General features: G+C 37.3%; 6 protein-coding genes across 6 annotated transcripts; 4 read left to right on the forward strand and 2 right to left on the reverse strand.

Moving 5' to 3' along the window:
• Positions 1 to 20,678: 20,678 nt before the first annotated feature.
• LOC142636733 (cationic amino acid transporter 1-like) lies at positions 20,679 to 26,608 on the forward strand. Its single transcript, XM_075811020.1, has 2 exons — positions 20,679 to 21,308; positions 25,014 to 26,608. The coding sequence occupies exons 1-2, from the start codon at positions 20,900 to 20,902 to the stop codon at positions 26,360 to 26,362; spliced, it is 1,758 nt and encodes a 585-aa protein (XP_075667135.1). The 5' UTR covers positions 20,679 to 20,899; the 3' UTR covers positions 26,363 to 26,608.
• A 19,037-nt stretch (positions 26,609 to 45,645) lies between these two features.
• On the forward strand, positions 45,646 to 54,237 carry LOC142634132 (cationic amino acid transporter 1-like). Its single transcript, XM_075808410.1, has 2 exons — positions 45,646 to 46,129; positions 52,800 to 54,237. The coding sequence occupies exons 1-2, from the start codon at positions 45,724 to 45,726 to the stop codon at positions 54,146 to 54,148; spliced, it is 1,755 nt and encodes a 584-aa protein (XP_075664525.1). The 5' UTR covers positions 45,646 to 45,723; the 3' UTR covers positions 54,149 to 54,237.
• A 7,150-nt stretch (positions 54,238 to 61,387) lies between these two features.
• Positions 61,388 to 66,883, forward strand: LOC142633961 (cationic amino acid transporter 1-like). The gene is made up of 2 exons (XM_075808226.1): positions 61,388 to 61,859; positions 65,488 to 66,883. Exons 1-2 carry the CDS (start codon positions 61,451 to 61,453, stop codon positions 66,834 to 66,836), a joined length of 1,758 nt encoding a protein of 585 aa, XP_075664341.1. The 5' UTR covers positions 61,388 to 61,450; the 3' UTR covers positions 66,837 to 66,883.
• Positions 66,884 to 90,289: 23,406 nt separating this feature from the next.
• Positions 90,290 to 93,041, reverse strand: LOC142635467 (uncharacterized). Its single transcript, XM_075809615.1, has 6 exons — positions 92,711 to 93,041; positions 92,295 to 92,607; positions 91,798 to 92,140; positions 91,544 to 91,674; positions 90,692 to 90,851; positions 90,290 to 90,598 (listed from the first exon to the last, which is right to left on the reverse strand). Exons 1-6 carry the CDS (start codon positions 93,039 to 93,041, stop codon positions 90,290 to 90,292), a joined length of 1,587 nt encoding a protein of 528 aa, XP_075665730.1.
• A 27,651-nt stretch (positions 93,042 to 120,692) lies between these two features.
• On the forward strand, positions 120,693 to 126,414 carry LOC142637429 (cationic amino acid transporter 1-like). Its single transcript, XM_075811706.1, has 2 exons — positions 120,693 to 121,101; positions 124,999 to 126,414. The coding sequence occupies exons 1-2, from the start codon at positions 120,693 to 120,695 to the stop codon at positions 126,342 to 126,344; spliced, it is 1,755 nt and encodes a 584-aa protein (XP_075667821.1). The 3' UTR covers positions 126,345 to 126,414.
• A 967-nt stretch (positions 126,415 to 127,381) lies between these two features.
• On the reverse strand, positions 127,382 to 128,626 carry LOC142635468 (uncharacterized). The gene is made up of 2 exons (XM_075809616.1): positions 128,221 to 128,626; positions 127,382 to 128,040 (listed from the first exon to the last, which is right to left on the reverse strand). The coding sequence occupies exons 1-2, from the start codon at positions 128,624 to 128,626 to the stop codon at positions 127,382 to 127,384; spliced, it is 1,065 nt and encodes a 354-aa protein (XP_075665731.1).
• Positions 128,627 to 144,179: the final 15,553 nt, after the last annotated feature.

Below are 144,179 nucleotides of genomic sequence, written 5' to 3' on the forward strand. Positions count from 1 at the left end.
AGAATGGAAATTGGCAGCCATAGCAATGGAATTGGGATCAACAGTATTAGATCTTTTCTTAATAACTCTCTCTTCAGTATTAAGCAAAGCAAAGCAAAGCATTTAACTCTTCCATTGATAACACATCACTCCTAGTCCTTATATTAGAGCTAAAGGAGTCATACTCAGAAGGAAGACCAACAAGAACAATATGAAGAAGCTCTTCATCATCCATAAACACAGAACAACAGCTAATTTGTCACAAGCTAGCTTAATCTTCTGAAAATAACCATCAATAGAATCAACACCTTTCTTGATTGCATTCAATTCATTACGCAAACTCATAACATGAGACCTAGAAACTGATGCAAATCTCTTCTCTAACACTCTCCAAACTCCTCTAGCAAATTTTTGCCCAATTATAAGAGCAAGAATTGCAGGAGAGAGTGTTGAATTCAGAAAGGTAAACATAGCATGCTCACGATTCTTCCAAGATATGACTGCTGGATTGATCTCAGCAGTTAAATTGCCAGATGAGTCTTTCAGAAACTGATCTGGAGCCATGATTTAATCATCAAGAACATCAATCATTGAATAGGTATCAAGAATTACCTCAATTTGATGTTTCCAAACAATGTAATTCCCATAGTCAAGTTTCATAGTCATCATAGATGACATATTTGACAACAAGAGTAGCAAAGTATTCACTAGTAACCTAAAAGTAGCCATAGCAGGCAAAGCACTTGAAGTAGATGATGAGGAAGATGAACCAAAGTTCACAAAAGCCATTGATATGGATCAATGCTATGATACCATGTAAAAACACACACAATCTCACCAAGAAAGCAAGAAAACAGAGAGAAACAAAGTTGAACAAACTATGATATTATTGCCAAAAAGAATTCAATACAATCAATACAATAATCAATCTCTAATACACAATTTATAGGTAACAGTGAAGAGGAAGAGAGAGAGAGAGAGAAAGCAGGAAATACGGAGGCAGTTATAACTGCCATTGCATACACGTGTTATAACTGAAACACACTCGTGGGATAACTAATTATCACTAAACATATGATATAGAAATGACACCGTGTAGATTAATGAGAAATGACTGCGTTTGGCTTGAGATGTGTTTTATGTTTAACCATGCGTACTAACGACACCGTTTTAGGAGTGACCGTTGGAACAGTGCTCCCATCCTCTTCATTTGAATGTTCTGAGTTACTTAAGTTACTCCCATTGCTTTCATTATGGGCTTATATGTGAGGATAGAAAAAAAAAAAAGTAAAAATGCTTTGCTATTTAATTCGCTCTGTCCATATGGCAACTATTTTTAAAAACTTAATAAACTATTTTCTCAAGACCGCTCATTCCAAATATGAAAAATATTGCATTTTCTCTTCCCTCATAGCCAAAATATCCATCATTCTGAACATAGTCTTTGTAGTTGGTATATCAACCCTACTTGTGAATATCTATGTACTACTGAAAAATAATATGACAAGGTGGTGTGTTCTATCAACCAAACTATTTTTTCTTTCTTTAGACCGCTCATTCCAAACATGAAAAACACTGCATTTTCTCTTCCATCATAGCCAAAAAAAATCCATTGTTCTGGACATGATCTTCGTATGTGATATATCAACCATACTTGTGAATATGTTTTGTACTACTGAAAAATAACATGACTGGGTGGTGTGGCCTATCCTTGAGTAATCGCGGGTAGGGGTGTCCACACTATCCGGTGACCCGCTCAACCTGCTGGGCCTGCCTAAAACCGAACCGCCACCACCCAAACCGAACAATCCAATGGTCGGCGGTGGGTCGCCACCCATAGAACCCGATCCCTTTAGGTCGGTTGGCGGGTTTCCTCCCCAAAAACCCGAACCACCCGACCTGACCATAAAATCAACAAAATCCAGTGAGATCCAAAGGTTTTCCGACAAAGAGCTTCTTGAAATCCACTGCAATCCACTAGATCCGGCGATATTTTTGATTTTCTAATGAAGAGCTACCTGAAATCCACCAGATCCGGCGAGATCTCGTCGAGATCTAGTCCAGATTCGACGGATCCGGCTAAATATCGGCCAGATCTCGACTGATCCAGCCAAATATCGGCACCAGTGATGAAATATCAGCATCGGTGGAAAAACCCGAAACCAATCAACACAAACCCGAAACCCAACGGATCCAAACTGGATGATTTGACCATTAATACAGGTCGGTTTTGGTTTTGATTTTCACCCACCCAAAAAATTCAAGTCGGGTTCGGGTTGGGCACAAACTTGACCCGTGGACACCCCTAATCGTAGGTCCAAGTTGCTGAGTTACATTTAATATCAATCTTCGCAGCCTAGGAGAGGTGGTTGTAGATCTTGTCATTGCTAAAGTAAGGGATAGTGATAAAGGTAATGTGTGGCTATCATAAGGCAGGCAGGGTTGATCAAATGGCCCAGGTGAAGAATGATGTGACTATTCTATGCGATTGGTGAAGTTCAATCGCCAACTCTCCATTTCTCTCTTGCTTAAGTGGTTAGAGCGAAGAAAATGAGAAAGAGACGAAATGTTATTTACATGGAAGAAAAGAGATAATAAAGAAGTTGTTAGAACTTGCAATGTGTATTTGAGAAAATGATAAATTAAAAGAAAAAAAATCATGTTAGGGGCATGATATTTCTTCACAATTTATTGGTGTCAAGTTATAAGTGATGCAGCATTACTTTCATAAGATCCTATCACAACATACAATTTTTTTTATGCATCAATTACAATTTGTTACTTGAACTATTATGGAAAAAATTAGTGAAATTTTTTTCACTTGACTTAATTCACATCATTATTGTATTGATACGGCTCCCTTGAGTTTTATGTAAACTAGTCTCGAACTTGTGCGATGCGCAGGAATATATACTGTAGGGGCATTGGGCCCAGTAATTTACCAAGGATGGCCCAACGAAGTCTTTTGGGCTAGAAACCCAAATCCGAAGACATCAAATTGATCTTGGAGTATCTGAATGTATCTCATAAAGAAATGCCAAACAAAGAAATGATAAGCAAATGACCAATTACGTCCGAGGAGTAGATTTGTCCTCGGATTGTTAAGCCGAGGACATAGGAAGAGAAGTTTAGTGTCCCCGGGCTATATTATAAAGAATCCTACTACTACATGGATACACAGTACACGTGGAGGACAATAGAAAGAGCGGGGGAATATCTAAAGTAAAGCTGCTACCACCGCCCATACATTAAAAGCTCTGTAATTGATATACTGACTGCATAGATAGAAGGATGGGACCTGAGCATGAAGTTTGGAACTTGGTCCCTAACCCCAGCGGGCTTTAGGGAAGAATTGATGGGACAAGTATCCTAAACCTGCATTGCAACCATGAGGTGGAAGCTGGTGAAAGAGGAGAAAAAGAAGTATAAATAAATGGGAAGACCTACGAAGCAAAGGGAGGCTTTTTCAAGAAGAAAAAGGGCCAATAGTATATGATAAGCAATAATTGTATCCAACCGTGGGAAATACTAGTTTAAACTATCCTCGGATTGTGTCCGAGGTAGAACTTTCAGTCTTACTCTTACAAATAACTCTTTAGTTCGTGCCATTGGGCCAAAAGCCCGTTCTCTTCCTTGTTATCTAAACCATCCCTGAAATCTAGATTACAAACCCATCCTCTACAAATTTATTGTAAAAAAGGCTTTTTCAAGCCCATTAGATTGAGAATTTGAATTGTGTCCTTACATATACATTTTATAATGTGATAATATAAAATTTATTTTATGAAATATTCTCAAGATTATATATTTAAATTAGTCATTGTAACAAACTATTTTTTTCATAAAAATATTTCATTTAAATGTATTTACTTATTAATTTAAAATAACTCTTTTCTATCTTGCCCTCTACAAAACCAACCAAGGGCTAGGGCCAAGACTAGCCCTTTGGCAAGGCCACTTAGGCCATTGTCTAGGGCCCCTAATATAGAAAGGCCCCCAAAATATTGAGTTATTTTCTTGGAGGGGGGCATAGTTGAGCTTTTTCACTTCAAGAAGATCACCCAAAAATATATACAAATATATATATGGGACAATAGAAATCTAACACAGTTGAAATTATAAATTGTTTCAAAAAAAGTTATGTGGGTAGACCAAATTATCATTGATGATCAATTTTGAATAACAACTTGAGGTTTCAATTTTTGTAAGTTTCCCATGGGACCTACATAGTAGATTGTCTATATTAATTATCATCCAACATCTCACATGATCACACACCAAACAATCTCTGTCTCTCTCAACACTACGATCAAATTTAGAAATTAGAATGCAACTTTCATTTAATATGTATCACTTTACTCAAATTAAATTAAAACTTTTTTTATAAACAAAAAATTATCTCTTTCTTGAAAAATTGATACAAGAACCATATTATTCTCTATACAAAATTTACCTTGAATAAGTTAGTATTAACTCATCAAGTCATGTATTTAATTTGCTTTTGTTTTGACAGGTAGGAATTGTTAGGTGATCATATAATTAAGTGAAGCAGTAATAGTGTCTTTCATAAATTAGATTATACTAGCATGTATCCTATGTAAATGCATGGGTGCATTTAAAATTAAACAAAATTTTATTATAAGAATATAAACAATTATTCAAATTATTTTAAAAGAAAATAGCATATGTTTCTCAAAAAAAAAAAAAAATGCATATAACACACGCATAAGTATGGATGCATTTAAAAATAAACACAGTTTTTTTCATAAAAATATAAATAATTAGTCAATATTTTTTTAAAGTAAATGTAATTAGTCATATATTAAAATTCTTACCTAAACTTAACACTAATTATGATCTTTTTTTTTCTTCTAATTTTTAATAAAATAGAACGTGTGGTGATCTTTGTTGTGTGGTAATTTTTATTGAGCATAAGCGATTGGTTTTTATTTATTTATAAATTTTATAGTTCATTAATATTAGATTCTTAGTATTTTGCGTTGATTAACTCACTTGGTAGAAAAATTAAAAAACTTAAGTGGACACATGACACAAACTTAAGTGGAAAATTATGATGTGGTTCCCACATAAATTTATACACATGATGCAAAATTGGATTCCATAAAAATATAAATAATTAGTCAATTTTTTTTAAAGTAAACGTAATTAGTCACATATTAAACTTTTTACCTAAATTTAATACTACTTATGATCATTTTTTTTTCTAATTTTTAATAAGATAGAATGAGTGATGATCTTTGTTGAGTTGTGATTTTTATTGAGTATATGTGATTGATTTTTTATTTTATTTTATTTTATAGTTCATTAATATTAGATTCTTAGTATTTTGCACTCATTAACTCACTTGCCACAAAGATTAAAAAACTTAAATGGGCACATGGCACAAACTTAAGTGGATAATTATGATATGGTGCCCACATAAATTAAAACACATAACGCAAAATTAGATTCTAATTTCAAATTCTAATTGAACTTTTTCTGAACTTTACCTATTAATATATATAAATATATAGAGTGCTTTATGCTTTAAAATTTATCTTGAATTAAAAGATATAAATTAAAACACCAGAACAATAACAATATGACAATATTTATAATGATTAATGATGTTCAAACTTGTAATATAAAAAATCTTGACTATATAAAAATATTAATTTTTTTTTTCAAATGCATGTATCTCCTATAGAATGTTACTAACAACATACTTATTAATTATTACAGTTGTTTATGCCAAAAGAAGCTTTTCACAACTAAACTTTATAAAATCCTAATAAAAATTGATTATATCACAAGGTGATTAATTTGATTAGTAATATTATCAAACATAATGTAGATGTCCTAAGTATAAAAAGTGATTAATAATTTTGCATCTCAAAAACAAGAATAATGAATTTTTAAATAAAGATAGTAAAATATAGAAAATTAAAAAAAGAATGCTCCACCTAAAATTGTTTCCTAAATACTATGTTTGGTTTGAGGGGAAAGAAAAGGAAATGAAGAGAAATTAACTATTTTCCGTTGTTTGGGTGGCAGGAGTGAAAAAAAAAAAGAAAAAAAAAAGAAAAAAGAAAAAAAAAAGCTAAATGAGACGGAAAATCTATCACCAGAGGCAGAAACCTACATTTTGTTTCCACCCAATTTGGGCGGAAATGTAAAGAAATTTCCATGAAAAAATACATTGGCTGCAATATTGACTTTTAAGAACTCTTAAATTACTGTTCTACACATCAAATTTTGTTGCTTTCTTTACTTTGTCAAGACATAAAAATAAAACTAACGTATTTTCTTTTCTTTTCTATTTCTCTCCCTATTTCCAAACACAGGGAAGAAATACTTTCTTTCTCTCCCCTTATTCTCTTCTCTTCTCTTCTCGTTATTTCCTTTCTTTTAAACAAAACATAGTTTAAGGGTGTGTTTGTTTGGAGGTGAAATAGGGTAGATGGAAAACTTTGAAGAGAAAATAGGAAGTAAAACTTTTTTGAGTGTGTTTGGTTGGGTGGGAAGGAAGGAAAATAAATAGTGGAGTCCAGGTGTTTTCTCCATGAGCCTATCAAAAAGTTTTCTCCCTAAAATAGAAAGAAAACTGAAGAGAGAAAATATAGCTACTTAATGGACAAAAATGCCCATGTCCAATTCATTTTGTTCATTTTTTTTTTTTTGGTGCTAGGCACGTTGACTCTTTCCTTTCTTTTTTCTTTCTTGGACGTTGCTTTCTGTTGTTGTTGTTGTTGTTGTTTTTGTTTTTTTTTTTCTTGGGCAGTGGCACGTTGTTGTTGTTGTTTGTTTTTTCTTTTTCTTTTTCTTTTTCTTTCTATGCTGTGGATGTGATAGTTGTTTTGTTTTGTTTTTGTTTAAATAGACATGATTTTTTTTGAGACGTGATTTTTATTTTTTAATAAATTGGGTAATTTTTTTTGTCACTTTTTTGTATTAATTGGCTATCATTTTTTAACAAGGGTGTATAAGTAAATTTATACAAATTCACTTTTTCCATCCCTCTATTTTTTCCACTCCCAATCAAACAAAAATGAAAGAAATTAAAATTTTTTCTATCCTTCTACTTTTTCATCCTCCCACCATATTTTATCCTTCCACTTTTCCCCTCTTCCAACCAAACGGACCCTAAATCTAGAATCGTATTGGGCCACACATAAGGGCCATAAGATAGGGTCTTCAAGATGTGGCACAATTAACCAGATAAGAGCATCCACATCAATGGATGTAAAAGTTTCTAAAATAAACATAACTACCAATTTTACACATTTTGAGCAAAAAACCACTCACATCAGTGGGTTTAAAAATGTCTAAAATTTTGTAAATCCATCCCCAAACTACAGTAACCGTGTATATTAACACGGTTACTGTAGCTCGTTTATACCATTATTTTATCATTTCCGTTCGCTCCTTTTTTTCTCTCTCCTTTCCGTGCTCAACCAACCCAGCTAAAGCTCAACTCCTCATCCTCTTCTTTTTCCTTAGATGCACACAAACACACCCGCACACAAACACACCCCCACACAAACACATCCACACAGAAAATCAACACAGACACCCTTGCTCAAAAAAAAAAAAAAACATAGATACACAAACACAGATCGGCGCTTGATCGGTGCTTGACTGGATCGGAGCTCGGAGCTCGGAGCTCGTGGATCGAAGCTAGGGAGAGTAGATCGGAGCATGGATCGGAGCGGTCGGAGCTTGGATCGGAGCGGATCGGAGCTAGGGAGAGTAGATCGGAGCTCAGATTGGAGCTAGGGAGAGTGGATCGGAGCGTATCAGAGTGGATCGGAGCTCGGAGCGAGTGGATTGGAGCGTATCGAAGTGGATCGGAGCGTGTCGTAGTGGATCGGAGCTCGGAGCGAGTGGATCGGAGCGGATTGGGGCAGATCGGAGAGTTGATTAAGAGGGAGAGTGGAGCGTGTCGGAGTGGATCGGAGCTCGGAGCGAGTGGATCAGAGCGGATCGGGGCAGATCGGAGAGTTGATCGAGGGAGAGTTGATCTGGGTAGAGAGAGAGAGAGCGAAAGAGAAATGAAGAGAGAGAGAGAGAGAGAGAGAGAGAGAGAGAGAGAGAGAGAAATGAATTAGAGGCGCGCGTATATGTGTGGTAGTTGAGAGAAATAATAAAAAAGTGAGGAAATTGATTATTTAATTAATAGAGGTGATAGGATAGATGAATTGATGTGGGTGTTTTATAAAAGTGAATGTGTAAAATCTTAAAAGTAGGTTTTTTGTGTAAAATAGACGGAATATTTTAAATGAGCTGATGTGGTTGCTCTAAGAATAAAGAATTTGAGACATGCAGGCTGATACATGGATTTTTTACTGATAAAAAATTCCACCAAAGATGTGGCACAATTTATAAGTTTTTGACAATTTATAAGTATGGAACATATGCCTTAACGTATGCTTTTAGAGCATATATTCCTAAACCATTTTAAGAAGTTTTTTATAGAAAAATAAAAAGTAATTAACTTTTTTAACTTTTTCAAATTTTCAAAAAACTTTTTTTAAAATGGATGATTAAGGTATGCGGTATACATTAACTGGACCAATATATATATATATATATATATATATATATATATATATATATATATATATTAAAGAGCTCTCCAAATTCTCAACGTTGGTTTGCTCAAAAAAAAATCTCAAAGTTTCTTGGAAGTCTCTTGAGAGAAATAAAAAGTAAAAGTGCTCCATAATCCATTATTGAGTATGTGTTTGGGTATAGATTTTTTTCCACGCGTTTGCATTTTGTGTTTCCAAATGGTGGGACCCACGCTACAGTAGCAACACATTCAGTGGAATTGTAGCAACTTTTTCGTTAAACGCAACAACTTTTTCACTAGAATGACATTGTTCAGCGGGTCTCGTGCACTGTTCACGAGACCCACAAACCTCTTTTGACAACAACTTTTTCATTAAAAATGGATCTCACGACACTATTCACACATTTAAAAATAGAGTTGTAAACGAGCCAAGTTTTGTCGAGTAGTGCATGTTCAAGTTTGGCTCGTCAAGAAAAATCAAATGCTCAAGCTTGGCTTGAGCTTGTGACAAGCCTAAAAATAGTGTTTGAGCTTGAGCTCGAGAGAATGCCAAAAAGCTTGAACTTGACTTGGCTTGACTTGATTAATTAGTCAAGTAGCTCAAGCTTAATATGAAGCTCAAGCTTAATATAAAGCTCTAACTCGAACTTAGGTCAAATTTTTGAGCTTGAGATCTAAAAAAATCAAATTACTAAATGTTTAAATCTCTAAAGTTAAGAAAAAAGAAAAAGAAAAAGAAAATAGTATAGTCATTTTATCATGCATCTATTCTTACTTATGATTAGCTATTATTCAAATTAATAATTTACATGATTAAATTAATTAATTCATCATTCCTTGATCTACAACTTCAGCAATTGTTCAAAATACAATTTTTATATTCACGTTAGATAGTGAAGGACTAGAAAAATACCTATTTGTAACTATTATGAATGAGAAAACACTAACATATTTCATAACTTTACTTTAGATGATTAATAGGGAAGGATCATATGTGGCCTACTTAATTATTTATTTATTTTTAAATGTAACTATAGTCTAAAGTGGTTCTTGATCAATTTAAAGGGAATGAAAAAAAATTAAGGTAATACAGGTAGTGGTCTCATGTTGGCCATATTATTATTAAGATATGTGTAATGAGTATATTTAGCTAACACATATAAACTTATAACTAAGTCTATACTTGAATTGTTGTGTATCAAGCCTAATGACTCACAAGCTTGTTTGTGAACAATTTTTTTTTCTTGAGCTCGGCTTGTTTATTAAACGAGCCTAAAACTAAGGCTCAAGCTTAGCTTATTTATAAACAAACAAACATGAACAAGTTTTTTATCGAGCCGAGCCCGAGTTGTTCATGATCGGCTTAGTTCATTTACAGCCCTATTTAAAAATTATTTTGCTACAGTATTTTCAGTTTTTAATTTTCAATTTTCAGTAAAATAAGTTGTATCCAAACAGACCCGAGTAAAAAACCTTGGGAAGCATTGATAACGTTTATTACGGGTCTCACGAACTAATAGAAAAGTATCTTCAAAAAAAAAAAACTGATAGAAAAGTCAGAGGTCCCCAATAAAAAAGAAAAAAGATAAAAAGTAAGAGATCGAATGATTAATTCCACTTTGACCAATTGATACATGTGCGCCTTTTTGTATTTTTGGATCAACTTTATCTTCCAACTGTACCACCTTGTCGAGAAGTTTGAATGTTCAATTCATTGTGGGCCTTCATGATTTTATCTCTTGCATTATCTGCAGCATCTCAGTCTCAATTCTTTGTGTAATAATTCCAACATGTTTGTTACCAATGGAGATATTAACACTCATTAATAATTTAATATCCTTGTTGCAAGTATGAATGCAATTCCCATTTCCTTTTTGAGCCCTTTCAAGATAAGGCTTGCTTTCTATAATTCAAAGACTTCTTGGGTACTCTAAAAAAAAAAAAAAAAAAAAGTCTTCTTGAGTAACATCTCGTTAGAAAAAAAAAAAAAAACCAATAATATAGAGCCCATTTGGAGTAAAGAAGAGTAGAATAGAGTTGATTGACTCCCCTCTCAATTCAAACGGAACAAAATATCTAAGTATAACATTAGCATATCCCTATTTAATGCAGCCCAATCTGGTAACAAAAGTTCAAATAAATAATAATCAAGGACTCCATCTTATCCCAAAATCATTACTTATTTTGGATAAAGACAATTGGTTTTTCCAACTATATTGGCTATTGGGTTAGGGGGATTGAATTAAATTTGTAGCTGACCGCCGAAAGTGGATTGCATACGTACCTCAGCTAGTGGAATAGTTTGTAATGTCAAAAGCATGTGTGAGAATTTACACAAGGCATGAAATCAAGTGGCTACTAGGTTCAAACCAGCTAAGAATCAAACTGATCAGATTCTATCTTGTATTTATAAATTGGCTGCAATCAGTCCACACTGGTATAATTATTAATTATCAGCTGGATACTTAGAGTGGGACTCACTCAGCTCCTCTTCAATTTTGAATGGAATTAGCTATACCATATAACAAATGTCACAAAATACGAATTATAAATTAATTTGATAATGATAACCTACGAATTTAATTTAATACTAATTTAGTCAGGTTTTACATCCCCATGTCACACATAGAATCATGTAGTGCAGCACTCCTAAAATGTGACTTCTTTTTAGTTTTTTTGTCACAATAAAAAGAAATGCAAAAGTATGTTTTGGTGCTTCGGTTAAAGTGGAAGAAGAACTAACGGGCTAGTTTATTTTTACTGTCTTTAATAATATTTTTAGTTAATGTTTGTATTTTGTTAATTACGTTTTGTTGGATTAAAAGATCTCTAATCTCATAATTACAACCTAGCAGTTTTGGAAGCATGTATGTGCATTGTTGTTATGTTTTTCATTTGGAATGACATTATAGTTTATGAAATAAAACAAATAAATAAAAGTAAACTAATTTTCTTTTTTAGAATCATAAAAGTCAACTAATTAGATTGGCGATGTTGGAATATTTATTTTGAAAAAAAAAAAAAAAAAGGCATTCCAATCAGTGAACCTAAGGAGTCGCCGAAGTCTGCGCCAACAAGTCAGAGTCAGACGACGTACAGTTGTAGACTTGTAGTACTACGAGTCCTAATATGTTTGCCACCTGCCAACTAGTCTGAAATATCTTTTATAAACAAACAGCGTGCACGAAAGAAAAACAAATGTTTAATTTTCTGCCCCTATGTTAAGGTAGTAGTTTTTTTTTATGAAATTTTTTTTTTGAGAGGAAACTTGTATTTCATTAATAATAATGTTATTATCAAGTAGAATAAAACTTATGCACTTTTTTTCAAAGACAAACTTACTCTATTATTAACTTTGGAAAAAAAAAGTTTACCATTAAGACTACTTTTTATTGTATATGAATCAGATACAATAGCAACTTTAAGAATTTTTTCTAGGGTAGATATTGACAAAAACTAACATTGTTCAAAATTTAATAAAAAGAGAATTTGAATATATGAACATTAAAAAAAATGTAAATACATGAAATTTTATAATTTTTTGTTACTAACAAAATTAAAAAGCAAAAATGATTAACGAGAGATAAAGTGAGAATTGAAAATGTTGAGATGAGAGTAAAGTAAAAAAAAAAAAAAAGAGTAAAAAATGATGAGGGAGAGAGAGAGAGAGAGCAACAAATGAAACTTGCTATGACTGTGAGCTAGGTTGCCGAGGAGAGAAAAACTATTGTGAATGCAAAGTTGAAGAGAGCTAGCAGATTTATTGGTGACGTTGAAGAGAATTCACAGTCATAGTATCTCTCTAGATACCATTTTTAGAAAGAATTAAATTATAAATTATTTTTATGGAATAGGCTAAATGAGTTACAAATTATAATTATTAAGGGTGGTTTATTTATTTGGTTTTTGAACGGGTTTTTGTTGAATATTTTGTTCCTTTGTTCTTGTTCAACTTAATCTTGTTGTTTGAGATTTTATTTATTTATTATTTTAGAGGTTGAGGATTATGTTTGTGGGGGCTAGGATTATATTTTTGTGAGTATTACTAGAAACACAACAAAATTTCATAAGAATTTAACAATATTCCTAAATTAGCATACCAAAAATTTTGATTTAGATATTATGGTAGGCCCATGTGTGAGTAAAGTAAAAAAAAAAAAAAAGTAAAAAATGATGAGGGAGAGAGAGAGAGAGAGAGCAACAAATGAAACTTGCTATGACTATGAGCTAGGTTGCCGAGGAGAGAAAAACTATTGTGAATGCAAAGTTGAAGAGAGCTAGCAGATTTACTGGTGACGTTGAAAAGAATTCACAGTCATAGTATCTCTCTAGATACCATTTTTAGAAAGATAAATTATTTTTATGGAATAGGCTAAATGAGTTACAAATTATAATTATTATGGTAGGCCCATGTGTGAGTTAACATGTTAATTTAGGAAAATTGTGAAATTTTACTGTGTTTCTAGCATTACACTAATTTTTGTTGAAATAAATTCTTGAGATTGTCAAGTTTGGGGTGTTCAATATATTTTTACAGAAAATATATGTGTGCGTGCCAAAAATGGCTACAAGGGAAATGTATGGATTGACCGTCACAATTAATTTGATAAATATGGGTAAAGGGCTTTGGCAAGTAAAAGATCTAAAAAAGATAGAAACATTGGACCAAGTAAATAAAAGAACTGATCAAATAGACAAATACTCTACTATAATTTCGACCTTAGGAATGTCGAGGATGGGTTTGTTAAGTACAACTTTTCCTCTAAATTTTCGGATCCCATGCTCTGGGGGTAAGGTTCTTATTTATAGGGCTGGAGTTCCTTCCCTCACCATTCACATATACGGTGTAGGATTAGAGGGAGAAGATATTTGTTCCATCTCTTTTCTCCCCTTCTTTTGAGGTATGGATGATTGGAAAAACAGGTATAAAACATTGCTCTGACAGGTTATTTAATAATAAATACGGTTGAATTCAAAATAAGATATATATATATATATTTTTTTTTTGGGTAGAAACGGGAGGTCTTATTTACTTAAAACAAAAGTTTATACAACATCATTATCTGACCTTCGGGCACACAGTCTACTACTTCCGAGGCCGGCCAAATCCCTTACTAAACAGTGGTAAACAAAACTGGGACAGGTATTATAGACAATCAAAATATGTTGTTGGTGGGTTCTCCGTTTCGCTAGGGCATCCGCACATTTGTTTGCTTCACGATATATATGACACACTTGCACCTCCCATACTCGCCCCATGAGGCTCCTGCAATCACATATTAAAGACAACACATCAGGAGGGTAAATAGAATTTGTATCAATTAACCAGGATAAAACTGTTACAAAATCAATCTCAAGGTGGATAAATTTGAATCCCAATTCCCATGCTAACAGGAGACCCTGCCTGACTGCTTCCAACTCTGTCGTATTATTAGTTGCTATACCCATATTTAAAGAAAATCCTGATATCCAGAATCCTAAGCTATCATGCAGTAGTCCCCCTACGCAGACCATCCCTAGGTAACCTATGGAACTACCATCCGTATTTAGCTTTATATAGGGTTCATTTGGTGCAGCCCATCTAATAATTTGCGAGGTCCTAACTTGAACTGATCTATCAAAAGTGGCTCAGAAAAAATAATTTGTGGCTGCTTGCACTGTTGTGTAGACTAGGCTATGCTAGGATCGAGATTAGTTCTTAAAAATATGTTCATTTCTGGCTAACCATAAATTCCAACATAGGAAGGGAAAATATATTTTCCACGGGAGTTGCTGGTGCAAAATTACACTATTTGCAGTTGCATTGCTCTGTAGCCAAGCTTGTAAAGGCATGTGAAAAAAGGAAAATGTGGCAGGATCCCTGGGGATTGACTCCAAACCTCCTTAGCCCAGGGGCAATCATGTAAGATATGAATTGTTGTTTCTGGATTGTTGCATCTGGGGCATTGTTCATTAATATTTAGGCGAGAAAAGGCTCAATACTGCCTTGTGGGAACCTGATTGTGCATGACTTTCCAAAGGAAGAGTTGGATATTTTTGGGGCATTGTAATTTCCATATCCAGTTCTACAACTGTTTATCCAGAGGCACTCGTTTTTGTTGTATAAAAATTTTGATGCCGAACTAACTGAGCAAATATTATTATTATGGGGCCATATAAAGGAATCTGGGAGCCCAGTAATTCGTGCCACTGGAATACCTCTAATAAGTTGCTCAATTTGTGTTGGGAAAGGAACATGGAGAGAGTTGAAAGTCTAAGTATGATTATTTCGCAATGAGCTAACTTGACTGTGTTCTTCATTTTGAATTAGCGGTCCTGCAAGGCGACTCTGGAGGGTGCCCCTAAGGTTCCACTGGAATACCTCTAATAAGTTGCTCAAGCTTGTTGATAAGTATAGAATCAGAAATTTGAGGTTGAATCTAGTCTACATTTACCAATGTTAAAGACAACTAATATTTAAAACAAAATAATAAAGTGAAATTGATTCAGTTTTTATCTATTTTTGAGTTTGGTTTAGTATAGTTTTTATCATTTATTGAAGTTTGGTTTGGTATAGTTTTTTGTCCTTTATTGAGCCTAAACATTTAGTTTGGATGAGAAAGAAAAAAACTTTAATATTAAGAAATGTTATGTCTATAATATTTTCACAATAATTTTATAATAAAATCATAAGTGACAAATTATTACTGACTATTATTGGTGGGGGAAAAATAATTCAGTGGTAAGTTCAAATTAGAACTTATAACAAATTATCACATTAGATTTTGTTGTGTAAGCATTGTAGAAATATTGTAAATGAAGCACTTCTCATCTTAATATTATATTTCCTAAATAAAGAGAAATATAGGCTTTCAGTTAAACATGCAAAACATGTATGAAAAAGGCGAAAAGGTCCTTTTGGTTAGTCAATAGGTGAGCCAAAACTCAATGTTTTAGCTAACCTCTTTTTCCCTTTTTATTTTTTCATTTATATGTGTTGACATTGGTTTGATACTTTGAGATCGCCTAACTATATAAAAAGCGTGAATAATTTTTCTACCGTAAGTTTGGTTTAGTGTAGTTGTGGGGAGTAAAGGGACCTGAGTAAGTATTTGGGCCTTGGGCTTCATTGACGGGTTCCAGACCGTTTTTTACTAAAGGCCTTTAAGATTGTAAATCGGCCTATGGGGCGAAGGTCCGAGGATTTGTCCGAGGACTAATCTCCCATCGGAAAGATCTGCGATGACCTTGGGATTCGCCAAGAAGATTATAGGCAGTGTTTTGGACGGACTGTTGGTTAAGAGGGAGATCTAAATACCTTTTAGACGCAACGATGTGAGAGAAATATCTCAGAAAAAGGCTGCTATCTCCACATTAAAGACCCTGCACCTACCTCCCTGGCCGCATTAATGGGAAATGACCCCTGAATAGTAGAAGTCAGCCTTCTTACTATCATTTTTAAGACTTCCAGAGGGTGGTGGATGGGACAGGTGTCTATTAGGGTAATTTGCGCTATACGTGGATGAAGAGGGAAGAAGAAGAAGTATTTAAGGAGGGAAGAGAGTAAAGAAAGGGAGAGGTGATTAAAAAAAGACTAAGAACTGTAACCTTTGAAGAAAAAAAAAAAGAGAAATAATATAAATAAATCGCCCTCGGCTTACGTCCGAGGAGGTTCATTTGCCCTATTTATCCATTGTTTGCAAATACTGTAACATTCTAGCCTGTTCATCAAGCCTCGAACACCACTAAACTAGATTGCGAACCCACACTCTACAAATTTTATTATTTAAGGCTCATTGGGCCTGAGCCCACGTATGTTTTTGGGTCCAGGCGCAATTGTGCACTTACAGTAGTTTTTTTTTTTTCCCTTTTATTTAAATTTGTGTTAGGACATATGTGATTCATGTTAGGAACATATGTCATTTAGAATTGGTTAATCTTTTGACAAAACGTACTTTACTTGTAATTGGGTAGATCTAGGATGTATTTAATACTTCAAGAAACAAGAGTTCAAGTCCAAATATTGAAGCCAAGCAAATCTATCCTAGAAACAAGTGAAGAAGGGCTGTTCATTAAAGCTGGACAGATTCTCAACAGCTGCTTGACAGATACTATCTATCGAGAATTACAAAACCAGAATTTTCAGATCTGATTTTCAGCCTATACTGACATGTATGTGTAGGGTTTCTTTTCTCACAACCTTAGACATATATAAGGCTTATTTTAAAAGCCGTCACATATGAGAATACAAGGAGAATATATGCAAAAAGTGACCAAGTGCTTATTCTCTCTAAAAGAAGCTACTACGTTTTTGCGCCTTAGGGTTTTGTAACCAAGTGCTTCTTAATCTTCTTCATTGATGAAATGAAAAACTTTGCAGCCAACATCTTCTTCAAGTTGGTGAGTGAGTCACGTACTAGGATTCGTGCAAAGGAGTTAGTTACGTGCTGAGATCCGTGCATCAACAGGGTGGCGTTCATATATTGAAGAGTTCAGAGATTCTGAAACAGTAGAAGGTTTTTTATGTGAGTTCATCTACGAGGATTGTAGAGTATAGGGATAAAGGTTTGTAATAGATCTGAAATTTCTCTTTACTATAGTGAATTGTTTTCGGGAAGGTTTCCTCCCAAGTTTTTTACTGTGAAACTAGTTTGTTTCATTGGTTTTTCTGGGTCATCATATCTTGTCTTATTTAATTTTCTGTTGTGCATGATATTGATGTTAGTTTGTTTTCACAAGGTTTATTCATAATAAATCTAATTAAAAATTTGGGTTTAAACTTGTTAATTCTATCAACCGGGGTCTAAATTTCCCAACAATTTGGTTTCGTATAGCTTTTGTCATTTATTGAGCCTAAACAATTAGTTTGGATGAGAAAGAAAAAAAACTTTAATATTAAGAAATGTTATGCTTATAACATTTTCACAATACTTTTACAATAAAATTATAAGTGACAGATTATTACTAACTATTGTTGGTGGGAAAAAAATGGTAAGTTCAAATTAGAACCAATAACAAATCACCAGATTAAATTTTTTTTGTGTAAGCGTTGAAGAATGTCGTAGATGAAACACTTCTCATCTTAATATTATATTTCCTAAATAAGGAGAAATAGAGGCTTTTAGTTAAACACGCAAAATTTGTATGAAAAAGGGGAAGAGATCTTTTTGGTTAGTTAATTGGTGAGCCGAAACTCAACTTTCAGCTAGCCTCTTTTTCCCTTTTTATTCTTTCATTTATATGTATTGAAATTAGTTTGATATTTTGAGATCGCCTAACTATTTAAAAAGCGTGAATAGTTTTTCTACAGTAAGTTTGGTTTAGTGTTGTTTTGTCTTTTATTAAAGTTTGGTTTGGTATGGCTTTTGTCCTTTATTGAGCCTAAACAATTAGCTACTAATGAATAAACAAATGAAAACATTAAACATTTCTATCCTAACTGTTTTCATTTGATTATTCATTAGTAGCTTAGGATAAAAATTGTAAATTTAAATTTAGAAGTGTAAGTTTGATTGATAACTAAGGGTTCAATCATGTAACATTTCATGTACAAAAACTATATAAATGTGAATTCTTAGAGGGGTTTAGGGAACTGTAAAGGATTGCAATATATAACTGTGTAATTTGCATATATTTAGCGGTAAGTGATATTGGTAGATTGAAAGCCTCCAAAGTGATTTTAGCCTAATATTAATAATTATCATAGAACAAATCCTGAAAAAACTCCAAAATGAAAGGATTTGAATATTGTCTACATTCATCTAAACCAACAAGAAGGGATCTAGTATCTTAATATGATGATATTTGTCATTAATAATAATAGAATTGAGATAAAGTGTAATATCTTGCAATTTCGGGTGCAATAGTTATCAATGACGAAGATTGAGAATTCAAAAAATAATTTTCAATCTCAATTCTTGAAAAAAAATAATTAAGAAAGTAAAAAGTGAAGAAGTAAAAATTTGTTAAGAGAGAAATGTGAGAATTTGCAACTAATGCAAAATCTAAGATTTGCACGGATCCTAATCCATAATAATAAGTATGAATCCGACTATACGAGGTATACACTGAAATTCTTGCATACCATCATTGTGGACCTCTCAAACGTAGACTAGAAATTAAGTATGATCAATATAAACTTCAAAGGTTCAAAAAGAGCATGATTTAATTATTTGATTTTGAAATTTAAGTACCTAGAAGGATTGACAAGAGAGAATTAAATTGGATCACATCAATAAATTTATTTATTCTTAACCAAAATGAAATATGTACTATTGCATATAATTTCTTATTCTTAACTATATTAAAATATAAATTGGGTTAACGGGTACCACCATAAATGGTGCCAGTTAACAATAGTTTTTTACATTTTTTTTTCTTACTTTTTGCAACTTTCTGCTCTTTTTGATAATTTTTTAGCAATGTTTTTGACAATGTTTTTAATAATTTTTTTATCTTTTTTATTAACACAACCTATTAAAGAAAATTTTAACAAGCACCTTATTAACATTTTCCTAAAATATATACCATCTATCTTACATTTTTCGATGAACCTTAAACTTCCACGCCTCAAATTATCTTTTTTTTTTCTTTTTTCTTTTTTTTGAAAAGGCGCCTCAAATTATCTGTCATACATAATCCAAATGTGTAATGGACAGGAGGAAGCATTCAAACAAAAGTAAACAGCTTTTACGATTTTTCTATCTTTCACATGTGACAATTGTGAGTATGGGTCCCATTCCCTCATGCCGTAGGATGTTCTCAATTTCATTAACCCATTCCCAACTAGATCTATCCAACTAGATCCTTCAATTCAAAGATTCTATCAAAAGGGGTTGCCATTCCGAATACTAAAGTGGTTTTAAAGTTGGGACAATAAATTATTTCACAATTTTTTTTTAAACAATTTTGAGTCTTTGACATTAGACCTATCATTTTTATTTACAATGATGCTCTGTTTTGTTATAATTGTGGTAAAAAGTTGTGAAAATTTTTGTAGTTAAAAACTTTTTCTTATGAAAAAAACTGCTATATAATGATTATACTTTATTGTCTTTTTCTTTAATGTATAATTACTGTTATCTAGACCAAGTTAATTACTACAAATACCATACAATTAATAAAAATACTGTCTTCTCAAAAAAAAAAAAAAAAACTGCTATAGTTACTACCTAATTTACTTTATGTATAATTACGACCATCTAGACCAAGTTAATTACTACGCATACCATGCTAATTAATAAAAATAATGTTGTAAATTACTGGTCTTGAATGAGTTTCCTGTTTCAAATTTTTGACAACACAAACAAATAGCTCATGTCACAATCAATCAATCAATTAATCTCCACTTATCCACGGGTAATTAGAGAAACTCCCCATCTAACTTACTTTCTTTGACTTTTCAAATTTCATGTCCGGGTTCAAATTGGCTGTAATTATAGTTTAGGAAAAATTTAGGCATAGTAATTTAAGTAAAGTATATTAGATTTTTTAATTAAATACATTTTATTACATTGATCAATAAGGTAAACATAATGTTATCTTTTTAAAAAAAAAATTGAATATATGAATTTAATTGAAAAACTTAATGTATTGTATATTTTATTTTTAGATTTTTTAATAAATAGTTATTATCAGACCAAGACACTAGTCAATTTTTAGTTTAAGCAGAGATTGAATTTCAGGTCTCTTATTCAATTATCAGAGACTTTACAAGTTGAATTAACTGGAGTCTAGATGACACTACCTAATGAATTGAATCTAAAGATTGTATTAAATGTATATAAGTTTTACCCTTACCAAATTAAAAATAATAATAATAGTGGTAGATAATTATATTTAGGTTAATAAGCTATGTTAAGAAATTGTTTATGTAAAAATGAAAAAAAAAAAATTCTTTAACAACTTTTTTAATTTTATATAAAAATATTACTTAAAATTGAATGTCCTAGAATCGTGCTGTTTAGACAATAACATAAATAAACAATATTAGAGCATTGGCATTGAAAATGACATATGGCATAGTAGGAAAAATTTAGCATAAAAGTTCAAAACCTCCCACATATTCATTTACTTTATCAATTTCTCTTTTTCTCTCTCCAGGTTTTTGGGTTTTAAATTTTTATTTTTATTTAAGTTTTGAGATATATTATTTTACTATGTAAAAATATTATTTTCATATGTCCTACTGTAAAATAAAAGCGGAGATGTGAGGGTAGAATGGGATAAAATGTTGAGAAGTGAACGCTCTTATATTCCTTTAATATCTCTCTCTTGCTGTATCTATTCTATATTCTTGGGAAGCAAACAGAGAGCCAGAGCCAGAGCCAGAGCCAGAGACAGAGAGAGAGAATAAGAGAGTTGACTCAGATGGGTGAATACGGAGGAGACGAAGGTGTTCGGAGAAGAGGGTGCTCGTGCACAAAAGAAAACTTTCTCCCCGAGGAATCGTTTCGGAGCTGGGGAAACTATGCGAGGGCGTTGAAGGAAACACCGCGTAGGCTGAAGGACCGAGTTCTGACTCGGTCGTTGGATCTGACGGAGCTAGTGGATGTGAAGGCACAGAGCCAGCACGAGATGAAGAAGACGCTGAATTGGTGGGACCTCATGTGGTTCGGCATAGGAGCTGTGATTGGAGCTGGGATCTTCGTTCTCACTGGGCTTGAGGCTCAAAAACATGCGGGACCTGCGGTTGTGTTGTCCTACGTCGTTTCGGGCATCTCTGCTTTGCTCTCTGTCTTCTGTTACACCGAGTTCGCCGTTGAGATTCCAGTCGCAGGTATCAATACCATCCTTATAATCTTGCTTTTTTTTCTTATCCTTCTTGTTAATTCTTTAATAAAATTATTGTAGTAATATATTTATTTTTGAAAAGTGTTATGATCTACTATAGTTTTATAACAAATTATAGTGAGTGTGTTGTTATTTATTCTAATTTAAATTTATAACTTAAATTATTATTATTTTTTTTATCCATGTCCACTAATAAGTAATGTAGGATTTAAGATTTGTTGTTACATTTCTTTTTATTTGTATTGTTAGTATTATGATTATCTTTCAAGTTTTAATGGTAATTTGATTAGGCAGTTAACATAGGTGATTGCCTTTTAAATGTATATATAATTGACTAATACGTAGGAAATTAAAGATTTGGTCATAGGATTAGGATTTCGATTTTAAATTGTCTTTTAAGTCAAGGAGGGAGTATAAAGTATTTATTGTGATACGTTTAGGCTTTAGCTGTATCTATTGGAGGCAGTTCAATGCTCTGTGGATAGAGCTTTATTTATTTCTAATAATATTTGGAAATGCTTTTTTTATCAAATATTTTTTTTTAACTTAATTGGATTTGGAGGAATATTTTTTCACCCCACTATATAATAATTTATAAAATTATTTAGGTGATCTTTTTTATTTATTATTATTTAGGTGTATTTTAAGTTATATAAATTATTTAGGGTCTGTTTGACTTGTGAGTTTTAACACAATAACTCATATTTTAAACAATATTACACACTTTTTCATATACTTTTTCACCCACACATATATAAAAAACACCTAAGCAACATAACTTAAACTACTCAACCAAACACCCATTTAATAACTGGTGTGACTTGTTTAAACTCTAAATAAAATATAAGATAGGAGTCAAAAGACAAAACTGGCTCCACGCTCTTTCACTCATTAAATTAAAAGTTTTATGGCTAGATGCATAATTCCATTTGCATACAACAAACAAACCCATAACGAATCACCCTCTCAAGTTATTTTAATGTTATTAACATTTTTTTGTAAAAAAAAAAAAAATTTAGTTCTCCTTTTATATATATATATATATACACATATTGAAATGTACTGTAATAATCATTGAGGGTTTGTATGGTTTAGAGGAGTTTTGAGTGATATGATCTAAAACTCATAACTGAGTTATCAAAACACATGGGACCCACACCAATTTTTTTGTTTGGCTTTGTTTTCACCTTTTATTTCTATCACTCAATTCTCTGATTTTTGAGTGATGAGTTATGGAAACTGAAAACATATCAAATGTGTTTTCAGTTTTTAATGACATTTTTGTAATTAAACTCACAACTCTCTCACTGTTTAGCAGCCATGTTTGACTTTTGGTTTTTTTTTTTTTTTTTTGGAAACAAAAAGTAAGGGCAGAACTGAGTGATGAGTGGCAAACAGGAGTTTAGGAAATTGAGATATTTTAAATGATGAATTATGAGAATTGAGTGATGAAAATTAAGTGACGATAAATTTTAAATCAAACGGCCCTGAGTGTTCAAAGTTCAAACCAACTTTTTGAACTGAATTTTGGATATCATTGTTTTTCAGTTTTTCTGCCCGATGAAAGTAAACTTAACTTTTGAGTTTTCACAACTTTTGTTTTCCTCTTGATTTTGTCCTAATGGTTATTAAATTCAAGAGTGTGTTTTTTTGTGATTGATTAGTTAGAATTTTCTGTTGACTTTTTAATTAGGTTGATGTAATTTATGTAATTTATAAAATATTAGTTTTAAGTTGTTAAGTGAGAGCTAGCTCTATAATCTGGGGCTGTTTTTTATAATATAATATGGAGTTATGGGCCATATATTTTTGAATTTGGTCACCACTCAATATATTATATTTAATCGCGTATAATTTATGAATATGCTTTGGACAAAAGGTCCAAAAGCTGATTTGAAATCCCAGTTTGTCTTTATAAAAATGACGTAATTTGTAAAGGAAAGTCCACACTCCACACACAATTGGAGTTTTCTCTTGTAACCGGAAGAAATATCCATGCACATGCTCTTTACAACGGTGCCTTGTTATCATTATTTTTTAATCCTTGCTAGATTTTTGTTGCGGCTCATGTGAATAAGATCATTTTCTTAAGAGCATTAGGTTTTTTTTTTTTTAAAAATACTTTTTTGTAAAATAATTTGATAAAAAAGAAATAAATAAATAATTTTTTATCACTTTTTATTTTATTTTATATTTTTCTTGAAATTTGTGTTAAAACTTTCCTAAAATTTTTTATTATCTGCTCTAAAGATACTAGTTAACATAGCATTTTTATTAAATTTTGGAAAAAAATCTGACAGTAAGTTTGTTAATACGCCTTGATATGGGTTCTAGTTAACTTAATTAGTAAAATCTTTGATGGTTAAATAAGTGATTTGAAATTTAATTCTCACCTACACTAAAAATAGATTGATCTTTTTGCCTGATAGGATAATAAATAGCTATAATTCTCTTTAAAAAATAAATAAACCTTGATATTAATTTAATAATAATTTACACGAAATAAAGGATGTGTCTTGAAAATAAAGCTGGCTTTTTAGGTGGATAATTAATGTAAAGGGGGTTGTTGCGATGAATACGGATACGCTGCAATTTAGGTTTATTAATAGCCAAGCGGTGAAATGCTTGTGTCAGCAATTAGCCATGTACAACCAAAACAAAAGAAGTAAAGAAAGAAAAAGTTAGGGTCAGTGATAGAATTTAGGTTGTGAACATTACAGTGATTTTGCACCATTACAGTGATAGAATTTTTGGTGCAAAATCACTGCCGGCCATGGAATGTAATTTAGGTTTATTACAAGTTACAAGTTACAAGTTAATTACAAGTTACAAAATCTGATAATTTAGTTAGTAATTAGAACAAGAAAGTTCAGAGATACAACTTTTGTGTTACGCAAATTTTGATCAATTTTGTTTTTTTTCCCCACTTTGGCGAATTGGGTAAAAAATTATGACAATGCGTGTCATACTCTTATCCTGAGTAAAAAGTAAATTTTGGAAATGCAAATAATATCTGCATTGCTTCTGAATGGGGGAGTAAAATAAGGTTCAACAATGACAAGCTGGGTCATAGTAATTCCAGACTCGATTAGAGTCCAAAATTCCAGGCTGACCCATCTAATAATTATTTTTGGTTGCTTCTCCAATTAAGCCTTGACGAGAGGCTCTCCACTTGTTTCTTGGCCCATTAGAATTGATACCGAGGTCTTTGTCAGCTGCCTCTTCCAGTCCTAGCTAGCGTCTGTGACTATCATTATTCATTAACCTACAGCCTGTAGGCTACAGGGCAATCTCCAATGCGTTGAATTGGTTGTAACTTGTAATTAACTTGTACAACAATCTTACCCATTGGCTCAGAACCATTACTAGGATACAGCTCGTGTCATGTGCTTTTGTGGCATACTACATGTGATAGTGATACTAATGCATGTTCCAATTTAAGTTGTACACATTCGCCTATTCCGTATAGTTGAGCTTAACATGTCTTGTGTTACTTGAATGTGAAAATAAAAATACAAATAATTTTGATTTATTACTTTCGTGATCCTTGAGATATTTGTCTTTTTTCGGTTAATTGTTAGTTAATGGGAATTCATGACAGCATCCTTTGCCTTGATATGCACAGTTGAATAAAATTTATGTTACTTTAAACACTAAGGCTAATTAAGCTAACAAGATGTTTTCCTTTCAGGCGGATCATTTGCCTATTTGAGGGTAGAGCTGGGTGATTTCATGGCCTTCATTGCTGCCGGAAACATCCTACTTGAGTACGTGATTGGTGGAGCAGCCGTTGCCCGTTCTTGGACATCCTACTTTGCCACACTCTTGAACCACGACCCAAATGATTTCCGCATTGTAGCCCATAGTTTATCACCAGACTACAGATACCTCGACCCCATTGCCATTGTTGTCTTGGCTATCATTTGTGTTATGGCTGTTATGAGCACAAAGGGCTCCTCGAGATTCAATTACATTGCCTCCATCTTCCATGTTGCTGTCATTATCTTCATCATCATTGCAGGCCTTATAAAAGCAGACACCAAAAATTACAGCAATTTTGCACCGTTTGGCGTCCGTGGCATCTTTCAAGCATCAGCAGTGCTTTTCTTTGCCTACGTTGGATTTGATGCTGTCTCAACCATGGCTGAGGAAACAAAGAATCCCGGTCGGGACATTCCTATTGGTCTTGTTGGCTCAATGGTGATTACTACATTGGCATATTGTTTACTAGCCGTGACACTATGCCTAATGCAACCATACACAAATATTAATGAAGACGCACCATTTTCTGTGGCATTTGAAGCCGTAGGTATGGGATGGGCTAAATACATAGTTGCTGCTGGTGCATTGAAGGGCATGACAACAGTTTTGCTTGTCTCAGCAGTGGGTCAAGCTCGATATCTCACACATATTGCACGTACACACATGATGCCCCCATGGCTCGCCATTGTGAATGAGAAAACTGGGACTCCTGTCAATGCCACAGTGGTCATGCTTGCAGCCACTGCAGTAATTGCCTTCTTCACATCGCTTGGGATTCTCTCAAACTTGCTCTCAATCTCCACACTGTTTATCTTTATGCTTGTGGCCATTGGCCTTCTGGTGCGTCGATACTATGTTAGTGGGGTTACAACAACAGCAAACCGTATCAAATTCATTGTGTTTCTTGCCCTTATTCTTGGATCTTCAATTGCCACTGCTCTTTATTGGGCCATATCTACTGATGGTTGGATTGCGTACGCAATAACTGGACCAATTTGGCTCTTGTCAACTATTGGGCTTTGGTTTTTTGTTCCACAGGCTAGGGAACCAAAAGTTTGGGGTGTACCGTTGGTACCATGGCTGCCATCACTATCAATTGCCATCAACATATTCCTTCTTGGGTCTATAGATAGAGCATCGTTTGAAAGGTTCGGGTTATGGACTCTAATAATCTTGGTTTACTATTTCCTTTTTGGATTGCATGCGTCCTATGACACAGCCAAGGAAGCTAGCAGTGCCAAACAGATGAAAAATGTTGAAGAGGGGGCCGTGAACTAGAGAAGTTAATAAGAAATGTGTGATGCATATGTTTATGTAATTTCTGTTCATATTATGAAGGAAATGATGTATGTGTTCATGAAAGAAAACTGAAATTCTCTTTCTAGGCTTTTGTTACGTTTTTAATTTTCTACTGTTTGTTGCAATGTAAATCTTTTACAAGTACAAAAATGTCGTACTTTTTTTTTTTTTTTTGTGTGTAAATTACATTCACACATGAAAGTTACAGGAACAAATTAAATTTAATTTTGTCCTTTGTAGGGTAATTATATAAATGCGTACTTCCTCCTCTTACATAACTGTGAGTTCTATTAATTAAATTTATGATGAGACTCACAATTCATGTGAGAGGAGGGAGTATATATTTATGGTATTTCTGGAGTATTTAATAATTTTCCACTTAGTATATCTTGCTGATTAGTTGCCCCATAATTCTATACAATGGTTGCCTTCCATCTCCCTCTCATCAAAATTCCCAACAAAGATCGCTCGAAATCCACTCCTAATCACCAATCTCCACGGTTCAATTCCTTGTTTCAGTTTCATTTGGGCGTCTTTCTTAGGTAACTGCAATGTCTATAAGCCAATAACTAGAACTATGAGACGTGGGTTTTTGTTTTGAAGCTTTAGTTTGGTCATATAGATGTTTACTTTTAATGGGTATCTGATAATTATTGTTGGATCATTCTCATAGTCGTAGATTGTTGTGGTTATGTTATAAGGGTGTTATCTTATTTGCTTGTATGTGGAATATGTTTTTACTATGGTTTGTCCTACCATCCATTCACAATAATTATTCTGTCATTTGATAAAGACATTTGTTGGTTTTAAGTGTAAGTAGGGTTTCTATCTCATATTCCTTATTAGACCCAACAGATTTTTGGTATGTACAAAGTTCGAATTCAAATATTTTATTTGACAATAAGAGCTTTACTGGTTGAACCATAATTGGAACCACAAATATATTTGTCTTTTTTTATTATTATTATAAACAAATATATGGATATTACACATGACAGTGACAAATATCATCTTTCGATTTGTGGTTGGAGCCTAAGACTACAAACATGTTTGGAGAACATTTTCCCAAATATATTTGTCTTTTGATTAGCAAGAATCTTACCATAGTTTTGAAAGTCAGACCGGACCACTCAAATTAACCGATAAACAACTCAAGAGCCCGTTTTTAGTCACTAAAAACCATTTATTACAACTAAGTCCATGAATCATTCAAATTGTGGCTGAATCGACTGGTTCAAGAAATTGGTTGTGGCTTAAGTATGGTTCAAACAATGTTCATTCTTTGAAAAAATGAGTTAAACTTGACAAGAATAGAACCCGTGAACAAAAGATCACAAATTGCAAGATACACGTGATCACCAAGGCAACAAAGCGCTTATAAAAAAAAAAAAGGGGGGCTCCTATTATAAATTCTTCCGTTTCCTCCTATTTTAATATAGATAAAAGACATCTAGCAGACTAACAATCCAAAGGCAAAAAATAGCCACCTTGCTTCACGGGAGAAGAACACATCACCCAAATTGAAACAAAGTTTTTTGGAAAAATCCAAAAACCTAGAAGAGGTAAAACCGTAAAAGCTCTAGAGCAATAAGTCGTTCAAAATTTGTCCCTCTTCATCTCTCATAAAAAGAACCCAAAGAACAACCTAGAGAAACCCAAAATAGTAAAATCATATAAAGATTATATTTCCTCAAAAAAAAAAAAAAAATCAATGACCCCAAAATACACGTACATCCATCAAATATATGACAAAATAAAGTGTTAGAAACAAGAGGAGAGAAAACTAACCACGCAGTGGTGATGAAATCAATGGCAAGAAGGAGAGAGATAGGCGTTGGAAATTAGGAATAGAGAATCGAAGAAAACAATTGTTAAGCTTCTAGATATTTGTAGCAACGATTGTTATGGGATATGCATGACCTTCTAGATCTGGATTTGTCTGGGGAGTTGAGTCTATAACTTGACATTGGACAGCATAGTCCAATGGCTTCCAGTGTATTTTTAGGCCTACAAAATGAGTAAAACTCAAAGTCTAAGAATCATGATAAATGTTGAAATAAATAAATATGCATTTAGCGTAATAGCATTGTTCATGTTATGAATTAAAGTTCTTAATAATGTATATTGGATGATATGAAAACATAGTTACTTATCTTTGTATGATTTGTAGCTCCCTTGTATAGCATCAATGAGCTAATAATATTCTAGCGGTGGAGGGGCAGTATGTCTTGATAACTTCAAGATTGAAGGGGAAAAATGGGTGCAACTGGAGGGTGAGAGAGTATATACAGTTGTGTGTAGAGGCTAGTTAAGTTTGTGCCCTTTGTCATGCATTCAAATGAATTTACCTTTGATGATGCTCTCTTAATTATTATGGTGAAGTTATGAATAGTGTTGTTTTTCCACGAGAAGGGTTTTTGTAAGATAGGTTTGTGTCTTCCACGAGAAGAGCTTTAATATGAGTTCTTGATGCCTTCTAGGAGAAGGACATTAGTACTAGAAGTTTATGCCTTTCATGAGAAGTGTTTTTGTAAGAAATCTTTGTGCATTCTAGGAGAAGAGCCCTAGTATTAGAAGCTTATGTCTTCCTTGAGAATAACTTTTAGTATGAGTGTTTGATATCTCTTAAGAAGTATGAAGATGGTAAAAAAAAAATGGATGTTTTGTGGGATGTAGTATTTGTAATATATATGGGTAATAAGTATGGATACTTGGTGAGAGGTGTTTGTAAGATGTATGAGAGATATGTATGTGTATTTTGTGAGATAAGTAATTTGCAAGATATATAAGATATATGTATGAGTATTTTGTGATGATTGGTTATGTAAGATATGTGATAAATATGTAGGTATTTTGTGAGAGATATGGAAGTTTAAAGGTAGTAAAGATATAAGATTATAATTGCTGTAGAGGTTGTAGTGATGGCTTGTGTTGCTTTCCAAAAGGAAATATTTTGTAAGAAAAGTGGAGAAGGAGATGTGTTTATGGGCAGCACAATGAATGAATTTCAGAATGAGAGATTGAGGAAGTGAGTATAAGATGGGTAATAGTGGTATAGTAATATACGAAATTGTGTGTGTCTTGATCCTCTTTATATAGAGTCAAGTCTGAAACTAAATCAATTTAGTTGGAGGAAAGACCAACCAGAACTCTGAGTTAGGAGGGGTGGCAGTATAAAATGAAATTATCATTAGGGAGAGGAACATGAGTTCTAACATAAAGACATACCACAAACTCCACTCAAAGACCATGATAAGGGTAATGCAAGCTATACTACAAACAATACACTTTCTTAGTCAATATGAGACAATTATCCTTTTTTTTTTTTAAAGGAGTATTCATTTAGTATTAACAAAGACATAAATACTAACTATACATCTGTACTATTTATCTATTTTGTTTATTTGTCAGTAAAAAATAAATTCAATTTATATAGACGTATTAATAATAATAAAAATACCCATTGACATAAGCCTCACATCCAAACTTACAATAGTGAGCCCAGCCTCAACTTACAATTATTGTAAACAAAACAACTATTTTTTTGCTATAACATAGGTGAAATTTTTATCCAATTTGTAATTTTGGACTCATTTGATCCACTAGATTATTTATTTATTGTAGAGCAAATATCTTTCTATGTACCATAAGACACTCATGATTCATTGTACAATGCACATGGGTCATTATTTAAACAGAAAAAAGAGAAAGATAAGAGGCAGAAAGCTCTCTTCTCCTCTCTATTCTTTGTTTCAGAGAATAAAAGGGGAAATGAGAAAGTGAGACAGAGATCACTCTACCTCCTCGTTGCTCAAATGAGAGAGGCACAAAAATACCAGATTTGGGGATTGGAGCGCGGTCCTGCTACTTGCCTATTGTGCTAGAAATTTGCGAAATTTGCTTAATTTGCTGTCTTGCTGTGCTGCTCAGCTGTTGCTTCTCAGTCTTCATGCGGGCCGACTAGCAAATTCTTAAATTCTTTATACGAGGCATACACTTGAATTCTTACACACCATCATTGTGGGCATCTCAAACTTTGACCAGAAATTAAGTCAAAACGTTCCCATCCCACGGTCTAATAAAGCAGCGTTTGGATAACGCGTTTCTAATGTTTGCGTGTTTTTTTTTAAGCCGTGAATATTGACTTTTTCTGTAAATAGTGCGGTTATGAACCCCAAACATCACTTTTCAGTAATTTTTTTATTAAAAATGAGTCTCATGATACTATCTATACATTTTACTACAATGTTTTCAGTTTTTAGTTGTATACAAACGGACACTACTTAAAATAATATAAACTTCAAAGGTTCAAAAAGAGCACGATTTTATTATTCAATTTTGAAGGATAGTTGATGATGCCGAAGAAGTCACCAGTAAGCTGCGAGTACTCTTTCGATTGAAGCAACACCTGCGAAGAGAAAGTAGGTGATCAACAGAGAGCACCGGTGTTGTGCCGGCCAAAAACCCTCCGACGATCAAGTTAGAGTCTTTAAAACAACCCTAGAGTGCCAGAGTTGAGGCAATTGTGCGTACCTTTTTTCATGAGGGTTTCTGGGGTTTATATAGTGGAGTAGAGCCAAAATAAATGCCTTGGCGAGGAAGTACTTTCCTTTTAGAAGAGCAATTTGCGGATCTTTGCATATCGTATAGAGCTCCTTTCCTTATAGGGATCTTTTTGACTAAGACCAAACGTGTAGCGAAAGAACTTTCCTTATATTCACGCATGTAGAAGTCAAGACAGATTGAGAATGGAGGTTGGATTACTCCTTCAGCCTTTGCCTGCCTAGGTCGTCAACTAATGTGCACCTCCTATACTGCCGTCAGCCTAGGTCGTCAACCAATGTGCACCTCCTATACTGCCGTCAGCCTAGGTACATCTCTAAAGATATCGTCAGCTAAGGACCTTCTCACCTTGGCCGTCAGTCTTCGCTATCTTGATTCCTTTAGCCTAACGTCGCCACGTAAGGGGTGTGGCCTTGAACGTCAAAAGAGGTGTCAATGACAATAGCATCAGCATAAAATAACGTCACTATCAGCTGCCCCCCACTCCATTATCCCGTCATATATGGGTGACGGATCATGGAGTTGGTGTTACCGGGGAAATGGTGTTTGCATGGTGATTTGTGCCATGTTCATTAAATGGTGGGACACATGTCATAGACTAATTGGCTCCGCGTCTGGACGAGTGTGTCGCTTCGTCTTTCGCGCCTCCTCTCTCCTATATATACCTCACTGTTTACCTTTTTCCCACTTTTTTCGCCTTGTTCATCTTGAGAGAAAGAATCCGTCACTGCCAGTTTTATCACACCGTCGATCGTGCAACCGTCACCTTCTCGAGACCGTCCTCCACGTAAGTTTTCCTTTACCTTTTTAATTTTTCTAGTGATGCCCTTTAGCGAAGTCGTATGCCTAGGATCTTAGAAAAACCCGTCGTTTGTAGGTAGTCAGATGTCTAGGGAGACGCCGAGTGATCAATCGTCAATCCGCGACGGAGCGGATTACGATGAAGTTTTCCCATCAGGTCGTGAGCCTGCGGAGGGCCTATCCTGGTCGTCAGAAAGAGAATCGTCAACTCCTTCTGACGGTGAAGTAGAGAGTTCTAAAGGAAGTGAGGTGTATGGTGATGAAGAAGGGGTAACCGACGAAGACCAGGGGGTTCGTGGAAGGGAAAGTAGCAGTGACGGGGGTGAGAGTGACGGTGACGAGGAAGCCTCAGTGAGCACCTCGGGATCCTCTGGTGATGAACGTCCCTTCATCTTACCTCCGATGTCCGTCAACAATTTTCTCCGACGATGTCGGAGAATGTTTTCAAAAGTTTGCGGGTCCCGTTACCAAATACCGTACGACATTCCCATCCGTCCGCCGATGAGGAGGGTGAGAGGTGCTACTCAGGACGAACCGCGGAACGCTCGGCATGTATGATGCCATGTTCGCGGCAGGACTAAGGCCGCCGCCGACGGCATTACACCGTCACCGGCTAACTTTCTCAGATTTTCGTCAGCCCGGATTGCCCCCAATGCTTGGCGAACCTTCATTGGTGCCGAGATCTTGTGGGGTAGTCTAAGTGGTGGGAACCGTCAGCTGACCTTGGACGAGTTCTTCCGGTGTTATCGTCCTCGCACATTTCCTCGTCAAAAGGAGTGTATCATTTTGCAAGAGGGATAAGGGGTTGAAGTTAGTGTCGATATGCCCGACTCCAATAGGAAGAGCTGGCGTATACTTCTTTGTAGAAGGGACAAATTGGGTATGTCGTCAAGAGGAACGGGAGTCAATGCCCAATGGTTTTGATAACACATGGGCTTACGTTAGAGATTCAGTTAATCCCGTCGACTCTTCTCGCCTCGTCTACTTTCGTCGTCCTAACCCGTCACTTTTCATTGCAGCTAATAATCGTCCACGTATTACCGAGGAGCAAGAGGATTTCATTCGTCGAGTGACGGCCATTCCATTGGACGAGAGGAAGTGTCGGGATCTAATCACGTTAGATACTCTTCACTTATATTGTGGGGGTCCTGAACTGACGGAGGAAGCTTGCAAATTGAACGCTTATTCACGTCGTCGTAAGTGCCTTTTAACTACTTGCATTTATCCCGACGCCGTCTCTTTCTAACCCTTATTCTTCGGGGAGAATGGAGTCCGCCAAACAACGGATTCGAGCTGCTGCTGCGGCCAAGAAGAGACAGCAGGAGAAGGTTGGAGACGAGTCAACCCCACCGTCAACCCACAGGCCCGTCGGGAAGGTCGCAGCCAAGAGGAAACCTGACGGTGGGGAAGACCGTCCAGGGAAGAAAGATGCCCCAACCCCTGGGGACAAGTCTTCACGAAAGCCGTCGCCTCCCAGGCCCGTTCATGGGGCAGGCAAGGGGCCCATGACCTCGTCAGGCCCTATCTCCCAGGGGTCTGCTCGTCGCCTTCTGACCCACAAAGATTACGCCGTAGAGGTGACGGAGTCCATTTTGAAGGATGAGGAAATGGACCTTTGTGCCGAGCAGACCATTGACGAGATAAAGGCGTCAGGCCTTTTTGACCTTACCAGGGTGAGTCTCGCTTTCTATTTTGATGCCCGTCCAACTTTTTATACCCTGACGTTGTCTTGCCCCCTTTTTCTTTCAGGCTATGGTTCGCATGAAGGCACTGTCAAGCAGGTGCTCTGCCAAGGAAGGGGTGATCACCCGTCTGAACGAGCGCGTCAAGTACCTAGCTGACGGTCAGGCGCAGTTCAAAGAGGCAAACCGCATCTTGGGCACGGAGCTGAAGGATTATAAGGAAAAACTGACGGAGGAGACCCGCCGACGGGAGATGGAAACGGAGGCCAAGGCGACGGCGGAGAAGGAGTTGAGATCCATCCTAGTCCAAGTGGAGACGGCTAAGAACGACGCTGTGACAGAGTTCAAGGATTTGTCAGCCTTTATAGACGCTTGTGCTGCCTACTATGGTGACGGGTTCGAGGACTGCTTGAAGCAAGTAAAATTCGTCTATCCGGACTTGGATTTGTCAAGGATTTCAATGGATGAGTCCATCCCGTCAACCCCTGCAGGCGACGTCGTCCCTGAAGATGCTGACGACAATAATCAGAGAGACAACAGCGTCGTCCTAGCCCAGCCAGCTGCGGATCACTCCGTCACTCTGACTCCAAATCCTCACAATGGGGACCCAAATGCCGTCAGCCCTTCTCTCTCCTGTGCCCAGCCTTTCACTGTTGAAGACGATGGACAACACTGACGCCCTCTCATGAGCTTAAAGCCTCTTTTTTTTTTCTTTTTTTTTTCTTGAAGAACTGTTGACGAAATTGTAGTACTTGGCGCCCATTTTTCTGGGCTTTTGTAAAGACATTGTCACTTTATGCTTCAAGCATGTGTGTTTTTTTATTAAGTCAAAATTGTCCGTGATGAACTCGTCAGCTTAAGGGTGACGGAATTTTTCTCCAATCCAATTTTTTTGAACTGATGATGGCGTCAGCTTCTTTTTCATAAAAACATAGAATCGTTTTTTATCATTCCGTCAGTTACATGGGCGACGTCGTTGGGCAAAATTGTATGCTTGAGTTTCCTAACGGCGTCAGCTTCTCTTTTAGCGAATCTAGCTTGATGTATTCATTTGGTAATATGCCCATCATTTCTACGAACAATACCGTCAGCTAGCTTATCGTGTCGTTACTTTGAACATAACACTGTTATTATGCCGTCATTTTGAACATAACACCGTCACTTTGTTGCATCATGGCAAGGTGACGAGCCCAATAGGGAACTTATCAGCATTTTATTGTACTTGTACATCTTATGCACTTGGTGGTAAGGCCTTCTAGTAACGAGGTCGTCCACCTTGTCCTTAGGTTGGGGTCGCCCACTTTGTGGATTTTAGGTGTAAGATTGTCCATTTTGTGGACTTATAGGTAGGCCGTCCACTTTATGGACTTAGATGTAGGTCGTCCACTTTGTGGACTTAGAAGTAGGTCGTCCACTTTGTGGACTTTGAAGTAGGCCGTCCACTTTGTGGACTTAGACGTAGGCCGTCCACTTTGTGGACTTTGAGGTAGGCCGTCTACTTTGTGGACTTTGAAGTAGGCCGTCCACTTTGTGGACTTTGACGTAGGCCGTCCACTTTGTGGACTTGGATGTAGGCCGTCCACTTTGTGGACTTATAAGCAGGTCGTCCACTTTGTGGACTTTGAAGTAGGTCGTCCACTTTGTGGACTTTGACGTAGGCCGTCCACTTTGTGGACTTTGACGTAGGCCGTCCACTTTGTGGACTTTGAAGTAGGCCGTCCACTTTGTGGACTTGGATGTAGGCCGTCCACTTTGTGGACTTATAAGCAGGTCGTCCACTTTGTGGACTTGGATGTAGGCCGTCCACTTTTTGGACTTAGATGTAGAGGACCTGTTGTTTTCTTCAAGACATAAAAAATTCACTAGTCGTTTCTGAATGAACCTCCTCTTATTATGATGAATGCATAAGTAAAATTTTGTTCAAAAATAGGAAAGATAAGTTTTCAGCCCTTTGGACTTAAAATATACTGTAGACAAGAATAAGCTAAGACAAATAATTAAGGATCATAAACTGGTAATGAGGAGTAACGTTCTGCTTGCTATCTTCTATCGGTAGTACTTTCGAGGTGCTCGGCATTCCACGGGTGTCGCAGCTTCGCCCGTCAAGGAGTCTCTAGGTGATAGGTGCCCTTTCTTCGCCATGATACGATCTTGTAGGGTCCTTCCGAGCTCGGGTCCGAGCTTTCCTTGTGTGGGATCTTCGGCCGCACCCATTACTTTCCTTAAAACAAGATCTCCGACTTTGAAGTCTCGGTGCTTGACTCGGGAGTTGTAGTGCTTGCTTACGAGATCCCGGTATCGCGCGAGTCTCCGCTCGCCCACCGCCCTTACTTCGTCAATTAGATCCAGTTGTAAACGAAGCTCTTGATCATTTCTTCCCTCGTCGTGATTGGCCACCCTATAACTTCCGTGAGTCCTATCTCCTACTGAATGACCGCTTCACTTCCGTATGTTAGTTGGAAAGGGGTTTCTCCCGTAGGGGTTCGCACGTCGTTCGTATGCCCATAACACGCGGGTAGCATTTCAGGCCATACGCCCTTTGCCCCTCGAGCCGAGTCTTGATGATTCGAAGCAAGGATCGGTTGGTGACTTCTACTTGTCCGTTTGCCTCGAGGATGGGCTCGGGGAGGAATAATGGTTCTTAATTCCTAACTCTCGCAGATACTGGAAGGAGTCGTTGTCAAATTGTTTACCATTGTCCGAGATTAAGACTCTTGGAATTCCATACCTGCAAACAATGTTTCTCCATACAAAACCCCTTATGTTCTTTTCAGTAATTGTGGCTAGGGCTTCAGCTTCAACCCATTTGGTGAAGTAATCGATGCCGACGACGAGGAACTTCACTGGCTTTGCTGCCATCGGGAATGGTCCCATGATGTCCAACCCCTATTGGGCGAATGGCCATGGGGCAGTTATGGGGGTCAATTCTTCCGCCGGTTGCCGAATGATGTTGCTGAACCTTTGACACTTGTCGCAAGCTCTCACATAAACCTAGGCGTCATTTTGCATTGTTGGCCAATAGTATCCGGCCCGAATCAACTTTTGTACCAATGACCGTGACCCGGAATGGTTGCCGCATATCCCCTCGTGTACTTCTCTCATAATATAGCTTGCTTCTTCGGGGTCCACGCACCTTAGGTATGGTCGAGAAAAACCCCTTTTGTAGAGAACGTCCTTTATCAAGACAAACCGTGCAGGACCTTGACTTCAGCTTCGGCCGCCTCCTTTTCATCGTGCAATGTGCCATCTTTTAGGTAGGAGATCAAGGGCGTGGTCCAATTGTTTTCGGAACCAATTTCCCGTATGCGGACAACGTCAATTAACGGTGAGGACCGAATGAAAGAAAGTACCTTGTCGATGGGGGTCATGGTTTCGCAGATGCGGCTTTGGAAAGTCGGCCGGCATGTTCGTTTTCTCCTCTTGGAATTTGGACTATTTTGGCTTGCAGCCCGTCCATCCTCTTTTGCTTGCTCCCGCACCTCTTCATTCTTTCACCCTTGCACTCGTACTCGCCGTTTACGGCTTGTGACGACTTGGGAGTCGCAATGAACAACCACGTTCGTGGCCCCTACAACTCAGCAAGGTCTAAACCTCGCTATCGTGGCTTCATACTCAACTTCATTGTTAGTTGTAGGAAAGTCGAGGCGAATCATGCATTTGAGCTCGTCGCCTTCCGAGAGAGTTAAGCACGACCCCTACCCCCGCCGGCCTTCTTGTTGGATGACCCGTCGTGAAAATGCCCCATCGTGGGATTCTTCTCCTCTTCGCCTTCCGCGCCGGTGAACTCGGCGATGAAGTCGGCTACCGCTTGTCCCTTGATGGCGACGCGGGGCGATATTGTATATCAAATTCACTTAGTTCTACGACCATAACGCCATTCATCCGCAGCCTGAAGCGGTTGCCCACGCGCCGCAAAGGTTTGTCGCTAGGACGACTATTGTATGGGCTTGGAAAATATGGCTTGAGCTTACCGCCGTAACCAAAGCGAAGGCAAGTTTCTCCATGGGGGGATATCTCTTCGCACCGTGCAATGCCTTGCTCGCGTAGTACACGGGGTCGTTGGACCTTATCGTCTTCTCTAATTAAGGCCGCGGCACGCTGGGGAAACGGCCAGATAGAGGAACAGCTTTCTCCCTGTTGCGAGTGGCTTAGCAATGGCGGGAAGAGAGGTAGGCCTTTAAATCTTCGAACGCTTGTTGACACTCGGCAATCCATTCAAAGGATTTTTTCAATGTTCGGAAAAAGGTAGACATCTATCTCGAGCCTTCGACACAATCCGCTAGCGCGGCAACCCTACCATTGAGGCTTTGTACTTCCTTAATATTTTTAGGAGGGGCTATCCCCATAATGGCCTGAATCTTGTCCGGGTTGGCCTCGATCCCTCTTTGGGATACCATGTACCCCAAGAACTTTCCTGCCGTCACCCCAAAGGCACACTTGCTTGGGTTGAGCTTCATGTTGTAGGAGCGAAGAGTGTCAAATGTTTCCTTAAGATCCTCCAGATGAGCTTCTTCCTCTTAGCTTTTGACCAGCATGTCGTCGACGTACACCTGGACGTTCCTTCCAATCTGCCGTGCAAACATCTTGTTCATGAGCCTCTGATAGGTTGCGCCAGCGTTTTTCAGGCCGAAGGGCATGACCCTGTAGCAAAAAAGGCCTTGGCTTGTTACGAACGAAGTCTTCTCTTGATCAGCCTCATCCATTCGGATCTGGTTATACCCGGAGAATGCATCCATGAAGCTTAGCAACTGATGTTTGGCCGTAGAATCCACCAGGTGGTCGACCCGCGGGAGGGGGTAGCTATCTTTGGGGCATGCTTTGTTTAAGTCCGTGAAGTCGACGCACATCCTCCATTTCCCGTTGTTCTTTTTGACCATTACGACGTTCGCCAACTAGTCGGGGTAATACACTTCCCCTGATAAATCCCGCTTCTTGCAGTTTGCGGACTTCTTCTGCTATTGCTTGGTCTCTTTCTTGGGCAAAGGTTCTTTTCTTCTGTGGGACGGGCGGAAAAGATGGCGACACGTTCAACCTGTGTACCATGGCCGACGGGTCGATTCCCAGCATGTCTTCGTGGCTCCATGCGAATACATCTTTGTTTTCTTTCAAGAAAGTTGCGAGTTTCTGACGTACCGCCGGGTCGGCCAAGGTTCCGAATTTTGTCGTTCGCTCCGGGTGGGCTTCGTCGAGATGTACGTCTTCGAGCCTCTCGACGGGCTCTGTCGCCACCCGACGTTCTTCTATGTTCATGGCTTAAATGTGATTGTCCATCTCCATCATGGCCACGTAACATTCTCGTGCGGATACCTGATTTCCTCTCAATTCTCCAATTCCGTGATCAGTAGGGAATTTTATCATCAAATGGTATGTCGAGGTTACAGCTTTCCATGAGTTGAGGGTTGGACGTCCTATGATGGCATTGTAAGCCGACGAGCAATCGACTACCAGGAATGTTATGTTTCGAGTGACCTGCTGTGGGTAGTCTCCAATGGTTACCTCTAAAGTGACAGTGCCAAGTGGGTGTACCCTCGCCCCTCCAAAGCCAATGAGTGGGGCATTAACCGGAATTAGTCGCTCCCTTTCAATTCGCATCTGTTGGAAAGCAGGATAGTAAAGGATGTCTGCCGAACTACCGTTGTCTACGAGAACCCGGTGTATGTTGTAGTTTCCTGCCTGTATGGTGACGACCAAAGCGTCGTCGTGGGGCTGGTGAAGGCGCTGGGCGTCTACTTCTGAGAATTCAATGGGGGGATTTCCAATCCGTGACCTTCCAAGCGCAGGACTTGCCGACTGGACGTTCTGGACCGTTTTGATGTATGTCTTTCGGGCTTTCTTGGAAGATCCGGCCTTCGCGGTGCCTCCTACAATCATCCTTATGTCTGCTACGGGTTGCCTGGGGCGATCATTATCTCGCCGAGGGGCTTGATTTTGTGGCGGGTCCGCCCTCTCTTTGTTGACGAACCTCTGTAACCTCCCTCGCCTAATGAGAGCTTCTATTTGCTATTTCAGGTCGTAGCAATCGGCGGTGTCATGGCCGTGGTCTTGATGAAATCGGCAGTATTTATCCCTTGGTCTCCTGTTGGGATCTCCCTTCAGTTTTCCAGGAAAGGCCAAAGTTTCCTCATCTTTAATTCGCATCAAGCGCACTCGGTCGATGGGTGCATTCAGGGAGTGAAGTTCGTGTACCTTCCGTAGGCGGCTTGGGTCGTCGATCATCTCGTCCCTCTCGGTTCTCCCCTTTTTCGTCCATTATCGGGTTTCGTATTTTCCTGTCTCTCCCTTTTTCTTGGTTTATAGTCGTCTCTAGCAAGCAAGGCATCCTCCGCGATCATGTACTTCGTCGCCCTGTAATATACGTCGGACATAGTCTTCTGGGTCATTTTTGCATAGAGAAGGATGAACTTACCCTCTCGTAGCCCGTTCGTGAATGTTGCCACAAGTATCTTGTCGTCCGCGTCGTCTATCGAGAGGGATTCCTTGTTAAAGCGGGCTATATAGGACCTTAACGTCTCGTCTTCTCGCTACTTAATGCCCAGTATACACGCAATAGACCTCTTGTGTCGATGACTTCCAATAAAGTGTGACACGAACTGTGCGCCCAATTCCTTAAAGGTGCCGATAGAATTAGGCGTCAGCTTGGTGTACCAATCCCTCGCAGGCCCCTTCAAGGTGGTAAGAAAAACCCTGCACATGATTTCATCCGGTACACCCTGAAGATGCATCAGGGTTCTAAAAGACTCCAGGTGGTCCAACGGGTCTTTGGATCCATCGTAATTTTCCACATGGGGCATGTGAAACTTTGGAGGAACGGGGCATGAATTCACCAACGCTGTGAAAGGCGAATCCGTTCTATGAACTAGGTCGTCCAGATTGCTGGATACCCGTCCTCTGAGGGCGTTCATCATCACATCCATACGTTCCCTCATCTCTTGCATCTCGGCTGTGATATGAGGTGGTAGGGAGTCCGAGGCGGATGGCGGGTTTGTCTCCGGCCGCTCCAGCCTTGTTGGTGCGGTGCTACCTTCAGGCCTGGCGGCATTCCTCCCTTCCAGGCTTGCTACTTCCTGGTCCTCCCCTGGTGCACTTTGGTGTGTGGTCATCTGCTGTAGTTGCTCTTCTAAGTCGTGATTCTGTTTAGTAAGGCGCTCGACGGCAGCAGCCAACATCTGAACTTGCCTTTCTAGCGCTGTAGCATGCGGTTCGTCGCCTTGGTTGTTGATTGTTGCCATCGATCGAGTGAGTACCATACAACTTTTTGTCTCAGGAATAGAGCAAAGCTAAATGTCTAGTTTCCCACAGACGGCGCCAACTGATGATGCCGAAGAAGTCACCAGTAAGCTGCGAGTACTCCTCCGATTGAAGCAACACCTGCGAAGAGAAAGTAGGTGATCAATAGAGAGCACCGGTATGGTGCCGGCCAAAAACCCTCCGACGATCAAGTTAGAGTCTTTAAAACAACCCTAGAGTGCCAGAGTTGAGGCAATTGTGCGTACCTTTTTCATGAGGGTTTCTGGGGTTTATATAGTGGAGTAGAGCCAAAATAAATGCCTTGGCGAGGAAGTACTTTCCTTTTAGAAGAGCAATTTGCGGATCTTTGCATATCGTATAGAGCTCCTTTCCTTATAGGGATCTTTTTGACTAAGACCAAACGTGTAGCGAGAGAACTTTCCTTATATTCACGTATGTAGAAGTCAAGACAGATCGAGAATGGAGGTTGGATTACTCCTTCAGCCTTTGCCTGCCTAGGTCGTCAACCAATGTGCACCTCCTATACTGCCGTCAGCCTAGGTCGTTAACCAATGTGCACCTCCTATACTGCCGTCAGCCTAGGTCGTCAACCAATGTGCACCTCCTATACTGCCGTCATCTTAGGTACATCTCCAAAGATATCGTCAGCTAAGGACCTTCTCACCTTGGCCGTCAGTCTTCGCTATCTTGATTTCTTTAGCCTAACGTCGCCACGTAAGGGGTGTGGCCTTGAACGTCAAAAGAGGTGTCAATGATAATAGCGTCAGCATAAAATAACGTCACTATCAATAGTATTGACAAGAGAAAAAATTAAATTGATCTCATCAATAATTATTTATTCTTAACTATATCGAAATATATACTTTCATATAGTAAAGTTCATCAAAAAATATATACCATCATATATAATCCAAATGCGTAATGGCAAGGAGGAAGCAGCCAAACTAAAAGCAAACATCTTTTACGAATATTCTTTCTTTCACACGACACATATGATCTCAGGTGGTACCAATCCCCGTGGGACCGGACCTGCCGTAGGGTCCTCTCATGGACCCAATCCTAGCCGTCCAACTAGAATCTTCATTTGAAAGATTCTATACAATTGCGAATCTTTGATTCTTTAGGCAGTTGCCATTCCAAATACTATAAATTATGAAAAACAGTGCTATATAATAATTGTACTTCTCTGTCTTTTTCTTTGATGTATAATTACCGCTATCTAGACCAAGTTAATTACTAAAAATACCATACAATTAATAAAAATACTGCTATAGTTACTACCTAATTTACTTTGATGTATAATTACGACTATCTAGACCAAGTTAATTACTACAATTATACCATGCTAAGTAATAAAAATAATGTTGTAAACAAATAGTTCATATCAGAATCTTTTTCTTTCTTTAACCCACTTCTCCTCCACTGGTTATTTAGTAATTTGAAGACATTTTCCTTCAAATTAATTTTAAGAAAAATTATCTTCTTTTCAGAGTAGCTTGCACAAATAGATTTTAAAGGGAGAAGGTATCTTGTGAGACAGACGCATGTGTCCATTGTCTCATTGACATGTGAATCCTACTAATTTTACGAAAAATTATCTTCTTTTCAAAGTAGCTTGCACAAATAAATTTTAATAGGACCCACATGTCAGTGAGACAATGGGCGCATACACCCATCTCACCCAAGATTTTTTCTTTTAAAGGATTTTTTTTTAAATTTTTTTACTGAATGGGCTTGAATTTTTTCTCAAACTCATTAAGTGTGGAGATTTATAAACTCAACACATTACTCATTAGTATGCCAACTAAAAATACATGCATTGATGTAGATGCCTTGTTAAATGACATGTTTTTAATTTTTCCAATAGGGATGTCTAGGTTTAAATTGCTTATCCTCATTGTAATTAGGGGTTAGATAAAACTTAGATATAATACTTTAGGTGGACTACATTAGGTTTTTTAATTAAATTTTAACACTTGGTTACATTGATTAGTAAGATAAAAATAATGTTATCTTCTTTAAAAAATAATTCAATTCAAAACAATCAATAAATTATTTAATTGAAAAACCTAATGTATTGCATCTAAAGATTGTAATATTTGTGTATAAGTTTTATTAAGGGCATTTGTTAATAGGGTCATTCTATGGTACCCCCACCTCTTTTTTTTTTTTTTTGGTGTGGGTATGGTACCCACTTAAATCTAAGCAATATATTTTTCTTGTTTTAATCTCGACTGTTTATTTTGTTTTAATGAATACCGGTTATCAGTCAAGAGAGTTCTTGTTTTAATCTTGACTGTTTATTTTGTTCTAATGTACTGCACCTTAAGATGCAGTATAGCTGAGCTCCCACCCATATGGGAGCAGATCCTTACACATACTTTATTATTCCTTTACGTCCTTTTAATTATGAATATTGTTGGAAGCATAATGTTGCTAGCCATAATGAATTGGTCCTTAATAGCATTTGTGGTTTTACTGCATCTTCCCTCTTCATAGTCGCACTATCAACTTGTCAAAAAATATCAATTATTGTCAAATTTGTTTATATAAAGATATTTTGAGATTTCTTATGATAAATTTTAGTCATAGAGATTGGTTTATTAATGGTAAGCTTGCTCATTAATAGTTGAGACTATTTCACTGAAAATACAAGCCTCAAGCTCAACTTTAAGCATGTACTTCGAGATCAGATGAGAAGGGAATAGTGTGATCCTTAGTTATTTATATGATTCTCTCTTACTAGATTCTTTAGGAGATTCCATGTCAAGACTTTACATATATTACCGGGGGGTGGGGAAGGGATACCATAGAGCTTCAGTTATTGTGGTTAAAAGTTATTTAATTGTGTATCTGTGTCTGTTTATGTATTAAGATGGCAAACATGTGGGAGACGTTTGCAAAAGAAACCAACGCATATGTGAAAGATGGCAACTGAAGTATTTGGCTGTAAATTTTTTGTTTTTGAGACATTCCTTTCTACTTTTTTCTGGTAATTGGCTGGAATTTTCAAATAGCTTCTAAAGTTGAGTTGTTCATAACTTTATATCCTTTTTTTGGGCTAATATAGTTGTCCATATCATCTATTGTCATTTCATAATGACCAAGATTCCTTTCTCTTGGACTAGCAAATTCAAAATTCTCCTAATATTTCATTAGTGGATGTATTAATTATTCAATAGAAATAAGTATTTGCAATTTCTTCTGGTTGCTTTTCTCCAATTATTAAATCATTTTAAATTCTCTGTACAACTGTTGAATCAAATTTTCTTATGTTAGTCCATGGGCTCGATTTTATTTTATCATTTTTTATTATTTCCCAATTCATTATTCATGTATGGGAGATATATGTTTTAGGGCGCTTACCAAGGATGGGAAAGGATCACTCAATCTTCCCCAACTCTCTCTCTCTCTCTCTCTCTCTCTCTCTCTCTCTCTCTCTCTCTCTCTCTCTCTCTCTCTCTCTCTCTCTCTCTCTCTCTCCTACATTCTCTTAAAGGTTATGGTAATTGTTAAATATTTGAAAAGGCCACGTGCATCATCAAAATGACTTCGTTGAGACTAGTTTAGTAATTTTTTTATACAATATACTTTTATAGTTGATATAAAATTACAAAAGAGCGAGTTTCAGCTAGAAGAATTAAGTAGTAAGTTTCATGAGTAAATAATGAAACCCTTAAGTATAAAACATATTCTGACTCATTTGCCCTTTAGTTTCAGTATAGAAAAAATAAATAATCTAAAGAATTTCTCTAACTTTGAGATGAAAAGGATGATATTTTGGAACTTAATGGATTTTATTAAAATTATTGTCATGGGTTTTATTAAAATGAATGAATAATGACAATTTGAGTCACCCATTCCAAAAAAAATTACTTGGAGAGTTAGAAAGAGTAATAGACATACTGAGATTCTTTATACAATTCAATATATTTTATATAAAAATATGAAATTTAAATTTTCAAAATATTTTAAAATATCTCAAATGCAATCTCGAATGCAAAGAAGGCGAGAGAGATACCAATGCTTAGAGAGAGAGAGAGAGAGAGAGAGAGTCACAAGTTAGAGAGTTCAAATAACTACTATTTTATATATATACATATATATATATATATATATATATAGAGAGAGATATATATATATATATCTAAAATAGTCACATTAGCTTTCAGTGACATTGGAAGATATTGCCCAACGTTCCATTGGTATCATCTAATGTGATTAAAAAAATAATGACATTGGTACTAATGAAAGTGACATTAGTAAATCCAATGTGACAAAAAAAAAAAGAATCATTGTTATATTTTGGTCATATGTGACGTGGGTATTGGCCTATTGCCCAATATGATTATAAAATAAAAGAACTACTAAATATGGCAATAGTATGGCCATGTATACTACTTAATTTGATATTAGAACCACCAAATGTGACTAAAAAAATAAGGATATCATTAAATATAACAATGGTACATTATGTGATGTTGGTACGGTCTAATGTGATGATAAAACAGTCAAGTTTAGAGTTGTAGTACATATAAACAATATCATTAATACAATATTAATAATCAAATATTTAAATTTAACTGGAATCAAAGTATAATAATAATATCATCTAAAAAAAAAAAGTATAATAATCATAGTGAATAAGAATAAACGTTAATAAGTGTATTTATAATTCTAGCTAGAATCGTGCTGTTTAGAGCTGATATCTAAAAAGATAGTTTTTCTTTTTTTTTGGTACAAGATAGAATTTATAGTTTAACTTAATTTAAGTGTATATGTGTGTGAAGTTTCGGAAACTTAAACCCCGATCCTTGCCCCACATCCCACAAGTATTTATATTTATAAAGTGACCACAGCAAAGTAGCAGTGATAAAAAAAAAATACTATCATTGATACTCTAGTTGTGTGCTCCAAAAAGATTCATTATATTCCTTTCCTTTGATTCTCAAAAAAATATTCCTTTCCTTTAATCTCTCTCTTTTTCTATCTATATTCTTGGGAAGCAAACAGAGAGTCAGAGAGAATAGTAGTGAGTTGACTCAGATGGGTGAATACGGAGGGGACGAAGGTGTTCGGAGAAGAGGGTGCTCGTGCACAAAAGAAAACTTTCTCCCCGAGGAATCGTTTCGGAGCTGGGGAAACTATGCGAGGGCGTTGAAGGAAACGCTTAGGCTGAAAGACCGAGTTCTGACTCGGTCGTTGGACCAGACGGAGCTAGTGGATGTGAAGGCACAGAGCCAGCACGAGATGAAGAAGACGCTGAATTGGTGGGACCTCATGTGGTTCGGCATAGGAGCTGTGATTGGAGCTGGGATCTTCGTCCTCACTGGGCTTGAGGCTCGAGAACATGCGGGACCTGCTGTTGGGTTGTCCTACGTCGTTTCGGGTGTCTCTGCTTTGCTTTCTGTCTTTTGCTACACCGAGTTCGCCGTTGAGATTCCAGTCGCAGGTACCAATACCATTCTTATTATCTTTTCTTTTGTCCTTTTCTTGACTTTTTCTATAATATTTTTGAAGCAATATATTTATTTATGAAAAGTGTTCAATCAAGATACCTCTTTATCTTCGGGTGAAGACATTCATCATACTTTAACAATTGAGCTAATTAAACCTGACTTATTGGTTCTAATTTTCAATCTATAACTTATATTATTATTATTATTTTTTTTATATCTTTAACCATCACTAACAATCTAAGTATTGCGAATATATTGTAGAAATATGGTGAAGATAATTTTTTTTATATACATTTATATTACTAGTATTATGATTATCTATCAATTTTTAATGGTCATTTAATTACGAAGTTAACAGAGGTGATTGCCTTTTAAATATATGTATAATTGACTAATATGTAGGAAATTAGAGATTTGGTCATAGGACTTCGATTTTATTTGTTTAAGTCAAGGAGGGAGTATTTATTTTGATATGCTTAGAGCATCTCCAGCACCTTCTTCAAATTTTTGTATTATTTGAAGAATGAACAGTGATATTTAGTTTTTACCTACTCATTTTTTTAAATACACTTTCAACAGATTTTATATTTTATTCTCTATCTCATTTAAATATTATTTCTTCATTCATTCTTTATTCTTTTTTTTTTATCATAATTTATTCTTCCTATATTCATTCCATCAATTATATTTTTTAATGAAAAGTGTTATATTCACAACATTTTTCACAATACTTTTACAGCAAAATTTATTTGAAAAGTTATTACTAGTTTTAATTTAAACTTACCACTGAAATTATTTTTTTACTCACCAATATTAACTAATTACAATCTGTTACTTAAAATTTATTGTAAAAATATTGTAACAACATTTCTCAATTAAGATTTTTTATTTTTTATATTATTTCTCATTTCCCTCATTTCATCCATACGTATTTTTTGTTTCCTTTTTTTTTTTTCCTTGTTTTTCTCCTCCACACACGTTTTCCTACGATTCTATCTCTATCCAGCCCCCTCATTTATTTTCTTTTTCTCCCTCATTCATCAATAACATTTCAACGGCTCTTCTCTCTCTCTCTCTCTTTTTTTTTCCTTCTTCTCTAGCTCTCTCGCTTTTTTTTTTTTTACATGATTCCAGAACATTCATCCCAACGCAGTTCAGATGGGTCATCTTCGTCCCAAAGCAGTTGGCCCAGCCTGGAGCCATCGATCATCTTTGTCCCCAACACAGTCCAGATGAGTCAGATGACTTCTGTCTTTTGTCTTCTTTTTTTTTTTTTTTGCTTTTATTGTTATGATTTGATTAATTTTAAAATTGTGTTTTTGAGTTTGTATTCTGATAATCTGATTATGCTTGAGTTTAGAGATTTTTGAGAGAAAGATTGTTGTGTTTGTAGCTGTTGAGTTTGTAGCTGTGAGAGGAGAGAGAAAGAATTTTTTTTATTAAGACGTATGAATTTTTTAAGCATAAAAATCATTTGGAGTTGCTACAGTGCTTCTCTGTATCTAGAGAAGCACGGTAGCAATTTCAAAAAAAATTTGGAAAAGTTTTGTTTTTAAAGAATCCGTTGAAGTGTGAACAGTAGTAGCATTTTTTCTCCAAAAAAATAGAGATAGAGCAGCTATTGGAGATGCTCTTAGGCTTTAGTTGTACCCAGTTCAATGCTCTACGGATAGACCTTTAACTATTTATTTATTTTAGGGGTATCCACTATCAAGTATTTGGAAATGCATTATTTATTGATTTTTTTTAATTAATTGGATTAGAAGGAAATTCTTTCAGCAATATTTATTAATGGAAAATGCTAATAAATGCCGGGCAATTGTTAATAATACATTTAAAGAAAGTTTTATGAGAAAAAGAAAAAAAAACAATTAATATTTTGATAGTTTTTTTTATTTCCTATAAAAAAATATGTCAAAACTTTTTTAAAATAGATTGTTTGACCATTGCACTAAGGACACCCATTAGCACGATCTATTATTAATAAAATCAATCAGGGATACTTTTAGTTATATTTATATGGCATACTTAATAATTAATGCGACTTATTTTAACTTTATATTATAAGAGCCAAAAGACCAAATTGCCTCCACCCTCTTTCACTCATTTAATTAAAAAGCTTAAAGGATAGGAGAAATTTTACCGTTCTCTGGTGGACCATGTCACTTGTTCATCATTCCACTAAAAAACTCTCACTTATTTAAAATTGTTGAGTAAATAATTAGTTTCTGTTTAAAAAATTTTTTTAACTCGGCAATTTAAACAAGTGTGAGTCTTTTAGTGGAATGGTGGACCACGTCACTTGTCCACCATATGTACCTTATAATTTCTCAAAAGATAGACTCATGAATCCATTTGCATATAAACATATGCATACGACAAACAAACCCAAAACGAAGTGCCCACTCAAGTTGTTTTAACGTTTTTAATGTCGCTTTGTCAAACAAACTCTCTCTCTCTCTCTCTCTATATATCTCTCTCTCTCTCTCTCTCTCTCTCTCTCTCTCTCTCATTATATATATATATATATATACACGAGTCATATTAACAGACGCTTTTAGAGAAATTATTAACAAATCATTTTAAGAAAGTTTTGACATCGCATTTATGGGAGATAGGAAAAATATTAAAACATTTATTGCTTATTTTATTTTCTATAAAAATTTCCTTAAAATGGTTCTTAATTTAACAAATGTTCTTAGGGTATTTATTAACATTTCTTTTTATCATTGAACAAGATTACTGCTTAAACTTTATGCTCATTTCTATTAATTCAACACTTGAATCCCCTATTGATTATTATTATTATTATTATTATTGAAACCGCATTTTCTAAGAATCAATTTGACAATATTGAAAAGTACTGTAATAATAATTGAGTATTCAAACCAAGGTATTAAAAACTGATATGACCAAAGAATTGGTTTTTATTCGGTTTTGGGGCATTTCACCAAATTGAATTAGTACTCGGTTTCTAGTTGAACCAGTTGGTCCAATGTAGGTTTTAAAATAGTAATTCAAACTAATTTTTTAGACTGTATTTTGGACGTCGCTGTTTTTGTTTTTCTGCCGGATGAAGTAAATTTAACTTTTGAGTTTTTACAACTTTTGTTTTCCTTTTGATTTTGTCCTAATGGTAATTACATTTAAGAGTGGCCTTTTTGTGATTGATAAGTTAGAATTTTCTGGCGACTTTTTTGTTAGGTTGATCTAATTTGTATAATTCATAAAATATTAATTTTAAGTTGTTACGTGAGAGCTAGCTCTAGAAATTGATGGCTTTTTATATAATATTATATGGAGTTATGGACCATATTTGTTTTCGATAAGAGAGTTATGGACCATATATTTTTGAATTCGGTCACCACTCAATATATTGTATTTAATCGCGTATAATTATGAATATGCTTTGGACAAAAGGTCCAAAACCTGAGTTTGAAATCGCAGTTTGTCTTTATAACATTGACGTAATTTGTAAATGAAGTCCACACACAATTGGTCTTTTCAATAGAACAGGAAGAAATCCATGAACATGCTCTTTACAACGGTGCCTTTAATCACTGCCTTATTCTTTATTTTAAACCTGCTAGATTTTGATTTCGATCGGCTCATGTGAATAAGTACATTTTCTTAAAAGCTGGAGAAAAATTAATCTGCTGATACACCTTGATATTGATATAAGAAAAATTAACAAGAAAAGAAGGATGTGTCTTGAAAATAAAGCTGGCTTTTAGGTCAATAATTCATGTAAAGAGGATTGTTGTGATAAATACCAAAACAGAATAAGCTGCAATTTAGGTTTATTCGGTAAAGTGGTGCAAAGCTTGTGTCGGCAACCAAAACAAAAGAAGTAAAGAAAGAAATTAAAAAGTATTCAGCCATTTGACTGATAAAATCTGATGATTGATTATAAGAGAATTACCATCAGTCTCAATATAATTTTAACTAAATTGATCCAAAAAATTTCACTTTTATTATTTTAGCTAATGCATTTTTTACAATAAATATATTAGCCTCAATACTCTATCACTATTTTATTAAAATATTAATTTTTTCACTCAAATCATGTTTTCAAATTAAACAATGGATAAAAATCATTTAAAATCTCAATAGATAAAAAAATCTAATCAAGTGATAATGATCAATTATTTGGCTTAGCCAAAAACATAACGTTACATTATATTTTATTTATATATTATAGTTTAATAATAGTTTTCTTCTTACAAAAAATAATAGTTTTCATTTCCTCAAAAAGAATAAAACAGTTTTCATAAATTATGATGTTATGTGCTATAATATATTTATTATTTTAATAAATAAAGATTAAAGAGAACTTGGAGAAGTCATAACTCATAACTGTGGGTGTGGCCACCTAGGGATTCTACTTCAATTGTGAAGAATTAAAGTTTACCCATAGACGTGTTCTATGTATCTTGAAAGTTGGACCAAAGGAGAGAGAGAGAGAGAGAGTTATAATATTTGACTTCTGCGTAAAATGTGTCTCGTCACATGTGGCGAGATGGTATTGCTCGCTTAATATTTTGTACTAACCTGATAAGATTGATTTGAGTTTTTTTTAAGTCTTTAATTATATATTTGTTAAAATATTAAAATAACTGCACTGACATAAATGTTTTAAGTGATTGATTCATTTTACGCATTTATTTTTACATTAAAAACTTACTTTTTTTATTTTAAACATCTAATTTTATAAAATATTCACATCAATTCATCTATTCTACGCATCTTTTAATTAAATAATCAATTTTCTCACATTTTTTATTATTTCTCTAACTACCCGGATATATACACGCCTCTCTCTCTCTCTCTCTCTACCCATTTCTATTTGTTGCTCTCTCTCTATACCCATCTCTTCCCTGAAAAACTCTCTCTCTCGATCAACTGAAAAACTCTCCCTCTTCCCTGAAAAACTCTCCCTCTCAATCATCTCTCCCTAGCTTTGATCCGCTTCGATCCACGAGCTCTGAGCTTCAATTCGAGCTCTGATCCACGATCTACGAGCACCGATTCATGATCCACGAGCTTCGAACTCCGATTCACGATCCATGAGCTCCGATCCACGTCCACGAGCTTCGAGCCACGAGCTCCGATCTACGTCCACAAGCTTCGATTCACGAGCTTCGAGCCACGAGCTCCAATTCACGATCCACGAGCTCCAATTCACGATCCACGAGCTTCGATCCAGTCAAGCACCGATCGTTCCGATCAAGCATCGATTTATGTTTGTGTATCTCTGTTTTTTTTTTGTTTGGAGCAAGTGTATCTCTATGTTGATTTTCTGTGTTTTTTGTCTGTGTGAATGTGTTTGTGTGTGAGTGTGTTTGTGTGCATCTGAGGAAAAAGAAGAAGATGAGCAGTTAACTGGGTTTGTTGAGCACGGACAAGAGAGAAAAAATGAGTGAACGGAAATTAATAAAATAATGGATAAACGAGCTACAGTAACCATGTAAATATACACGGTTACTGTAACTCGTGGATAGATTTGCACAATTTTGCATATTTTTATACTCATTGATGTGTGTATTTTTTTGCTCAAAATGTGTAAAATTGATAGTTTATTTTATTTTATTTTATTTTATTTTATTTTATTTTAGAAGATTTTAAAAGAATTGATGTGGTTGCTCTAATAAGTTAAGATATACAACAAAAAGTGTTACAAATTTTGATATTTTATTCACCACTAATAATCCATCAACAGGGCAAATTGTGTAAAAAATTATGTCAATGCGTGTCATACTCTCATCCTAATAAAGAAACAAAATTTGGAAATGCATGCGAACAATATCTGCTTTGCATCTGATCAATGGGGGAGTAAAATTAACAGGGGTCAACAATGACAGGCGGGACCATATATATCGATCGTAAGTAATTTCAGACTCGACTAGAGTCTAAAATTCCCCGCTGGCCCATCTAATATGAACGTAATCTGGACTCTAATGATATGTTTGACTTTTTCTTCGTCACCTTTTCAATAGAAGCTTGGCACTTCAGACAATTAACTTATAATTATATGTAATGTTTGTATAATTGAAAAAAATTATATATATATATATATATATTAATAGGATTTTACTAATGTGTGCCTAAGGCACACAATAATTTATCATTTTTGAAAAAAATTTCTCCAGAATTGAAAAAGTTTTAACAGCTTTTTTAATTTTCAAGAAAATTTTTCTAAAAATAAATAGGTTAACGTGTGCCCTTAGGGCACACATATGTGCATACATACATATTTAAAGAGGCAGGACAGAAAATGCTAGCTGTATAAACACATAATTCAAACATTGTATATATTTTAAAAAACTATTATATCTTCTGTTTTTCTTTTTTAATAATTTGATAGTTATAATAATGAGAAATGATAGATTTGAATTGATTGAAAATACGAGAGGAATTAGTTGAGATTAACATCTCATCTTATTTGAATGTGTAAAAATATATATATATATATATATATATATATATATATATATATTACTTACTTTCCTGATACTGGAAACATTTTTTTTTTTTTTTCTGGTGAATTTCTTGTTAATGGGAATTCATGACAACATCTTTTACCTTGACATGCACAGTCGAATAATATCTTCATTACCCTGAAATACTATGGCTAATTGAGCTAACAAGATGCTTTCCTTTCAGGTGGATCATTTGCCTATTTAAGGGTAGAGCTGGGTGATTTCATGGCCTTCATTGCTGCCGGAAACATCCTACTCGAGTATGTGATTGGTGGAGCAGCCGTTGCCCGTTCTTGGACATCCAACTTTGCCACACTCTTGAACCACCAGCCAAATGATTTCCGCATTGTAGCCCATAGTTTTTCACCAAACTACAGATACCTCGACCCCATTGCCATTGTTGTCTTGGCTATCATTTGCGTTTTGGCTGTTATGAGCACAAAGGGCTCCTCGCGATTCAATTACATTGCCTCCATCTTCCATATTGCTGTCATTATCTTCATCATCATTGGAGGCTTCATAAAAGCTGACACCAAAAATTACAGTGATTTTGCACCATTTGGCGTCCGTGGCATCTTTCAAGCATCAGCAGTGCTTTTCTTTGCCTATGTTGGATTTGATGCTGTCTCAACCATGGCTGAGGAAACAAAGAATCCCGGTCGGGACATTCCAATTGGTCTTGTTGGCTCAATGGTGATTACTACATTGGCATATTGTTTACTAGCCGTGACACTATGCCTAATGCAACCATACACAGATATTGATAAAGATGCACCATTTCCTGTGGCATTTGAAGCCGTAGGTTGGGGATGGGCTAAGTACATAGTTGCTGCTGGTGCATTGAAGGGCATGACAACAGTTTTGCTTGTGTCAGCAGTGGGTCAAGCTCGATATCTCACACATATTGCACGTACACACATGTTGCCCCCGTGGCTCGCCATTGTGAATGAGAAAACTGGGACTCCTGTCAATGCCACAGTGGTAATGCTTGCAGCCACTGCGGTATTTGCCTTCTTCTCATCGCTAGACATTCTCACAAACTTGCTCTCAATCTCCACACTGTTTATCTTCATGCTTGTGGCTATTGGCCTTCTTGTGCGTCGATACTATGTTAGTGGGGTGACAACAACAGCAAACCGTATCAAATTCATTGTGTTTCTTGCCCTTATTCTTGGATCTTCAATTGCCACTGCTCTTTATTGGGCCATATCTACTGATGGTTGGATTGCGTACGCAATAACCGGACCAATTTGGCTCTTGTCAACTATTGGGTTTTGGCTTTTTGTTCCACAGGCTAGGGAACCAAAAGTTTGGGGTGTACCATTGGTACCATGGCTGCCATCACTATCAATTGCCATCAACATTTTCCTTCTTGGGTCTATAGATAGAGCATCGTTTGAAAGGTTCGGGTTATGGACTCTAATAATCTTGGTTTACTATTTCCTTTTTGGATTGCATGCGTCCTATGACACAGCCAAGGAAGCTAGCAGTGCCAAACAGATGAAAAATGTTGAAGAGGGGGCCGTGAACTAGAGAAGTTAATAAGAAATGTGTGATGCATATGTTTATGTAATTTCTGTTCATATTATGAAGGAAGTGATGTATGTGTTCATGAAAGTAAACTGAAATTCTCTTTCTAGGCTTTTGTTACGTTTTTTTTTTTTTTTTAATATTTTCTACCGGTGTTGCAATGCAAATCTTTTACAAGTACAAAAATTTCATACTTTTTTTTTTTTTTTTTTTTTTTGTTTTTTGTAAATTACATTCACACATGAAAGTTACAAGAAATTTTTTTTAATTTTGTCCTTTGTAGGGTAATTATTGAGTACTTCCAGAGTACCATAAATGTGTATTCCCTCTTCTTACATAACTGTAAGTCTCACTATAGTAGTATTTTTATTAATTGTATGGTATTTGTAGTAATTAACTTGGTCACATTGAATTTACTAATGTCACTTTCATTAGTACCGATGTCATTATTTTTTTTTATCACATTAGATGATACCAATGGAACATTGGGCAATATCTTCCAATGTCACTAAAAGCTAATGTGACTGAAAATAGTAGTTATTTGAACTCTCTCTCTCTCTCTCTCTCTCTCTCTCTGTGAGTATTGGTATCTCTCTCGCATTCTTTGCATTTGAGATATTTTAAAATATTTAAAATTTAAAATTCATATTTTCATATAAAATATATTGAATTGTATAAAGAATCTTGGTATGTCTATTACTCTTTCTAACTCTCCAAGTAATTATTTGGAATGAGTGACTCAAATTGTTGTTATTCATTAATTTTAATAAAACCCATGACAGTAATTTTAATAAAATCCATTAAGTTCCAAAATATCATCATTTTCATCTCAAAGTTAGAGAAATTCTTTAGATTATTTATTTTTTCTATACTGAAACTAAAGGGCAAATGAGTCAGAATATGTTTTATACTTAAGGGTTTCACTATTTACTCATGAAATTTACTACTTAATTCTTCTAGATGAAACTCGCTCTTTTGTAATTTTATATCAACTATAAAAGTATTTTGTATAAAAAAAATTACTAAACTAGTCTCAACGAAGTCATTTCGATGATGCACATGGCCTTTTCAAATATTTAACAATTACCATAACCTTTAAGAGAATGTAGGAGAGAGAGAGATAGGGTGATAGAGTTGGGGAAGATTGAGTGATCCTTTCCCATCCTTGGTAAGTGCCCTAAAACATATATCTCCCATACATGAATAATGAATTGGGAAATAATAAAAAATGATAAAATAAAATCGAGCCCATGGACTAACATAAGAAAATTTGATTCAACAGTTGTACAGAGAATTTAAAATGACTTAATAATTGGAGAAAAGCAACAAGAACAAATTGCAAATACTTATTTCTATTGAAAAATTAATACATCCACTTATGAAATATTAGGAGAATTTCAAATTTGCTAGTCCAAGAGAAAGGAATCTTGGTCACTATGAAATGACAATAGAGGATATGGACAACTATATTAGCCCAAAAAAGGATATAAAGATATGAATAACTCAACTTTAGAAGCTATTTGAAAATTCCAGCCAATTGCCAGAAAAAAGTAGAAATGAATGTCTCGAAAACAAAAAATTTACAGCCAAATACTTCAGTTGCCATCTTTCACATATGCGTTTTCTTTTGCAAACGTCTCCCACATGTTTGCCATCTTAATACATAAATAGACACAGATACGCAATTAAATAACTTTTAACCACAATAATGAAGCTCTATGGTATCCCTTCCCCCCCCCCCCCCCCCCCCCCGGGGGGTAATATATGTAAAGTCTTGACATGGAATCTCCTAAAGAATCTAGTAAGCATATAAATAACTAAGGATCACACTATTCTCATCTGATCTCGAAGTACATGCTTAAAGTTGAGCTTGAGGCTTGTATTTTCAGTGAAATAGTCTCAACTATTAATGAGCAAGCTTACCATTAATAAACCAATCTCTATGACTAAAATTTATCATAAGAAATCTCAAAATATCTTTATATAAATTTAATTCTCCCTCTTTCCCTCCAACCTTTGAGCTTTGCCAAAGCAAAGGTATAAACAAATTTCACAATAATTGATATTTTTTGACAAGTTGATAGTGCGACTATGAAGAGGGAAGATGCAGCAAAACCACAAACGCTATTAAGGACCAATTCATTATAGCTAGCAACATTATGCTTCCAACAATATTCATAATCAAAAGGACGTAAAGGAATAATGAAGTATGCGTAAGGATCTGCTCCCACATAGGTGGGAGCTCAGCTATACTGCATCTTAAGGTGCAGTACATTAGAACAAAATAAACAGTCAAGATTAAAACAAGAACTCTCTTGACTGATAACCGGTATTCATTAAAACAAAATAAACAGTCGAGATTAAAACTAGAAAAATCTATTGCTTAGATTTAAGAGGGTACCATACCCACACCCAAAAAAAAAAAAAAAAAAGGTACCATAGAATCACCATATTAACAAATGCCCTTAATAAAACTTATACACAAAGATTACAATCTTTAGATGCAATACATTAAGTTTTTCAATTAAATAATTCAAACATATTGATTGTTTTGAATTTAATTATTTTTTAAAGAAGATGACATTATTTTTATCTTACTGATCAATGTAACCAAGTGTTAGAATTTAATTAAAAAACCTAATGTAATCCACCTAAGGTATTATATCTAGGTTTTATCTAACCCCTAATTACAATGAGGATAAGCAATTTAAACCTAGACATATCCCCATTGGAAAAATTAAAACATGTCATTTAACAAGGCATCTACATCAATGCATGTATTTTCAGTTGGCATATTAATGAGTAATGTGTTGAGTTTATAAATCTCTACACTTAATGAGTTTGAGAAAAATTTCAAGCCCATTCAGTTAAAAAAAAAAAATCCTTTAAAAGAAAAAATCGTGGGTGAGATGGGTGCATGTGCCCATTGTCTCACTAACATGTGGGTCCTACTAATTTTAAGAAAAATAATCTTGTTTTCAAAGTAGCTTGCACAAATAGATTTTAATGGGATCTACATGTCAGTGAGACAATGAGCGCATGCACCTGTCTCACCCAAGATTTATTTTGTTTTAATGAATACCGGTTAATGTTATCAGTCAAGAGAGTTCTTGTTTTAATCTTGACTGTTTATTTTGTTCTAATGTATTGCACCTTAAGATGCAGTATAGCTGAGCTCCCACCCATATGGGAGTAGATCCTTACACATACTTCATTATTCCTTTTGTGGCCTTTTCATTATGAATATTGTTGGAAGCATAATGTTGCTAGCCATAATGGATTGGTCTTTAATATCGTTTGTAGTTTTACTTCATCTTCCCTCTTCATAGTCGTACTATCAATTGTCAAACAATATCAATTATTGTCAAATTTGTTTATACCTTTGCTTTGGCAAAGCTCAATGGTTGGAGGGAAGGAGGGAGAATTAAATTTATATAAAGATATTTTGAGATTTCTTATGATAAATTTTAGTCATAGAGATTGGTTTATTAATGGTAAGCTTGCTCATTAATAGTTGAGACTATTTCACTGAAAATACAAGCCTCAAGCTCAACTTTAAGCATGTACTTCGAGATCAGATGAGAAGGGAATAGTGTGATCCTTAGTTATTTATATGATTCTCTCTTACTAGATTCTTTAGGAGATTCCATGTCAAGACTTTACATATATTACCGGGGGGTGGGGAAGGGATACCATAGAGCTTCAGTTATTGTGGTTAAAAGTTATTTAATTGTGTATCTGTGTCTGTTTACGTATTAAGATGGCAAATAGGTGGGAGACGTTTGCAAAAGATGTTGGGGGAAAAAAATCCTAATCCCCTTGTGAATTTAAATTTATAGCTACCAAGCAATAATAATATTATGCAAACAAAAAATATTTCAGCAAGCACCACAAAAACACAACTATACAAGCACACCAAATCTTAAGTAAAAAACCCTCTGGTGTAGAGGGAAAAACCACGGGGAAGCTCCAAAAAATATTCACTATAAAATAAAGATTACAACTATCAAGTTTAGCATAAACTTGAGTCCACAATAAATTGAATATACAACAAATAAATCTCAAGGAGTAAATACAATCTCACCAGTCACCACAAAACCAGTAGCAAAATCTTTCTCTGAATACTCCAACTCTCTATATCTGTAGCACTCAAAAACTCCATGAGAACTCCACCAATTTATTTTTCTTTATGTGTAACTTGAGCAGAAAAAAATGTTTTTTTTTTTTTTTTTCACTCACACACTCTCACTGTATTTCTCTCTATCTCTCCATTCGAATTGCTCCTCCTAAAGCTCTCACTTGTGTTTTTCTCACAATGGCCGAATGGCTCTCTTGCTTCGGCTCTTCACTCAGTGTGTTTCTCACTCAAAATCACACGGCATGGCCGAATGGCCTTCTTTTCTTTTCCTTCTTTTCTCCTCAGCGTGTCTCACACACTTGCTCAGCTTTGCATTAAACCAAAAGCTGACTTTGGAAGCTTAAGCAAGGTCATTAATTGAACTTTGACAAGGCATGTGGGCTGGAATCCAAGGGTGTCACGTGCACCCAACAAAAGAAACCAATGCATATGTGAAAGATGGCAACTGAAGTATTTGGCTGTAAATTTTTTTGTTTTTGAGACTTTCCTTTCTACTTTTTTCGGTTAATTGGCTGAATTTTCATATAGCTTCTAAAGTTGAGTTGTTCGTAACTTTATATCCTTTTTTGGGCTAATATAGTTGTCCATATCCTCTACTGTCATTTCATAATGACCAAGATTCCTTTCTCTTGGACTAGCAAATTTGAAATTCTCCTAATATTTTATAAGTGGATGTATTAATTATTCAATAGAAATTAGGATTTGCAATTTGTTCTTGTTGCTTTTCTCTGATTTTTTAGTCATTTTAAATTCTCTGTACAACTGTTGAATCAAATTTTCTTATGTTAGTCCATAGGCTCGATTTTATTTTATTACTTCCCAATTCATTATTCATGTATGGGAGATATATGTTTTAGGGCACTTACCAAGGATAGGAAAGGATCACCCAATCTTCTCCAACTCTATTACCCCTCTCACTCTCTCTCTCTCTTGTATTCTCTTAAAGGTTACGGTAGTGGTGCCCGTTAGGCACACTTTTTTCTGACACTATGAATGCGTTTGGATAGGAGGGCTGCGTCAGTACTTTTTAGGATGAACAGTAATTTTTACACATTAAAAAATTATTTTTGTACAGTATTTTTAGTTTTCAGTTTTCAGTTTTCAGCCATAAATTCTATCCAAACGGACTCTATATTTATCTTTTTTTCACTTTATAATACTTTTTCAGTGTTGGTTGTGCTATTTTAGATTTTTTTAACTTTTTCTGCCAGACATTTTGTCTTTTCTGCCCTTAACCAGCACGCTTGGTGCTGGTTAACATTCTCCATTGTTAAATATCTGAAAAGGCCACGTACATCATAGAAATGACTTTGTTGAGACTAATTTAGTCATATAAACAATATTATTAATACAGTATTAATAATCAAATATTTAAATTTAACTGGAATCAAATTATAATAATAGGGTCCGTTTGGATAGAACTTATTGCTGAAAACTGAAAACTGAAAAAACTGTAGCAAAATAATTTTAAAATGTGTGAATAGTACCGCGGGACCCATTTTTAATGAAAAAATTGCTGAAAAGTGAATTTTGTAGGTCCGTGAACAGTGCACGAATGCACTGTTCACAGAAAATTGGGTCAACACTTGCGGCTGGAGGAAAAAAAAAAAAAAAAAAAAAAAAACAAAACGCGGACGCAGAAACGCCTATCCAAACTCCACCATAATATCGAATAAGAATACACGTAGATAAGTGTATTTATAATTCTAGCTAGAATTAATCGTGCCGTTTAGAGCTGATATCTAAAAAGATAGTGTTATTAATACCCTAGCTGTGTGCTCCAAAAAAGATTCATTAGAGCATTCACAGCAGTGGAGCTAAATAGCTATATTGCTATTTTAGCTCCACTCAAACCCCAAAAACCCACATGCAGCAGTGGAGGCAAAGCTAAAAAATTTTAGCTTTGCGCTACAGTGCTCATGTATCAATACATGAGCACTGTAGCTGAAAGTTATAAAAAAAAAAAATTTTTTTATTCGGGCACTGAAGCACTCTCTCCCATTTCACTCTCTCCTCTCCTCTCCATTTCCATTTCACACTCTGAAGCTCACCCACGTCGACGCCGATCAGCTGAGACCCACGCCGACGCCGATCAGCTGAGACCCACGCAAGCTCGCCGCCGATCAGACCCAGGCCGATTCAGCTCCACGCAAACTCGCCGCCGATCAGACCCACGCCGATTCAGCTCCACGCAAGCTCGCCGCCGATCAGACCCAGGCCGATTAGCTCCACGCAAGCTCGCCGCCGATCAGACCCAGGCCGATTAAGCTCCACGCAAGCTCGCCGCCGATCAGACCCAGGCCGATTAAGCTCCACGCAAGCTCGCCGCCGATCAGACCCACGCCGATTAAGCTCCACGCAAGCTCGCCGCCGATCAGACCCAGGCCGATTAGCTCCACGCAAGCTCGCCGCCGATCAGACCCAGGCCGGTCGCTCCACGCAAGCTCGCCGCCGATCGACCAGGCCGATTAAGCTGCACGCATGCTCGCCGCCGATCAGACCCTCGCCGATTCAGCTCCACGCAAGCTCGCCGCCGATCAGGCCCAGGCCGATGAGCTCCACGCAAGCTCGCCGCCGATCAGACCCAGGCCGATTCAGCTCCACGCAAGCTCGCCGCCGATCAGACCCATGCCGATTCAGCTCCACGCAAGCTCGCCGCCGATCAGACCCACGCCGACATTGTCCTCCTCACCGAAGCCCAGTTCTATGATTGATGATTTTTATTTTGTTTATAATTGGTGATTTTGTTTGGTCTGGGTTGAGGAAAAAGATTGGAGATTTCGGTTGTTTTTTTTTTTTTTTTTTTTGATGCTGTGGACTGGTGGTGGTGGTGGTGGTGGTGGTGGTTGTTGTGACTGTGGCTGATGGTAAAGGTGGTTGTGGTTGGTTGTATGAATATTTTTTGAGTTGTGGGATATATTATTTTATTGTAGGAAATATATTATTTTATTGTGTTGAAAGCTAAAATAGATGCACTGCTGCAGCATGTTTTGTAAAGTGTATAGGTAAAATAGATAAAGTAACTTTTTGTATAGCTAAATTGCTAAAATTTTAGATCCATTGATGTGGATGCTCTTATATCCCTTTCCTTTAATCTCTCTCTTTCTCTATCTATATTCTTGGGAAGCAAACAGAGAGTCAGAGAGAATAGTAGTGAGTTGACTCAGATGGGTGAATACGGAGGGGACGAAGGTGTTCGGAGAAGAGGGTGCTCGTGCACAAAAGAAAACTTTCTCCCCGAGGAATCGTTTCGGAGCTGGGGAAACTATGCGAGGGCGTTGAAGGAAACACCGCTTAGGCTGAAAGACCGAGTTCTGACTCGGTCGTTGGACCAGACGGAGCTAGTGGATGTGAAGGCACAGAGCCAGCACGAGATGAAGAAGACGCTGAATTGGTGGGACCTCATGTGGTTCGGCATAGGAGCTGTGATTGGAGCTGGTATCTTCGTCCTCACTGGGCTTGAGGCTCGAGAACATGCGGGACCTGCTGTTGTGTTGTCCTACGTCGTTTCGGGTGTCTCTGCTTTGCTTTCTGTCTTTTGCTACACCGAGTTCGCCGTTGAGATTCCGGTCGCAGGTACCAATAACATACTTATTATCTTTTCTTGTCTTTTTGTTAACTTTTTCTATAAAATTTTTGTAGTAATATATACACACACACAAGAAGTGCCGCCTACATTATAAATAAATTAACTTGTCATTCATTATAATTTTTTTTATTAATTTCTACTTGTTCTTAATAATATCTCTTTTATCATCAGATTAATACATCAATAAGTAAGATTGAAATTGATCTATTATAAAATCATAAAAAATTTTATTAGTTGAATTAATTGTAACTCACTTATTAGTTCTAATTTCAATCTATAACTTAAATTACATTTTTTTGTTTACTCTTAATATTTAATAACAATCTGTCACTTAAAATTTGTTACGAAAGTATTGTAAAAATGTTACGAAGATAATTAATATTCAATAACAATCTGCTATTTAAAATTTGTTACGAAAGTATTGTAAAAATGTCATGAAGATAGTAATTATATATATATACACACTTATGTTACTAGTTTATGATTATCTATCAAATTTTAATGGTCATTTAATAAGGCAGTTAACATATGCGATTGCCTTTTAAATATATGTATAATTGACTAATACGTAGGAAATTAGAGATTTGGTCATAGGACTTCGATTTTATTTGTTTAAGTCAAGGAGGGAGTATTTATTTTGATATGGTTAGGCTTTATCTGTACCCAGTTCAATGCTCCACGGATAGACCTTTATCTATTTATTTATTTTAAGGGGTATACACTGTCAAGTATTTGGAAGTGCATTATTTATTGATTTTTTTTTTAAAAACTTAAACGGATAAAAAGGAAATTCTCTCACAAATAATTATTAATGAAAAATGCTAATAGATGCTCTCAGAATAATGATTAATAATTTATTTAAAGAAAATTTTTATAAGAAAACGGAAAAAAAACCATTAAGGTTTTGATAGTTTTTTCCGTTTTTTATAAAAGTGATGTTAAAATTTTTTTAAAATAAATTGTTAATCATTATTTTAAGGCACCTGTTAATTTGACTCATTATTAATATAACTAATCCGGTGTACTTTTAATTATATTTATATGGCCTACTTAATAATTCATGTGATTTATTTTGACTTCATATAATATAATATAAGAGCCAAAAGACCAAATTGCCTCCACCATGGGCACTTTAAATAATATAATTCATGTGCCTTTCACTCATTTAATTAAAAAGTTTTAAGGATATACGCATAAATCCATTTGCACATAAATCCATTTGCATACAACAAACAAACCCAAAACGAAGTCCTTACTCAAGTTGTTTTAACGTTTAATGTCGCTTTGTCAAACAAAATCTCTCTCTCTCTCTCTCTCTCTCTCTCTCTCTCTCTCTCTCTCTAATTTGTATACTTTATAAAATATTAGTTTTAAGTTGTTTAAGTGAAAGCCAGCTCTAGAAATTGGTGGCTGTTTATATAATATTATATGGAGTTATGGACCATATTTGTTTTTGATAACAGAGTTATGGACCATATATTTTTTAATTCAGTCACCACTCAATATATTGTATTTAATCGCGTATAGTTATGAATATGCTTTTGGACAAAAGGTCCACTAGCTGATTTTGAAATCCTAATTTGTCTTTATAAAGTCCACACACAATTGGTATTTTCAATAGAACAGGAAGAAATCCATGCACATGCTCCTTACAACAAAAGTGCCTTTAATTACTGCCTTATTCTTTATTTTAAACCAGCTAGATTTTTGTTTCGATCGGCTCATGTGATTAAGTTCATTTTCTTAAAAGCTGGAGAAAAATTAATCTGCCGATACACCTTGATATTGATATAATAAAAATTAACAAGAAAAGAAGGATGTATCTTGAAAATAAAGCTGGCTTTTAGGTAAATAATTTATGTAAAGAGGATTGCTGTGATAAATACCAAAACAGAATAAGCTGCAATTTAGGTTTATTAATGGTAAAGTGGTGAAAATTGAAATGCTTGTGTCGGCAATCAAAACAAAAGAAGTAAAGAAAGAAATTAAAAAGCATTCAGCCATTTGATTGATAAAATCTGATAATTGATTACAAGAGAGTTACTATCAGTCTTAATATAATTTTAACTAAATTGATTCAAAAAATTCTACTTTTATTATTTTAGCTAATGCATTTTTTACAACAAATATATAAGCCTCAATACTCTATCACTATTTTATTAAAATATTATTATTTTTTCACTCAAATCATGTTTTTAAATTAAAAAATGGATAAAAATCATTTAAAATCTCAATAGATAAAAAAATCTAATCAAGTGATAATGATCAATTATTTGGCTTAGCCAAAAAAATAACGTTACATTATATTTTATTTATATATATTATAGTTTAATAATAGTTTTCTTCTTCAAAAAAAATAGTTTTCATTTCCTCAAAAAGAATAAAACAGTTTTCATAAATTATGATGTTATGTACTATAATATAATTATTATTTTAATAAGAATTAAAGATGAAAGATAACTTAGAGAAGTCATAACTGTGGGTGCGGCCACCTAGGGATTCTACTAATTGAAGAATTAAAGTTTATCCATAGACCTTTCTCAAAAAAAAAAAAAAAAGTTTCCCATAGACGTGTTCTATGTATCTTGGAAGTTGGACCAAAGGAGAGAGAGAGAGAGAGTTATAATAGTTTGACTTTTGCGTAAAACGTGTCTCGTCACATGTGGCGAGATAGTATTGCTCGCTTAATATTTTGTACTAACCTGATAAGATTGATTTGAGTTTTTTTAAGTCTTTAATTATATATTTGTTCCCATAAAAAAAAAAATTATATATTTGTTAAAATATTAAAATATGTCAATGCGTGTCATACTCTCATCCTAATAAAAAAACAAAATTTGGAAATGCATGCAAATAATATCTGCTTTGCTTCTGATCAATGCGGGAGTAAAATTAACAGGGGTCAACAATGACAGGCGGGATCATATATATCGATCGTGAGTAATTTCAGACTCGACTAGAGTCTAAAATTCCACGCTGGCCCATCTAATATGAATGTAATCTGTACTTTAATGATCTTATTGACTTTTTCTTCGTCACCTTTTCAATAGAAGCTTGGTACTTCTGACAATAAACTTATAATTATATGTAATGTTTGTATAATTGAAAAAAATTATATATATATATATATTAATATATGCATGTATACATATTTAAAGAGGGAGGAAAGAAAATGCTAGCTGTACAAACACATAATTCACATAAACCAGTTCCACTCATGACAATTTTGTTCATTACACATTCTTATCACTCAAAACATTGTATATATTTTAAAAAATTATTATACCTTATGTTTGTCTTTTTTTTTTTTTTATTTATAATAATTCTATAGTTATAATAATGAGAAATGATAGATTTGAACTGATTGAAAATACGAGTAGATTTAGTTGAACTTAACATCTCTTGTCTTATTTGAATGTGCAAAAAATAAACAAAGAAATATATACAAATAATTTTGATTTATTACGTACTTTCCTGATACTGGAAACTTTTTTTTTTTTTTTTTTCCTTGTTAATTCATGACAGCATCCTTTACCTTGACTGGCACAGTCGAATAAAATTTATGTTACTGAAATACGTATGGCTAATTAAGCTAACAAGATGCTTTCCTTTCAGGTGGATCATTTGCCTATTTAAGGGTAGAGCTGGGTGATTTCATGGCCTTCATTGCTGCCGGAAACATCCTACTCGAGTATGTGATTGGTGGAGCAGCCGTTGCCCGTTCTTGGACATCCTACTTTGCCACACTCTTGAACCACCAGCCAAATGATTTCCGCATTGTAGCCCATAGTTTTTCACCAAACTACAGATACCTCGACCCCATTGCCATTGTTGTCTTGGCTATCATTTGTGTTATGGCTGTTATGAGCACAAAGGGCTCCTCGCGATTCAATTACATTGCCTCCATCTTCCATATTGCTGTCATTATCTTCATCATCATTGGAGGCTTCATAAAAGCTGACACCAAAAATTACAGTGATTTTGCACCATTTGGCGCCCGTGGCATCTTTCAAGCATCAGCAGTGCTTTTCTTTGCTTATGTTGGATTTGATGCTGTCTCAACCATGGCTGAGGAAACAAAGAATCCCGGTCGGGACATTCCTATTGGTCTTGTTGGCTCAATGGTGATTACTACATTGGCATATTGTTTACTAGCCGTGACACTATGCCTAATGCAACCATACACAGATATTGATAAAGATGCACCATTTTCTGTGGCATTTGAAGCCGTAGGTTGGGGATGGGCTAAGTACATAGTTGCTGCTGGTGCATTGAAGGGCATGACAACAGTTTTGCTTGTGTCAGCCGTGGGTCAAGCTCGATATCTCACACATATTGCACGTACACACATGTTGCCCCCGTGGCTCGCCATTGTGAATGAGAAAACTGGGACTCCTGTCAATGCCACAGTGGTAATGCTTGCAGCCACTGCAGTATTTGCCTTCTTCTCATCGCTTGACATTCTCTCAAACTTGCTCTCAATCTCTACACTGTTTATCTTCATGCTTGTGGCTATTGGCCTTCTTGTGCGTCGATACTATGTTAGTGGGGTGACAACAACAGCAAACCGTATCAAATTCATTGTGTTTCTTGCCCTTATTCTTGGATCTTCAATTGCCACTTCTCTTTATTGGGCCATATCTACAAATGGTTGGATTGGGTACACAGTAACTGGACCAATTTGGCTCTTGTCAACTATTGGGCTTTGGCTTTTTGTTCCACAGGCTAGGGAACCAAAAATTTGGGGTGTACCATTGGTACCATGGCTGCCATCACTATCAATTGCCATTAACATTTTCCTTCTTGGGTCTATAGATAGAGCATCGTTCGAAAGGTTCGGGTTATGGACTCTAATAATCTTGGTTTACTATTTCCTTTTTGGATTGCATGCGTCCTATGACACAGCCAAGGAAGCTAGCAGTGCCAAACAGATGAAAAATGTTGAAGAGGGGGCCGTGAATTAGAGAAGTTAATAAGAAATGTGTGATGCGTATTGATGATGCCGAAAATATCACCAGTGAGTTCCAAGCACTCCTCAAACGAAAGCAACACCTGCAAAAGTAAAACGAAGAACCTAGAAGAGAGCACCGGTGTGGTGTCGGCCGAATACCCTCCGAAGGTCAAGTTAGAATCTTGTTCCTTTAACCCTAGAGTGCTAGAGTTAAGAATATTATGCGTACCTCCATACCTAGGGTTTCTGAGGTATTTATATTGAGTAGAATTACCTTTCTTTAAGGATGCAACTTCCTTCTCAAGTTCCTTTCCATATAGGAGTCTTCCCAAACGTGTGTCGCAAGAGGTCTAAGCGTATGCGTTTGCGTGGGGATAAAGCAAAAGGCTTATCTGAAATATATCAAACGACATGCCACGTGGCATCCATAATTAATTTATACAAGACGGACATTCAAAGAACACCCAACCGTCATAGCCTGGGTCAATGATAGTGTCGATCCGTCCAACGTCTCCGTACCATTTTTATCCCCTTCAGTTGCCCCCTTCAGTCCTTGGATCCGTCCTTACAACCTGACTGATCCATGGAATGACTGTATACAATGTATTAGATGGGAACGGGCTTAGTATACCATGACGGATGACACGTGGCCTGTATTTCTGACGAAGAGCACGTGGCCCTCGTGGATTGGCTATTTCCCAAATTGAAGGCGTCGCTCGTATTCCGTGCCCTTTGCTCTATAAAAGGCCAGATATTCCTCCCTTCATTTCTTCTTCTTGTCAAAAACTTGTGAGCAGAGCGCAGCCGTCACAACTACAGTGCCTTCCTGTCGTTCAGCAAATTCGGTATGTATTCCAAACCTTTCTCCGTCTTTCTTTGAATTTCATTGTTTAAAGTATATGCACTTTCTTTAGAACCGTCGGTGTCTTAGGTTATACCGTCATAAATGTAGGTAATGTCTAGTGCGTCAAGTAACCAGTCGTTTGTCCGCGAGGGGGCGGGCTACGATGAAAATTTTCCGTCAGGTCCAAGAGATCCTGACACTTCAAGTGAAGAGAGGGATCCGTCAAGTACCTCTTCTTCCCTTGATGGTGGTCTAGAGACGGAGAGTTCGTAATCGTCCGAGGAGTAGCTTGGACGGTGTGGATCCTCCCGTCCAATCGGAATTGGCCCAGATGGCCTTAGGGGAGTTCGTCATGCTGCCTCTCTGGACGGTAAACGATTTTAGATCGTCCATGACCGAATCTCAACTCAACACACTTAGGACAAAGTACCAAATACCAGACAACATCCGTCTACGTCTTCCCAACAAGTCCGAGAAATGCTACTACAAGGGGTAGACGGTGTTGGGATCTACGAGCAAGCTTTAAAGGCGGGGCTCGCATTTCCCTTGAGTTCTCTTCACCGTCGACTTCTTCAATACCTTGGACTATCCGTCACCCAAATCTCCCCAAATGCCTGGAGAGTGTTCATTGGGGTTGAGGTTTTGTATGGGGCGATGTCTGAAGGTGCCCGAAGGTTGACGGTGGAAGAATTTTTCCATTGTTACCGTCCAACAGAGATCGTCAAGTCCAAGGGGATGTATAGCTTTGTAGCTAGAAGTCCCCTTATCGAGGCTCGTCAGTGACACTCCGCACTCTAAATAGAGACTTGGAAGAGTCGTTACTTCTTTTTAGAAGGGGACGAATGGATGTGCCGTCCAGGAGATGTATCTAACATGCCCGTCGACACAACATGGGGCATAATGCCTCCGTCGGGTATGTGTACCCCTTTTTGCTTCCGTCCAATCTTTAAAGTCAATTTAATTTATTTTCTAAGTCTAACCGTCCTTTATTGCAGCTCGGACCGTCCTCAGGGTTGACTCTGGAGCAGTGGAGTTTTTTGGAGAGAATTTTTAACAAGACAAAACCTCAGGAAAGAACTTAGGCTCAACTCGTCACGCTTGATACTCTGAATTGGTATTGTGACGGACCCGAACCATCATCCGCTGCCCGTCAATACGATAACAGAGTTCGAAAACGTAAGTTCGTCAAAACTATACCCGTCTTTCATTTTTTTTTCTTTTGCTTTACTTTACCTTTCCTCTCTCATCCGTCTTTGATTTGCAGAAAATGGACGCCGTGAGGAGAGCCCTTATTAAATGAAGAAGGAAGCAAAGAAAAACAGGACGGGGTCAAGCAAAGGGGACGACCCATACGGTACCGTCAAAACGAATCCAACATGAGAAGGCGGACCGTCCTCCGAAGAAACAAAGGACTACCGTTGAATCCGTCGTGGCCTTACAAGCCGAGAAAACTCCCGTCAAACACGGGAAAGGCAAAGGTTTAATGAAGGGTCCAACACCTTCGGGGAGAAACCACCCGTCCTCTTCCGAGAAGACTCGAGCTATGCTCTCGAGAAGATGTCGTCCATGCTGACTGCTGACGACTACGCAGACCTTGGAAACCACTCGACGGAAGCGATGGGTGAAACAGGACTCTTCACCCTTGCTCAGGTAATTTTGGATCCGTCTACTATTGTTGCTAAGTTACTTTATGCCCGTCATTATCTTGACATCGTTCTTCTTTTGTTTCCAGGCTATGGTGATGATGAAGGGGCTTTTTGGCCGTTGCCTTAACCACGAGACATCCATGGACCCCGAGACGAAAAACAAGACGATGGAGGAGGAGTTACATGAGCTGAAGACCTATAAGATTAACATGGACAGAAAGCTCAAGTGCTCGGAGCAAGTTAGAGGCGAAGTGGAGAAAGAGAATGGGCATCTACGTGAACTTTTGAATAATAAAGATAAGCAGCTGACGGAGACGATGTCGAAGCTTGACAATGCCAAGGAGATAGCCGTCCAAGAATACCGTGATTCTGAGAATCTTATAACGGAGCTCGGAAACTCCTTTGCAGACGGGTTCGACGACGCTATCCGTCAGGTTAAGTCGTCGTACCCTGAGTTGGACTTATCTCACATCAACATTGATGCTCAAGGGCAAACAATCGCGCAATCCGTCCAGTCAGAGAGTACAGATGAAGTGTTGGCCGTCACTGCTCCAGCCGATGAAGGTGAAGTTCAACCTCCTACTCAGCAAGACGACGGTCCATTGGACGGGAACTCATCTCCGAAGAACGAATAGAACACTTTCGCTTTTGTAAAAATTTATCACTGTTTAGTGAACTTTTTGTTTGAACCGTCATTTGTAATTTTTAAACTTGACTTATCAAACCTTAAATGGTATGTTGCTTGCTTATTATCCGTCATATATTCAGATAACCCGTCCATTTTAACTAACCGTCCACTTTATGAACTCGATTTTCCAATCTTTTTGTGGTCTGCCTTATTTTATGAAGTTGTAATATGGGTGATCCGTCCACTATATGGACTTGTAGGCTCTTCACCCTTTGGGTGATCCGTCCACTATGTGGACTTGTAGGTTCTTCACCCTTTGGGTGATCCGTCCACTATGTGGACTTGTAGGTTCTTCACCCTTTGGGTGATCCGTCCACTATGTGGACTCGTAGATTTTCTTCGGTTTTGATTGACCGTCCACTTTTGGATTTGTAGATTTTCATCAGCATGCATTTATTTAAAAAATTCCTCCCATAAGTTCAATAAACCAAATTGTTCATGAAAAAGAAAAGCTGTCTAAAGAGTAAAAACTACAACTGTCTAAAACTAAACTGAAAAGTAAGGCAGCCTAGGTATTGTGACTGCTGCACTATTGGTAGTACTTCTTCAGGTGCTCCGTGTTCCAGGGATGGCTCAACTTCTTTCCGTCTAATGTCTCCAAGTAATACGTTCCCTTCCTGCGCCATGAAATGATTCTTACGTGCCTTCCCAGTTGGGACTCCGCCTTTCCCGAGGGATGCATCTTTCGTAGCGCCAAGCACTTTTCGTAACACTAGATCTCCGACTTTGAAGTCCCTGCCGAACCTTAGAATTGTAGTGTTTTGCCATCATGTCCTGTACCGCGCGCCGGTCTTGAGCCGCCGTTGCCCTCGACTTCGTCAACAAGGTCAAGCTCTAGACGTAATGCTTCAGCATTCTCATTCTCGTCATAGCTTTCCATGCGGTAGCTCGTCAAACCTACTTCCGCCCGGTATGAGGGCTTCAGCACCAAACGCCAATCGAAACGGTGTTTCTCCCGTTGGCGTTCTTGCCGTCGTTCCGTACGCCCATAAGACACTTGGTAACTCGTCCGGCCATATGCCCTTTGCCCCCTCGAGCCGGGTCTTGATGATCTTTAACAAGGACCGGTTCGTGACTTCAACTTGTCCATTAGCTCGTGGATGAGCGGGTGACGAATAGTGATTCTTGATTCTAGCCGAGAACAAAAGTCTCGGAACGCATCGTTGTCGAATTGCTTCCCATTGTCCGACACGAGTACTCTCGGATCCCATATCGGCAGATAATATTTCTCCATACAAAGTTGCGAATATTTTTCTCCGTGATTGTAGCAAGAGCTTCTGCTTCCACCCATTTGGTGAAGTAGTCGATTCCTACTACCAGGAACTTCGCTTGTCTTGCTCGCCATTGGAAATGGATCCATGATGTCCAATCCCCATTGTGCGAACGGCCATGGGGCCGTCATGGGTGTGAGTTCCTCTCGTTGGCTGCCTAATAAGATTGCCGAACCGTTGACACTTATCGCAGCTCTCACGTAAATATGGGCATCCTTCTCGCATTGTCGGCCAATAATACCCAAACTTCCGAGTAGCTTGTGTACCGAGACCTCGATCCCCGAGTGGTTTCCACAAATCCCTTCATGAACTTCCCTCATTACATAATCTGCTTCGTCATGGCCTAGGCATCTTAGATATGGTCGGGAGAATCCTCTTTTGTAGAGGATGCCTTTGATTAGTATGAATCGGGAGCCTCTAACCTTCAGTTCCTAGCTTCTTCCTTCCCGTCTGGAAGCTTCCCGTCCTTGAGGTATGTCACAATTGGAATCGTCCAATCGTCTTCTGGTTAACTCCGCACTCCGAACGTTATCTAGCAACGACGAATATTGGACAAAGGATAATACCGTTCGGGATAACCATAGGTTCGGCCGAAGCGAGCCTTTGCAAGTCGATCCGCTTCTTGGTTCTCTTCTCGGATTTGAGTTATTGTGAATTGGAGGTCATTAGTTCGACCCTTCACTTCTCCGAGGTACTTTCTCATTCGTTCACTCCTGCAATCATAACTCCCATTAACTTGGCTAGCTACGATTTGGGAATCGGAGTATACCACTGCCTTCCTGGCCCCAGCCGCTATTGCAAGCTCCAATCCCGCCATCAGGGCCTCATACTCCGCTTCATTATTCGTAGTAGGGAACTCCAGACGGATCATACATTCAATCTTATCTCCTTCTGGGGTATGGAGTACAACTCCGACTCCTCCCGCATGCTTATTGGAGGATCCGTCTGTGTGAATTCTCCATGTGGGCTCCTCTGCTGCCCCCTGCTCCTCATGTGTAGTGAACTCCGCAATAAAGTCCGCCAATATTTGTCCTTTCACGACTGTTCGTGGCCGGTATTGGATATCGTACTCGCTCAGCTCGATTGCCCACAAGGCCATCCGTCCAGCGGCTTCAGGATTGTTCATTGCTCTCCGCAATGGTTGATCCGTCAGGACTATTATTGCGTGTGCTTGAAAATACGGTTTCAGTTTTCGGGCTGCAGTTACAAGCGCGAAGGCGAGTTTTTCCATCCGTGGGTACCTTCCTCGCGCCTCGTAGCGCCCGGCTTACAAAGTAGACGGGCTTCGGACCTTCCTTTCTTCTCTAATGTGAGACGCTCTTACCGCTTCCGATGAGACAGCCAGGTACAGGAATAATTCCTCCCTTGGCGTAGACGGGCTTAGCAACGGTGGGGCACAGAGATATGCCTTCAACTCTTCAAATGCTCTTTGGCATTCGTCCGTCCATTCAAAAGATCTCCTTAGCGTCCTAAAGAAAGGGAGACACTTGTCTGTTGCTCTTGATACAAACCTATTCAAGGTCGCTATCTTCCCTGCGAGGCTTTGCACTTCCTTCACCGTCCTTGGAGGAGCTAGATCCATTATTGCTTTTACTTTCTCGGGGTTGACCTCGATGCCCCGCCGGGACACCATGAACCCTAAGAACTTTCCAGTTACTCCGAATGTGCATTTGCTTGGGTTCAGCTTCATTTTGTACGTTCGAATAGAGTCGAAAGTCTACCGTATGTCCCCCAGATGATCCGACGCTTTTACGCTTTTTACCAACATGTCATCTACGTAGACTTGGACGTTCGGCCAATCTGGTGCTCGAACATCTTGTTCATTAATCTTTGGTATGTGGCTCCCGCATTCCCGAGCCCGAATGGCATCACCTTATAGCAAAAAAGCCCTTGACTCGTCACGAATGATGTCTTCTCTTGATCTGTCTTCTCCAACTTAATCTGGTTGTACCCCGAGAAGGCGTCCATGAAGCTCAACAACTCATGTTTTGCGGTTGAGTCGACTAAGGCGTCAATCCGTGGGAGCGGGTAACTGTCTTTAGGGCATGCTTTGTTCAGATCCGTGAAATCAACGCACATTCTCCACTTCCCATTTGACTTTTTGACCATTACCACGTTCGCCGCCCGGGGTAGTACACCTCTCGTATGAAGTCCGCTTCTCGTAGCTTCCGCACTTCCTCTCGCGCGGCCCGATCTCGCTCGTGGGCAAACACGCGTTTCTTTTGTCGACCTGGGGGAAGGAGGGTGATACATTCAATTTATGAACTATGACGGCTGGATCTATTCCCGGCATGTCGTCATGGCTCCATGCGAACACATTTTGGTTCTCTTTAAGGAACGTTAAAAGCGCATGTCGAATCAGTTGGTCGACCGAGGTTCCTATCCTGGTGGTTCGATCAGGCCTTGAATCATCTAGTTGGACTTCTTCCAATGTCTCCACGGGTTCTCGCCATTATTCTCGTTCTTCGATGCTCATTGTCCGTACGGGTCATCCATCTCCATCATGGCCACGTAGCATTCCCTCGCAGTTACTTGATTTCCGCGTAGTTCTCCAACCCCATGTTCCGGTGGGAAACTTGATCATCGATGGTAGGTTGAAGTGATGGCTTTCCATGCGTTGAGTGTAGGTCGTCCGAGTATGGCGTTGTATGTGAAGAACAATCCACCACTAGAAAGGAGACATTTTTAGTTATTTGTCGTGGGTAGTCTCCTACCGTCACCTCCAATGTGACGGATCCTAAAGGATGGACTTTCGGTTCCCCCAAAGCCGACGAGGGGCGCGCGTGCCGGGATCGAGGCGCTCCTTTGCAATCCCCATCCGCCGGAACGCAGGATAGTAAAGGATGTCTGCGAGCTCCCGTTGTCTACTAGAACTCGGTGGACGTTGAAATCCCCTACCCGGATGCTAACAACAAGCGCGTCGTCACGGGGGTGGTGAAGGCGCCGGGCCTCGTCTTCAAAAAACTCGATGCTTGGAGCCGTTTCGCCGTATTCTTTCTAATGAAGGTCCCGTCGATTGGACACTTTGTACCGTCCGTAAATAAGTCTTCGGGCCTTCCTTGGACGATCCTATCGAAGCGTTGCCCCCCATTATCATTCGTATGTCGCTACGTGGTCCGGGACGCTCGTTTTCCCGTCTAGGATTCTCGCTCGAGGATGATCAGCTCTTTCCTTCCTCACGAACCTTTGCAACCTTCCTTGCCTTATAAGGGCTTCAATCTGTTGTTTCAAATCAAAACAATCCGTCGTATCATGGCCGTGGTCCCGGTGAAAGCGGCAATATCTATCTCTCGACCTCTTGTTCGGATCTCCCTTCAACTTACCCGGAATGTCAAGCTTCCTTCATCTTTGATTTGCATTAGCACTTGGTCAATTGGGGCCTTGAGGGGTGAAACTTGTGAACCTCCCCGAAGGCGGTTTGGGTCTCCGGTCTTCTCGTCGATCTCTGGTTCTAGCCACTTTTCGTCCGTTATCCGGTTTCATATCTTCCTCTCTCTCCCTTTTCTTTGGTTTGTAGTCTTCTCTCGGCCAACGAGGCATCCTCCGCGTTCATATACTTCGTCGCCCGTAATAGACATCGGACATAGTCTTTGGGTCATTCTTACATAGGGAAAATAAGAACTTACCCTCTTGTAACCCGTTTGTGAATGCTGCCACAAGTGTCTTGTCGTCGGCCTCGTCTATCGAGAGGGATTCCTTATTAAAGCGGGCTATATAAGACCTTAAAGTCTCACCCTCTCGTTGTTTAATTCCCAATATACATGCAATAGACCTCTTGTGCCGATGACTTCCAATGAAGTGTGACACGAACGTGCACCTAATTCCTTAAAAGTGCCGATGGAATTAGGCGTCAACTTGTACCAATCCCTCGCAGGCCCTTTCAAGGTGGTGAGGAAAGCCCCGCACATGATCTCGTCCGACACCCCCGAAGATGCATTAGAGTTCGAAAGACTCCAGGGTGATCCAACGGGTCCTTGGATCCGTCATAGTTTTCCACATGGGGCATTTTAAACTTCGAAGGGACGGGGTATGAATTCACCAACGCCGTGAATGGTGAATCCGTTCTATGGACTAGGTCGTCCCGTATTGCCGGATACCCTTCCCTTATGGGGCGTTCATCATGGCATCCATACGTTCCCTCATCTCCTGCATCTCGGTGGCTATGGGTCGGCACTGTTTCTAAAGCAAGTGGTGGATTGGTTTCTTGTCGCTCGGGTCTAGTCCTGAGCGTCGCCGCTCGGGTCTTTTCCACGTTCCTTCCTTCGGGCTAGCGCCCTCGACCTTCCCCGTGGTGCACTTTGATCGGTTATTTGCCGCAATCTTCTTCCAAATCATGATTCTGCTTAGTGAGGCGCTCAACCGCCGCCGCAAGCGTTTGGACCTCGCCTTTCCAAAGCGGTGGCACGTGGTTCGTCGCCTTGATTGTTGTTCGTCGCCATCGATCGGGTGAGTGCCATGCAACTCTTTGTCTCGGGATAGAGCGAGGCTAAAAATAATCGAAGATTTTCTTCCTCTTTCCCACGACGGCGCCAACCGATGATGCCTAAAATATCACCATGAGTTCCAAGCACTCCTCAAACGAAAGCAACACCTCGCAAAAGTAAAACGAAGAACCTAGAAGAGAGCACCGGTGTGGTGTCGGCCGAATACCCTCCGAAGGTCAAGTTAGAATCTTGTTCCTTTAACCCTAGAGTGCTAGAGTTAAGAATATTATGCGTACCTCCATACCTAGGGTTTCTGAGGTATTTATATTGAGTAGAATTACCTTTCTTTAAGGATGCAACTTCCTTCTCAAGTTCCTTTCCATATAGGAGTCTTCCCAAACGTGTGTCGCAAGAGGTCTAAGCGTATGCGTTTGCGTGGGGATAAAGCAAAAGGCTTATCTGAAATATATCAAACGACATGCCACGTGGCATCCATAATTAATTTATACAAGACGGACATTCAGCAACACCCAACCGTCATAGCTGGGTCAATGATAGTGTCGATCCGTCCTCAACGTCTCCGTACCATTTTTATCCCCTTCACGTATGTTCATGTAGTTTCTGTTCATGTTATGAAGGAGATGATGTGTGTGTTCATGAAAGAAAACATAAATTCTCTTTCCACACTTTTGTTACGTTTTTTAATTTCTACTGGTTTCGTTGCAATGTAATTTTTTTATAAGTAAAAAATTTCGCACTTCTTTTGTAGATTACATTCACACATGAAAGTTACAAGAACAAAACAAATTGCCCTTGTAGAAAAAGTATTTTGTATCAAAACTTATTTGGAATGTAGGACTTCTTCAAGCTAATCAAAAGCCGGGCTAGTATATCTTGCTGATTAATAGCCCCATAATACTATACAGGGTAGGACAAATCCAAAAACCTAGAAGAGGTTAAAGCCAACTAGAGCAATAGGTTTTTCAAAATTTGTCCCCCTTTTCAAGTCTTCATCTCTCTCTTTTTTTTTTTTTTTTTAAACAAGAGGGGGTGGGGGCGACCATATGCGGCTTACCCTTCAGGGCGTGACCTAATAGGGGCACTCCCCACTAGGGAATGTTGGATTGAACCATAGCTACTGTGACCGGGGTGCTACAGACCTCACCCTAATACCCCAAGAGAGCCAGTGGAGGAGGCACAAAGCAAGCTAGGAGCCCACCCCCCACATGGTACCCGCCACGACTCGAACGAGAGATCTTGTGCTTGCTTGCAGAATCTCCACCAATTGGGCCACCCCTCTTAAGGCCGTCTTCATCTCTCTTAAAAAGAAACCCTAAGAACAACCTAGAGAAACCCAAAATAGTAAAATCAAATAAATATTATCAATCACTCCAAAATACACATACATCCATAAAACATATGAAAAAATATAGTGCCAAAAAACAAAAGGAAAGAAACCTAGCCACGCAGTGGTGATGAAATCAATGGCAATAGGGAGAGAAATAGACGTTGGAAATCAGGAATAGAAAATCAAAGAAAACAATTGTAAAGCTTCTAGATATTTGTAGCAATGATTTTGATACGCTAGCCAAGCTTCTCAAATGGCATCGATCTCTGGCATTATTTTTGACAGCTCCTTCTTGTCCGCTGCCAAGGGTGTTAGGTGTATGAGGGTGGGTTTGCTTGCTGAAGGTTGTGAGCAATTGAGAGAGAGAGAGAGAGAGAGAGAGAGAGAGTGACATGGTTACTTTTTTTGCATTTGGATTATTGGAAAATTAGTCTGCCAAGTATCTTTCATCTATATTAAAATGGGAGGAAATAGGAGAGTTTATAACAAGAGGGGAGCCAGACCTGTGAAGAAATTATGGTTTTAAATTAAGTTTCAAAAACATAGATATATAATATTTATAAAAAATCAAATAATCCCATTAGAAAATGTATAAACTTTAAACATATAATTAATTAAAATCATAAATATTCCTTACTGTAACTAATATACTTAGCATTATTATTTGTGATACATCAAAATTATTTGCTTGTTTAAGCAATAATTTGTTGTATTTGAAGGATTAAGTGTAATTATACTCTTATTTTTTGTTTATCATGTATTTTTTAAATATATTTTTCCTATATAAAATTTAAGAAAAAGTACTTAAGAATTATTTAATTTCACCATATTCATATTTTTTTTTAATCAAGAAGACTTATTTTTAAAAATTGTTTAATTTTTTATTTATTAAATTATTTATGATGTCATAAATAATTTAATAATTCAAAGCCTTAAATCTCTTTAGGTTATGAGGACTTGGATACATTTGACTTAATTCTTACCCTAGCTTCCGATTCTTTGAACTTTCATGGTTTAACTTTTAAGAGAAAAGTGATACGTCCGCTACAAATCCTAAGTGACAAAGTAAGTTGTTATTAGTTCTAATTTTGAAGTTACTTTTTTTTTTTTAACTAGTAATAGTTTTTTTTTTTTTTTTTTTTTTTAAGAAGCATCACCTGTAATTAGACATTGCAAAATGGGTCAAAATTTTCTGATCCGACCCGACCCGACCCGACCCGAAAATACTCGACCCGAATCCGATTTTTTGACCCGAAACAAAAACAGGTTGACCCGTGACCAGACCCAAGTTTTTCGAGTTTTTTACGGGTCAACCCGACCCGAACCCGAATCACTTTTTTAAAACATTTTTTTTTTGTAAAAAAAAAAAAGAAGGTAAAATTAAGACAATAGTAGTTTAATTGTTTATTATGAGCTTTAAGGAAACAATTGATACATTTACATATGCAAATTAATTGAAAAATAAAAGGTTGAACATTCTGTAATGAGTAAAGGTTTTTAGATATCAAATAACAAGTACATGCTAAGATAATATAGTTACAGTAGAGTTAAAAATGTAGATTTAAAATTATAGACATGCGTGAGAAACATTTACAAGTGTAAAAATAGTGAAGTCAAAGTATCAAATTAGCATAAATTATGAATGCTTAGACTTATTTTTTAACAATTTATGTCCAAAATAAATGGCTTTTCAAAATAAATTATAATATTTCTTAGAGTGTGTGTTGCTTAACAATGATATGATATTCATAAAAGAGACCATGTATAAATAAGTAAGCAATCAAAGTTTAATGTATATCTCGAATTAAAATAGAGTGCCAACCACAATTGATAATAGATTATAAAATTAATTTTCAAGATTGTAAATTTCTTATATGTTTTTATTCTTTATCAAATGAGTTATCCAATAAGCCATTTGCAATTTTGTTTTATATTTTGGAATGTTGATATTGTGTAGAAATAAAACATGTGTATTTGTTTTACTTATATTTGTGTTATTTTGTTTTAGATAGCAATGTTAGGATTTGTATAATTCTAAAATTATTGAATAAGTATTAATAAGTTTAACTGAATTCATTCTTGATATAAGTGGTGAAGTCAAAATAATGCATTTTACATCAAATAATTTGTTGCATAACTTTCTAAATGACAAATACATGTTGTTTTATTTATATAAAAAAAAAAATTCATGTGAAAAATACGGGTCAACCCGACCCAACCCAACCCGACCCGCAACTCGATTGACTCGAACCCGTTTTTGACCCGCTTAAGATGACCCATTTTGACTCGTGACCCATTTGACCCGTAACTCAATTGACCCGACCCGACCCGACTTGCCCATTTTGTCATGTCTACCTGTAATTGTCAATAACAATTGATTTCTATACATATTTTGTCACTTAAATTTTCAAAATAATTTAAGTGGAACTCGACATTGCTAATGTCGAGGTTCAGCGACAGAGCCAGAACTTAAAAGTTAGGAGAGGCAAAAGTATAAGCAATTTTTTTTAAAACTCCAAATAAACATTCATTTAGCATTAACAAACTATCAGTAAAAATAAATACACAAAATCTTTGTTTTTTAATACACTAAAATGCATTAACAAGCCCTTATTACACACGACAGACAAGTCTCAACAACTAATTAAAACACACTAACGGGCAAGCAATGTATACAATCAACTCACAAAAAAAAAAAAGAAGAAAAAGAAAAAAAAAGAAGAGAATACAGACACAATTTTACACTATCAAATGCAATGCACAGCACATGGGTGATGTGATATGTTAGTCACAACTATATATATATATATATTTTAAATTACTTTAACGTTATTAAAGAGAGAACTCTACCTCTCTCTCTCTCTCTCTCTCTCTCTCTCTCTCTCTCTCTCTCTCTCTCTCTCTCATATTTTCGGTAAGTGTACAATGTAGAGAGTTCTCTCATTTCTCTGCGTCTTTTTTCTATTTTTCTTTCACAACTCAGATTATCAATCAAAACAAATTTAGCAATTTTTTGCACTAGAGATTCAGACATGAGAGAGATAAGATATTCATATTCTCATAATAAAAAAAAAGAAAAGAAGAAGAAGAAGAGGAGATTGGATATTATACCAAATTTGGGGGCAGTGGACTAATGGTGGCATGGTGTTGAACTATTTCTTGCTTCTGCTATTGCTCTGATGTGTCATGCCTGTGCTTGTTGTGTTGCCACTGCCGCTGCCTAGCCCTTCCCACTCCCATGTCTCACTTAGAAAGTTAGGGTTTTGTTTTTTTTTTTTAGTGCCTTGCTGCCGCTTAAATCCTCTCTTATCTCTATGAGAAATGATATGTTTACAACATTTTTACAACAAATCCTAAGTGGCAATACTGGTTGTTATTGTTGGGGTAAAAAAGTAATCTTTGTGTTGGGTTTAAATTTGAACCAATGACAACTAACCATCTGTGATTTGTTGTGAAAATATTGTAAAAATATTGTGGACGCATCTCTATTTCTATTTTCTTTTTTCCTTTTCTTTTTTGGGTGTCTTGTGTATTGTAAATTGTAATGTCAGGTGTGTGTGGGTGTTCTCCTAGGCTAGTTGTTAGAATCGGTTTAGGCTTTTTTTTTTTTTTTTTTTTAAAATTTTATTATTATTTTTTTTGCGTGGCTTAAATTTGCTCCTGGGCTAATATTTTTGAGTAGTTAAATTTATTTCCAATTTTAAATCAATCAATTTACTAATATTATTAAGGGGGTAAAATGCAAATTTATTGAAACAAATTGCTAAATTTAACACATTATATATACTAGCATTTTTTTTTTGGGGGGGGCCATTGCCCTCCCTCATCCAACTACAGCTCCGTCCCTATCGAGATTTACTTAAAAATATACATAGAACTCGATTTTGAGAATATCAAATTTTACACAGAATTTGATTTTATTAAAATCAAGTTCTAAACACATGAGTCTTTTGCTAAATAGTCTCAAAATATGGACATTTTGCTATATGGTTTTCAAATTATGGGTAAATAACTTTTTTTTTCCCTGTTTTAAGTGTTCTCTCAGGTTAAGCAATAGATTTCCGTGTACAGCATATTTATATTACAGTGTTGGGCGTTTGTTTATCAGTAATTTTGATTTTAGTGTTTGCACTCATCAGTAAGCTTGTATGAATCATTCCTAGTGAAGAACCTTGATTTTTTAATTCTTTTCTCATGTCTAAGCTAAGCCATACCTGGTGATCTATCCCTGTCAGGTCATGTGGGTATCAAATTCTCTCTCTCTGTGGCACCAAAAGAAGGGATTAGAGTACGATTGTTTTGAGAACTTCTAATCATTTCACGAAAACTATACCGAGGCAGTTTTGGATAGCTGCTAGTCGCTGCTTTTGTTTTTCTTGAATCCCTCGTGTATCTCTTGTACACTTCGCATGTTCGGCCCTTTGCGCTCTTATTTACTTTTTTTACTTATCAAAAACTTTACCCAGACGGTGGTTCAACATTGATGACATTATTTTACTAAGGATATTGGTCATTCATTATTTTGCTCTTCAAAGTTGTGGAGGACTGGAAGTTAAGCCAGCTCTGGATGGTTTAAGGAACAGAAAGCATGCTTTTTTTTTTTCTTTTTTCTTTTTCTTTTTTTCTCTATTTTGTAGGTGATTTAAAACTACGATATAGGACTTTTGATATATCTAGAAATAATCTGTGTTAAGCCACGTATTTTGCTCTGGAATAAAAAGTCGAGTCAGGTTTAAACTTAGTGTAAGAGCATCCACAGCAGTGGAGCTAAAAATTTAGTTTTTTAGCTCCACAAAAAGTTACTTTATCTATTTTACCTACTCACTTTACAAAACATGTTGCAGCAGTGGATCTATTTTAGCTTTCAACACAATAAAATAATATAAACATCACAATAAAATAATATATCTACTACAATAAAATAATATATCAAATACAATAAAATAATATATTCACTACAATAAACAACAATCACAACCACCCGCAACCGCAACCGCTGCCACTACCGCCGCCGCCACCGCAATTGCTACTACCGCCACTACCCCTGCCGCCGCCGCCACTGCCACAACAATCTTTATTTTTTCTTCTTATTCTATTCATTCTCAAGAATTATATTTTAAAAAAAATGTTACATCCACAATATTTTTTGCAATACTTTCACGAGAATCATAACAAAATCTTATATGAAAAATTGTTACTAATTCTAATTTGACCCCGCCACTGAAATTATATTTTTATTCACCAATATTAGCTAATTACTTAAAATTTATTGTGAAAATATTGTGAAAATATTTTTAAATTGTCATTTCTTATTCTTTACCTTTCTTTCATCCACACTTTTTTTTTTTTCTCTTGCATTTTGTCCACCACACACGTAGCATAGGATTCCATCCACTCTTTTTTTTTTTTTTCTTTACTTTCCCCTTTCTCCAATTCCTCCCTCAATCTTTCTTTCTGCCTCTAGCTCTCTCGTTTTCTCCTCTTTTTTTTTTTTTTTTTTTTTTTCATTTTCTACTTGATTCCATAAATTCTCTAGCTCTTTTTGTGGTTTGGGTTCGTGTGTTTGGGTCCGTGGAATGGGTCTAGGTCCGTGTAGATCGGTAGTGGTGGTGGATTTGCTCATCAATGATTTTTTTTATTCCTTCTATTTTTGAGATGGGTTTGGTGATTGGTGGTAGTAGGTTGATGGTGTTGGTTTTGGTTTTGGTTGTGTTGATGGTGTTGGTTTTGGTTTTGGTTTTGGTTGTGTTGATGGTGGTGTGGATTTAATGGGTTTTGGGGTTATTTTGGTTGTTGTTGGTGGTGGTTCATGGTGGATTTATGGGTTTACTGGTGGTGGATTTATGGGTTTCTGTGTTGGAGAGGTTGCTGATTTTTTTTTTTTTTTTTTTTTTTTTTTTTTTTTTTGTGATTGTTGAGGTGTGTGTGGTGGTGAGGTGGTGGAAGAGACAGTGTCGGCGTGGGTCTAAGGCAGAAGAGATGTGGGTCTGAGGCGGATGGGTCTGATCGGCGTCTGGGCGGAGGCAGCTTGGGGCTTGGGTCGGCTTTGGCCGGTGACGTTGAGGCCGGCGGAGGTGTGGGTCGAAGACTTTGAGACAGAGAGGTGGGAGGGAGAGAGAGAGAGAGAGAGAGAGAGAGAGAGAGAGGCACCATTTTTATTATTTTACTCCGGCCGGGAATAAAATATTGTTATTTTTGTTTAGCTCTTATGAACAGTGCACATCTATCCATAGATGTGCACTGTAGCAATCAGCTAAAAAAAAATAGCTTTAGCTCCATTGTTGGAGCATGCATTTTGGTGTTGGAGGAGCAAAAAAATACCAATATACCTATTTGGCTCCACTGCTGTGGATGCTCTAATTACATATACATACATGTTGACCAATTTTTTCCACACTCGTTAATCAAATTGGTAGACGTTTTGGTGGCAGAATCATAAGTCTTCTCGATATGAGAATTTCATATTTTTCACCATGTTTAAGTAATGTGACTGCTAGGCTAAATTTGGACTGACATATACTCAATATCTTTTAGATATGCTTATGTTGGTTTTCCCTTTTAATATTTTTTCACTGATATTGACTGATGAACTAACGCTACTTTTTAGTCATTACAGTAATAGATCTTGAAGGTAGAAAGTTTGGAAGGGGTAATCCGTCGGTGTAAATGTTCTTGTTTATTTTAGCACAAGAATATACTTTTTCTATTTTGTATACTTATTTTTCTGAAATCTCATATCAGATTATCTATTTTATACTACATTTCATTAAAATATTATTTTTTCTTTATTTTTTAAATTGTCTCTTTCTTTACATACAATAACCACCATCCACTCTCTTTCTTCATCCTTGAACCAGGTAAAGAAAGAATAAACATCTGAATGCATATTTGTAAAAATAAAGAGATAGAAATTAATTTTAAAAATTGTTTAATTTTTTGGGAAGACAAATTATCTACAATTAAATTTTATAAAGTAATAATACATTATACCACATCTCAAAATAATCACAGACTAGTGTCCTTACAACTCAATGCATATCTAGTTTTATAAAATTAATTATGAAAAGCTAGTTTACCTAAAAGTATAAGTTTAGAAAATTCCAAAACGATTTTCCAAAAATAAATAAACAAATAAGAGAGAAGTCAAAAGAAATTTTTCTATTTTAATAATCAACCCAAAACTAATAAATATTTGGAATCATGATAAAACGGTGAAAGACCCGCTACCACAAACTCTTGTCAAAATATAAATAGCACCACATTGGACTATATATAATTGTTTTTTGAGATAAAAGATAGCATACTTGATTTATTATTAGTCCACAACTTGGATATCAGCACTTACAAAACCGTCAATATCAGACGGAATAGACTTTATTCAAGCAGAAAAAGGAAAAGATAATCTTGCTCTTTGGGCTAAAGCATGTGCTACCGCATTACTTTGCCTTACAACATGAGTGAAAGAAAAACTCCACATGGAGGTAACATGAAATAAAATGTCTCTAAACAAATGCCCAAGAGATGAGAAGTGCATACCACCCACTTGCAGCCCTTTGATAACTGTCTCCGAGTCACCTTCAAAGTGGGACTGTTGCAGGGACAGACCCAGGTGGGGGCCTAAGAGGGCCCAGCCCCCCTCCCCCCCCCGGGCCCAAAAAAAAATTTAGCAGGTAAATTTTTTTTTTAAACAAAAAAAGGGCTTGGGCCCCCCTTATATTTTTAGCTCAGGCCGCCCTCTCAAATTCATGAACCCCTAGCCCATCATCTGGCCAGCCCACCAGCCTAGGAGCCTATGACCCATGTAAGTCTAAATTTAAAAAAAAAAAAAAAAAAACCAAACTCAACTCTCAGCAGTCCAAAACCAAACAGAGCAAGCAAAAAAATGAAGGAAAAAAAACAAAAAAAAAAAAATAAAAGAAAAGAAAGGAAAGTGAGGCGAGACAGAGAGATAGAGGCCGCCGCCCACGCCCAGGCCGTGTCATCGTGACGCCGTGAAGCTTGCAACTTGCGAGACCCATCTTGATCTTGCTACCCAGTACAACCAGTACCCACGCCGGCGAGACCCACTTGCCACCGTTGCCGGTTGCTTGATCTGCTCTAGCGTTCACAGTTCACAGGTATTTACTCTATCTTTTCCTTCAAAGCTTAATAAAATGTTTGTGATCTGAGAATATGAGATTCACAGAAACTGTGCTTGTGCCTTGTGGACTTGTGGTGTTTCATGTTTGTGTTTTTACTGATGAGTGATGAACTGAACTGATGTTGGTGATTGTGAATTGAATCTGTGCTACCTGTGGTTTTTTTTGTTGTTGGCTTTTTGGCTTTGTGACACTCTGTCACTTTGTGTTTGTGACTCTTTATATAGATAAGAGAGATAGAGAGAGAGAAAGAGAGAGTAGAGTTTGTAGAGATTAGTTTTTTCTTTGTTGACTGGTAGTTGGGCATAATAGGGACAAGTGGAGTTGGGCAACAGACAAGTGACAGAAAAGAAAAGGGTAAAGTTAAGAAAATTTTTTGTTCGTAGTGCAGTGCAGAAAGCGGAATAAAATTATAGTGTCAGTAGTGGGATTCATTGGCTAGTCAATGGTTTATCTGAGTCGAAAAAAATTGAAAAAGTTTATCTGAATTGTGTCAATGGTTAGTGAGAACTGGAAATTCAGAATACTACAAACTTATTTATAGAATGGTAAGACTTGTGCTTACTTTTCCAGTTTCTGTTGCTACTACAGAGCGAGCATTTTCAGCTATGAAAGTTGTCAAAACTAACCTTCGAAACAAAATGGAAAATGATTTTTTGATGGACTCTTTGATGTTATACATTGAAAAGGATATAACTTTGACATTTAGTTTGGATTCAATTGTAGATGATTTTGAAGATTTGAAAGAGCGTTGAGTTCCCTTTTCATAGATGATTGTATTAAGAAACAATAGTGTTTCGTGTCTTTTGTTTTTGTTGGTAGATGATTGTATCTTAATATATTAAGAAGCAATGATTGTTGGGTATTTGTCTTGGTTGATAGTTTATCAATACTATATAGATGCGTATTTAAAATTTTATTTTTTGGCTTATCTTCAGCCCCCCCAACTTGAAATCCTGGGTCCGTCCCTGGACTGTTGTAACCCGATTTCCTTTGCAAAGATCACCGTATGCCTTGTTGCTAGCAACTCTAAACACTCCATGGAATGAGGTTTTTCAATTATTTCCACCATTGCCGCCACAACTAAGCCGCTTGAATCTTGTACCACAATGCCCAAACCAGCTTCATTGCATTCGTTAAACATAGCACCATCAAAGTTTATTTTGTATTCACTTGAATTTGGAGGTGTCCATCTGCGTTGTCTCACCACTCTCTTGTTGCCTGATTGATCACAACAGGAGCGAAACAGTTGCAAGAAGTTGCAAACCGCGTCTCTAATGCCGCTAAGTGGAACCCTTTTTTCTTTTAGTCTCGACTTGTTTCTATGTGCCCAGATAAACGACGTTGTTGTTGCAAAGACTTCACGCACTCTTGGTTTTGACAGAACCTTTGCTACCAAATCCTGGAATGATCCATGGGCTGCTTCGAAATGATGTGCCCAATTAAAGTCCCTATCCCATACCTGCTGTAAAGCTTTATTCGGGGGCCTTTGTCGATTGCTCGACCACATGTGGTCCTTTGGAGGGGTGACCTTACTAGAATCGGGTTCGTTTAGGGAGTTGCGTCCCGGAACTCAACATTGGGCCATGTGGTCCAACGGCTACCAGTGTACTTTTAAGCCTACCAAACCATTAAAGCCAAAGTCTAAGAATCATGATAATGGTCGAATAAATATGTAATATGTGTTTGATATAATATGTTTGATTCGCAATTGAAATAAAGTAGTATTTATTTAGAAGTAAAGTAATCATGTACTCAATGATGTAAATTTAAAGATATGGAAACAAAATCACTTATCTTCGTATGATTTGTAGCCCAGCTGTGTAGCATCAGTGAGCTGATAGGATTCCAGCAGAATGCCAGCGGTAGAGGCTAGTTAAGCTTGCCCCTCTTATCATGCATTTAAATAAGTTTAAGTCTTGGTTAATAGTTGTAATAATAGTTGAAATAAAGTAATATATATTTAAATGTGAAGTAATCATGTACTCAATAATGTAAATTTAAAGATAAGGAAGCAAAGTCACTTATCTTCATATGATTTGTAGCCCAGTTGTGTAGCATCAATGAGCTGATAAGATTCCAGCAGAATGACTCCAACGGTAGAGAGACAGTTTGCCATGATAACTTCAAGATTAAGAGGGGAAAAATGGGTGCAACTGGAGGGAGAGAGAGTATGCCCAACTATTTGTAGGGGCTGGTTAAGCTTACCCCTCTTATCATGCACTTAAGTGAGTTTTCCCCTTGACAATGCTTTTTTAGTTGTTGTGAAATTATGAATAGTGTTGCCTTCCATGAGAAGGGCTTTTGTATGAGTATTTGTGCCTTCTAAGAGAAGGGCTTTTGTATGGAGTATTTGTGCCTTCTAAGAGAAGGGCTTTATATAAGATGGATTTGTGTCTTCTATGAGAAGGGCTTTAGTATGAGATCTTAATGCCTAGGAAAAGGGCTTTAGTAATAGAAATTCATGCCTTTCATGAGAAGGGCTTTTATAAGAGAGATAGAGAAGAGTATTGATATGTGTTTATGAGTAGCAAAACAGTAGAGCTTCAGAATAAGAGAGTATGAGAATGGAGTTTAGAAGAGTGTAGTGTGTTATATGTAATGGTGTAGTAAATGTGTATGAGATTGTGTAGGAGAAGTGGAGAAAGAAATGTTTAGAGATATGAGTGTTTTTTGGGATGTAGTATTTGCAATATATATGATATATGGAAGTATGAGAGATATGGTGGTTAAAGATAGTAAAAATATGAGATTATAACCGTTGGAGAAGTTGTAGAGATTGCTTTCCATGAGTAAAGATTTTGTAAGAGAAGAGTATGGAGATGTGTTTAAGTATTTGGAGATGGGAGCAGTAAGATAGGTGTATTTTCTGAATATAGAGAGTGAGAGAATGAGTATATGAGGGGTAATAGTGTTGCAGTGTATTTAGCAATGTTGCTGGAATTTACTGCTGGGCTTTTCTGCTGGTATGTATTGCTGAGATTTTCTGCTCGAGGATGGATGAGGTCTTATGAAGGCATTTATGAGCTAAGGGCTAAAGAGTTTAGTTCTTGATTTTGAAACTAAAAACTCAGAACTTCATTAAGAGCTTAGGGAGAGAGAATAGAGAGGTTTGTGAAAGAGTTCCTCTCCCTTTGTCTCCCCTTGAGGTGTTAATGAGGGGTCCTATTTAGCTGAGTTTAAGGGGGTATTTTAGCAAAGAATCTCAGCCAAAATCTATCCCAAATAGCAATGAATTTTCAGAAAATTCATCTTAAGATTTGGGCAAAAATGGTATGTTTGGCTTTAAGGTATTCTTGTTGTTTTGGGTAAGAGTTGCAGGGGAAAGAGCAGCAGAAAAGGAAGGTATTTTGGCAAGAAAAAGATGGTTAGTTTAGTTGGTTTTGGTTTTAGCCAAATGTGAAAAAAATAGTAATACTCAGGCTGCTGGATCAGTTGTCACAGCTGTTCTGAAAAGGCTGTCCCAGCTGTCAAGAAAAGTTGTGACAGCTATCATGAGACAGCTGTCACAACTGTCATAAGACAGCTATTACTTTGGGCAAAAGCAAATGAGATCAATTGGGTGGTTTTAGACTGTTGAAGAGGACATTTAACATTTACTTTATGGATTTGGCTGAAAATGGTAAGATCTCTTTCAAGGGAATCTTTCTATTTTGGGTATAGCAGCTGGCAGCTGGGATTTCAGCATTAAATGGCTGATGATATCACTTCCAGCCAGGTGTCAAGTGCTGAATACATTACTGGGGTTCTGCTGGAAATGTTTCCTTTTTTGGGTGTTTGTGTTTTTGGTGCAAGGTTCTACTACAACACATTTCTAGCAATTAAGAGAAGGATTGGTTGAAATTTAATGAAGCTTTAGAGATTTAGTTGAGGTCTCATTGTGCTGTGACATAATCTTAGTGAGCAAAAAGAGTATTTAATGCTCTGCTCTGGCAGCTGGTAGAGAAATATATGGTCAGATTGTGGCAGTTAGTAGTTGGGTATGGGAGATATCATGAATATTTTGCATATAGTTGGAGATAAAAGATAGCCAATCAGATTAGGCTATGTGTTTGAGTTGGATTTTAGCTGAAAGCAGTAATAAGATAAAATAATGAATTTTCTAAGTTTGTATAGCAACAGCTGGGGATTGAATGAACAGTTATTTTCCTAGCAGTTAGAAAGCTGGAGATAATGAGTATGTGTCACATGATGAATATTATGTTTTAAGAAAAGATAAATGGGAAATTTTATCATCTAAAGTGCTATGTGATAAGAGATGCTTACCATATGTTACCCGCTACACACGGACTCATCAGAGTTTAGGGAGTTGGAGAAGACATGCCAATCAACATGTTTCTTTTATCAACTTTAAACCGCTGGAGCTTTACTGAACATATCTCTTGGCCCTCCAAACCACAACTCCCCAAAATTTTCCCAAAGAGACTTATGAGCTTGGATCATAAGCCGAAAATGAGATGACGTACCTCTGGTTTTGTTGTCATTCTATGGGCTCTTGTTGAAGAAGCCGCTTGCCATGAGTGTAAGAGAGGTAATATGGGTCGTGAACTTTGATTCATTGCTTAAGCCCGATCTATGTGTTGATGTTAATGATGTCGTGGGGTTATGATCCCAATTGATGAAGAGGAAATGTGGACCATGAATCCGCTTCTTGAAGTAAGGATTTTATGGGCCATGTGAGCTCAATCCATGAGATGTAAATTTATTTTGGGCTTTAAAGAGATTTACCCAAAAAATCAATAATATTTTGATGTGGCATGGGTTGCTAATGAAGTAGTGCCACGTGGGATGAAAAAAGAGTCCTCAACAAGCTTCACATCCCCATAAAGCATGGTGCATGTCTTCATCAGCTCGACCACACAGGTGACAGATTGGATCACTTATCACTCTCCGCTTCACCAAATTGAGTTTTGTTGGCAAGCTATTTGTACAAGCTCTCCAAAAACAAATGTTTTACCTTCCTCGGCACCTCCAACTTCCATATACTCGACCAAAACCCAGCCAACGGTCCTGAATTTGAACTAGAAGCTTCCCCACGCCTTGCTTCTTCACATAAAGCTCGGTACTAAGATTTTACCGAGTAGATTCCACTCCTTTCTAGAGCCCATTACAGTAGATTAGGTTGTGGGATTTCACCAAGAGGAATTGCCTCAATCCTTTTGGCATCAAACGGCATAGAGTATGCCTCAATTACTTGATTTTTCCAACAGCCCAGATTAACATCAATCAAGTCAGCCACCTTCAAATTTTCATCCACTCCCAATACAGAATCTATCACTCTCCCACCCGAGGCATCAAGTATCCAATTATCCTTGAATACGCTTATGGACAGCCCATCCCCAACTCTCCATTTTGCACCCATAGAGATTACTTTCCTTGACTTCAAGATGCTTTTCCAAGCATACAATCCCGACGACTGTTTTGCATAAAAAATGGTGCCATTTGGAAAGTATTTTGACTTGAACACACGATAAAATAAGGAGTTTTTATCATGGATAAGTCTCCATACCTGTTTTGCCAACATAGCATCATTGAACTTTGCTAACTCCTTGAAACCCAACCCATCTTCCTTCTTTGGTTTACAAAGTGTCTCCCAATTTTTCCAATGAATCTTCCTTCGTTCTCCTCTTTGTCTCCACCAAAATTTCCGGATTAGCATATCAATGTCCCTACATAGGCCCACCAAAAGTTTGAAACATCCCATTGCGAAGGTAGGTATAGCTTGAACCACTGCTTTTAACAACACTTCTTTCCCGGCTTGAGATAGGAGTTTTTCCTTCCACCCTTGCAATTTACTCCAAACCCAATCTTTGATATAATTCAAGCTTGCTCTCCTATTTTTCCCAAAAATTGTTGGAAGGCCCAAATATTTTTCATACTTTTTTATCTCCGGCACCCTAAGGAGCTCTTTAACGGAAATTTTTACCATGTCACTAACAAACTTGCCAAAGAAGAGTATAGTTTTCTCCTTATTTATTTGTTGGTCAGATGCAGTTTCATAGACCTCCAAAATATTCTAAATAGTTGTGACATCCCCCAAACTCACTCTACAAAATAATAAGCTATCATCTGCAAAAAACAAGTGAGATATTTTTGGACCATTTCTACAAAGAGAGTATCCCTAAATTTTTCCTTCATGTACCGCATGATTTATCAACCCATTAAGCCCCTCAAAACATAAAAGGAAAAGGTAAGGAGATAAAGGGTCCCCCTGTCTTAACCCTCTAGATGGTACAATATGTCCCTTAGGCTCCCCATTCACCATAATAGAAAAAGAAACTGTACTCACACATTCATAAATCCAGCCAACCCATTAGAATGAAACCCCATCCTCTCCATAATTTTTATCAAAAAATCTCACTCAACCCTATCATATGCTTTACTTATATCTAATTTCATTGTCATATAACCATTTTTTCCAGATTTTTTGGTTTGCATATGATGTAAAGTTTCAAAAGCCACTAATATATAATCTGAGATAGCTTTATCTGCCTGAAAAGCACTTTGAGACTAAAAAATAATTAATGGCAAGATTTTTTTTAACCTATTTTCAAGCACTTTAGATATTAATTTGTATAAAATATTACAAAGTGCTATAGGTCGAAAATCACAAACTTTTTCAGGACTCTTCACTTTTGGAATAAGAGTAAGGAATGTTTGGTTCAAACCTGGTGGTATTTTTCCGGTATTCAGACAATCCAAAACTGCTTCAGATACCTCCTCTCTAATGCTTTGCCAATAATGCTGGTAGAATAGGGGCGGCATCCCTTCCAGACTTGGAGCTTTCAAGGGTGCCATATGATTTAAAGCCATATCAACCTCAGCATGTGAAAACTCTCTCACCAACTCCCTATTCATCTCCTCAGTTACCACCGAACTCGTGTGTGTTGAGTTACTTCCTCCATGTTGCACTGGTTTGAGGTTGTAAAAAGCTCCTTGTAGAAATCTTCCAACAAACCTGCAACATTATCATCACCCATACACAAACACCCCTTGAATTTCTCAACCCTAAAATTTGATTCCTCCTATATCGTTGAGAGGCTCTATTATGGAAGTATTTAGAATTTTTATCACCCACTTTCATCCAATGAGTCTTAGATCGTTGATGCCACAATTTTTCTTCCTTCACCAATAAACCTACTAGTTCCTGTTTCAATTTCACCAAGGCAGCCCCATCACCTCCATTAATTGCCGCTTCTTCTTCTTTCACCATCTGCTTCTTCTTTTTCGATATTTCCCAAGTGACATTGCTAAAACAAAATTTGCTCCACTTTTTTAATTTTTCTTGGCACCTCTCCACCTTCTTAACAACCTTAGCCATTGGCATATCCCCACCACCCTCACTCCAAGCCACTGCCACCGTGTCATGACATCCATCATCCTCAAGCCAAATTTGCTCAAAGCGCCAAGGCTTATTCACTTTCACTAGTACCCCATTCGGATAAATTAGAAGTGGTTTGTGGTCTAAACACTCCAATCTTTCCCACACGGTAACATCATTTGCACACTTCTTGAACTAAGTAAAAACCCAAATCCATCAACCCGCACTCATCCAATGCTTGACAAAAGTTTTGCATCTGCCAATAGGGATGTAATCTCCCACCCATCTTTTCTGAAGTCTTGGTAATCTCATTGAAAGCATCTGCACAAAGCCATGGAACCGAGAACCGGGTGTGTAAATTTCGTATCAAGTCCCACGATTCCACCCTACTTTGAGTCTTTGGAGCACCATAAAATCCTATAAATCGCCACTCATCATCCTTCCCTTTATTTATTAAAACATCAATATGATTTAAAGAGGAGGATTCAATGTCCACCACCACATCCTTTTTCCAAAAAAGAGCTAAACCACCACCCATCGAAACTTTTGAAACTCCAAAATATAGAAAGTAAGGTTAAATAGACAAGTCACGTCATCATCATGAATTTTGAGATCCCTTCTCTCTATCGTGCTTGCTCAAAGTCTGAAGCGCAACATTTAATATTGCTACTCTCTCATTGTGCCACATCATCCACCAATTTTCAACACTTACTCTATTGTTTTTTACTCTTTATCTCTTTATTAATTTCTCACTTCCTCCAACATTTCCCCCTCTCTTTACCCTTTTATCTCCCCATTCCTCTCTACCCTACTGTTACTCTTCTTCCATCCATTTCTCTTCCTTTTATTTTGACTCTTCTCGCATTCAATATATTATCTATATTTCTTCTTAAAGAAAAAATCCTTTATCCATATTATTCTCACACTAGAATATGATACTCTCTCTCTCTCTCTCTCTTCCCTTTTAGTGGATTTATAATTCTCTTATATATCTCTATTTTTGGTTAATAATTGTATTTTGAACTCTTCTCACACAAAAAAGGTGATCTTTGTGTGTGTGTATATTTTTTCTTTTGATGGATTTTTAATTCAATTTTGCATCTCTATGTTAAGTTGATCTAATTTGTTTTGTGTTTTAAAGTTGTTATTCTAGTGTAACTCTAAAGCGTTACACCTTTTTTAAACCGTTGAATTTAAGTAAATCCAACAGGTAAAAAAAGACTCACATTATTACAAATATTCTTATTAGGATCTCATTAATTGCCCTCATTTATTATATTCTAAACCTATCTCTAAACCCAAAAACGTTTGACGTCTGACTCTCTCTCTCTCTCTCTCTCTCTCTCTGTTTCTCTCTCTTTGTCTCCTCCACCATTGCTTTACCTCCACAGGTTGACAGAGAAACATAAAAGATTTTTTATACACTTAACTAACAAAATGTTGGGATTTTGTATAAATAGGGAATAGATCTCATTCAACTTGAGACCCAATTTGAGTAATCGACCAAACAATATATACACCTTCTTCCCAGAACCTTCAAATAGTGTTGCAGGATTTGTGTTAAACAAATGGTGCATCTACTCCTGGGTATAGCCCAGTTTATCTAGAAAATCCACAATATTAAGCATTCTGTTCCAATTGTAGCTACTTTTACCAGATAAACATCCTCCAATCCAATCATTTTCAAACCTCAATTCCTTCAATCTTTCAAGAACCTTGACAAATTCACAGTTAACACCACCAATCAAAAGTGAGGGGCAACAACTAATGAGCTTAATAACCGTGGATTTGCTCAAACCAAAATTTTCATAAGCTTGAAGTTTTAAAGCCAATATCCCATAACCATTTCCAAATATCTCTTTATCTTCCTTGTACATTTTACCTATCTTACTACACAAGATTCCATAACCACATAAAACATGAAAGTTGTCAAGCATAACATGATCATCACTCAAAAACATCAAGTGTTGTGGGAGAAGCACTTAGAGCTTAGATGCACGGAGACCCAAACTCTCAAAAAAGGGTTCAAACTCATTAATGGGATTGTAGCAATGGTGGAGGGGGGGGGGGGAGAGAGAGAGAGAGAGAGAGAGAGAGAGAGAGAGAGAGAGAGAGAGAGAGAGAAACGTAGAGAGAGAGTCAGACGTCAAACGTTCTTGGGTTTAGAGATAGGTTTAGAATGTAATAAATAGGGCAATTAATGAGATACTAATAAGAATATTTGTAATAATGTGAGTCTTTTTTAAACCGTTGGATCTACTTAAATTCACCGGTTTAAAAAAGGTGTAACTCTTTAGAGTTACACCAGGTGTAACTTTGTAAATGTTAAACCTTTTTTACACCGTAGATTTGTAGGAAATCTAACGGTTAAAAAAGCATATAAGCCACCTCAACCAACCTAATTAATACAACATCTTTTATGTTTCTCTTCCTTATTTATTACAAATTAATTCTATCCTAATTTCTCTCTCTTTCTTGCCCAATATAAAACGAAATTCTCTTCTTCTTTTTTCTCTCAATGTGATTTGGGTAGAGGAAGAAAAGATAAAAACAAAAATGATTTTTTTTTTTACGAATTAAAAAAAAAAAAGAACTTACAGAATTAAGAAGCTTGACCAAAGCTTTGAGGTTTTTTACTCTTTGATTGTGAGATTTCTATTTTTCCCATTTATGAGACTTAGTTAATCGGTTTTGAGCAGAAATGTTAGTATGAGTTTGAGTTATGTTTTGTATGAGGCTTTGTTTTGTATTTGTGGCTGACACATCTAGCAACGCATGCATGGTCTTGGTGAGTTGTTATGATTTTTAGATACACTAATTTATATGATCATTTTATATCTATAAAGTTTTCTATCAGTTATTCTTTTTAAAGAGAGTATGTGAATTAAGAGATTAGGAAAACTGAAAACCCCAACCAAAATATATCCAGCAATTGTAAGAAGAAAGGGACATCATTAAATAACACCAAATGAGATCTATGGAAAGTAATAAATGAGGATAGAGAAAAAATGTTATTATTCAGGTAAATAAGGTAGAAAGCAAAAATCATTTGATGTTGCTTTTTCAACCGTTGGATCTATTAGAAATTTACGGTATAAAAAAAGTATAACTCTTAAAGAGTTACACTAGGTGTAACTTGAACCCATCTCAAGATATATATATATATATATATATATATATATATATATATATATATATATATTTCTTTGATTATTAGATGTGATTCTATTTTATTATAAATATGTTATATAATGTTATTCTATTACATAGTTTGCTATACCTTTTCATATTCTCTCTTAAAAAAGGTGATTATGTTATCTCTCTCTCTCTCTCGCTCTCTCTCTTGCGACAAAAGTTATCAAATCCATACCAAACCGCTAGTTAAACCGTGAAATTAGTAAATCAAAGCATTATCTAGAATGGTTTGGCGTAAAATAATGGATATAAAATGACCCATTATCAATAACCTTTTTAACTCATGGATAAAAGAAAAAAAATACCGTGTATAGTTATGAAAAAAAAAATTAAACTACTGAAATCACTAAACTTTGAAGTCATCAATTGTATTTGGAGATTTAAATAATTTGTTATGCACTATGGCTTAATGATTAAGCTAAAAATTTATTTTGAATTTCTATGAGATATGTTGTTTCAAGACTTTTGGACTATATAACTTGGTTATTAATTGGATGATTTATGTGAATGATGTGTTTATTTTTTATATTCTCTAAATTTATTTCATATGATGTAATTTTTTTATTGTTACAATTTTTTTTATTATAAATTTTATTGTTATAATTTATTAATTTACTGAAATGGAGTGTTTTTATTTTATTTTAGTTACTTTTATAATTATAAAGTATATTATTAAATTAATTAATAAACCGACAATTCAACCAATGAACCACTGGTTGAACCAATGGACCAGTGAACCAAATTTTCAGCCATGTCAACCTTTGGTACGATTCTGATAATTATGCTTGTGACTCTACTTTAGGTTGATAAATATTTATGTTTATTGAATAAATTTACTTTGGATTGATACATTTTGGTGTCAATTGCTTTGAGTTCCCCATCACTAGTCCTCTCACACTATAGTTATGGTTTGATATTTGTTTGAGTTAATCCTTAGTTAGTTTAGATTCTTTAGAAGTAAGAATTTGAGTTTATATCAAAACACAATCTATATGGCTATGTATTTGAATATGCCTATCAGTTATTTGAGTAATATCAATTATAATTGTGTGATAAGATTTTATTATCATTATAATCTCCTTAAGAGAATAAGAAATTTTAATAATAAATTTGAAACTTAAAAATTTTAGTTGTACCAAAAGAAATTAGGAAAATATAATGCATAATAACAATATTTAGAAGAATATGGATCACTTCAAAAAGTATAATATCAATCATAAACACCAAAAATGATAAAGTTATATATTTGTAAAAATAAAGAGATAGAAATTAATTTTAGTAATTTTTTAAATTTGAGGGAAAACAAATTATCTACAATTAAATTATATAAAATAAATTAACATTATACCACATCTCAAAATAATCATAGACTAGTGTACTTACAAGTTACAACTTAATACATATCTAGTTATATAAAGTTAATTATGAACAGCTAGTTTACCTAAAATTATATGCTTAGGAAAGTCGAAAAGGAATTTTTTTTTTTTTTTTTTCTAAAGGAAAAAGAAGAAGAAGAGAAGAAGAAGAGAAAAGTTCAAAAGAATTTTTTCTATTTTAAGAATCAATCCAAAACTAACTAATATTAGGAATCATGATGAAACAGTGAAAGGCCAGCTGCCACATTCAATTATATATTCAATTATAAGAACGTAAGTTAAACACTTATCAAAATATATAGAGCACTACATTGGGCTATAAAAAAGTATGTTTTTCAAAAAATAGAAAGTAAGGCTAAACAGACAAGTCACACCATCACCAAGAATTTTGATATCCCTTCCCTCTACCACTCTACCTCAAAACCCAGCATTTAAATTCACCTTCTTTCACTTCTATTTTTTCTCACTTCTCTCCTTCCCCCCTTTTTTTTCTTCCTTCACGCTACTATCATTTTATTTTTTTGGGGAAGATGAGCTCTTCATTTGCATGTCCTGAGTTCTTCGCTTTGTCTTCCTTTGCTTTCTCAACAATGGTCTCCAATTTCTGGCAGAGTGAGATTGGGTCGGGTCTGGTCTCGTATTGCCTTCCAATGCAGCTTGTTTTCTTTGTTTGGTAACAATTTTCTTTTCTCTCTTTATTAATTTCTTTTAAATAAAAAAGAAAAAATTGTTCAAAAAATCCTATTAAGATTTGAGATTGTGTTAATTGTAGTACTTACTTCTTATGATTACTTTTGTTGTTCCATTGGGTTAATTGTGTTGTAAATCGGATTGATTTTAAGGATTTCATTAATTGTGTTATATTGTTCCACGTGATGGCATATTAATTTTAAGGATTTAAATAACATATATAGATTAATCAAAATCCATTAATTTATTCAATTTAATTAATTTTGACTGATTTTTTTAAAAAAAAAAATAATAGCAGAATTTATTTAAAAAACTTAGACTAAGAGCACTAGCATCAAATGTGCTATGCTAAATGCGATTTTGGCATACTAAAACCTACCTTTTTTATTTTACCACATCAATTTACTATACACTCTACATTACATGTTCTATTTTAAGATTTTAGACACATTAGAATAATTTTAAAAACACTCCATTGAATAAAAAAAAAAAAATTACAAATCAGCTTTTTTGAAAGTGAATAGTGGCATGAGGGAGAGAAGAAAGATGTCTGATGATAAAGGAGCTATGACATGAGGAGAAAGAAAGAATTATTAAAAAATTTATAGCATTTTGATCATACCCAGCCATTTATAGAACATCACTGTAGCCTCATGCCATTTCTTTTGGCATTTGGCACATCTCATGAAGTAAGGACTTTTGTGTTTGGTCTGTTAAATGCTAAAAATTTAGCATTTAGCACACCTAATGCCAGTACTCTAAGAAGGTGGAAATCAATTTTTGAAAATTTAGTAAAATTGAACTTCCATTTTATAGGGGGAAATCAATTTCTTCTTTTATTTTTGAATAATTGAATATTCAGCAAAATTGAACTTTCATTTTACAAGGCATTAAAAAGGGGAAAATCTGCCATTTAGCCATCTTTTTTGAAAATTTTAGACAGAAAACCTTCTTTTGAAAATTTGGGCTGGTAAGCCTGCTTTGGAACTCAATTTCATTATTATCACGTTCTTCTTAAAAAAAAAAAAAATACAAAGAACTCGGTTTTATTGATATTGAGTTCTACTTAAATACATGTACAACTTGATTTTACAAACATTGAGTTCTTTCAACAAACAAAAAGAAAACATGGAACTTGTTTTTTAAGAAATCAAAATGCAAGGAAAACTCAATTTTACTATGATCAAGCTCAAAAACAAGGCTACTATCCTAAATATTTCACAGGAGGGACTTTTTGGCTAAACTTTTCAAGGAAAAGGGCTAAATAGCCGATTTTCACATTAAGAAGAGCATGATTTTAGCGAAAAGTCTTAAGGCCGGCTAAGAGGCAGTTTTACTCTTTTTGGTGCTTTTGATCAGGATTTGATGCCCTTCTCTTTAACTTTAACTAGTTTAGAATCCTATATGCACATGCAGTGACATGCACGAGCAGATAAACGGATACAATTAAAAAAATGGTAAAGTGTCCCTATCATTTGTCCTATGTGTCAAAGTCTTCCCTGTTGATTGTCATTTTGGCAGAAAAACCTAATAGCAGGAAGAAGCCCAACAATATGGGTAGAAAAGAGTTAGTAAATTAGAGGAAAAAAAGCCATTATTTTCAAATGGCAGAAATAATGAGTCATAGGCCTAGAAAATAATAAATGAGCCTCAAAGGAAGCAAGTGGGTCTAAAAGAGCCCAGAGGAAGAAATAATAAACCCATGGGCAATATGAAAAATGGAAAGTAAGTAGTAATAGGCCGAAGAGGCCTGAAGTAAATGAATTAAGCAAGTAAGGGGTAATGGCAAGCCCATAAACCCCCAAAAGAAAATGATGCGAAAATTTGGGCCGAGAAAGCCCAAAAAGAGTTAGCAAAAGCCCATGGGAATGCAAAATTAGAATGCATTCCCATGGGCTAAGGATGCTCAAGGAAAAGGAATAGGCCGAGGATGCCCAAGGAGAAACAAATGGGACAAGGAAGCCCGTAAGCAATAGAATTGGGTCAAGAGGGCTTGAAATAGCATGAATGCAGACCCAATGACAATACGGGGTCACTGTAATTAAATAAAAGAAAAGCATACAACAAGCCTAAAAGAGGTCCAACAAGCACAGATTAAATAACACCACGACAGGAATAATAGAATGGCATGTCAGGAATGCTAGCAAATTCACGACAGAAACAAGTAGTGGGTTAAGAAGAGAAAAACCCACAATCAAGCAAGGCTCAGCCCTTGTAGGAAGCAAGCCATAAAGAATGAGGGCTTACAAATCAGTTCATGCCACAAGAAGTCAAGAATGAGCGGCAGAACACACAGGCGAGCATCTAGGCCATGGCAAACACATGAGTAGCAGACAAGTTTTGGATACACATGGAGTAGAGTACTTACAAGGCTCAGGAACCACCAACTTGTACCCAGCCAATACAAGAGTGGTGGGCCATGGGTCAAGGGTAAGAGAGGGTATGGTCTGGCGGTGGGGAGAAGGGGGAAGCCTATTCTAAGGTTCCTGCTCAAACTCTTTTGGGGGAAATGTATAGCTGGGATGACATACTACCCAAAAGAGGGAGGATGAGCTAGAACCACTAGGTGCATGCCATAAGGGATAGTGAGAGAGGGAATGCCCACCTTTTTGCGGATAGGAATGCCACAGTGAACAAGTAAACAAAGTAGAATTCTTTGTCTGGTAATGGGGTGTGGCACGGCCAGCACAGGTAAGTAGTGGTGGCCGGGCAGCTGACAAACTAGTAAGTGGTCTGGAAGTACACCCACACTTAGACAAAAGTGGTTAAAGGATAAAACAGTAAAAACTAGTCACGACAGACAGTATATAAGGAGCCTCCGCTGTGTAAAGTAGACATCATCAACACGATTGTCACAATCATAGCAATATAACAACAATAACAAGAACACAGAAGTAAAAAGGAAAAGAAGATAGTAGAAAACAAAGTAGCAAAACCTGAGGAAAAGAAGGCTAGAGAGAAAAACAGAGAGAGTAGGCAAGAGTTAGATAGCAAGCATGCACTAATAGGTTAATCCCTTCTCTCCCTCTAAAAGCCTACCCTTTGTTAAGGATTAAGGATTTTTTTTAGGGCATAACCCATTTAGGCCCATTCTCTCAAAGTAGGTAATTTCTACAGCAGGACTCTTTTGCGAGGTTATCCACACTGAGGAAGTGGTTCCCTCTTTGGTTTTAGTTCCGTAATGCAACTAAGTACGGTAGACTAACCATTTCTTCTTTGATTTTACTGTTTAAGCATCAACATTATTTCTCTTTTCTCTTTGCATTTTGACTTTTTACATTGCGTTTGCTGTTGTTGTGTTGTTCTTTCCTTTATCTTAATTGAGTATCCTTAGTTTATTTTGGCTAGCGGTAAGCGCGTCTCCTTTGCTATTGTTATATTATATTTGTTTGTCGTAACACTTTTTGTAACAATTTCATATGCCACAGGCATGTGATCAAAGTTTTTTTTTTCAACAAAGGGGCCTTAGTTTGTGCACAAACTAGTTTGAGGTGAGTAACAATTAGACCGGTCCTAACTCTCCGATTCAAAACCTTTGGGCCTTAGTGTGGTAGGAGGTAGCCTAGCCCACAAATCTCAAAAAGGCCCACCACATTCAAATTGATGACTCTGCTGGGGAGTTGGGAAAAAGACAGGGAAAGTAGATAGAAGCCTTTGCAAGCTATACTCCCTAAGCAAAACATGAGTACTATGCCCTTGCAGGCAGAGTCAAGACCAACAACACCCTACTAGCACCAGCCCAACTAGGCGGATGGTGCCAATGGAGCGGGGGTTGAACCTCAGCAACAACAGAGGGTCCCCAAGAAAAATGCAAATGCTTTTGTCAAAATGTTGCAATCACTACAATAGTCGTAGCAGCTGATGATGGAAGAAATCCGCCAACTGAAGGCAGACAAGATGAAGGAAAAAGGAAGCTAGCATGACTTAGAGCATATGGCAGACAAAGAGGAGACACCAGTCGGAGGTGCTTCACAAAACGCAGAACAACATTTCATCACTATGGTAGAAGTAGCAACTCTCCTGGAGCAGGAGAGGGCCAAAGTGTCTGTAGAAAGGTTTTACACAAGGAGGCCTCCTTACCCACTGAGAAAACTCAGCAAGCCATGCCCCGAGAGGTATGAACCACAAGTTTTTACACAATACAAAATGGCAGAAAAGGAAGCGTCGTCAAGCATGTGAGCAAGTTCATTGATACACTTGGCCCTTACGCAGCAGACAAAGACCTATGTCTTCGGGAATTTTCCAAATTGTTATGTGACTGTGTGTACACCTGGTAGATCGGTCTGAAACCAGGGTCAATCCTAATATGGGATGACATGGTGGATGTATTTTGTTCTAAGTACTTCCAAGGAGAAGAAACAATAACATTTGCAACTTTGTAAGCAACTAAGCAAAGAAGTGGTGAAGATTTGATGGAATAAATTAAAATGTTCAGAGATATAGCACTTGATTGCTATGATCATTGTGAAGAAAAGACATTTGTAGAAATGTGTATGGCAAACATATTAGGGAGGACAGAGCTGTCTTGGAGAATTTAGAATTTCCCAGTTCTCGCAATTGTTACAAAAAGCCGGGGACTGCTCAATCAGGAAAGCCAAGTTCCGAAAAAAGGAACACTCCACAGGCTATGGCAATATCCACCGACGAAAGGAAGAGGAAAGTTGACAAAAGCGAGTATAATACCCCTCCACCACTACCATGTACCCCGAAAGAGCTGGTGTGCTCCTAGATAAATGGATAGCAGACAGAGTCTTTAAGCCTAATCAAGTTTCCAGAGAGCCCACAGAAGAAGAGCGGGGCGACCCACGCTTCTGCCGTTTGCATAATTATGTACAACATCCTACCACAAAATGTTGGGCGTTCCGTAGACTAGTGCACCGAAGAATCAAGGAAGGGACTCTAGAGCTGTCCCAGTTAGAAGTTCAAAGAAACCCACTTCCAAACCATAAAGGAAAAGGTGTAGCAGCGGTTGTCATTTGCGTGGATTTAGGGGAGGACGACGAAGAAAGTCTAGCCCTGCCTGCTGCAGCAATTACCACATTTTAGAAAAGTTCCAAGTTCAAGAACTTACTTGACTAGTTGTGTCTCACGGTAAATGAACGAAAAATAGCTACAGAAGCCCTAGTAAGCATTACCTCAAGGGCAGAAATAGAATGTTTAACAGCAGAAGTCACGGATGACAGAGCCTTCTAGTAGGAGGCAAGTGAAATCACTTTCAATGACGAAGATATGGAGATAGGGTGCTCGGATCATAGGAGGCCCTTTTACTTAGCAGCATCTATAAATTAAATCCTCATCAAGAGAGCTTTGATAGATATGGGTGCCTCTGTGAATCTTATCCCACTGAGCACCTTGTAAGCAGTAGGAATTTTAGAAAGAAAGACTCAAGGATGCATGATGGAAGTAACAGGATTTGGGGGAAGAGGTGAATTCACCGCAGGCCACATTTAGCTGTGGTTGAAGATGGGACCAATAGCCTCTTTGGCCCGCTTCCATGTGGTGAAAATAGAGGTCTTATACCACTTTCTATTGGGGAGACTATGGTTGCATAAGCACCGACTAGTCCCATCCACTTATCATCAGTGCGTGAAAGGAAGGTTAAATGACAGAATGATACAAATATCGGCAAACCCGTTGCCATTCGAATAGGCAGAGGCTCATCTAGTGGAAACTATGTTCTACGACAAATGGGCACCAGCTAGAGAGAGCTCTGTATCAAAACCACAAGGTACCTTTGTGCCTAAGTGGGAAGACATCCAAGATGACCCAGATCTAGATTTGAGGAAATTGTTGTCGCAAAAGAAGAAAAGGAAAGAAGCGTCCACTTTGGAGTCAGACAACATATTGCAATGTGTTAGGGTCCGAGGTCCTGATGGCAAGATCGTTTAAAAATTAAGAAAGTGCGTGAGGCCCACATGTGATGTGTAAGCGGACCCTAGGCAAGAATGGCAGCATAAAAGTTTGGTGTGCTGTATGGTGCAAGAAAGTTCGGAGGAAGAAAGAGATACGGAGGAAAAGGAGGGAGTTACAACAAAAAAGGATGTACAAGTTACAGTAGAAGAAAGATTGGAAGAAATTGACCTGGGAACTAATCCACAGGAATCAAGACCCATCTCAATTAGTTCAAAACTATCTGAGAAAGAGAAATCAAAATTGATATTATTGTCAAAATAATTTAAAGATGTTTTCGCATGGGATTATAGCAAAATGCCTGAATTGGATCTTGGGCTGGTGGTGCACACGTTGAATGTGGACCTTGAGGCCAAACCAGTGGCTCAGCCTACCAGAGTGTTTTACACTGAAATCGAGGAGCAAATAATTAAAAAAATGCAAAAATTGCTGGCTGGAAGTTTCATCAAGCCCATTCAGCATCCATGTTGGTTGTCCAACATTGTGCCTAGAAAGAAAAAGAATGGGCAGATAAAGTGTAATGTAGATTTCAAAAATCTCAATAGAGCTTGCCCAAAAGATGAATTCCCACTGCCAAACATGGACTTGTTGATAGACTTTGCAGCAGGAAACGCCATGTTTTCATTCAAGGACGGGTTCAGTGAGTATAATCAGATCAGAAAAGTGCCAAAGGATGCGGAGAAAACTACTTTTAGAACACCCATAGGCAATTTTTACTATACTGTGATACCTTTAGGGTTGAAAAACGAATGTGCAACTTACCAACGTACCATGACAGCCATATTCCATGACATGATGCACCATGAGTTGGAAGACTATGTGGATGACAAAGTTGTGAAATCAAAAAGGCAATAAGATCATGGCCAAGTATTAAGGAAAGTTTTGAAAGGTGTAGGGCTTTCAAATTAAGAATGAATCCCCTCAAATGTGCATTCGGAGTATCTTCTGGGAAATTTTTGGGTTTCTTGGTTCATAGCAGAGGAATAAATGTAGACCCAGTCAAGGCCACGACCATAGCAACCATGAAGCCGCCTACCACGATGAAAGAGTTAAAGAGTTTCTTGGGGAAAGTCTCATACATTCAGAGATTTATCCCTGGTTTAGTATCAATCACTTCGGCCTTCGTCAGATTACTCAAGAAGGGGCAAAGCTTTGGGTGGGGGGAAGTATAGCAGGCAGCCTTTAAGAAGTTGTAGCAGATCACAATGAAGCTTCCTACAGTACAAGCCCCAATCCATAAAAAGCCACTACTGCTTTACTTAGCCGCCAACTCGTATGCCATAGGTGCATTGATTGCCTAAGAGGATGGAAGTGGCATGGAACAACTAGTCTACTACATCAGCCATGCCTTAAAAGACTCGGAGACTCGCTACCCAAGAGTAAAAAGAGCATTCCTGGCAATAGTATATGCTTCACAGAGGCTACACCATTACTTCCTGGCCTACGAGGTATGGTTGATGACTAAGTCTCATGCAATTAAAGCAGTGAAGAGGCAACCGATTCTTTTTGGAAGGATATCCTTATGGCTGCTACAATTGTCACAGTATGATTTGAGGGCGAGAACGCCCAAAGCAGTGAAGAGCCAAGTTTTATCAGACTTGTTGGCAAAATTCCCAGGAAAAGAGGAATTCCTGCTGGATGATGAGGTTCCAGGGGAGGTAGCCATGACAGAAGAAGTCAGAGAGTATTAGGTAATGAAGTTTGATGGATCCTTAACCGCTCAATCCAGAGGTGTGGGAATAGTTTTGTATCATAGAGAGGACAAAGCTGTAGCACTCTCATTCAAATTGGAATTCCCCTGCTCAAATAATACCGTAAAATATGAGGCTTATCTCACTAGGCTAGCCACAACCCTAGAAATGGGGTCAAGCATTTAAAAGTGATGGGTGATTCAAACCTAGTAGTCTACTAGACCAAGGGGAGCTTCTCTTTGAAGGAACCCAGCTTGGCCCTGTACAGAACGATGGCCCAGAAGATGGAGGAAAAGTTTTTGACGTTTGAGATAGAGGACTCTTTAAGGAATGAAAATTGGTATGCAGACGCATTGGCCGCGTTAGGATCTCAAATAACGTTTGAAGGAAGCAGCACCAAGATAAAAGTCAGCAAACAAAAGGAGTCCATTGTTGAGATGCTGAAAGAAAGGTTCCGAGAGGAATAATGTGTAGAAGATTGGAGGATTCCTATAAAAGAAGCTTTGATGAGAGAATGAGAGATGGCAGAATTGAAGGTGTTAAAAGACTATGCCTTGGTAAAAGGAGAATCATATCACAGAATGCTAGGCATGGGTAAGGATGTAGACCAAGCATGGGTCAGGATGCAGACCAAGCATGGGTCAGGATGCATACCAAGTCCAAACCCAATGCGAGGCTTGTTAGCTTATGGAAGACAAAGAGGAAAGCTATGTTGTATTCGTCAGTGAAGATTGGAGGAGCCTATTTGTGTAGTACCTGACAGAAGATATTCTGCCACAAAAGCACAGTGAAAGATACAAGCTCAAGAGGTTGGCAACATGTTACTTTTTGCATGACAGAGTTCTTTTCAAAAAAGGTTACGACGGAGACCCACTATGATGTCCGTGTCCTGAGGAAGTGAGTGAGATGATAAGAGAAGTACATGTAGGAGAGTGTGAGGAGCACTAAAGGAAGAAAAAGTTGTACAGATACCTGCTATAAATGGGTTATTATTGGCCTACCATGAAGAGGAACACGACACAATTTGTGAAAAAATGCCACAGTTGCAAGTACAAGCCAACCTGATTCACACTCACCCACAGAACTTACACAACATAGTCACCCCATAGCCCTTCCACACTTAAGGGCTTGATTTAGTGGGTCTGGTTAATTCACCATCACGTAGGTACATATGGATCCTAGTGGCTACGAAGTATTTTACCAAGTGGGTGGAGGCAATACTGCTCTATAAAGCCACAGGTGGAGCAGTGGCAAACTTCACCAAGGAGAACATAATTGTCAAGTTTGGAGTATCCCATAGGATTATCAACTACAATGGCACGCCCTTTGTCAACATCTATGTAAGAAAGATGCTAGAGTTCTACTAGATCAAGCACTATAGGTCATCGCCCTATTACCCCTAAGGGAATGAACAGGTAGAGGTGACAAACAAGACCTTCATAAAGATTATCAGCAAGATGAGCTAAGAATAAACAGGAGGATGGGAAACACACCTGCCAGACGCCCCTTGGGCTTACAAAAATTCACCAAAGTTTGCCATAGGTGAGGTATGGCAGGACTATCTAAGTTCTCACCGAAATGGGAGGGACTCATTGTGATAAGAAAAGCACAAGCAAGTGGGTATTATCGTTTAGCCCAGATGGATGGCAAAGATCTAATGGATCTTATCTATGGCAAGTGGCTAAAACGATACTATGCTTAAAAGAAAATCATGTAGTTTTCCTTTTTGTTTAATTAACTCCATGTTTTCTTTCCTTTCCTTCAAGTGGCTATGTCTCGGCAGAAACAATATTGATGAAGTTGTGCTCAATATCATTCATCACACTCCCCAACAATTTCAGGAAGTGCTCCCTTGTAGAGCGGCCAAGAAGGAATCCTAGCATAAAGTCTTCACGGCTCCTATATACTGCCTCCAAGTGAGAAGCACACTCCCCAAGAACTCTGAAGCCATGGAAGTCAATGTACAGAGGTCCAGCACCCCAGGAGTCTGCAGGATCAAGATCATTAACCTCGGGCTGATCAAATCGAGTGAAGAAGGCCGCAGCCTCGCTCACAAGAACTGGAATCGTGGCAAAACTGCTGCCCACCTTGAAGAAGACTTGAAGCTCAGAATAAGGAATCCATAAAGTGAAGAGAACGAATTTATAATGAAGACAAGGAAGAGGATGGAGGAAAGAAAACATACCAAGACCCGCGGGAATGTGGGCTATGGGAGCAGTAGAAATTGGTATTGTAGGTATGGTAGAAACTAGCACTGTAGGAGCAGCAGAAACTGGTACTGTAGATATGACAGAAACTGGTACTGTAGATATGACAGAAACTGATGTTGAAGATACGGTAGAAATGGGTGCTACAGGTGCAGCAGGAAAGGGACTGTAGGCATCGCTATGTCTTCTGCAATCTCAGACTCCTCGGGAATCTCTGTGAATCAGAAGAATGAATATGTCGGAATAAATAGAGATTGCATTAGAAAGTCATGCAGATACATATAAAAAGAAAAAGGAAGGAGATGGCAAAGATGAAGGAACTTAACAAATATGAGAGATATGTACCCATAGTCTGGACCTTATGCTCACCACCCTCCTCCTCATCAGAATCAGAGATCCTCTTCTTCATGGAAGGCTCATCATCTGAATTCTCAAGAACCTCCTCAGTTCCCTCATCAGAAGGCAAGTCTACATCAGGCCCACGAGTGGCAAAGCTAGGGATGGATGAAGGAGTAATCACTAGAGAGGGGCCATCCTTCACGGCCTAAGACAAAGCCGCGAAAGGATCGCTCGTCAAGATGACAAGAGGTGTAGCAGGAGACTCAATCTCAAGCTGGGGAGCAATCAGAGGAGTAACTCCCTTTTGGGGAGTGAAAGTCTCGGTAGGAATAAGGGCAAGCTCGCTAAACCTTTTAGTAAAGGCACCCTCATCTACATGCACTGGCTCGATGGAAAGGATATGAGTCTCAACAGGAGCTTCTTGTGCAACAACAGGAGTAGCAGAAGCCATGGTCTCAACCACCACATCGGCCCCATAAAAAAAGCCCTCCATGGGTGTGCCCATGGCAATAGAAATCTCTTATGTTGTGGGATGATAGATAGCTATAGGCTCAGGCTCGGCCTGAAGAACACGAGACATAAAAGAAAATAAGGGAAAGGGGAACACATGATATGTGGTGATGCAAAAGCACACACACACACACACACACACACACACACACACACACATATATATATATATGATTAGAGGAGAGAGAGAAACATGACACAAGATGATGACACATGGCAATGTGAGACACATGCAATAAAGGAAGAGAGAAAGACATACCTCCACCTCGAGATCCTCAAGTAATATAGGCAAGTGGCAGATGTGTCCTCCTTATGCTTGGACTACAAAAGAAAAGACAAGACAAAAGGAAGAAAATAAGGCAACAAGTATATAGGGTTAGCCATAAGAAAGCCCTACAAGAAAAAAACATAAAAGAGAAGTAAAATTAGAGATAACATACTCTTCTCTCGGTGGTGGTAGACGAAGGAGGAGGAGATGTCTTCCTCTTGCTGCCTCGAGTCCTGCTAGAAGAAGGAGCATCAGCGGAAGGCCGCAGGGTAGTGGGTCTAGACTTGCCTGCAGTAGGGCGCTTGCTGGAATGGGTACAAGCAGAAGGAGGAAGAGAACCCTCCAAGACTATGTTACCTATAAGAGGAAGGTCACCCTCAAAAGATAAAATGTCTAAACAAGTCTAGGAGGAGACATCACCCTTCTTGGCAGACTTAGGCTTGGCGGACCCAGGCGCAGAACTCTTTTTCACTGGCATAGGGAGGTTTGTCACCTTCACTCTCTTTTCCTAACCCATGGGTAATCACCAACATATCAAAACCATCCCCTCTCCTCCTTAACCCACTCAAATATAGCAGACCGACTCTGCTTTCTAGTATATGCCACCACAGACTTGGTGGGAAGGAGCAATTGAGGGTTAGGAGAAATGACTGCATGAAGGCCATTAGGAGGAGTAAGAGAAAACCCATAACCACCCAATAACTCTTTCTTAAAAGAAGTCATCACGGCCTACCAATACCCGTGCATAGTGACAGTAAAAATACCCTTCTTTTGTGAGCTTGTAATGGTGACTGCAGTGAAACGCCTACTCCAAAACTCAAAGGCAGTGTATCGTAGGAATGACCGAACAGAGGTAGGAGACTCCATAATGGTAGAAACGTCATCAGGAATATCCTGATCCAGCCCAAACTACCTCTTCATCTTATCAGCAAAATAATGTACAAACCGGACTCCTTTATTAGCCAGATAAGACAACCAACCAGCATTAGTGGCTGCCAAGTAAGTGATACCCCTCTCATCAAAACTAGTCAATGGGTAGTGGTCCCAGCAGTATCAACAAAAGGACTCATGATAGAATCAGCACATGTAAAACCTGTACCTAAACTCCTATATGCTTTCCAACAAAACCCAACTCCCTTATCAAAAAACTCAATGGCAGGATGTCCAATTGGCTTCAACCCAACCCAACAGAAAGCTAATGGAAAATCGGATGCAAACCGACCACTGAAATTACTAATAACTCTCAGGCACGATTGGTATCTCTCATTGGCAAAGTGAATAGGCCTACACTTTGCCAAGTTTCTACCACAACGCTTATACAACAAATGCTGTAAAATGGTACTATAGACAGAAGAGGTAACTATATGGTAGGAACCCACCTGCTCCTCATTACTCCACAGGATATCTAAATGAACATATAAATGACCTAGAAACATTGGTGCCAATTGCAGATTCACCCCAGCATATATCTTAATGGCTAACCAAAAATACAAAGGTTTAACGTCATAGTGAGGGTGAGAACGAAAGATGAACTTACAAAGCCAAATCAGGACGAAGGCTGCACGACGAGCAGTAATGGAAGCGTCGGAGAAGGACCCAACCCAATGTGATAATTTTGCGTTGCCACTCATCCCTTTCCTCAACTCGGCCTCCATGGCCTCTTCCTTCGGAGAAAGCTCCACCGAGGTCAACATCACCAAGAATAGGCAAAAGCAGCTGGTTTGCCACATCCTCCAAGGTCACGGTGATCTCACTGCAGGAAAGAAAGAAGGTGTGGGTCGCAGTGCACCACCGGCGGACCAAATGACAAAGGTTGAACAAGTCCTTGTAGTTGGACAAGCAACGCAATGAAACAATGGCCTTTATCACACCTGCTCACTGTAGCGCCTCCATAAAACCCTTATTGGACAATTCGGTGTCCACCCATTTCTTCCAACCCAAAGCAGTACCCAACCCAAACTTGAAGAAAATGGGCATGAGGAGTGCAAGACCTTGGTGGATAACGAGATCGGGGATTGAAGAAACCAAAGGAGCCCAAGAAGTCTCTGTATTGCGGCAGAAAAAGGCAAGCCACACACGGCCCGATGACGGTGGCGTGTAAGAAATTTTGGGAAATGGGTGTGGGTGTCGTACCACAGGTCTATAAGGGGAGCGCATTCATTATCGGGATTGCGCCATACTTTTTCTTCATCGGAACGGTTTGATTTGGAGTGAGGAGCCTCTTCGCCGACGTTTCGCGTGGCAGGGTCATTAGAGGCAATCTCTTTCCCTTACGGCGGAAGAACCTTGGCCTTTCACCGGTGTCATGATGGAATGTTTGATTGGAGTAGATGGGTGAGAGTGTTTAAGGGAGAAGATGTGGTGAAGAAAGGGAAAGGGAGAAAGTGTTTTGTGTCAGAAATATGAAGGGAATTTCTTTAAGTATCGACGTCAATAACGCTTACACAAAAGGATGCGATGGGTCACCCATCGGATAAGGCATGATTTAATAAAGCGAAAGCTGTGTTTCAGAATAACTGCTAAACTGGGAAATTCGAAGAGACAACATTATTCATAGCAAGAAGGAAAAGATAATAAGGAGGGGCCTACTGTTCGAAAAATCCCGCAAAGAAAAAGAAAAAGAAAAAGAAGAAGGAAAGATAGAGAGAAGAAAAGTCTTTTATTCACATATGAACCCCATGAGCACATCATATGCTCAGGGGGCTAAATGTTGATGGTCATTTTGGTAGAAAAGCTCAATAGCAAGAAGAAGCCCAACAATATGGGTAGAAAAAAGTTAGTAAATTAGAGGAAAAAAGCCATTATGTCCAAATGGAAGGAATAATGGGTCATAGGCCTAGAAAATAATAAATGGGCCTCAAAGGAAGCAAGTGGGCCTAAAAAAGCCTAGAGAAAGAAGTAATAAACTCATGGGCACTATGAGAAATGGAAAGTAAGCAAGAATGGGCCAAAGAGGCCCAAAGTAAATGAATTAAGCAAGTAAGGGGCTAATGGCAAGCCCATAAACCCCCAAAAGAAAAGGATGCGGAAATTTGGGCTAAGAAAGCCTAAAAAGAGTTAGCAAAAGCCCACGGGAATGTGGAATTAGAATGGGCCAAGGATGCTCGAGGAAAAGGAATAGATCGAGGATGCCCAAGGAGAAAGAAATGGGCCAAGGAAGCCTATAAGCAATAGAATTGGGTCAAGAGGGCCCGAAATAGCATGAATGCAGGCCTAATGACAATACGGGGTCACTGTAATTAAATAAAAGAAAAGCATACAACAAGCCCAAAAGAGGTCTAGTAAGCACAGATTAAATAACACCACGACAGGAATAATAGAATGACATGGTAGGAATGCTAGCAAATCCACGGAAGAAACGAGGAGTGGGTTAAGAAGCGAAAAGCCCACAATCAAGCAAGGCCCAGCACTCGTAGGAAGCAAGCCATAAAGAATGAGGGCTCAGAAATCAGTTCATGCCACAAGAAGTCAAGAATGAGCGGCAGAACACACAAGCGAGCATCTAGGCCATGGCAAACACATGAGCAGCAGACAAGCATTGGACACACATGGAGTAGAGCACTTACAAGGCTCAGGCACCATGAACCTGTACCCAGCCAATACAGGAGTGGTGGGCTATGGGTCAAGGGTAAGAGAGGGTATGGTCTGGCGATGGGGAGAAGGGGGAAGCCTATTCTGGGGTTTTTGCTCAAATTTTCTTGGGAGAAATGTCCTACTGGGATGACACACTACCCAAAAGAGGGAGGATGAGCTGGAACCACTAGGTGCATGCCATGAGGGATAGTGAGAGAGAGAATGCCCACCTTGTTGTGGATAGGAATGCCATGGTGAACAAGCAAACAAAGTAGAATACTTTTCTGGTAATGGGGTGTGGCACAGCCAGCACAGGTAAGTGGTGATGGCTAGGTAGCTGACAAACCAGTAAGTAGTTTGGGAGTACACCCACACTCAGACAAAAGTGGTTAAAGGGTAAAATAGTAAAAACTAGTCATGACAGACTGTATATAAGGAGCCTCCGCCGTGCACAGTAGACATCATCAACACAATTGTCACAATCACAACAATATAACAACAATAACAAGAACACAGAAGTAAAAAGGAAAAGAAAAGAGTAAAAAATAGAGTAGCAAACACTGAGGAAAAGAAAGCTAGAGAGAAACAGAGAGAGTAGGCAAGAGTTAGATAGCAAGCATGCACTAATAGGTTAATCCCTTCTCTCCCTCTAAAAGCCTACCCTCTGTTAATGATTAAGGATTTTCTTGGGGCATAACCCATTCAGGCCCATTCTCTCAAAGTGGGTAATTTCTACAGCAGGACTCTTTTGCGAGGTTATCCACATTGAGGAAATGGTTCCCTCATTGGTCTTAATTTAGTAATGCAACTAATCACGACAAACTAGCCATTTCTTCTTTGATTTTACTGTTTAAGCATCAACATTATTTCTCTTTTATCTTTGCCTTTTCACTTTTTACATTGTGTTTCCTATTGTTGTGTTGTTCTTTCCTTTATCTAAATTGAGTATCCCTAGTTTATTTTGGCTAACGGCAAGTGCATCTCCTTTGCTATTGTTATATTATATTTATCTACCGTAACACTTTTTGTAACAGTTTCATCTGCCACAGGCATGTGATCAAAGTTTTTTTTTTTTTAAACAAAGGGGCTTTAGTTTGTGGACAAGCCGATTTTGAGATGAGTTACAATCGGACTGGTCTCGACTCTCCGACTCAGAACCTTTGGGCCTTAGTGTGGAAAGAGGTAGCTCAGCCCACAAATCTCAAAAAGGTCCACCACATTCCCTAACGTTTCAAATGTGTCAATTTAGTCCATAACCTTTTAGTATTATGTCAAAATAATCCTTGCAATTTAATCTCAAAACCTTGAACTTTTTTTTTCTAGTTCTTTAAATGTCTGGTTTCAAAACCATAGGTACAAATTAAAAAAAATAGTAAATTACGAATTTGGTCCCTATTGTTTGTCCTATGCGACAAAATAGTATTTAGCATTTTAAATGTGTTAATTTAGTCTCTAAAATTTTTGATATTATATAAAAATAGTTCATGTTATTAAGCTATAGATAGAAAAAGCTAATGCAGCTAACGGTGATATTAAAATATTTCTATTGTTTTTGTCACACCTAAGCTACCATGTGGTTGCCTAGACGGTTTATAATTTTAAAAAATATAAAAATAGTAGGCGAAACTATGATGTTGATCCCTCAAGTTTACCCTGTGTACAATTGATCCCTCAAGTTTGAAGTGAGCATAATTGGTCCCTAAAGTTTTAAAACTGTGTTGTATTAGTCCTTTTACTTACTGCCGTTAGTGACGTTACTTACATGGCTAATGAAACAATGACTTGACATTTTTTTTAATGACGTGGTACCTAAATTTGTATTAGTCCTATTACTAACTGCCGTTAGTGGTCCCTAAATTTTTTTTTTTGGTTGGGCTATAATGCCACTATAGGCCCTTATAAGACCAGGACCTATGGTGGTGTTTGAAACGCTTTTATAGGTTCCCAAAATTTTGTATTTTTTTTTTCTTGGGTTGGGCTATAGCAGCGTTTTACAAATGCCAGTATAGGCCCTTGCAAATGCCACTATAGGCCCCTGTAAGACAAGGGCCTATACTGGCATTTATTAAACGCTGCTATAGGTCCCTCTATTTTTTTTTTTTGTTGGGCTATAGCAGCATTTCACAAAGGCCACTATAGGCCCTCATAAGACAAAGGGCCTATAGCAGCATTTATTAAACGTTGCTATAGGCTCTTCAAAATTTTTTTTGGGGTTGGGCTATAGCAATGTTTCACAAACGCTACTATAGGCCCCTGTAAGACAAAGGGCTTGTAGTGGTGTTTATTAAAAGCTGCTATAGGTCCCTTAATTTTTTTTTTTTTTTTTGGGTTGGGCTATAGCACTATTTAACAAATGCCACTATATATATGAGGGAACCTTTTTTTTTTTAAAAAAAATCAGTTGTTTTTGTTAGAAAAAGGACTTATAATGGCATTTATGAAACACTACTATAGATCCCTCAATTTTTTTGAGGGTTGGGATATAGCAGTGTTTTAAAAACGCCACTATAAGTCCCTCATAAATATATATATGGGAAATTTTTTTTTTTAAATTTCGGTTGGTTTTTTCTTTTTTAAAAAGGACGTATAGTGGCATTTAAGAAATGCTGCAATAGGTCCCTTAAATTTTTTTTTTTTTTTTTTTTTGGGTTGGGCTATATCAGTGTTTTACAAACGCCACTATAGGCCATTGTAAGACTAGAAATTATAGTGGAATTTATGAAACACTGCTATAGGTCCTTTTAATTTTTTTTTTCTGGTTAGTGTTTTTTTTTTTTTTAAAGGGACCTATAGTGGTGTTTATGAAATGCTGCTATAGGTATTTTTAAATTTTTTTTTAAAGAAAGACCTATAGCAACGTTTTACCAACGCCATTGTAGGCCCTCATAAGATTAGGACCTATAGTGGTATTTTTAAAACGCTACTACAGTCCTAGTGTTTTAAAATGCCACTATAGAGCCCCCTGAATGCAGTTATAGATATACCTATAGCAGCATTTTTGGAAAACGCCACTATAGAATACCTGTTGATGCTCATTTTTTTTTTTTGAAAGCCCAGCAATATGGGCAAGAATAGAGATAGTGGATTGATAGGAAAGAACCATTAACGGCGGGAATAAGGGATCATAGACCCATAAAATAAATAAATGGGTCTTGAGAAAAGCAAATGGGTCCAGAGGAGCCGAAAGGAGGAAGTATTAAACCCATGTGCATTATGTAATGAAGAAAAATCAAGAATGGGCCACAACAGGCTCGAAGTAATGAAGTAAGAAAGAAATGGGTTGATGGAAAGCCCATGAACCCCAAGGATGAAGGATAAAGTAATTGGACCAAGAAAGCCCAAAAGAGTTAGTAAAGTGCCCATGGGAATGCAGAATTAGGAAATGGGCCGAGAATGCCCAAGGGAAGCAAATGGGTCAGGGATGCCCAAGGAGAAAGAAATGGGAAAAAAGAGCCCACAGGCAATGTAACGGGCTGAGAAAGGCCAAAAGTAGAGTAAATGACCATATGAAGTCATTGAAAGAAGGATGAACAGTAGGCCCAAAAAGGCCCAGCGAACACGGGTCAAATAACACTGTGGCAAGAATAGCAAAGTGGTATGACAAGAATGGTAATAAAACTCTGGGTGGAGCAAGGAATGGACTAAAAGCAAAAAAAAAAAAAAAATCAAGCAAGACCTAGCCTCTGAAAAGAAGCAGACCAATAAAGAAGGAAAGCCTAAAAGACAGTTCACGCCATAAAAGGTCAAGAATGGGTGGCAAAGTGTACAAACAAGCCCCTGACCACGACAAACGCATGAGCAGTGGACAGGTTTTGGATGTACACAGGAAGTGAGCACGCGTAAGACTTAGGCACTACCAACCTGTACCTAGCCAATACAAGAGTGGTGGGTCATGGGTCAGAGGTAAGAGAGGGTATGGTCTGGCGGTGGGGAGAAGGGGAAGCCTATTCTAGGGTTCCTGCTCAAGCTCTTTTGGAGAAAATGTCCTGCTGGAATGACATATCACTCAAAAGAGGGAGGATGAGCTGGAACCACTAGGTGCATGCCATGAGGAATAGGAAGAGAGAACATCCACACCGTGGCATATTAGAATGTCACGATGAGCAAACAGACAAAATAGCCTTCTTTGGTTGGTAATGGGGAGTGGCATTGCCAGTATAGGTAAGTGGTTGTGGTTGGGCAGCTGACAAACTAGTGGTGGTCAGTAAAGACACTCAAACCAGACAAAGGTTGTTAAGGGGTAAAATGGTAAAAAATAGTCGCGGTAGGTAGTATATAAAGGGCATTTTCTGTGGACAGTAGGGGGATTGCAACAATAGCAATCACTACAAGAGTGATCACCATCACATCACACAAGAAAAACACAAAAGAAAGAGAGAAAACAAGGAAAAAAAATTGAAATAGTAAAACAAAGGAAAAGAAAAAGAGAGTTGAGTAAAGAACAAGAGAGAGTAGAAAGGCAGGCATGCACCAATAGTTTTCTTTCCTTCTCTCCCTCCTAAAGCCTACTCTCTACTAAAGAAAAAGAATTCGTTTGGGCGCAAGCCATTTAGGCCCGTTCCCTCAAAGTGAGTAATTTCTGTGTCAGGATCCTCATGTGAGGTTACCCACATTGTGGAAATGGTTCCCTCCTTGGCCTTAGTTCCATGACAAAACTGAATGTAGCAAACTAATCATCTTATTCTTTGATTTTTTACCAATTATTGCTATTGTTTCTCCTCTTGTCTTTATTATTACACTTATAACATGTTCTTTCTCTTGCTTTAATGAAAGATTGTTCACTTAGTTTACCTAATAGTAACGTATACCGCTTATCACTGTTTTGTTGTACCCATTTGCCATAACTTTTCTACGGCAACTTCGCCTGCCATGGGCATATGACCAAAAGTTTCATCAAACGGAGGCATAATTTGTGCACAAGTTGGACCAAAGTGAGCTGCAATTGGGCCAGTCCCAACTTTCTTATCTAGAACACTTGGGTCCAGTATAACAAGAGGTAGTCGAGCTCAAAATCACAAAAGGCCCACAACAATACCTATAGTGGTGTTTTTTCTGAACGCTACTAAAAAAAAAATGCTACTATAAGCAGCTTTTTTTGTAGCTAATAGTTCATACCAGAATCTCTTTCTTTAACCCACTTCTCTTCCACCAATCATTAGAGAAACTCTTTGATACCTTTTCATTCTTTTTTCTTTTTTTTTTCACATTTCTCGAATCTTTGACTTTTCAATTTTCATTTTAGGGATAATTACAGTAAACCCACCTGTGGTTAGGCCCGTTTTCACTTTACCTACTTGTGGTTCTATCATTTACACTTTACCCACCTGAACTTCAATCCGTTACGTACCTCACCTCCAGACGTTAGAAAAACACATTTTTAGAGAAACACAAACATAACAAAAATAAAAATAAAAAAAAAGTTAGGGTTTTGATTGCTTAAAGAACTTCTATAAGAACAAAGTACATGGAGCAAGGATGACTTGGATGCCGATAAAGTCACAAGCATCCAATAAGAAAGGCCAGGCATGGGGCTAAATGGAAGAGGTGCTCTGGAAGTTTTTGTAGCACTCCAAAACCTCTTGGGGCAGACCCGACTCGGCGAAGGACTTCAAAGGAGCATACTTACCCAATTTCACATTATGCCCACTCACCACAACCAGACCATCTTTCACAGTTTCATCCTCTTCTTTTCCTTGGTGGGTTTTGCTTTCCTTGTCATCCTCTTTCAGTTTCTTATTCTTACTCTTCTTCTCTTTGGCCTCGATTTCTTCGTGCTTTTGCTTGGGATTATTAGCTTCAAGTTCTTTAGCTTTGTCCTTGTTCCTTTGCTTATGCTTATTCTTCTTCTTCTTTATCTTACTTTCTGGGTTTTGTGGGGATTTTGAATCACTAGGAACAACGCCAGTAGTGGTGGAGTCCTTAAGTTTCCAACCCATCAATAAGCTAGGATTGCCCCGGGTTTAGAGTGAGAGAGAGGGCTCGGTGAGATTTATTGTGGGAGCTTGAAGGGTCGACCATGGAGGTCCGATGGAGGCTCGGCTTGGGAAAGCTTCTGAGATTAGAGTGAGAGCTCGGGATTGGTGAGGGCTTAGTAAGGTTTTTTGGTGAGGAGGAGTTCGCCGCTGAGGTGGTTTCGATGATTGAGGGAAACAAGATTGAGGGAAACAAGCTTGAAGGGTCAGCCATGGAGTTTCATTTGAGGCAACTCAAATGAAACCCAACCATAGTAGCAAACCCAGCTCCAATTCCAACTTCAAACCCAGTTTGAATCCTAGCCACAATGGGGAGAGAAGCCAAGAGTGGGATTTGTGTGCTATTCCTCCACTTTTTTCTTATAGAAGTTCTTTAAGCAATTAAAACCCTAGCTTTTTTATTTTTGTTATGTTTGTTTTTTCCTAAAAATGTGTTTTTTTAACATCTGGGGTTGAGGTGGATAACAAATGGGTAACAGATTGAAGTTCAGGTGGGTAAAGAAAGTGTAAATGATTGAACCACAGGTAGGCAAAGTGAAAACGGGCTTAACCACAGATGGATTAACTGTAATTATCCCTTCATTTTAACTATGCAGTGCTAGGAACCAAAGTTTTCAGACCCGGACCGTTTATTGAACCGTAAAAAGAAGAGGTTCAAGATTTTTGAGGTCGAACCGTGATGACGTCATAATTAATTAAAGACTAAATATAGATATTAAATTTATAAAACTAGCAAAATTGACTAAAATAATCTAAATAAATATTTTTTAAATGCATTTTTATATCACTACTTTTATTATAATGTTTCAAAATCCAACTTAATAGTAAAAAAAAAATAATAATAATAATAATAATAATAATGATAAATAAAAACCAAAAACGTCAAAACTTAAATAACAATTGTATATCACATATTAATATTCAAGTTGGGAAGGGGCCGAAGATTCAATAAATGGTCAGAAACTTTCACACTCATTTTTGTCATTTTCAAGGCTTTGTCATGTCACACGTGCTAGGCTCACCAAACTAAAAAGCAAAGATAAAGTTTGAAACAAGTCATTTACTTAAACTGAAGGCAGGGCCGCTGGAGACCATGAAGAATGAAAGAAGAAGCAAGGAAGAAACAAAGAAGGAGTAGAGCAACCTTAAGTTGTCTGCGATGGGTTAGGTTTTTTTTAAAGAGCTTGGCCTGAGCAACAAGACACACTATCTGTTTTCTTGGCTCTCTGTTTTCTTTTCCTCTCTCGCAATTTGTTTTTGTATTTTTTATATTCAAATTCTTTATGGACTGAGATCTATTTTCCGGCCAAATATAGTAAAAAAATGGAACTGTGAGAACCTTTAGAACCGGCCACGGTTCTCAAAATCGTACGGTTTGACCGCGGTTCGAGCGGTTTCATGCATTTTTCACATAGAGAGGTTCTTAGAGTTAAATAACCGGAATGATGAGGGGTTCACGGTTAACCGGGAAGGACCGTACGGTCCGGTCCGGGTATGAGAACTTTGCTAGGAACTACAACTTATTGTACAATTTTTACCACAACTTGTCATGTAGCAAATTGGGTAGAAGTACGAATCGATCCACCACTTTTTCTCTACTACTCACAACTCACCATGGGGCAAGTTGTATGAAAAGTTGCAATTCAAGCATTTCTTTTAACTATTAGATATCTCGTAACCAAATCTGAGTTTACTTATTTGAATAACCTTTCTTGAAAAGTAATTGATCCTTAGAGTTGGTATTTAATTCAAGCCAATTGATTTCCTTGATGTTAATGCATGAAAATAATTACCTTTTTTCTTTTGTTGGGAAACATAATTACTCTTCATTTTCTTTCTAAAAATTAATATTTGACAAAATTTTTTATTTTTTTTTAAAAGTTATTATCTAGTAAGTTGAAGAAATCTTCCTTCAAACTAACTTTAAGAAAAATTATTTCCTTTTTTAAAGTAGCTCCAACTCACGGTGATTCATAAAATCAATAGCCAACACATTATTACTTATTAATAGGCCAACTAAAAATATATGTAGTGATGTAGATGCATTGTTAAGCGACACTTTTTAATCTTTCCAATAAGGATGTCCATGTTCAAGTTGCCTCTCTTTATTGTAATTATAAGTTGGGTAAGAAATTCAGATACATTATCTTAGATGGAAAATATTAAGTTTTCCAATTAAATTTTAACACTTGACTACATTGATTAATATTTGAATCTAATTGGAGAACCTAATTTAAACAGTATACAATCAAATTATAATAATAGTACTAAAAAAAAAAGAATTCAAGTAGATAATTGTATTTATGATTCTAAAACGTGCTGTTTAGAGCTATATATATGTAAACAATATTATTTATACGCTAGCTGTGTGCTTCATCAAAAGATTCATTATACTATTACTTTCATCTCTCTCTATATTCTTGGGAACCAAACAAAGAGAGAGAGAGGTTGAATCAGGATGGGAGAAAACGGTAGCCAGGAAGGTGTTTGGAAACGAGGGTGCTCGTTCGCAAAAAACAAATTTCTCCCAGATGAATCTTTTCGAAGCTGGGGAAACTATGTGAGAGCATTGAAGGACACACCACATAGGCTGAAAGATCGAGTGCTGACTCGGTCGTTGGAGGAGACGGAGCTTGTGGATATGAAGGCACGGAGCCAGCACGAGATGAAGAAGACACTGTCGTGGTGGGACCTAATATGGTTTGGTATAGGAGCTGTGATTGGAGCTGGTATCTTCGTCCTTACAGGGCTTGAGGCTCAACAACATGCAGGACCTGCTGTTGTATTGTCCTACGTCATTTCGGGTATCTCTGCATTGCTCTCTGTTTTTTGCTACACAGAATTCGCCGTTGAGATCCCAGTTGCAGGTACCAATTCCATCCTTATATTATCTAGCTCATTCTTTTCTTTTTGCTTCTTTAAATTTTGTAGTAATCTATTTATTTTAGGGTTTAAATTACTTTAAGCAGTTTTCGAATTTTACATTTTGTTAGTTCTTGTTAAAACAAATGTGTTGTTAGTGGGTGAAAGGACCAGGGTTTCTCGTTAAAATGAAAAAAGATGTCAATTTAAAAAATTACTTGAGGTAAACCACACCCTTATTTATATTCCTAGTACTATGATTATCTATCAAGTTTTAATGGTCATTTAATTAGGCAGTCAACTAGGTGATTGCCTTATACATTAAAAAAAGGATATATATCTTCACAAAAAATCATAAGTAATATGTTGTTATTGATTATTACTAGTGGGCAAAAATATAATTTTAATGGTAGGTTCAAATTAGAACCAGTAACTACCTACTATCTATTTTTTATCAGAAAAATGTTAAAAATGCCTTAAGGGCATTAGTTTAGGAACTATTTATAAAAATATTTTATGGGAAAATGATAAAGTAATTAATTTTGTTAACATCTTTTTATATTTTTCACAAAAGTGATGTCAAAATTTTCTTAATATGATTTATTAACAATTTTCCTAAGGGTACCGGTTAATATTACTCTCTTTATTATTTTTTAAAGAAAATTTTTATTATTAAAGTATTGTAAAAATGTTGTGGGTATAATCTTCTCCTATATAATTGGCTAATACGTATGAAATCAAAGATTTGGCCGTAGGGCTTCGATTTTAATGGTTGGACTAAGAGAAATTGGTTTTTTAAGTCAAGGATGGAGTATATTTTTTGATATGTTTAAGCTTTAGCTGAATCTGTTGGAGGCCAGTTCAATGCTCTACAAATAGAGCTTTATTTATCTATTTTAAGGGGTATTAAGTATTTGGAAATGCATTATTTATATATATATATATATATATATAAATTTAACTTAATGATTGGAGAAAAAATTCTTCCAACCCATTGTATGGCAATTGATAAAACTATCTAGGTGTATTTTTAGTTAAATGACCTTTTTAAAAAAAAAAAAAATTATATAACTTATTTAATAACTCACATGACTTGTTTAAATAATATATGTGGATAATTTTATAAATTACCATTAGATAAGATTCCTTCTAATCGCTTTATAAGAAAACTTTATGCACATTTCGAGTAAGTCATCACTTGGATCGCTTTTTTAATTATATATGGATCCAGTTAACAGGTGCTCTTAGAAAATTTGTTAATAGGTTATTTCATCGGTAACAAAAACCGAATATCAACAACATCCAAAATTCAGTATAAAAAGTTAGGTTGACCACTCAATTATTATTACTTTTCAATATTTTCAAAATAATTTTATCATAAAAAGCGGTTTCAACAACAATAATAATAATTAAAGAGAAAAGTTAATAGATATTTTAAGGGCATTAAATTTAAGGGTGTCTTTTTATGATTGATTAGTTAGGATTTTCTGTCATAATTTTTAGTTTGGTTGCTCTAATTTGTATAATTTATAAGGGTGTCTTTTTATGATTGATTGTTCCTTTCTCAACGTGAGAGTAAGCTAAATGGTGGCTATTTTTTATAATAAAATATGGAGTTATGGACCATATATTTTGAATTAATTCGGTCACCACTCATGAATATATTATATTTAATCGCGTATAATTGTGAATATGCTTTGGACAATCCTAGTTTTAGAATCCATCCCCTCAAAAAAAAAAAAAAAAAAGAAAAGAATCCAAAAGCCGGTTTTAAAATCCTAGTTTGTCATTATGAAATTGAAGTAATTTTTAGGAGTCCACATACAATTGGTCTTTTTTCACTAGAACCGGAAGAAATTCATGCACAATTCTCTTTACAAAGGTGCCTTATTCTTTATTTTAATCCTGCTAGGTTTTTGTTTCGGCTCATGTGAATAAGTTCATTTTCTTAAATGCTGAAGAAAAATCTGCCTGTAAGTATGTTAATATAACCTTGATATTGATATACTAATAATTTATACGAAAAGAAGGATGTGTCCTTAAAATAAAGCTGGCTTTTAGGTAACTGATTCATGTAAAGAGGGTTTTTGTGATAAATACCAAAACAAAATAAGGTGTAATTTAGGTTTATTAACAGCAAAGCGGTGTGAATTGTGAAATGCTTGTGTCGGCAATTAGCCATGTATAACCAAACAAAAGAAGTAAAGAAAGAAAAAGCTTTCAGTCATTTGATCGACAAGTTAAAATCCAATAATTGATTAAGTTAGTAATTAGAACTAGAAAATTTAGGGACACACAAGGCAATATGTAGGTTAATAATATGTTTGGCACCTCAGACAGTTAATATCTAACACACACACACACACATATATATATAGCCAAACACACTCTTTCAAATGATGTACAGTTTCTTTCGTTTGAATATAGTTCACCTTAAATTCATGTGTCCCATTTAATTTTTAATTTTGTGCCAAGTGAATTATTGAGTGTAAAAATTGAAGAGTCCAAATCCAATTAGATTTTAATTTAGATTTCAATTGGAGTCTAATTTTCCGCCATATGTTCATTATTTTTTTTTTAATTTTTAAGGCAAATAAATTATTGAGTAAAAAACCCGAAGAGTCTAAATCCAATTAAATTCTAACTTTTATATATATATATATATATATATATATATATATATATAATGAAAAACCATTACATATTTTAGAAATGTATGATTTAAAAAAATGTAAGCTAATACTATATATAATTTGAATTTATTCTATAAAAAAAGAGAGTATAATTATGATTATTTTTAATTGTATTAGTATATATGCATTAGACTACACACTAGTATCTATCTATCTATCTATTTATCTATCTATATATATATAATCAAAACTTAGAAAAAATTCAATTATATTTTAATTGAATTCTCAATTTTGCTCTATGTGTCCTATTAAATTTTTAATATTTTTTCCAGTGAATTATTGAGTGCGAAAATCGAAGAGTTCAAATCCAAATAGATTCTAAATTAAATTTCAATTGAAATCCAACTTTTCACCACATGTCCATTTAAGTTTTTAATTTTTGTGGCAAGTGAATTATTATGTGCAAAAACCGAGAAGTCTAACAGTAATTAAGTTCTAAATTATATATATATATATATATATATATATATATAAGAAACCATTACATATTTTAGAAATGTATAATTTAAAAAAAAGTGTAAGCTAATTATTATGTGGCAAGTGAATTATTATGTGCAAAAACCGAAAAGTCTAAAAGTAATTAAATTCTAAATTATATATATATATATATATATAAATAAGAAATCATTACATATTTTAGAAATGTATAATTTAAAAAAAGTGTAAGCTAATTAATATCATGAATAATTTGAACTGTATAATTGTGATTTTTTTAAAATTGTACTTGTGCATAATCACGGGGCTACATACTAGTATAAATAAATAATAGAAAAAATTCCTATACAAATATATTCACATGAATAAGTTCCATTCAGGATAACCTTGTTTATTACACATTCATATCGTTCAGAATATATTATATATCAAAAAAAATTTGTGTTATGTCATTTTTATAATTGGAAAATGGAAATTTAAACGTATTATAAATATCAGGAAGTTTTGGTTGAGATTTACATGTCTCGTATCACTTGAATGTTAAAAAAGTAGGATGAAATACAGATAGTTTTGATTTAAGACTTTATTGATCTTAGTGTAGATATTGTCGATTTATTTGTTAATTGCTTGTTAATGGGAATTCATGACAACATCCTTTACCTTGACATGCCTGGTTGAACAAAAATTATGTTCAGGCCCCTCAATAATCAGAACAAATTAACATATATGGTTAAATAATATGGCTAAGCTAACAAGTTGCTTTCCTTTGATCAGGTGGATCATTTGCCTATTTAAGGGTTGAGCTGGGTGATTTCGTGGGCTTCATTGCTGCCGGAAACATCCTACTCGAGTACGTGATTGGTGGAGCAGCGGTTGCCCGTTCTTGGACATCCTACTTTGCCACACTCTTGAACCACCATCCAAATGATTTCCGCATTGTAGCCCATAGTTTATCACCAGACTACAGATACCTCGACCCCATTGCCATTGCTGTCTTGGCTATCATTTGTGTTATGGCTGTTATAAGCACAAAGGGCTCCTCAATATTCAATTACATTGCCACCATCATCCATATTGCTGTCCTTCTCTTCATCATCATTGCAGGCCTTACAAAAGCTGACACCAAAAATTACAGCGATTTTGTACCATTTGGCGTCCGTGGCATCTTTCAAGCATCAGCAGTGCTTTTCTTTGCCTATATTGGATTTGATGCTGTCGCAACCATGGCTGAGGAAACAAAGAATCCTGGTCGGGACATTCCTATTGGTCTTGTTGGTTCAATGGTGATTACTACATTGATATATTGTTTACTAGCTGTGACACTATGCATAATGCAATCATACAAAGATATTGATGTAGATGCACCATTTTCTGTGGCATTTGAAGCCGTAGGTATGGGATGGGCTAAGTACATAGTTGCTGCTGGTGCATTGAAGGGAATGACAACAGTTTTGCTTGCAGCAGCAGTGGGTCAAGCTCGATATCTCACACATATTGGACGTACACACATGTTGCCCCCATGGCTCGCCATTGTGAATGAGAAAACTGGGACTCCTGTCAATGCCACAGTGGTCATGCTTGCTGCCACTGCAATAATTGCCTTCTTCACATCGCTTGGGATTCTCTCAAACTTGCTCTCAATCTCCACACTGTTTATCTTCATGCTTGTGGCTATTGGCCTTCTTGTGCGTCGATACTATGTTAGTGGTGTGACAACAACAGCAAACCATATCAAGTTCGTTGTGTTTCTTGCCCTTATTCTTGGATCTTCAATTGCGATTGCTATTTATTGGGCCTCATCTGATGGTTGGATTGGGTACGCAGTAACTCTACCAATTTGGCTCTTGTCCACTACTGGGCTTTGGGTTTTTGTTCCACAGGCCAGGGTACCAAAAGTTTGGGGCGTACCATTGGTGCCATGGCTGCCATCATTATCAATTGCCATCAACATTTTCCTTCTTGGGTCTTTAGATAAAGCATCGTTCGAAAGGTTCGGGATATTCACTCTAGCAATAATTGTTTACTATTTCTTTTTTGGATTACATGCGTCCTATGACACAGCCAGGGAAGCTAGCAGTGCCAAACAGATGAAAAATGTTGAAGAGGGGGCCGTGAATTAGAGAAGTTAATAAGAAATGTGCGATGCATATGTTTATGTAGTTTCTGTTCATATTATGAAGGAGATGATGTATATGTGTGTCCATAAAAGAAGAAAGAAATTCTCTTTCTAGGCATTTGTTACGTTTTTTAATTTCTACCAATTTCGTTGCAATGTAATTCTTCTACATGTCAAAAATTTCCAGTTTTTTTGTAGATTACATTCACATATGAAAGTAACAAGAACAAATTAAATTTCCCTTGTATGGAAAAAGTATTTTATGTCGAAACTTATTTGGAATGTTGGATGTCTTCTAGCTAATCAAAAGCTCAGTTAGTATATCTTGCCTATTAATTACCCCATAATTCTATACAATGGTTGTCTTCCATCACCCAAAAATCTAACCATGTTTACCTTGATTTTTGGACAAATTTTTGGAGAACTTAGAGCATCCACAGCAGTGGAGCTAAAAATTTAGCTTTTTAGCTCCACCAAAAGTTACTTTATCTATTTTACCTATTCACTTTACAAAACATGTTGCAGCAGTGGATCTATTTTAGCTTTCAACACAATAAAATAATATAAACATCACAATAAAATAATATATCCACTACAATAAAATAATATATTCATTACAATAAACAACCATCACAACTACCGCCACCGCTACCGCTGCCACCGCCGCCGCCGCAGCCGCCGCCGATTCTTCCACCACCGCAACTGCCACCGCCACCGCCACCACTACCACCAACACCGATTCTTCCACCACCGCGGCTGCCGCCGCCACCAACCCTTCCACCACCGCCCAAATTATACTTATACTTTTTTTTTTTTTACTAAAACAATTTCTCAATCATCATGATAGCGTAACAATAATATTTTATTTTAACTCCAAATTATATATATACAAAACTCAAACTAAATTATGAAATAGAGGAACTTTATAATAAAACATATAAAATAAAACACTTATTATAGCTGGAACAATGTAGTCCATAGATTACTCACATACATAACTCAAACTAAATTACAATAAAACTCACACACTCGCACAAGTTCCTACGACTCGCCATGCAATTGCCATAAATGTTCAACAAGGTCCTTCTGGAGTTGAAAATGAATGTCTCGGTCTCTAATGCGTCCATACCTCTCAATGCATGACAGAAATTCATCATTTTGTTCATGTAACACTTGCATAGGAGGATTATCCACTCCATCAATTTGTTCACAATCCAAGTTTACCACTTCATTATCATTCCGTTCATCTTCAACAATCATGTTATGGAGAATTATACACGCTTTCATGATCTTTTGGAGTGTTTCAAGATGGAAAAGCGTGTGTCCACGGACAATTGCGAAATGTGCTTGAAGCACTCCAAATGCACGCTCAACATCCTTCCTATGCGCCTCTTGGGTTGCTGCAAATAATTTTCGCTTAGGTCCTTGTGGAGATGGGATTGTTTTCACAAATGTTGCCCACTTTGGATATATACCATCAGCAAGGTAATATCCTATTGTGTAGTCATGACCATTGATTGAGTAATGTACTGCAGGACCACGTCCTTCAGCAAGTTCATTAAATACATGAGACCGCTCTAACACATTAATATCATTATTTGACCCAAGTAACCCAAAAAATGCATGCCATATCCAAAGATCATATGATGCTGCTGCCTCCAAAACAATAGTAGGCTCACGAATATGACCACAATATTGACCTTTCCATGCAGATGGACAATTTTTCCACTTCCAATGAATGCAATCAATTGAACCTAACATACCTGGAAAACCTCGGCGTTCGCCATGAGCTAACAGTCTAGCAATGTCTTCATTGTTTGGCTTTCTTAAGTATTCCTCAAAGAAAACATCAATTACCGCAGTAACAAATTTTTTCAAACTTTCTAATGCAGTAGTTTCTCCAATCCGCACATATTCATCTAGCAAATCCCCCGATACTCCATACGCAAGCATTCTAAGTGCAGCAGTTATCTTTTGTAATGAAGATAAACCAAGTTTGTTGGCACTATTTCTTTTTTGGACAAAGTAAGAGTCATGAGCTTCTACCTTAGATTGAATACGGAGAAAAAGAGAACGCTTCATCCGAAATCTCCTACGAAATAAAGCGAGTGGATATACTGGCGTGGGAGCAAAGTAATCAAGAAAAAGCCTCTCATGGCCTGCCAAATGATTACGTCGAATAGAGCGACGATGTTTAGGTTGTGATGTTTCCATAACAAGTTCTTCGATTATCTCATCCTCATCTGAGTCATCAAGAATCAACTTGTACAACAAAGAGCGATTCATGGATGCAACCTTCAAGACAATTGAAAAACAATTATTACTATAGATGCAAGATTAAAAAGTCAAGTGACATATTGAATATAACCAATTTACGCATAAGCCACAACAAATTGAATATAACCAAAAATACTATAAAATACTTTAAATTTTACTTGCTCTAATTTCTATCAAAGCATTAGCAGCAACAACAACAACTCAGCAAAACAACAACAACTTGCTCTCATTTCTATCAAAGCAAAACAAGATAAACAATAAATTTAAAGATTTACTACCAATATACTATAAATTTTAAGGCACTACAAAATACTACCAAAATACCATAAATTTAAAAGTTTATTACTAAAATACTTAAAGGCCTACAACCAAAATACTTAAAGGCTTACATAAGCCACTACAAAATACATAAAGGCCTAAGCTACATCCAAAATACAATCAAACCCATTAATTATGTGAACTTCGTTTTGCCATGATTTCCTCTTGGAGTTGTTCATAAAAAGCTTTTTGTGTTTGGGTCAAGCCGCTTGTATCTTTCATCATGATTCTCTCCTCCTCTAACATATATTGCATCTCTAATTTTTTCTTCTCAATCATGACTTTTTCCTTCTCAATCTTAAGTTTTTCTTCACTTCTTTCCTTCTCAATTGTAAGTTTTTCCCTCTCAATTAACATTTTTTCCTCTTCCAATCGAGTTACCTCGTCAATAAATTTCATTTTCTTAGTCAAATATTCCCCTACATCTTTTCCGGTGGCTTTGTTCTTTTGGTTGGCTTTTTCGGCCTTCTTACCAATTGGCCTCTCAAGATTGCAACCGTCACCAAGTCTAGACCCACAATCCCCTTCGCCCCCTTCGCCAATAGATGTTGACTCTGGAGTTGGAGGCACGGATGCTCTTGATCTTCCATTAAGATTGGCAAACTTTGGTTGGTCCTTTAACATGAGCCAACAATGCTCAAGAAGAAAGGGTTTTTGGTGTATCTCCAAAAACAAAGCCTTCGCATTGATAATCTAAAAATATATATATATATATATATATATATATATATATATATATATAACATGATTAGAATCTTCAAACTATTGATAAATATGTATATTAACACTAATGCAATATAATTTATACCTGATCTTGTTCGGTTATACCACTTTTATGAAGTGCGTTAACTTTAGCCATGCACCCTGCAAACTTATTTGTCCTTTCACTGATCAATCCCCAATGACTTAACAAGGAGGTAATAGTACGTGTGTTACCGGACTTATTGTACTGCGTGAAGTATTCCCAAACTTTTTGACGAAATGTAGCTTGTGTTTGTTCATTACTGCTTACAGGATCAACACTAGTATTAAGCCATGCTGACACTAAGAGTTGATCTTCCTCTACACTAAAGTTAGCGCCCCGTTTTCCTTTTGTAGAAGAGGCATTCTCAACTTCAGGTGGAGAATCAGAAACTAACACAGGAGTATTTTGAGATGTTCCAAAAATTTGTGAGTCAATTTCTATATCCCCATTCATGATACCCGTGTAATATGGTAGGTCCCTACATGACTCCATGTCTCTACGTGACTACATAAAATTAGACAAAAAAAAAATTTGTAAAGTTCCTTACACACAAAAATTTTCCAATCGAATAATTATATCAAAACTTAAAATACTTAGAATCATAACAATAGAACATGATTATGCATAAATACTTAATTTGACGGTAGCTTAATCCCACTAATAAAGAAAACCACACCACAAATTCCTGCAAACAGAAAAATCCCACAACATTCCAATACAAATATATTTTGTCTATTCATAGATGCTCTGAATCAAAAGCCAAAAAAAAAAAAAAAAATTGGCTAAAGTTCCCTGCACACAGACAATTTCCAATCTAATCTTTATATCAAAAAAAATTGGCTAAAGTTCCCTGCACACAACCAACATTTCTCTATATAAACGTGTATTCTAGAAACTGTGTAGGATGTGGTTCTTTTTACAAACTTCATTTTGGTTCTTTTTTTAGTAATATCATGGTTATGAAATCCATATGAAATTCATAAATTCTTGCAAACAGAAAAATTCCAATACATTTCATCACAAATACATTCAGTCCAATACATTCTGTACACACAGAAAATTCCATACACACAGAAAATTCCATACACATAGAAAATTACCCTGCACACAGAAAATTCCCAATACATTCTGTCCAATACAAATACGTTCGGTCAATTCACAAATGTTCAACTGACCTGAAGTGAAACAGAGGGCTGATCGGCGGTGAGCTGAGAGGCCGATCGGCAGAGCTTGAGAGAGTTTTGAGAGAGTCGAGTGCTTGACGGCGTGGGTCCGAGGCCGAGAGGTTGATCGGCGTGGGTCTCGCTGATCGGCGGTGGTCTTACCAGGTGGAACCGTGACGTTGAAGACGGCGGCCGGGGCGGCGAGCTTCGAGAAGAGCGAGAGCTTGGACGGCGGGGCCGAGGTTGATCGTGGTGAGCTTGAGAGAGCCGAGACGGCGTCGGCGTGGGTCTCAGCTGATCGGCGTGGGTCTCAGCTGACGTTGAAGACGGCGTCGGCGGCGGTGAGCTTCAGAGAGTGACTGTGAAGAGAAAGAGAAGGAGAGAGTGAAATGGAGACTTCCGGAGTGACTGAAGAGAGAAGACGGCGTCGGCGGCGGTGGCGGTGAGCTCAGAGAGGGACTGTGAAGAGAAAGAGAAGGAGGGAGTGAAATGGAGAGGCTTTCCGGAGTGTATGAAGAGAAAAGAGGTCAGCGTGAAATGAAAAAGGGAAAGGAGTCTGAAGTATTGTTTTTTAATCACCTGCCGAGTAAAATATTTTTTTTTTTTATAACTTTCAGCTACAATGCTCATGTATTGATACATGAGCACTGTAGCGCAAAGCTAAAATTTTTTAGCTTTGCCTCCACTGCTGCAGGTGGGTTTTTGTGGTTTGAGTGGAGCTAAAATAGCAATATAGCTATTTAGCTCCACTGCTGTGAATGCTCTTAGTAGTTTATTTATCCTCTCACAAGAGGTATGGGTTCTAGTCATGAGTCCCAAATGAGACCCACATCCCATTGTGATTTGTGAGGGAAGATAGGACTCCACCGACAGGAAAGAAAGGACTTCACTGACATATATAATTATTTTTCCAACATTTGGGAAGTCCATGCATGAAAAAAGGTGTATAGTACATTAAGTGAATAAATAATTTTAGCAACTTTTTTTTACTAGGATAGTTTCACCGTCGTAGTAAATTAGACAAATTTTCAATATTCATTAGAAGAAGCATCTACTAATAGAAGTAACAACTAGTCGTTTATCTGTCGCTAAGTACGTAGAGAATTTTCAATATTCATTAGAAGAAGCATCTACTAATAGAAGTAACAACTAGTCGTTTATCTGTCGCTAAGTACGTAGAGCGCTCTCTACGTCACTTAGGCAGTAGAATTTCTTTTTCCTTCTTTTAAGGTTTTCTGTCCCTAGGATAACTCAATTACCAGTATGGTTTGTGGTTTTCTTTTTTGTGAGTTTAGGGAAACACGGGTGGTTTTTCTGAGTGCATCATGGATAGTCTAACGAAACATTGGAGCAAACTTTTCGTTGAACGATCTAGAAGGGGGTGATTTTCGTTTTAACAAAGAAAGAAGTACGAAGGAGTATAATATAGCAGTAAAAATTTTTACCAAACGCGTTCTGAACACTGAAGCTGTGGTCTAATAGTCATGACTTTCAATCCACTCTAGCGATCAGTGAGGGGCTTTAAAGCAAAGAACGTAGGCGATCATATTGTCCTCTTCGTATTTGATAATAAAGAGGAGGTTGGGAAAATTTTCTTGGGTGAACAGCTTTGATAAACATCTAGTTGCGCTTGAAAGGTATGAGAATAACAATCCTATAAGAGCCGTAAATTTTGACATTGTATCACTATGGGTTCAGGTCCATGATATTCTTGTTCGCTTTTGGAATCGTGGAGTGGCAGAAGACTTATGCGAAGCCATTGTTAAGGTTAATAAGTCTATGGATAATTCTGAAGTGGAAGGGGGAGGATTTATGCCAGTCAGAGTGGAAGTTGACGTGAATCTCCCTTTCTGTCGTGGTCGTGCGATTTCTTTGGATGAAGGCTCCGAGAGTTGGGTTTCTTTCAAATACAAGAGATTACCAAACCTGTGCTACTGGTGTGGCTGCCTAAATCACAGCAACAAAGACTGCGAACTTTGGATTAACAGTAATGGTTCTTTATCTACGGAAGATCAGAAATACGACCCTTGGATTCGAGCACCAGTCAATCCTATGTTCAGGATGTTAGAAATACTGAATTCAATAGTATTGTATTTCATCTCAAATAATATAAATGAGTGCCTTTATATATAGGAGGCATATGAGTGTTGTACAAGTAAATATGAGTGCAGTACAAGTAGTACAATGTGTGCTATACAAGTAACCTAGTTGGGCCAAACCCACAATACTATACGTTAACAGCCTCCCTCAAACTCAAGGTGGATGTGAGACCAGCTTGAGGTTGTCAACCAAATCACGAAGGCGTCCCTTAGGATGGGACTTGGTGAAGATGTCTGCAAGTTGATCTTTGGAGGAGACGGAGAAGAGCTTGAGAGCACCATGAACAAGATGATAACGGATAAAATGACAATCAATCTCGATATGTTTAGTCCGTTCATGGAAGACATCATTGTGAGCAATGTGAATGGCACTTTGATTATCACAATAAAGAGGAGTAGCAAAGGATGTAGACACACCTAAGTTTGTAAGAAGCCATTGTAACCAAAGGAGCTCAGATGTGGTATCAGCAAGAGCACGATATTCTGCTTCAGTACTGGAGCGGGCCACAAAGGTTTGTTTCTTACTTCGCCAAGAAATCAAGGAAGAGCCAAAGAGAAAACAATAGCCAGTGGTGGACCTACGATCAGTGGGATCTCCTGCCCAATCAGCATCAGAGAATGCACGGAGTACAAGAGGAGACTGAGCTGAGTAGAAAAGGCCATGGAAGAGAGTACCTTTCAAGTATCGAAGAATGCGCAGAACAACAACATAGTGAGTCGACTGTGGAGCAGACAAATACTGGCTAACCTGATGAACAGCATAGGAAATTTATGGATGAGTAATTGTGAGATAGACTAGGCTGCCAACCAATCGTCTGTAAAGAGAAGGATTAGACAATGGTTTCCCCCTCGAAGGAGTCAGATGCGCATTAAGCTCAACTGGGGTGTCAACAATCTTGCTGTCAGTGAGTCCAACACGAGACAAAAGATCAGAAGCATACTCGGCTTGAGTAATATAAAGACCATCTGAGGAACGAGTGATTTCAAGACCCAAGAAATAGCTAAGGTGGCCAAGATCTTTCATCTCAAACTGTTGACTGAGAAAATCCTTGAGTTCTTGTATGCCACTAAGGTCATCACCAGTTATGATCATATCATCCACATAGAGGAGAAGTAGAATGGTGCCTTTATCAGTACGACGAAGAAATAATGCAGCATCATAAGGACTGGCAGTATAACCCAAGCAAAAGATAGTAGAGCTAAATTTTGCAAACCAGGCTCGAGGAGCTTGTTTAAGACCATACAATGCTCGTCGAAGGCGGCAAACCTTGTTGGAGTTAATGGAGAGACCTGGAGGAGGTTGCATGTAAACTTCTTCACTCAAGTCCCCATTAAGGAATGCATTTTTAACATCCATCTGAAAAAGATCCCATTTTCTAGCAAAGAACAATGGTGGCACGAACAGATGAGATGCGAGCAACTGGAGCAAAGGTCTCTTCATAATCAATCCTATACTCCTGTGTAAAACCTTTTGCAACAAGACGAGCCTTATAGTGCTCAATGGACCCATCTGAGCGAGTCTTAATCTTGTAGATCCACTTGCAACCAACCACAGACTGTCTAGGAGGGAGAGTAACTAAGTCTCAAGTATGGTTTTTGGTTAATGCATCAAGTTCCTCTTTCATTGCAATCTGCCATAAAGGGTCAGTGGAGGCCTCACGATAGGTTTGAGGCTCATGGAGTGTAGCAAGTGCAGTGTAACAATGATAATCAAGTAATTGTGTAGGAATGGATCTTACCCGGGTTGAGTGACGAGGTGGAATGTCTTGTGGAGGTGGAAGGTCTTGTGGAGGATCTTCAGGCGGAGTAGGAGCGGGGGACCCAGGCTCAAGTTGGGGTAGCTCGTCATCAATTTGCTCATCTTCGACCTGTCCAGAAGAGACATTAAAAGGATCTGGTGTTTAAATAGAGAATTCCAAAGAAGGATCAAGAGGATTTGGAGAAGGAACATGAGACTCCTCTGGAAAGACTTCAAGTACAGATGAGGTAGTGAGGGAAGAACGAAAATGAGAGAGTTCAACAAACAAGCGGTGTTCCCAGAAGACAACATTACGAGAAACACAAAGGCGATGAGAGACAGGATCATAACATCGATACCCTTTTTGTGTTTCGCCATAACCAAGGAAATAGCAAAGTCTAGATCGAGGCTCAAGTTTGTTGTGCTCATGAGGCTGAAGAAGAACGAAACAAGCAGATCCAAAAGAGCGAAGGTGATGATAGTTAGGGGGTGACCCAAAGAGGCGCTCATACGGAGTTTGATTATGGATGACAGTGCTTGGAATGCGGTTGATAGTGTGAACAGCATGAAGAACAGCTTCACCCCAGAATGGAGGAGGAACCTTGGCAGAAAGAAGAAGAGTACGAACAGTGTCAAGAATATGACGAAGTTTTCGTTCAGCTCGACCATTTTGCTGAGAGGTACTTGGACAAGTTAGATGATGTATGCGTATTACCATAGGAGTGTAACAGAGCTTGAAAAGCATATTGAGTGTATTCAAGAGCATTATCAGAACGAAAAATTTTGATTCTTTTGGAGAATTGGGTTTCAACCATTTTTGCAAAGTTACTATATATTGGCAAAATTTCAGAACGAGATTTCAAAGGGAATATCCAACTGTAACGAGAATAATCATCGATAAAAACAACAAAATATCGAGATCCACCAATACTAGCAATAGGAGAAGGTCCCCAAACATCAGAATGAATTAACTCACAAATGCTATTAGAAATAGAATCACTATTATTAAAAGGTAAAGCTGGCTGCTTTCCTAACTGGCATGAAGTACAATCAAAATTGTCTTTGAACACAGAACTTAACAGACCCTTAGAAGCTAACTATTGTACCCGAGAAGAGGGTGCATGACCAAGACGAGAGTGCCAAAGTGAGAGAGAGGGTAAGGAAGACATCACAGCGGCAGCAGCAGCAATAGACACCGGAGCAACAGGTGGAAGATGAAGATTGTCCACTGGAAACATACGCCTAACTCTAGGGTCGGTCCCAAGCTCTTGCCCCGTCCTCGAATCCTGCACAATACACCCAGAATAGTCAAGAATAAGGTGATAACCTAGTTCAGCTAATTGTCCCACAGAACACAAATTATAGGATAGGTCAAGAATATGGTAGACCCCAGGAACAGAGAGGTTGAAGGTTGAAACAAAACCAAGACTATTCCCATGCATGGTGGAACCATCGGCTATGTGAATATTTAGGGGATGTGGAGCAGGGTCAAGTTTGGAGAATAAGGACGAGTGAGGTGTCATGTGATTGCAACAGGCAGAACCAAAAAACCAAGTTTGAGACTTACCGGGTAAAACTGAGAGAGTAGTGGAAATAGATGCATTACCAACCATACGAACAGCTTGAGCTATGATCTCCTGTAGTTCAATGGGTGAGAGGTTAATAGTGGATCCAGAAGACTGGGACTCAGCTGAAATGGGAGGCATTGGCGGAGTAGACTCAGTGTTAGCTACTGCAGCAGTAGATTTGTTGCAACGGTAACAAGTCTCAATAGTGTGGCCAGGGCGCTTGCAATAGTTGCAGAACTTTTTATTGGTCTATCTGCGATGATTGCTGGAGCCAGAAGGATCACCTGAGTGCTGAGGTTGCTCTATGGATGGAGCAGAAAGAGTAAGGGCCAGAACATTAAACTTATCCTGGGCTCGAAGAGTTGCAAGGCGAGCTTCTTCTCTTACTAACTCGTTCACAACAGTATCAAGAGAGGGAGGAGGACAACGATTAAGAAACTGACCTCGAATGGGCTCATAGTCCTTGTGGAGTGACATCAGGAACTCATAGAGACGAAATTCATCTCTAATAGCAGCATATTTTTGAGCATCTTTTGAGCATGCCTAAGTTGGATCAAAAAGGTCAATTTGGTCACAAATGAAGCGAAGCTGATCATAGTAGTCATTGATGGACTACCCCAGTTCTTGCCTGAGTTGATGCAATTCAACCACTAACTGATATTTCATGGATCCGTGAGTGGTAGAGTATCTTTTGGCCAACATATCCCATGCTGATTTCGCATCATCAAATCTGCCCAGGAAATTGGAGATGGAGGGAATGGAAGTGTTTCGAATCCATGTGAGGATCATGTGATTGTGACTATCCCATTCAATCATGCGACTGAGAAAGGCAGCATCTTCTTCACTTGCCCCCTTCTCAGGAATAGTGATTGCACCAGTGCAATAATGCTAGAGCATGCGACCCTTAAGAAAACTGCGCATAGCTTGAGACCAAGATAAGTAATTCCTAGTCCCCTCCAATACAGTATTGATGGGGCGAGGAAGAAAAACATCCTTTTTATTCATTTAGAGACACAATATGCAAAATCAGACTGCAAAAATGAAATCTACGCGAAAAACTGAGTAAGGAGAACCTGGACTGCAAAAAGTCAACTCCAGAAAAAGTCAACGGTCAACAGTGACGTGGCGGGTGACGTCAGCAGCGCGCTGGAGGATGACGTGGCAGTGATGACGTGGCTGGGGCTAACGTGGTAGTGATGACGTGGCTAGGGCTGACGTCAACAGGAGCATTCTGGCGCGTGGCAACGCGTGAGCAAGCGGTTCGGCACGTGGCGGTGCGTGGGCGCGTGATCTTCAGTGCAGAAGCTTTGGGCGGCGCGTGAGGGCGCGTGGAGCCTCCGATGACTGTGAGGTTTTCACGAAAAGGTAGATCGGAGAAAGACGATCTTCGTGGTACCTTCGAAAAAATTTTCGGAGCAATATTCACGGCGGTGCCGAAAAAGGCAGTGGTCTTTGCAGTGTTCAAACTCCTCAACGGCGACTGCTACAGGTCCGAAACCTGAGGACAATGTCTGGAAGACTCGAAGGTTCAACGGCGAAAGGCTGTGGCAGTTGTTGTGACAGCGGAAGCAATATTGAGAATGGAGTTACACCAATAAAGACAAGACTGCTAAGAAAAGGTCAGAGCAGTGGCTCTGATACCATGTTAGAAATACTGAATTCAATAGTATTGTATTTCATCTCAAATAATATACATGAGTGCCTTTATATATAGGAGGCATATGAGTGCTATACAAGTAAATATGAGTGCAGTACAAGTAGTATAATGTGTGCTATACAAGTAAGTAACCTAGTTGGGCCAAGCCCGCAATACTATACGTTAACACAGGAAAAATGTGATTATTGTTCCAGGATTCTATGAAGCTAGGAAAAAAGACAAGCGGAAGGCAATGGGTCAGGGCAGTGAACCTAGGCCTACCCATCACGCTGGTGAGTCATCCCAACCCCCAGAGCGTGATAGAAGCGTTGAATTTTCATAGGTTTCTCATATGGAAATCACTAGAGACGGGGAGAATATCATGCAGAGTTCCCATCTTGAGATTATTCCTAAGACTACGGATATCTCCAATATTCCTAAAATATTGGTTTCCCATTCTCCAAAGGATTCTTTTGAATCTCAAATTGAACTGATTGATTTAGAGTTGCACAGATTTGACAATCCACGACTTTCACCACAGAAAGAGGTATTTTCGGAATCCATTCCTCCCTCTATTAATATTGCCAACAGAGTTTTTTCAGGAAGTGATAATACCGATATCTCTGAGATTCCTAATTTAGATCCAACTGATCACAATATCCCTTCAAAGTCGAGTCAAGTGCCCTGGAACTCAAAAAACCAAACACCCGAGGTTGGAAAAAATTGGCAAGGACGAATTGTTCTGAGGACTCTATTATGCATGCAATCGTTCTAGGTAAGCGCGTGGCAGACCAAATGGAAGAAGAGGAACCACAATTACCTTGTAAGCAAAAATAGGTTTCTAAGGTTGATGGTAAGACCCCTTTTGAATTGGAGGCGGGTATCCAGCCTCGCCAAACACAATGAGTTGATGGGCAAGACCCCTTTGGAAATATGTTTTTCGTCCCTAGAAACAATAGAGGGGGCTGACTGGTTCTATTTTGGAAGGATACTATGGATGTACAAGTAGATACTAGTACTACAAATTATATTGATGCTGTGATCAATAAAGTTACAGATGATGTTTAAAGATTCACTAGTTTTTATGGGGAACCAATAACTCATTTATGGCATGAATCATGGAGTTTATTGCATGATCTCAATAATCGTATGAACCTTCTTTGGCTATGCTTTGGAGATTTTAATGAATTGGTTAGCATATCTGAGAAGCTCGAGGGAATAATAGAAATCGATTTCGAATGCCACTTTTCAGAGTTTCGATGGATGAATGTGGTTTTTTAGACCTAGGTTATGTTGGCTCAAAATTTACTTGGCATATGCATTTTAGTGATGGGCATTCAATTTAGGAACGACTGGGATGGGGGTTGGCCAATAATGATTGGTTATTAAAATTTGGAGGGACCACAGTTCACCATCTCCACACAGATACTTCTAATCATTGTCCCAAGTTGGAAGTGAGGTACTTATTAATGCTAGGGTGCAAGCTATTCCAACCTACACCATAAGCTACTTTAAGTTACCTTTAGGTCTTTGCTTTGAGATTGAATGTTTAGTCCAAAAATTTTGGTTGGGACAACGGGGAGACCGTTGAAAAATTCACTAGGTTAAGTGGAAACTCTTTGTCAACCAAAATTAGAGGGGGATGAGTTTTAAAGATCTTAGTCTTTTTAACGACGCACTTTTGGCTAAACAAGTTTGGTGTATTCTCCATAATAAACGGTCACTCTGTTATTGTATTTTCAAAACTAAATTTTTCTTAAACTGTTCAATTATGGAAGTTGCTAATTCTCAATCCAAATCATATGCTTGGAAAAGCATCTTAAAAGGGAGTGATGTCATTATGAAGGGAGCATGTTGGAGGGTGGGAAATGGTACATAAGTGAGTGCATGGAATGATGCTTCGTTTCCATCATTAGAATAGCCCAAATTACAATCTCTAGTGGTGGATTCTCGCTCTAAAGCTATTGTAAGTTGTAACGCTCCAGCCCACTTTAAAAAAAAAAGGGTTAGATTTTTAAGGAGTCACACGTGACCCACCTACCCCTTATTTCCCCACTACACACTCACAAATATCTCCCCTTATTTGGCCGATCAACCAAGGGTCCTTCACATCTTACTTTTCTTTTCATTTTCCTCACAAATACTCACACTCCCTTATTCTCCCGCTGGTACCACTCCTCACCTCTTCCACCACCAATTTTCTGACAAGATCACTGGAAAACTCCATAGAAAAAAGGTAAGGCTCACTCACCTCTACTATTTGAAGTAAAAAATTTCTAATCTTTTTGTGGGTTTTTATGCTTTTGCTTGAGGTTATGTTTATCTAAGCTTTAATAATAATAATACCCATGTGATTTATGAGCATTAGAAGTGATATTTATGTGTTTTTATGTATGGGTTTTGGTCTTGGTGGATGTATTTGATAAGTGGTTTTATGATTTTTGCAATGGTGGTTAGCTAAGTGGTGAAGATTTGGGAGCTTTGGCTTTCTAATTTGAAATAGTTGATGAATCTAATTTTTATTGTGTATTTGGAGCTAGTGGAGGATTTACATTTGGGGTTTGTAATGGTGGGTATTGTTATATATGTTGTTGTTTAATGGGTCTCTTGAAAATGACATGTATATTGAGGAAGAAATTCATAAAGTGTTAAGGTCTCTTATGGTAAAGGTGAAGCTTGGAATGACTTGATGATAAGTGAGAGTCTATGCCTTGTAATGAAATTGTTGAGAAACTTTGGAAGTGGAATACATTATTTGTGAGGTTAAATGCTAGGCTTGCCTAATTAATTTCTTAGTTAGCAATTTCTAATTCATAGCTAGATGCAATGTCAAGCTTTATGCCTACTGTGATAAGTTTGCTTGATATTGTTTAGGTTCTAACTAATCTTATTTGGAGCTTGAAAAATTAGGCTTTTGCGGGTTGCAAGGTAAGTAGCTTTTTAATGGGATATTTTTGGAAAATAGCCATGTTGCATAAAGCATTATTTTTGGGTTAAACACATTTTGGGAAATGGTTCATGGTAACTATATTTTCCTAGAAAGCTTTATGTTGTAAATTTAATATATGTGATTATTTGTGAAAATGGAATCGTATTTGGCAATGCATATGGGGAAATGCATGATTTGTTACCATGGAAAAGATTAGCATCTTTGATTAAATTCTTGAAAATGATTTTATTTCTTATTGCATTATTTGCAAAATTAAAGATGCTTTGATATTTGGAAAAATTGATACAAAATCTTCTTGACAAGAATTGAGTTTGAAGGCTTAGAGAACTTTGTAAATATTTTGGATATTTCAAAGGTTTTTGTGACACTACTTGAAATTGAACTGCGTTTTGATTTCATGTAAACTGTGAGCTCTTCATGTTTTTACCCTTGGGATGTGACATGTGATTACCCGGTGATTACCTAGCTAGATACTATAGTCTCTGTGACATTAGTATCTTAGCACCCGTCTTTGTGATGGTTATGAGTTCTGGCTTTGTGTCGGTGATGAGTTCCGGCTTTGTGTTGGCAGATTACTTCCAACTTCGTGTCGGCAATGAGTTTCGGCTTTGTGTCAGCAGATTAGTTTCGGCTTTGTGTCGGCGATTGTCATGTGGCCTTAGGTTAAATTTTCTAGTTTGGAATGGTGTTATTATTGCTCACATTGTATAGTACATAGTTTCATGTTGAGATATTTTGAGGAATATATAGTATGTAATTTCATGAGAACATCTTGAGAAGCTTTATGCTGTGTCATTTTATTCATCCTTGTCATATCATTTTTGGAAATGGTTTCATAGAATTTACTTGGAAATTCCCAAATTATAACATGCTTTGTAAACTATTCATCGTTATGAAACTTGTATTTCCCCCACCCCTCATTAATTATGTTACTTACTGGGCTCTGTCTGATTCCATTATTTTACAAACTTTTTCAAAGTAGGCAACTATCGTTTTGAGACAGCTTTTTGGTGGCTAGCAGTAATTAGACTAATGTTCGAGGGCCTTTTTCAGTTGCTCGGCCACATGTGGTCCTTTGGAGGGGTGACCTTCCTAGGCCCGGGTTCTTTTTGGGGAGTTGCATCCCGAAACTCAACATTGGTCCATGTGGTCCAACGACTACCAGTGTACCTTTTAAGCCTACCAAACCATTAAATCCAAAGTCTAAGAATCACAATAATGGTTGAATAAATATGTAACATGTGCTTGATATAATATGTAACATGTGCTTGATATAATAGGTTTGATTAGTAGTTGTAACAACAGTTGAGATAAAGTAGTATTTATTTAGAGGTAAAGTAATCATGTACTCAATGGTTTAGATTTAAAGATATGGAAGCAACGTCACTTATCTTCGTATGATTTGGAGCCCAGCCGTGTAGCACCAGTGAGCTAATAGAATTCCAACAGAATACCAGCGGTAGAGGCTAGTTAAGCTTGCCCCTCCTTTGTATGATTTGTAGCCCAGCCGTGTAGCATCAGTGAGCTGATAGGATTATAGTCGAATGCCAACGGTAGAGACTAATTAAGCTTGACTCTCTTATCATGCAAGTTAAATGAGTTTAAGTCTTGGTTAATGGTTGTAATAGTAGTTGGAATAAAGTAAAATGTATTTAAATGTGAACTATTCATGTGCTCAATAATGTAAATTTAAAGATAAAGAAGCAAAGTCACTTATCTTTGTATGGTTCGTACCCCAGCTGTACAGCTTCTGTGAGTTGATGATATCCCAGCAGAGTGACCCCAGCAGCTGAGAGGCAATTTGCCATAATAACTTCAAGATTAAAGGGGAAAAATGGGTGCAACTGGAGGAAGAGAAAGCATGCCCAGCTGTGTGTAGGGGCTGGTTAAGCTTGCCCCTCTTATCATGAACTTAAATAAGTTTTCCCCTTGACAATGCTCTTTTAGTTGTTGTGAAGTTATGAATAGTATTGCCTTCCATGAGAAGGGCTTTTGTATAGAGTACTTGTGTTTTCTAAGAGAAGGGCTTTGTGTAAGATGGATTTGTGCCTTCCATGAGAAGGGTTTTGATATGAGATCTTGGTGCCTTCTAGGAGAAGAGCTTTAGTAAGAGAGATAGAGAAGAGTATTGATAGGTGTTTATGAGCAGCAAAACAGTATAAATTCAGAGTGAAGGAGTATGAGAGTGGAGTTTAGAAGAGTGTAGTATGTTATATGTAATGTTGTAGTAAATATGTATAAGATTGTGAAAGAGAAGTGAAGAAAGAGATGTTTTGTGGGATGTAATATTTGTAATATGTATGATATATGAAAGTATGAAAGATATGACAGTTGAAGATAGTAAAAATATGAGATTACAACCGTTGGAGAAGTTGTAGAGATTGCTTTCCAAGAGGAAAGATTTTGTAGGAGAAGAGTATGGAGATATGTATAAGTATTTGGACATGAGAGCAGTAAGATAGGTCTATTTTCTGAGTATGAAGACTGAGAGAATCAGTATATGAGGGGTAATAGTGTTGCAGTGTGTTTAGCAATGTTGCTGGAATTTACTGCTGGGCTTTTCTGCTGGTATGTACTGCTGGGATTTTCTGTTGGAGGATAGATGAGGGCTTATGAAGGGATTTATGAGCTAAGGGCTGAAGAGTTTAGTTCTTGATTTTGAAACTAAAAACTCAGAACTTCATTCAGAGCTTAGGGAGAGAGAATAGAGAGGTTTGTGAAAGAGTTCTTCTCCCTTCGTCCCCCTTGAGGTGTTGATGAGGGGTACTATTTAAAGCTGAGTTTAAGGGGTTATATTTGCAAATAATATCAGCCAAAATATGTCCCAACTTGCAATGAATCTTCAGAAAATCCATCTTAAGATTTGGGCAAAAATGGTATGTTTAGGTTTAAGGTATACTTACTATTTCGGGTAAGAGCTGCTCGGGGAAGAGCTGTAGAAAAGGAAGGTATTTTGGCAAGAAAAAGATGGTTAGTTTAGCTGGTTTTGGTTTTAGCCAAATGAGGAAAAAATAGTAATACTAAGGCTGCTGGGTCAGCTATTACATATGTCCTGAAAAAGCTGTCTCAACTGTCAGGAAAAGCTGTCCCAGCTATCAGGAGCAGCTGTCACTTTGGGCAGAAGCAAAAGAGGTCAACATGGTGATTGAAGAGTATTGGAGAGGTCATTTAGCATTTACTTTATGGTTTTAGCTGAAAATGATAAGATCTCTTTCAAGGGCATCTTGTTATTTTTAGGCATAGCAGCTGGCAGCTAGAATTTCAGCATTAAATGGGTGCTGATATCACTCCCAGCCAGATGTCAAGTGCTGAATACACTACTGGGGGTCTGTTGGAAATGTTTCC

The sequence above is a fragment of the Castanea sativa genome, chromosome 5 (genome assembly GCF_040712315.1).
Source record: "Castanea sativa cultivar Marrone di Chiusa Pesio chromosome 5, ASM4071231v1".
NCBI classification, from domain to species: Eukaryota; Viridiplantae; Streptophyta; class Magnoliopsida; order Fagales; family Fagaceae; genus Castanea; species Castanea sativa.

Bases quoted from the DNA above. Each gene is read 5' to 3' on its own strand.
- LOC142635467 (XM_075809615.1), bottom strand. From the start codon at position 93,041: ATGGGTGGTGGTTTAGCTCTTTTTTGGAAAAAGGATGTGGTGGTGGAC. The intron at 92,608-92,710 runs GTTTTTACTTAG...ATGGGGTACTAG, and splicing joins GTGCGGGTTGATGGATTTGG to TGAAAGTGAATAAGCCTTGG. The intron at 91,675-91,797 runs GTTTGTGATTTT...AGTGCTTTTCAG, and splicing joins AAGTGAAGAGTCCTGAAAAA to GCAGATAAAGCTATCTCAGA.
- LOC142634132 (XM_075808410.1), top strand. From the start codon at position 45,724: ATGGGTGAATACGGAGGGGACGAAGGTGTTCGGAGAAGAGGGTGCTCG. The intron at 46,130-52,799 runs GTACCAATACCA...CTTTCCTTTCAG, and splicing joins CGTTGAGATTCCAGTCGCAG to GTGGATCATTTGCCTATTTA.
- LOC142637429 (XM_075811706.1), top strand. From the start codon at position 120,693: ATGGGAGAAAACGGTAGCCAGGAAGGTGTTTGGAAACGAGGGTGCTCG. The intron at 121,102-124,998 runs GTACCAATTCCA...TCCTTTGATCAG, and splicing joins CGTTGAGATCCCAGTTGCAG to GTGGATCATTTGCCTATTTA.
- LOC142636733 (XM_075811020.1), top strand. From the start codon at position 20,900: ATGGGTGAATACGGAGGAGACGAAGGTGTTCGGAGAAGAGGGTGCTCG. The intron at 21,309-25,013 runs GTATCAATACCA...TTTTCCTTTCAG, and splicing joins CGTTGAGATTCCAGTCGCAG to GCGGATCATTTGCCTATTTG.
- LOC142633961 (XM_075808226.1), top strand. From the start codon at position 61,451: ATGGGTGAATACGGAGGGGACGAAGGTGTTCGGAGAAGAGGGTGCTCG. The intron at 61,860-65,487 runs GTACCAATAACA...CTTTCCTTTCAG, and splicing joins CGTTGAGATTCCGGTCGCAG to GTGGATCATTTGCCTATTTA.
- LOC142635468 (XM_075809616.1), bottom strand. From the start codon at position 128,626: ATGAATCGCTCTTTGTTGTACAAGTTGATTCTTGATGACTCAGATGAG. The intron at 128,041-128,220 runs GTTTGAAAAAAT...CTGCATGGAAAG, and splicing joins AGAAACTACTGCATTAGAAA to GTCAATATTGTGGTCATATT.